This window comes from Drosophila persimilis, unplaced genomic scaffold (genome assembly GCF_003286085.1).
Source record: "Drosophila persimilis strain 14011-0111.01,24,50 unplaced genomic scaffold, DperRS2 tig00000520-arrow-pilon, whole genome shotgun sequence".
Classification (NCBI taxonomy): domain Eukaryota; kingdom Metazoa; phylum Arthropoda; class Insecta; order Diptera; family Drosophilidae; genus Drosophila; species Drosophila persimilis.
Window position 1 is genome coordinate 4,398,594 of NW_020825317.1, and position 109,091 is coordinate 4,507,684.

Genomic DNA, 109,091 nt, shown 5'->3' on the forward strand with positions numbered 1-109,091 from the left:
TTTTTTAGACAAAAAAATATCAAACGTCGTCAAATATATCGCATGCGCTTTCCGAATCGAAAAAACATCCTTCTCGTTCCTCTCGTTAATCTCTCTTTTCATGTGAATATATATAAATGTTTTATAACTTGTAAGGCATTTCGTTTAAGGATCAAAGGACCAAGAAAATCAAAGGACAAACGCTTAGAGAATGGAGGAGGAAATTGAACAAAAATTAAAATTAATAATTACTGATGCGGATGTGTGTGTGTGACTGCTAGCAGTTGATCACTGCTCTCTCCCTCTCCCTATCTCTCTCTTTGCTCTCTTACGCTTGCAATGGAATGTTATCGATTTATCTCGTATCAAAAAAGTTGGGTTATGTACAATTATGCAAGTGATTCTCTCCTCTCTAACTGCTACTCCTACTCTCCTACTCCTCTACTCCTCTCTCGTTCACTCTCCCTAAAACTGATTGTTTAATGATAGGTTTAAAGTGTTAATTAAATTGTTTTCTGTTTTCTGCTTTCTTTGCTTCATGAGGTAGTCAAGCCACAGGCTGGACGCCGCTCCAGGCGGACATACACGATGGGGGATCAGGGTTTTGGGGGGTATTCGAGGCTTAGGGGCATGGGTTATCAGGGGTACTCTGCTGTTTTTATTTCTGGAAGAACTCGGATCGATTAACGGCGGGAAAAAGGCATCATTGGGAATTAGGGCGGGGAAAAGGTGTCAAAGGATTATTGTTTGGGGGATAATTTTAGGGGACAATTTAGGGGTACTTTGAGGGAAATTCAAACAGAGCTTCAAGGACATTCAAAGGGGTAATGTTTCAGTGCGTCCTTGGGGACTGCGGCTTCAGCTTTTCTATCTGTTCTTCTGCTTAGTCGATGAGTAGCATCTAAAAAATATACATCAAGGTACAGGATCCAGCACCTAACACCAATAATCCACATGTGTCCAGGCTGGATCCTCCTCCTCGTCCAGTTCCAGCTCCATTTCCAGCTCCATCTCTACATCCTGCTGCTGCTGCGGACTGCTGCTCGGCCTGTGCGACGACGACGACGACTGCTGCTGCTCCCCCTCCTGGCCACCATCCTGATCGAAGGCCAGTAGCAGGAGATCGCGATCGCGATCGGGATCACGTTCGTGTGCGTTTGCGCTTGCCGGTGCCGATGCCCGCTGGGCCCGCCCTCACGCCAGGCAGCCCCCATTGGTCAGGAAGGCAGCGGCACCGGTATCCAGATCCACATAGTCCGTGCCATCGCCCGCCAGTTGGGACAACAGATCGTTGGAAAAGCAGCTGTTCTTCATCAGCAGCAGCTGTTCGTCATCGTAGCAGGAGGGCGTCATCACCCCAACGCCCACACCCACGCCCACGCCAAGGCCATTGTTCTGGAGGCCGTGATGAAAGTCCACCAGGAGGTTGTTGTTATTGTTGTTGTTATGGTGGTTGTGGCAGATGTGCTGGTTGTTGTGCTGGTGTCCTGCCGCTCCTCCCCCGCCACTGTTTGCATGGACAACACTGGCCATATTGAGGCTATTGATGTCACTGGTGGGCAGGACACTGACGGCATGCTTGATGTCCGGAAAACCGTCGCTCGGCTCGAACAAGAAACGCTCCGCACTGAGGGCCGTGGTGTAGGGACTCTGCGCGTCCACCAGTTCGTTCTTCACGAACTCAATGGCGCTGCTGGTGGGCGTTGAGGCGGCCGAGCCGGTCTGATTGCTGCTGCTGTTGCTGCTCGAGGAGCTGCTGCTGGTTGGTGTGCTGGCAGGCAGGAGTGGCAGTGGCAGTGGCAACGATGCTAGACCCAATGCCAGGCTGAGGCCATCGCAATTGGGGACGTAATCGGATACCTGCTGATTGCTTACAACGAGGCTGCTGCCATTGCTCTGCTGTTGCTGTTCGTTGCTGCTGGCGGGATTCATGGGTTGTTGATGCAGCTGTTGCTGTTGCTGTTGCTGTTGCTGCTGGTTGGGAGAACTGAGGTATCCTGCATGCTCAAACTCCTGGGGACTGGGTGACGGCTTGCAGTAGCCATTGGGGAGCTGCTGCTGCTGCTGCTGTTGCTGCTGTTGCTGGACCTGTGCTGCCGCTGCTGCTGCTGCTGCCATGGCCGTTCTCTTGGAGCCAAACTTAAATGTCGCCATCGATGGTATGCTCATCCTTTGCGAAGACGAGCTGCTGCTCGACACCGAACCAGAGCCAGAGATGGAACCCGAGCCCGAGCTTGAACCAGAGATGGAACCCGTGAGGTTGACCTCCGATGACGACTGGCCCTCGAGCTCCAATTCCGGGAAATACTTCTGTGCAGGCGACTGTAGCAGAGCGGCAGGCAGCTGGCACCCGCCGGTCCTTAGGCAGCCCTGGGACATGGCATTCGCGTGATTCTGGAGCATCTCCAGCAGCTTGCGGCGCTCCGTTTCGAGGCTGCGCACCTGCTGCTTCAGCTCCACGTTCTGGGTGTCCAGCACCTCCGACTCCTTGATGAGGTTCTGCGTGCGCTCGCGCTTCTTCATGCGGCACTTGGTGGCCGCAATCTTGTTGCGCTCCCGGCGCCTCCTCCGCCGATCCTCGTCTTCGGGCGTGAGGCCCTTGGGCGTGGACTTGGTCTCGCTGTCCTCATCCTCGCTGGACTCCTCGCAATCGTCGTCGTTCAGACTGTAGCTGTGGCTGGTGTTGTTGCAGTTGTTCATGCTGCTGCTGTTGTTCATGCTGCTGCTCCTGCGGGAGCACTTCGATTGGGGCTGCTCCGAGCCGCTACTCGAGTCGCAGGTCGAGAGCTTGCGCTTGCTCTGGATGGCCAGCTTCAGGCCGGTTTTGATCAGCTGCGACTTTGTCTGTGAACGAAACAGAGGGAACAACGAGTGCGGGTTAGAGCGGGTCTTTTCAAACGTCCTTCGTCCAACACAAATTGTTGTCTTGTCACCAATCGCCATATCGGTTAGGCGACGCCAAAGAAGGCAAAAGCATTGCTCAAGCAACTCTGACCGACCCCCCTCCCCCCCTGGGGCAGACAGACACACAGATAGGCACGCACATTTGGAGGCCTCACTCTTTGGCATTTCGAGATCTCTCGCAGAGGCACACACTTCTCTGGGGGACTCCCCCACACCTTCACCCACTGCGGCAAAGCCAACCCCGATAGAAGATTCTCCTTCGGCCTAAGAAAGCCAGAGACACATTCCTATGGCAGAGCTAAGGGTGATTTCTATGGGCAAGAGGGAGAAACTTCCCTCTCCTGCCAAGCCACTCTGTGAGAGAGAGAGAAAGATCTATGAATGATCTCTACAGCAAAAGAGAGAGGCGAATGATGCGACTGAGTTATACGAAAAAAAGAGACCCTCTGGATAAGCGTAACTCCTTTTCATTGGTAAGTTCCTCTGTGAGAGAGGTAGAAGGGGCGATCTATGGCTGACCTCTACGGAAATGAGAGCACCCCTCGCTCAAGATAAATGATTCACATGACTCGCAATCATTCGTTTAATCTTATCGGTCTCTAGGTGTCTCCACACACTTCTGGCGATTTCTTGAGTAATCCCAGCCGATCCTTTCGGCTGGTGGGGAGAGATCGACACAGTTTTCTCGAGAGCACTCAGGCCTCAGGCCTCAGGCCTCAGGTAGCGATTCGCCATGTGACGAATCGAATCAACACACACGAGACAGAGATTCGATTCCGTTGACAGCTGTGGTCGCATTCCCCCGTTGCGTCACACATTGTGGCACGATTTCTCGTGGAGGGGCAAGGTCTGGGTCTGTGCCTGTGTCTGTGTCTGGGGTCCGAGCTCTCTGGATCTTGCACTGCGATAATCTTTATTTTTTAGCGGCATTTTCTTTGTTTTGTTTTGTGATTTACACAGACGACCTTTTCTGTTGCGATTTTGGGTTTAGGGTTTGGTTTTCGGTTCTGTTTTCGGGCCTTTTTTGGCATGAATTATAAATATGAATTTAAGTGAAAAAGATAGAAATCTGCGACATGCCCAAGGGCCACGCCCTAGTCTCTGGCCCCGAAAACAAAATCTCTCCCTGGCCTCTCTCCCTCTCTCTCTCTCTCTCTCTCTCTCTCGCTGGAAACAAGTGCAATCGGCAGAGCAGTGGGTGGGCCGCAGCCACAAAACAAAACAAAACAAAAACAAAAACCTCGTCAACAAACTTGCACTCTGGCTTTATGGAGTGGAGGAGATCCATTTATGGCACAGCCCCAGAAGCAGCAGCAGGAACAGATGGTCATCACTCCGCACATTGTCAACGGATCTTGAGCGGGAGGTTCGGGGTTCGTTTTCGTTTTCGGTTCGACATGTGGAATAATTGCTCCGCTGCCGTCGCCGGCATAGCCCCTGGTCGCCCTCCTCCGACTGCCAGATGCCCTCCAATGCAAGCGGAAAACCCCAAATGAAAACCCTTTAGAGTTTCCTTCACCCTCCACCGTTCGCCCTTTTCTGTCAAGCTAGAGGAAGAGTGCAGGTTGTACTGCCAAGATCTGTGTGTTAAGCCACTCTGGGAGAGAGCGAAAGCTCTGGGGCAAAGATGTTGCCCCATGGAGAACCTCCTCAAATGATAGACCAGTGCTCTACGAAGATGCAACATGCGGGACTTAATCAGGGGACTCCAAAGTGGAGTTCTGGCTCCCTCGGACCCCACTCTTTTTGGGACCATCTTCTCAATCTTCAGCTCATTGAAACGTCGACCAGGCGGCACGCAAGTCGGGGGCTCTCCCTCCCCAGGCAGCGGCCCCAATATTTTGCGCATATTTTTTTGTCCGTTTGTTTGTTGTCTGCTCGAGAAATTGTTCAGATGCCACTCGGCGCAGTGCCCGCCCTACTTCTGCCCTTCCCGCGAGTTCGATTTCGATTTCGATTTCGTTTGGCTTCTGTTGCTCGTAATTTTCGGGGGCCGCTTGCGGAGGTACACTGTTCGATGTTCATTTGAATTTTAGGCACGCTGTGGCCGCCTTATTTATTGACCCAGAAATCAGATAAATAAATTGTGTGTTTAAAAAGCGACGAAGTCAAAAAAAGAGCCGCAATCATAATAATAATCGCATGCGCCAGCCGCCAGCCGCCAGAAAACCGAAACTGAATCTGAATCGGAAACTGAATCGATGACCATATGGTCGTCGTGGCCAAGTCTCTTGTTGTGCAACACTGCCCGTTCAGTCGGGCAGGTTGGAGGTGGAGCAGCCACCGCTCTCTCTCGCTTCTTTCTCTGACAGACACTCGACAGTAGACCATCCCAAGACGAGCCTTTCTTTGCCAAGAGTCCACGTTTTTTGGGGCTCTCGTAAATTTGCATTTTGTTTGGTCTGTTTGCACTTTTGCACATCGTCTCTCGTCTCTCGTCTCTCGACCCCAAATTCGTTTCAATATTTGCAGTACTTTTTAATACATTTACTGTGCATTTTTTTCGGCAACATTTGTGCAAATATTTGCACTGCAGAGCCAAAGGAGGGGGCGAGGCGAGGCGGGGCGGGGCGGGGCGGCTCTTCCACAGAAAGTTCTTGACTCGAACGGATGTGCACGGGATATCCTGCATGTGGTACTCAGTGAAAGAGCTGACTGAAACCGCCGAGGGGCGCTGCTGCATGCCGCGTGAAACGTGCCATTAATCAGTCGTTAATTGAATTTCAAACGAATGGTAAACGATTAGGAGTCTAATGAGAAACAAGTTTTCCCCCACCCAGCCCCTCCACAGCCTTAACGAAGAGAATGAGAGGAGTATCTGCACAGAAAAGGGCTCGATAATTTATGGGAAATTTGTTGGAAAACAAATTGTGAAAAGTGCGCCACGATTCGAGCCACTCGTCCGGCAATTAAAACTTGCGCTGCCTATAAATTCGTTTGAAGTAATAATCATAAATCACACACAAAGATACAGATGCACAGTTACAGATACTAATACTGGGGATACACAGACACTCTTCGTCATCTCTCGCTCGCTCCCTCTCTCTCTCTCTCTGTCTGGCGATGCCACCTGCCAATTAGTGAGAGCGGAATGCGGGATGCTGTTGCTGTTGCTGCTGCTGCTGCTGCTGGATGGATGGATGGATGGATGATGCGTCTGACGATCGCATCGATCGTCGCATCTAATTGCAGTCTGGTGCCGCAGCAAGTGTTTTATTCATTTGAATTAATCGTTGACACCCAGCAGCGGCGGCCCCCCTTCTCCCGTTGGTTACGGGCCTCATTAAGGCCAATGTCAGTCGTTAGTGGAGAGTGAGAGATACAGATACCCGTACGAACGAACAAAAAAGATACTGGAGATGCAGCACCGAGATGCAGATACTCCGAATGCCGCCGCAAAAGTGAAATCAATTCTCGGCGCTGCGTTTCGCAATTGACGCCCACACGACGTCGCAACGTGGAGCGTAGAGGCAGGGGCAGGGGCAGGGGCAAATGCTCACGTTAAAGTGCATGTCAGTGGAAGCAGAGGTGGAGGTGGGTGACGCCGGCCAATGGCCACGAGAGTGCGTGGGCTCCGGATTTTGCACGGCGTGCGCGGCGGCAGTCGGCGTGGGCGTGGGCGCGGACGTGGGCGTGGGCGATGCGCCACAACCAGTCATCCATTCTCGTGCGTCTCTCATGAATGAAACGACAAATTGAACCAAATAGAATGAACAGTTTTGTTCTTTTGTCGGAGATAAAGATACAAATTGGGCAGAAGTACTGGGAAGTATTGGGCAGAATATACTGGTAGTCGGTCCCGAATCTGAATGAAATCTAGAATCAGATTGATTTCAATTTGCATCCAAATCCTGCAAAAAGCCTCAGCACGAGAGCCTCAGCAATGTGCAGGAAAATTGGGGAACAATTGAAGCTCTAAGGCCCAACAGAGGGGCGCTGCTGCACGACTGAATATAGGACAAAGAAGAATCAACCTTCACTCAGGCCTTACCTGTTGCATACTGGGCATGGTGGCAGTCCCACCCGCTGGCGAATCAAGCGGCGAGGCCGAGCAACTGGAATGACTGCTGTCCTGCGAATGCAACTGCAATGGAACACACAGAGGGAGAGATACAAAATTGAGTATACGTGGCGTGGAACGTGGAGGGACATTTGGGGCTGGACACTCACCTGTCCATTGGTTGGATGGCCATTGAAGTTCCTGACACTGACGACGGGCGTGGAGGCGGCGGATGAGGCCGAGACTGCCGCAGAGACGGCAGCCGCAGTGGCAAAGCTATAGTTGTCCAAGGGATTGGTCATGGCGATCAGGGAGTTGAGGATCTCGGGGGTTTTGGGGGTGTGGGCGCCCAGATTAAGGCCGCTGCTCTCGATGCTGAGCAGCGAGGCGGCGGGTATGTTTGAGTTGAACATGGTTTCGATTATGGGTTGTTTGGTCAATCGATTATATGTGTGCTATCGTTTGTCCCCTATCGGTTATCGTTGAACGTTGATCGATGGAAGCGAAAACAAAAACTAAACTCAAAAAATTAAACTTAAAAATTGCACAAAAACCGCACAACACACTTTCGATTTATATCTCTTCTTGTTTATCGATATATCTTCGAAGTATATATCGCTAAATATCGTTATATCTAATTATTAATGTGCTCTCTTTTATTTTTTTTTTTTTTTTTGTTTGTTGTATGCTTAAATCACAGTTGAAGGCCTACGCGTTGCATTTGTTGGACTGCTTATTGTTTAAACAATTCTCTCTTTTCGCTTTTGTTTTTGTTGTTGTTGTAGAATATATATATATATATATATATATATATCAGATGTACTATATATATATCGAATATAGTATTTTGGTCCGACACTCGCGGGTGTCCACTGTCTCTACCCCAATCCTCTCTCTTCTCTTCTCTTCTGTTCTGTTCTATTCTGTTCTCTTTTCTGTTTCTCTTCTCTTTGTTGTTTTGTGTTTGTTTTGTTTGTGGGGAAATTATCACACATATATATATTTAATGTTTTGGGGGTTCTTTCACTTGTAGTTAGGACTGTTCCTGGCTCTGTCTCTAGCGGAGATTTGTGGTTCCATCATCATCATCATTGCTGGACTTCTGGTTCCTGCGGTACCATCCGATCTCTGGGGGGGCTCTGCTCTGTCGTGTTGTTGCTCAGAGCGTGGGGCCCGTACGAATGCGTTGAATGTCGAACAGCCGGCGGTTTGACAGCGAATCTGCAAGAAAGAGAGAGCAAAACAGAGAGAGAGAGAGAGAGAGAGTGAGTGAGTGAGTAAAGAGTGAGCAAGGGAGAGAGAGAGTACGTGTACGTGTACGTATAAACAAAAGCAATTAAATTATAAAGTAAACTCAACTAAATTGATTTATGTAAGTCCCAGTACGAGTCCCCGGGTCCGAGAATCACATTTCACATTTCGCGAATCTCGGATCACGGATCTCGTGATTGATCACGCACCCCGAACACTCGCTGCATGCGGCCGCCTCTATTGGGAGACGCCTCAATTAACGTGCCCCGTTAATCGTTTAATTAAGACCAGGCACACTTTTGCCACAAAATGCAGCTCGGGGCTGCATTCCTCCTTGCGGGTTTGGCCACTCCGAGAGGTGAAGGTGAGAGACACAGAGAATAATAGGAATTCCAATTGAAACCGAATCGAATTGAATTGCAATTGAAGGCAATCATCCGTTGAATTCATTTGACTCCGAAGCACCTCTCCAGGCAGGCAGAAACAGCAGCGCCGCTGCAGCTGCGCCTCAACCCCAAAAAGGAAAGAGAGATCTCAGAAATGGGAACTAAGAGAAGAAAAAGAATACATAGATCGTGTCTCGCGTCAGGCATCCATCCATTTGAATGGGCATTTCAAGGAAAGAGGTAACAAATTAGAGCTTCTACTGAATAACACACAGTTTTCGCAATGGAAAACAAAGTTCTGAAACTAATGAAAGATTAGTTCACTCCTAAAGAAGAAAGAACACGCAGCAGTGGCCCTCGGTCGGCGACATTCCTCAGTGATAGATCATCTCATTGAATGGAAGTTTCAAGGAGAGGAGCGACCCTTCACCATGTAGAAGGACAATAGATCGTGTCGTGCAGCAGCACCCCTCGGTCGGTCAAGTTTTTTACCAAAAGGAGGAAGGAAAGGGGCAATGGGAAGGGACCTGCATGGAGGAAAGTAAGAAAGAAAGAGCCTTTTCCTGTTCCGATCGGATTATTGCAATCCCTAGATGGTTTTTCTCGAAAAAGTGAGAGATTTCTAGCTAAAAATTAACCTAAGAATGGGTCAAACTTTCAATAAAGATCGAATATCCATTTATACCGGCCCTCTAGGGTATTCCCCCAGTTCTTATGCATATCAACTCCATTTCCAGTGCGTTGTGGAATTTCGCTTGCGGTTTTTCGCAAATTATGGAACTATGATAATCAGAGAGGAGCAGGCGACTGACGGCCAGCGGTCGATGTCGATGTCGATGTCGATCTGTGGATCTGAGGGGACGACTCTTGTGGTTAAATTTTTTGGGGAGGTGGGGGGTTGGTACTGCCTGCCTGCCTGCCTGCCTGCCGCTCAAAATGCAAATTGAGGCTGTCAAAAAAACTTCAAAAGCGTATGGGGGCCATAATCCAGAACACAAAAATCTCATTTTTGTGTTGCTGTTTGCTGTTTGCTGCCCCCTTGACTCATTTATCATATGGCCAGAATTGTGTGTGTGCGAGAGACATGCTCTATAAGTTTTACCCTCTATCCCCGAGCACCCTACACCTCTCTCTCTCTCTCTCCCTCTCTCTCTATCCTGTGGCAAGCCCCAAAAGTCAGTCAACAGCCAAACAACGAACGAAATAAGCGAACAACAAAAAATAAAGTCAGAATAAAGAATTATGATTTATGACTTTCGCATGTTTCTCTCGTCTCATACCCTGGACAGAGTGCTGCCGAGGGCAGAGGGAGGGCATGATGGTTTCCATTGCCGTTTGGCAACACTCTTCTGCTCCGGGGCGGGGCTAAATCTATATCTAAATATCTGTTTTATCTCCCATAAGTACTGCACTTCTTCTACTGCATTTCTTCTTAGAACCTGTAGCGTGTAGGGTATCAAAACCTTTGTATGCCCAAAAATCAGTTTTTCTTTCTTTTTTGCTTTTGTTTTTGTTTTTGGGGCTTTAAACTTTGTTTTGTGAGAGAGCTTTTAATGCCTTCACTGCAGCCTTTGATGTTTGTGGCTGTTTGCTGCTGTTTCTGCGGCTGTTTCTGCTGCAACGAAAATCACTTTTGACATTCGCCTCACAAAACGTTTCAATTCGGTTTTTCGGTTTTTGGTTTTTTCGATTTTCGATTTTTGGTTTAACTTTTGGCTGTGCCTGTGCCTGTGGCTGTGGCTGTGGCTGAGGCCTGGCTCTGTCTGTCTGTGGCTCATTTTGACCAAATGCGGTGTACGTCAACGTCAGATGTCAGCCTGCAAACAGCAGCATGCGACAGCATGCGTGGCCTCCTCTGCGCCTTTTGAGGTCACGGCTAGGAGAGGGGACGACACCCCCAACCCCCCGCCCCTCCACCCGACTGTATGGATTTAAGATTGCGCATGCGCCACGTTGGCCCAGCAGGACGCCTGCCCCCTATCCCCCCCCCTCCCTCTCCATCTCTCTCTAATTCTCTGGGTGCTCTCGAGTGACATTCCATCCAGCAAATAAAGTCATTTGCGCGACTGCTGCGAGCCGCGATCTGCGGGCTCTGTCGCATGTGAATTGCCCTCAAGTGTGCAAGTTTTTGCCTCCGATTCGATCGAGAGGGAGAGAGGGAGAACAGACGACAGAGGCTTACGAAATGAATGGCTGTACTGAGCGGAGTTCCCCCATGAATATGCAATGGTGTTCGATATAAAGATGTTGTGCACGGAGGGAGCACAGAAAAAACCCATAAATAACAAAGCGAAACGATTTGTTAATCAAGTTATCAATCAAATATCGATAAATGTAATTGAATTTCATTGATTGTTCGCTGAAATGAATCTAAAATCGTATCGACACGTATCGATTTTTCAATCAGAAACCGATTAATGCTATGGAACTCTCTCATTCGTTTCTAATCAATTAGATTCAGATTTTAAGAATCCATCGATACTTATCGATTCATATCGATTTTTGCACTAAAACCAGACAAATTTAGACGTAAAATGTATCGATATCGATCGATAAAAGAAATAGCAGACATAGCAGCAAAAGGAATTGCATTTAGACTGACTCATCGTTCACTCATTCGTATTCATGAATGAGTAGGGAGGGAATGAGCAATGCCCGATTTCGCCTTAACCCAATAACGCGACTGCAACCAATTAACCCCATAAATATGAGAGGCACTCTGTGGTCACGTCTCCAAAAAAAAAAAAAAAAAAAATAGCCCGAAATGTGCGAACGACTAAGCGTAAGAGTAATCGACTAAACGGTGGCGAGTGACTCACGATCGAAGCGAATCGAATCGGTATTCAGTTTCGATAATCTACATATTCTACACATATTTTCCATATTCCCATTGCACAATCGGGCAGCACTACGCTAAACATAATGGCATGAAATTCAAATTCAAATCGGAATCGTTATCGGTATCGGGAGCGGGAGCGTCGTGCGCACATAATCCGCATGGCCTTTGCGGCATGTGCGGCGTCGTGCCATGTGAAAATCGCCGCATAAATACATTAAGTATTTGAGTTATTATATGCAAACGAGCGTCGTCTTCGTCGTCTATATATACATATATACTCGTACATATCGTATTGTAGTATCGTCTTAGCGGTACGTGCCTGAGTCGCACTCCACATTTCACACGAAAACAGCAAGCGAGCGTCTGAATGGAGCGGCAACGGACACGGACACGGACACGGAGACGATCGTCAAAAGGCGTTTTTGGCCAAAAGCGAAACAAAAGCAAATTGCATTTCAAGTGTTTTTCTGTGTGTTCCGCGACAGAGGAAGACGGTGGGGGGAGGGGGAGGAGGAGGAAGAGGGCGTTGGTCTGAGATATTTCCAAAAAGAAAAGCAAATCATCAACGAAGCGAAGAAAGTGGAGGAAGGCAGAGGCATACGAGTATGTGTTTGCAAAGGGTGCAACTAGAATATCTTTAGGGAGTATATTTCGGCACAAGTATCTTCGTCAAATGAGATACATTTGCTAACAACACGATATCGTATCGGTATCGATACGTATGTATCTCTCATATATGTGTACATATATTTGCATGTTAATGTATCTTAATCTCGATTTATCTATATTTATCTATTTATATTGATCTACCTCTGTCTTTTCTGTCTTCATACCTATTTCCATATATTTTGAGTCGAATGTATCTGCATCCCTAGTTATCTATGTGTATCTATCTACCTGTCTATCTATCTATCTTTATGTGGCATCTATTATGCACTTACTTCCATCGTGATATCTGTATTTAAATCTGTATCTTTATCACCATTTGGCAATGTATCTTCATCTTTATCTATGTTTATTTAACATCTTTCTTTATGTGGTACCTATTAAGACCTTTAATTTTCAAGATTTCCATCTATGTATCTGAAGTCGAATGTATCTGTAACCACTCGACTGTATAGATGTATCTCTCTCTTTGCAAACAATTGTCCGTGTCTTTTTTCCTTCAATTTATCCACATAATTTTATAGATACGCAGATACATTTATATATCAGAGGCCTCACCCTGGAAATCGCCATTGGATCTGCAATCCTTTTGGCGGACTCATTCGCATAGAAGTAATTGAGAAAAAGGAAAACTTTTCCCACTTTTAGAGCTCACTTCTCTCTTTATCCCTGTCTCTCTCTCTCTCTCTCTCTTTTTCTTTGCCAAAATGAATTTCCGAACAGAACAGAAAGTAGTTGGTTCTTTGGGCCATTATGGCGCTGCCTCGTATGGTTCTATGTGCCATGTGGGTGTATCTGTATCTATGTATCTACAAGTACGTTTGTGTGTGCGTGTGTATGTGGGGTGTCCATAAAAATAAACTTTCATTGTCCGGAGACAATCGCTGTGTTGTTCTTTCCCCCTCTTTGGGGGTCTTTGATGGGGCACGGGCAGGGGCAGGGGCAGGGGCAGGGACTGAGGCAGCGGCCGCGGCAGGAGGGGTGCCTTAATTAAAAGCATTGGCCGGCCCAAAGCCAAACACACACACACACACACTCACACACAAAAGTGTGGTGTGTATCTCATGGATACGAAAAAGTGCCCGTTCGCGTTCCCTTAATGGGATATACCCATCCCTTGGCGTTCTTCTTCTGTCTTCTTCCATTCAGCTTTCGGTTTTCCAATTAAGTGTCATTGATGCCCTCCACCCGTCCTCCTGCTCCTCCCTCACGTAATCGGAATCTCTTCAGCGAAATTTACACTTTAATTAGACATTTAGATACTGTATCTGTCTATCTGCGTATCTTTGTATCTGTCTTTTGATTAGTTTGCTAATTGCAGGCATGGGATGGGATTGGGGTTGGGGTTGGGGTTGGGCTTCGATAAAAGACACAGAACCCCCGTTAAACATTATGGAACGAAGCGAACGATGGGGGGGCCATAGAACGATAGACGGGGACGGCAACGTGGTTGTGGGACTCCACTATTCCCTAACACAGATCCATTAGATGTACGTATCTGCAACCTACTCCTCCTTCTCCCGCTCCTGCCGCTCTCCCGCTACTGCCGCCCTGCCGCCCTGCCGCTCCTCCCGCTTCGAAGTCGACTCCAAAAATGGGCCGCGTGGCGATTCAATTAATTTATTATTCACTTAAGAGCGCCACGGGGCACGAGAGCCCCTGCCTCCGGAACGGTAATGGGGCACGGACTTTTAGGGGTTGGGGCACGCATAAAAATGTTATAAAAATTGAGATCACATTGCGCGAGCGAAGGACAGAGACGGCCGAGAATTTTCGCACATTTCAATGGAAATGAGGGAAATGCGACGGCGTCCCCGCAGTTTCAGTGCCCAAAAATGTCCTTCCCGGACGTCTAGGGCTGTGCCAGGGTTCGGGGCACACACACACATTAACTCATGGAGAGCGCGTGGCACACAAAGTTTTTACAGTTTATAAACGTTTTCATTTTCATTTGCAACGCACGTTCTGAGCGTTAAATTTGAGAGCCCAAAATGAAAATGGAAATGAATAAATACATAAATGTAGTATATGAAAATTGATTCGAGGGGAGGAAGAGGCATAAAACGGGAGAGCGCTGCCAGATGCAAAGAAGAGCCTTTCGGTTAGGGGAACATTTGGGAATAACGATGAACGAATCATTCTCCGTGCGAAAGCCAAAGCAGAAGCGCAGCTCTACCGACCGAGGGGCGCTGCTGCATGGCACGCCACACGAATAGCACGAGAGAGAAGTGCTTCCTTCTCAGGGACTGTGTAATCCCATATCCCATATCGTGATACAATGTACACAGGGAAGCAATCGCAGACGGTATCTGTATCTATATCTGTATCTTGTGCATCTGCAAGTGCACAAGTCGCATGCGTAGATACAGTATCTGGCAAGTGTATGCCTTGTATCCGATAAGCGCAATCAGACTTCGATTACAGAGATCCAGATATCCAGAGCTTCGCTTCCCCTCTCTGCTCCCCATTGCTGCGTTTTGCTGCGTCTGCGTCTGTGTGCGTCTGTGGCTGTACTTTGCTTCGGGCAAGGACGTTTGCAATCAAAAACTTTCATTAAACTTTTCGTCTTTTTTTTTTATCAGTCTTCGCTTATCAGTCGCGTAGTTCTGCTGTTCCGCTATTTTCTGCTGTTCAGAAAAAGATGTCTTATCGGACGCAACACAGCGGAATCTTATCTACAGGTTGTGCCTGTGGCATGCCTCCTCTCTCTCCCTCTCTCTGTCACTCTCTCAGGGTCTCGGGGTCTCTGGTTCTCTGCTGTTCTTTCTCTTGTTTCGATTTGTCCACGAAATCTAATTAATTTCCACAGCTAATTCATTTTGTGACAACGACAGCGATTTATGCTGGTTAAAGTGGAGAAACCACCTCCCCCCGCCCCACCGTTCCACCTCTTTCTCCTTCTGCCTCCCCGATTGACATTATCAGTAGTGCTGTGTGTTTTTTTTTTGTTTTTTTTTTGGTCTACCAAAATTTATTGTTATTTATGATTCTCCCCCGCCTTTACCTTTGCCTTCTTTTCTGTGTGGAATTTTATCAAAAAAAAAAAAACAAAAAAAAGAAAAATAATAATAAAATAGGCAGAAAAGCTCTTTGCTTTTGGGGCTTTGTCGTCTAAAGCCATTTAGAACACTTTTCGCACCTCCGAAAAAATAAGATACAGATACTTTTCCGTACACATGTATCTGCTAGATGCGGCCATGCGACAGCTGTCAGAAGAGTGGTGGCGGTAGGGAGGCAGGGAAGGGAAAAGGGAAGGGGGGCAGGAAGGCACACATCATCATCAACATTTCGATCATCATCATCTTCTGGGGGTTTTGGATTTTATGAAGGAATTCGCATTAAAAATGTTTATTGTGTTTATTTATTGCGAACGAGAATCGAGAACGGGCCCCAAAATGGAAACACAAACACAAACAGATACAAAGATACACACATACACACACGAGTCGATAGTCGAGATACGTACGACACAAAGTAAATCTAATGGAAATTTCTGTGTTGGCGAGCCGAATCAAAGGCGGAGGCGGAGGCGGTTGAAGGCGGTGGGTTCCATGCACTTGTTTCAACGAATCTGTGGCAGTGTGTGTGTGTGTGTGTGGCTGCAGCGGCAGCTGGTGGCATGGGGCATGGGGCACAGACAACCACCAGCTGGCAGTCCGAGCAGCAGCAGCACCAGCAGCAACAGCGGCAGCACCAGCACCAGCTTCCAAGGAAATGCAACCCACGAGATTTGTACATGATCCAAAGAATCTTGGATCCAGCTTGATTTATCTGCAAGTGCCCACGGATCCGTAGATACACTATCTACAAGGGTCTCGGTCCTCCTCCTCTAGGTCTGGGTTTCAGAACGAAGGATTTCTTTGGGTAAAAGAGGCCGGGGACGGATGTGTAAACGAAGCAAAATCACCAGAAGAAATGCAGGCTTAACGAAGATGAAGCTTGTTCCGGGCAGGTGCCAAAGCGGAAACCGATGAAGACTGCTGCATGACACGTCTGACCGTGGAAATAGCCCTAGAGGAAGTACAGTAAACAGTGGATACAGAACGAAGTCCCTTAAATAAAACCAAAACAAAAAGATGGCCACTCCTCGAAATTAGCAGGAGGTGACCCCAAAAGCGGAATTTCAAAATGTATGTGTTTTCGGGGAGCGGCCCACAAAAAGATAGAGCTGAAAAGAGCCCAAGGAAGGGGCACAAGGGGAATGGTGTACGAGGGGACATCAATTAGCGGAAGACAAATGTGTCCCAAATGCGGGATCCGCTCCAATGCCCAATCTAACGCCACGCCACGCCACGCCACGCCCTTTAGAGCCCTCACTTCTGGGTCTCCTCCTCGTCGTCCCCTTCTTCTCTCATCCCCATGTGCTTCGTGGTGGTGTGTGTGAGATGTCCTTGACACATATCCTGCCAAATGCTCAGCACGCACTCGTATATGAATATCCCTCGCATTCGCATTCACATTCGCATATGCCATTCGCCTTTTGCGTGGCTTCAACGGAGGCGCCCCTAATCCATTTGAACTTTCAACGCTGCCAGCCAACGCTCTGGCCCTGGCTCCGGCTCCGGCTCCGGCTCGGGCTCTTTGGGTCTCTCCTTCAAGGATAATACTCGTAAAAACGAATGCCTTGCGCCCTACTTTATGGGCCAGCAGCAGCAGCGGCAGCGGCAGTCGAAAACTTGGCCAACTGTTTGTGTGGCTTCGGTAATATAATCCTAATGGAATTTACACTGAAAAGAAGGACACATGCGGCCGTGTCCTCTTTTGTTGGGCTTTGACGGGCAGAGGCGGAGGCAGAGGCGGAGGCAGCGGCAGCGGCAGCGGCAGCGGCAGGAAAACAGGAAGAAGAGCGATTCGATGGGGTGTGCCTTTTCGTAGGGGATGGAAGCAAACTTGTCGCGGGTCATGCAGCAGTGCCGCTCGGTCCCAAAAAAAATTGAATACAAATTGCAAGAAAATTTCAAAGTAAATCGAAAATTCAAAATTCGAAGCGGAAAATGGAAAAGAGGAAATTTCAAGTGGAAGACGAGATCGAAAACAGTTTCCAGATTGCAGCCAAATGTTGCTGCTCGCTTGGGGCGCTGATTCTGTAGTTTTGGGGCATTCAGACACAGATACAAACACAAAGATACATCCACAGATACAAAAAGCTTTGGCGCTGGCTGAAGGTCAAGTGCATTAAGGCGAAACGGAAATGGAAATCAAATGAAATGAAAATGCTAAACGGGGGGGGGAAAAAAAACAGAAAAGCAAACAGAATTTCCACACACGATGGAGAGAAAAAAAAGAATTGAGGGAGAGAGAGAGAGGGAGAGAGGGAGAGAGGGAGAGAGGGAGAGAGGGATGCCGTGCGTAAGTGTAGTAAATTTTGATTTTATTTGATTTGATTTTTTAGAAGCAGGAGACAAAGGAGTCGGAAACAAGAGAATAGGAGAGGCAGGAGAGAAGGGAGAGGGGAGAGAGGGTAGAAAGAGGGAATCAGAAAGGCAGGAGAGAGCTGGGGAAAGCGAGGTCATGGCCTAGCAGCGCTATCCTTGGCGGGTCCTTCGTGTGGCTTAATTGTGCGTGTCAGGCGGCCACAAAGCCCCCGCAGCAGAACAGGCCGCAACATTTGGACATGGGCATGGACATGCCAGTCCGATTATGCCCCAGAGAGCAGGGACACGAGGCAGGCGGCAGTCGGCAGGCGGCAGGACGAAGCATAGACGAAAGGCGGAAATGCTGGCGCCGACATTATCATTGGATAGACCCTTGGAGCCCAGCAAAAGTTCCGCACTCAAAGCGCAATTATGATAATTGAGTGAGCAGACGCCACAGAGAGAAGCAGAGAGGGACAGAGAGAAAGAAGTGTGGCAAGAGGCAGTGTGTGTGTGTGTGTGTGTGTGTGTGTGGTAAGTGGCAGACAGGTTAAATTGCGCGTAACTCGACAGTAAATGTGGCAGATTCTTGTCTTTGGCGAAGGCTCCTCTTCCTTGATTGATTTGCAGACACAAGGGACAGGAAAGAAGGGGAAGCAGAGAGGTAGAGTGTGAAAGTAAGCGAAAAGGAGACTGAAGAAACACGACAGCCGTCTGGCGACCAATTGTCTCGAGGCCCTCAAACCCTTGAATGCCCCAAGAAACCCATGACACACAGATGCCGTGTACATACACATGTGTGCCACATACAGAACTCACGAAAATTGCCTCCTGCCTGCCGCACCTTGTGACGCACATTTGCCCCATGCCCCTAGTCCCATGCCCCATGCCCCAGCCGCATGCCACATTTTGCGTTATGAATTGATTGCGTGCTGAAAATTCCATGTCTTTGATTGATTTCGTTTGACTTCCATTTTCGGTGGTGCCACTGGATGGCAGCGTGGGGCATGCGTGCGTGCCTGCGTGCGTGTCGCCTGGCGGCCGGGAGGAGGAAGCTGGAGGATCCCCCCCGCCGCCGCCCACTCTCCGCGGACTGTTTATAGCCACTGCCACACATTTAATGGATTGTTTACATTTCGAACAGCCAAAAATTCAGCAGCAAAACGGCAGGAACGGGAGCAGTAGCCTCTGGTGGCATAAACAAAATCTCTGTGGAACGGGGACTCTTCGGAGCCCGAAGATGCAACATTTCGGACATGAAAATCGAAAGTGATTTGGGTAAAAAAAAAAGCAAAAAGATAGATTATGCAACGTGCAACAAACAGATACATATTCCTACCACAAAATACAAACAAAATTATAGATTTAGCTTTCCCTTCTCTTGTTTGAGTACAAGCTATGTTCCCCTAAGTGAAAGGACACACAATGCCATGAAGAGAGAGAGATCACACATTCACCGGGAGGTGATTCTGTTTACAATAAGAGATCCCATGATCTGGGGTTCTCCTCTCTTGGATACTCTGCACAGAATGTCCCACGATCTACCTACGTGGGACTCGTACCCAGTAATCGCTTGGCAAATAATCGAGAGTGTCTGGCACTCTGTGACTTACCATCAAATGCACAAATGGTCGAGCATCAGATGTCTGAACTTCAGCGCTGAAATGAAAGATGAGAACGGGATGGAAAAGTATTAGCATTGATTAGCATTAGCGAACAATCTTATGAGCAAACAGCAGCAGCCCGAGGCTCAGGCTTCCACTGCAAACGAAACTGAAACTAAAATTGAGGCTAGGACTTGCAGATGAAGCTGAAAACTGAGACCGAGATTGAAGCTGAAATTGAGACTCGACTCGACTCGACTCGACTCGACTCGACAGAGACCGGAGAGCCACTGTGTGCCCCTCATCAATAATTGCAGCTTATGGCCATCTATTATGTGTGTTTACTGTAAAGACGATTGATGATTATTGATTGGGCGAACGACCCCGCACGACACACACCACACACATTCAGTATTCACAGTGAATATTCACGGCAGTGTACTCAGTGCTCGAATGGATGAATCATCCCGAATCCGAAAACCAAGAAAACCGACGCTAAAAACAAAACTCGCGTAGGTAGCCGTCAATTTTTTAGGCAAATAGCAAATAAATTGAAGCCAAAATAAAAACCAGCCAAAAAACCCGAAGACAACCAAAAGACACGAAAGAGAGAAAGAGAATCGACACAGCAGCAGACAGCCCCAGTCGCAGTCGCAGCCACAGTCCCACTAAGCGGACAGCACCAGCGGACATCGGCTGTCCATTAATTTGGCTTAAATCCCAGTGAAAAGAGAAGGCACGGGCAGGGGGACCCGTTGTTTATTTGGCCAGAATTGCGGCTAATTCTGGTGTGTTTACGTTTGTTACAGCGTGCATACCCTGTAATCCATGGGAAGCGAAGCGCCTTCCATACACCTCAAGGAATGCCTGTTCTTCGATTTAAACGTTCATCGATTGTTCATCGTTTATCGATAGTCACTGGAAACATTTGATACATTTTTAGTTGTTTGGTATTTTTTTTAGTATATTTTGGTACTATATTAAAGAATTCTTGGAATATTTTCTGGTATATTTTCGAGTATTTTAGGAAGTTGTTCTCGTATATCTTCATTTATTCTGGTGTATTTTCTAGTAGTTTTTAAAACTTTTTCTGGTATATTTTGTAGTATTTTTCTGGTCTATTTTTCAATATTTCTTAAACTTTTTTCGTATATTTTATAATATTTTTAAAACTTTTTCTCGTATATTTGCCAGTAGTTTCAGATTATTTGTATAGGATTTTTTTAAAACTTGTTCTGGTGTATTTCCTAGTATTTTGTATGATATTTTATTATTTTTATTTTACTATTAACGAATCTAAGCAAGAATGGATATCTTTTAACCTGTACAAATGTATAAATTGCAGTTCATTTGCGCGAATGGGTATTCCATAGAATGGGGCGATAGATCCTTCCACCAGAAAGTGTAGCCCAAATCTTCAGCTTTCTTTGTGAAGTGAAGTCTGTGTTTGCTTTCGGTTTTTTCTTTGGCTTCACGTTTCGCTTCCTCCAAAAAATCCTTCAGCGGAACGGCTACTTCATTTGCATCGATTCTCGTCTTTACACTCGAAAATTGCATCTTCTGTTTGCTCACATAAATTTCATTAATTTCTGTATTGAAACACTTCTGCGGAGATGCCACTCTGAGAGAGAGAGAGAGAGAGAGAGAGAGAGAGAGAGAGAGAGAGAGAGAGAGAGAGAGAGAGAGAGAGAGAGAGAGAGAGAGAGAGAGAGAGAGAGAGAGAGAGAAAGGGGCCTCGCGGGGAGTGGTGGAACGTTCCGTTCCCTGGCAACGCGGCGTTTCGGGTCTTGGCTTTTGTTATTTTGTGCGAATTTTCGCATTCGATTCGCATTGAAATGTGCAAAAAAGCCAATTAGGAGCGCAATTAACAGCAATTTTGTTGTTGAGCTGCTGCTCCGAAAGCGAAGACCCAAAAGCGAAGCCCAAAAGCGGATTGAAATGTTGCCTGATTGAAGCTGAAAGCTTGATTGCACTCTCGAGAGGGCTACTGTTTCAAGAGAATCGCTTGTTGAAGATTGACAGATGGGAAAACATTGACAGTAGCGGATAATCCACTCTGGGAGAGAGAGTTGAAGCTAAATTCCATATAGTACAAATAGAGTTACAAATCGTAGGAAGGTTCTCCCATTATCCCATATCCATATCCATATCCATATCCATTCCCATTCCAATTCCCATTTATTTTTGTGTAATTTTCTGTAATTACAGGGTGCATCGGTGCCTCGTTTTATGGCGCCTTTCCCCCATCCAAAGGTAACATCGGCCGTCAAATAAAAGGCACGACCTTGAGACTGCTTCGACAGCGATCTCTGGGGCGGGGGATCAATCTATCTCTAAAGACGGGGGGCTCCTCTAAAGTGCTGGCCGAATGAGTGCTTAATGTTTCTTAATGTCCATTCGGTGGCAATTAACCAACAAATGAACAAAACGACAGCTGCTACTGCCATCGAATAAAAGCCATAGTAAAAGTGGTTTCAATTTCAGTATTTTTTCGGGATAGATAGAGAGAGAGGGAGAGTCAAAGTGATAGAGGGATAGAGATGGCAGGAGACATTAAAAATTATTTAATTAAGTGAATTTTTAATTTCGCTTTTTCTTGAATGCTGCATGCCTCTCTCTCTCTCTCTGTCTCTCTCTCTCTTTCTCTTTCTGGGGACCGTACTGGAGAGGCTGCCGCTGTCTCTGATGCTGGGTTGATTGTCTAATTTCATTAATCTACGGAAACGAAAGAGGCAACGAGGGGGCCTTGGGGGTGGCACACTTTATTGGCACTGTGCCACAGAGAAAACGCGCGCGCGCTTGACCCACTGTACGTGCGCGTTCTTTTGTCAATTAGAAATTTTCCAATTTCAACCTTTGACTTCTACATACGACTGTATATTCAGAGAGTGTAGAGTAGGCAGAGGAGGCAGAAGGCATGCACCGCTAGGGAGCCCGTACTCGTAAGATCCCATCGAGATCGTTTTATTTAGCCGCAGAGTTTTGTGGCGTTCCCTTCACATAAATCACACTTGAGACAACCGATCGAAATAATCGTTTAATTATAATTAAATCCCCCAAAAGCAAAGTCCAATTGGATGTTGCACCTTCGATGCAGAGTTGGAAAGAGAGGGAAATACAAGGAAAAACTATGTAAGGGCAATAGCAGTATTTCTTTATTTATTTTCTCTTATTTTTCTAGTATCTATAATCGATGATTTTATTTTTATTTAGTATCTCTGGTACTTTTTTGTCTTTGTCTGCCAGTTTATGGTATTTTTCTAAGTTTTTGTGCTTTTCGTTTCTAGTATTTTATGGTATTTTTTCAGAAAAATCACCTCTATATCAGTGCCACTGCATGGCACATGGTTTTTTGTACTTCCGAGACGATAGATACATTTCGACGATGATATTACACCATTTTTACTTCTGGTAATAGATTCCAATATTTTCCCAGATATTTTAGGTTAAAAAAAACTTTTTTTTAAGCCTAGAATGGCCTACATTTGTATGGGATAGACGGTCCTAAATTTATGGATAATATGATTTAGATTGTAGGCCGCTTTGGGTAATAAATGTATATGTCTGGGATGCCAATTTGGGAGGGAAGGATTAGGAGTAGAAGAAGGCGGAAGATCCGCAGAGATACCATATCCAATGAATGTTCGGAGATTGCCCAGATCCCATACGAGTATGCAGATGGTTCTGTGATTTATGAGCCCATAATGATAATTATAATGTAAGCCCATAGATCGAGGGTGTGGCTGAAGCAGAGACCGAGGCTTAGAGGCCTACGAAGTCGACCTTCCATGGGGGTTACAGCGCAACCCATTTGGCCGCAAAGCCGTTTGGCTACCTCGGAGGTGAGGCGCTTTTTCTGTCGTCTTCTAATGCTTCCGGTTCGACTGCTACTCCTCCTCAGACTGCCCTTGAAGGTCCCGCTCCTGCGATAAGATATGGCCATAAAAGAGTGTAAGAGAGAGGGAGTGGCAGCGGACCGCTAGTAGTGGCATCTCTATCTTGCCCGTGTGTGTGTGTGTGTGTGTGTGTGTGTGTGTGTGGTATATTGATTGCCTGTCGGCCCGGAGTCCAATTTGTTGGCAAAGTACGAGGCGGCGACCATTAAAAAGTCATTACAAAAGCAAAAGCCACAAACATCAGCGACGAGTGGAGCTCAGAGGGGTCTAGAGGGGGTTTTCGAGAGGGGCCAAAGGGGAACGACAAGTACATGGCATAATTGCAGGCAGGCAGACAAACGGACAGCCAGATCGGCAATCAAAAGGTTTGGGAGGAAGTGCGCATGCCCAAAAACAAAAAACAAAAAAAAAACAATCCAAAGTTCGACTTCGGAATTGCGTTTTTTTTGTTTTGTTTTTTTTCGTCTTCTACCGTTTTTGGATTTCCTGCTAACAAGCGACATGTCGTCTGGAGCTTTTTCTTGTTGCCACGCCCCGCATTGATCACTCTAAGGGCTCTGGGATGATTGACTCGTTCTATTATTTGCCCATTGATAATGAACGTCAATTATCGTGTGCCCCGATCGCTTGTTTGCTCTCCACCGCTTGGATTCCCAGCCTGGGGAAGGGGGGGCTTTGGCTGTGCGATCTCCTCGAAGCAGACCGCAGACGCAGCAGACGCCCCAGACAGATAGACAACCGCAACAGCGGCACCACCTTAAAACAGCACCTCATGTGGCCCCACGGATGTTGTCCGTGACTCAGTTTTTCGAGTGAGCCATCGATCAATATTTGCCAGCGACCGAGGGCTGATGCATTTTCTCTACCTCTGAGAGTGGTGGGAAAATCGATCCATAAATGGAATTCTATGGAAGTTCAAGAACAAATATGTACTTATGATAACCTAAACCTTAAACCTTAATCTGGTAATTTTAGTATTTCTTTTGGTATTTTTTTCTAGAGCTTTTCTAATTTGAAGGTGTGGTATTATTTCTAGAATTTTCTTTTTAGGAGCCATTCTGACCAGCAAAATCAAAAAATTCTTCTAGTAGTTCCAGGTATTTTCTTGCATTTATCTGGTTTTTTTAAAGTATTTTCTAGTATTTTGTCTAAATATTTCTTAACTTTTAACTGGTTATTTTTTTAGAAGAATATTATGGGCTCTGGTATGGATCGAATGGTCAAAGTATTTTCCAATTCGGATTTTCTACCTTTATAGTTATGAAATTTTCAATTTTGTCGATAAACCCAGCTAAAAGTCATCGAATAATCGCCCAGAGCTGGCATTGTCTTGCAACTATAAATATTCCGAATTTTTCCTCTCGAAGAAAAAAAAACTCAATAAATTTTGGATGCTTCTGCTTTGTTTTCGTGCGTGGCTTTGATCTTTCGACAAAAGAGATTCAATGAAATTTATTTGGCACCTGAACAGAGAGCCAGCGCCAGAGCCCCCTTCCACATGGTACAGGGGACAGCGGGGGGCAGCAGGAGCTGGGGTAGGCCCTGGGAACTAGTAGAGGCTAGTGGCAGTCTAGGTGGCCCTTGCAGATCCATAAAAACCGATGGCAAACTATGTAAATGTCCAACAATAAATTCGACCAACGAAATTCTCAAGGCAAGAGGGAGAGAGAGGATCATCGGCATCATCTTCGTCGTGTCTGGTTCAGTGTGGTGGCACACTTTGAGCATAAATTTCGTGAAATATAGTGAGTAGTGGGTGGTGGGATTGCTCGCTCGATCTCGGTCTGGCCGTTGATTACAGTAATTGATTGATTGATTAACTTGCAGGCGCACAGTGCCAGCGCTAGTGCCAGTGCCAGTGCCAGTGCCTGTCCCTGTGCCTGTAATTGTAATTGAATTGAAAAGTGGCATGTGCCTCTGCCGCTTGTGCCTCGGGCAAATGGATGAATGGATTCATGAATCGAATCGAATCGAATCGAATCGACTGGCAGAGCAGAGCAGAGTAGAGCAAGCAGGGCGTGGCCACTTGACGATCGGTCGTGTCAGAGTCGTTGTCGGCTGTCCGGTTGTCCGGTTGTCGCTTCAATGTCGCCGCTTTTCAGTTGCAAATTAATGTTGACAATGCAACAGAAAACACAAACACGTATGCGAGTATCTGTGTGTACATCCGATCTTGGTGCGACGATCTATCCGTAACAAAATGGAACGAACGCCAGCAACGAGCTGGAAAAGTACACACAATATTCGCCAAAAGCAAAACAACAGGGAAAAGCAAAAACACTATAATAAAACAATCGTAAAAATGTGTGACAAACGAGTGGAAAAAACAAAAAAGATTTGTGGCTGTCACACTGTGGCTGTTGAGGGGAGGTGCAAGGAAGTTATGCCTTTACGCCCTTACGCCCTTACGCCTTCTCCTCCCCCAACACCCCCAACACCAGACAGAAATGTGGAGATATAGATATTACCATGAGATGGGTATTCCTCCTCGATATTTCAATAAAAGAAAGATGTTTCGCTAGAGGTTTCACAAGCAGTAGAAGTAGTGCGCTGGAGACAAGCAGTGAAGGTACAAGCAAGCAGTGCTGAAGGTAGATCAACGGGCAAACTAGGCAGCAGAAGAAAGAAATAGAAGCCGTGCGCGGATCAGAAGCAGTGCAGCAAGCAGTTGGGTAGAGAAATAACAGCTTCAGGGAGGAATTCTTTTGGAATTGTGAGAAGTACGGAAAATGAGATGATCGGTGGGGAAATGGGGCTACATTTATGATGCGTTGAAGCATCGATGAATGCCATGCCTGCCATGCCCTGCTCATGACTATGAGCCGTACAAATATTGTATTTTGATTGCGTGTGCGTACACTTTTGTACGGTGTACGGTGTACGGTGCACGGTGTACGGTATACGGTTGTTGTACATAAATACATACATATTGAAGTTTGTTGTTGTTGGCTTTTGGAGCTCTTGGGGGATCTGCTGTGTGCGTGTGTGTGTGTGTTTTTTTTTCGTAGGTTTTTATGATATTTTAATTTTATTTTTTTTGAATACCAAATGAATTGCTTATTGTTTTAAATGGAGGTTCGGTTTGGATGGAATGATGATGGGTTTGTTTCGATTGCTAATTAGCATAGCAGAAACACAAGTTCGGAACAGCGAGGAAATACTAAGGTAAATAGAGAGATACAGATACAATCATACTTCGTACTGGCCCTCGTACTCGTGCTTGTAGAACTATCTGTATCTGTGGCTGTGGCTATGGCTGTGGCTGTGAAGCAAAGCCAAACAAATAATAATAAATGGAAAAGAAAAGAGTGAATAGTACTAGTACCACCTAAAGAGAAACTAGTTTCCCCACTAATGAATGGAAACATAGAATGACAGAGAGAGGGATAGAGAGGTCTGTGCGTACAAAGATACAGATACATTCGTAGAGTGGAGTGGCGTGGCGTGGAGTGGAGTAGGAAGTGCCAGAGAATATGGCCAAAATGAAATGCCAATGAACCAAAGAGGCCAAATCATTCTTTTTTTTTTTTTTTTTGCTTTTTTATTTGATTTTTCATTTCCCCCTTTGGATTTTTTGTTGTTGCTTTTGCTTTTTGAATAATTTATGAGAATGGCTTTTGCCATACTACTATTCTTTGCGGCAAGAAGCAGTAGAGTAGAGTGGAGTAGAGGAGGAGAATGTGCCATGAAATGCGGCGGCGCCCCAAAATAAGACTTATGGCTGGCCAATGGATGGCCATTTGAAAGTCTCCTCTTTGGAAATGGAAATGGAAATGCAAACTGCTTGAAGCATGCCCCACTGGGGTGTGGAGACTCTTATGGTTATAGATGGGGTCATTCATTCAATCATTCATTCATTTCAGTTGGGACTCTCCAAATCGGTCAGCGTGTCAGCAGCATATTGTGGATTAGATTGTGACTAATAGAAAAGCTTCGACGCCGACTTAGTTTGCGTATTTTTCTTAGTCAAGAAATATCTATAGATACTCCCCCACATCTACAGTGGGACACCCACAGACACAGACACAGAGACAGAGACAGAGACACGACACAGTGAAGCCAGTGCCAGTGGCAGAGGCAGAAGCAGCCGAGAGAGTAACAAAGTGTAACGAAGTTAGAAACAAAAGCTTTTAACGCCCACGCCAAGGCCAAAAGCTAATTTGCATATCTCGACACACACGAAAAAAACAACAACAGCAACAACAAAATGGAGAAAAAATTAAAACGAAAAATAAAAAGCAGAGAAACAACAACGACTCGCAGAGTCTTTCGATTCCTACATTCTACAGACCCGAAAAGTACATAAATACTCGCATACACGGATTCCGTGGAACACCGAAAGTGTTTAAAATATGGCCCGACAGCTGCGACCCCTTGACCTCCCGCTCTTTGATAACTACATGCTCCATGTCATGCAGATGCTAGCAGATTTTATCTGGTGGATAGCTCCCGATTCTTCCCGCTAGATTATTCAGATCCCAGTGGGTCTAAGATCTTTTCGTACATTCGGCAACCCCTGGGGTAGGTCTCCCAAAAGACAGAAGTAGAGAGCCTGACAGTTCTTTGATGTGTTTTTGTTTGATGGAATCGATATCTTTAGATGATGCTTATCTGTTTAGTTGGGAATTTATATCGTTGGATCTCACATATGGTGCGGCGGGTCACCAAGTGAGATTTTCACTTATGGAAATCGACGTATTTACATATATTTAAGGACATTTTGCAGCTCTCCCAGCCCCTGCAACGATCCACGATCCGGTGTACATATGCTGGGGATGTACATATGTATGCTAATGTATCTGCTGGATACACACAGGAAAACAGACAGACAGGCGTCGGGCAGGGCGCTCGCTGCTAAGGGGCCACCAATGTGCGTGTGTAACTAAATACAATGCAAATTTCTTTCGACTAAATTACTAAAAAACACCAACAGCAAAAACACACAAGAACAAACATTGAAATACATTACCACACACACACAAACACACACACCGACACATGGAAATTATATATATTTTACACCCCCATGACGGGGCACGTTGCAGGGGCATAATTAATTAGTGGAACAGAGAGGGCACGGAACTTGGACTACGACTAACCGGTGCCAGTGGCAGTGCCAGTGCTGCCTGCCTGCTGCCTGGGGTTTCGGGGTCTGTTTCGGGGCTTTCGACTTCAGCTTCGACTTCCAGTTGCTTTTTATTTTCAGTTGTTTTTTTTCGGGGTTTTTCGGTGCTAATGAGTACATATTGTGCGAAAAAAGCAGCCAGCGAATAAACAACAGAAAAAGCAAACAGCAAACAAGCAAACACCAAAAGCAGTTGGCAGGGCGGCAGAGAGCAGAATATATGTATGTATGTATTTGTGTATGTGTGTACATATGCACATATGTATGTATGTACAACAGCAAATGAAAGAAGTTTGCAGGCCACAGAAAGAACGTGGAAAGAAAGCGTGATAAGCGAATCCCAATGAGAAGCTCTGATAGCAAGCAGTGCAAGGCATGAAAAAGGGAAGCAGTAGAATCACTCACAGGGAACAAACGCAGTGCATACTTTGGAAGCAGGATAAGCAGTGCAGGGAAGAGAGTATAAACCAGCTCTAAGCAGAGGAAAACTCGGAAGACAGTCCAAGAAAGCAGTGCAGAAAGTAGTGGGATGGGTGCCCGATCAGCGGTAGAAGCAAAAGGAAAGGGAAACACAGGCAGCGAAAGCGGAAGGAAGCAATACCACAAACAAAAACAGAACAGCAGAAGCAGAGCAGAAGCAGAGGCAGAGGCAGAGCAGAGCAGAGGCAGCGCTATTAAAATGGATTCCCGCCGGACTTCCTGACCATATTATATTACCAGCTCCAGTCCCTGTTCCTATCTCTTACCACCTCTCTCTCTCTCTCTCTCTCTCTGTCTGTCTCTTTTTGTCACTCTGACCCACAAAAAACAACAACAGGAACAGTGACCCATAAAAGACAATGTGCAGCAACAGCGACATCGGCAGCGAAAGTGATGACACAAAAAGAGACAGAGCGGAGAGGGGAGGGGCCCGCTTGCCCGAAGCCCAACCTTCGGCTGGGCCAAGCCCACGTCGTCCGTGGCACAGCGCAGTGCATTAATATGATTAGCAGGCGAAAGATATACCTTCAAAGAAGGAGCAGCAGCAGGAGCAGGAGGACGAGGAATAATGCCATTTCCTGGAGCTAAAGCCAACAGCCCACGTGCCCAATGTCGGTGGAAGGTCACTCGCGCTGTGGGATGTCCAGCACGAAGCCAGTGGACCGATCGAGCGAGCCACCATATGGCGGGCAGCCACACAACCACCGAAAAAAAACGAACGCACCAAAAGCTAATACAAAAACGTACCCAACCGACGGCTATAAAAACAACAAAAAGAGTGCAGCCCACGTGCAAAGAGAGAGCGAGACCCAAGAAGGTAAGGTGTGCACACGAATGCACTTGAAACAGGTACCTGTGCCCCTACCTTCTGTGCGGGATATGCCTTGGACAAGGCACAACGCAAGCCGAAGATGCAGAGAGCGGAAGACCCGAAGAGTGGGAGAGTGGGAGAGTGGGAGAGCAGGAGAACCTCTAGGCTTTCGGTCGTGGGCGTGGGCGCGGGCGCAGACGCCGTCGCCGCAAAAGCAAAGCTGAGGAAGTGCAGTCAGCGTCGCAGCTACGCAGCCGCCAACGTAACTGCCGTTAACTTTGGCAATTGTCGCTGTCGCTGTCGATATCGCTGTGCCTCTGCTACTGCACTGCTTGCCTCTGCTGCTTGGCATTGCTGATAAGACAAGCCACAAGGCAGCGGCAGCGGCAGCGGCAGAGTGTGTGGGAGTGAAATGGGATCTGCATGACCCCCATGTTACCCCCCAAAAGGAATTGCAAGTGGGGGAGGCGCTAAGGAAGGGAGGGCCAAGGAGTTATCGTTGATCGCTTAACCGTTTCACCTTCACCTGTTGCACTCCCCCCCCTTCCACATCATCCCCTTGGAGGAAGTTTTCTCAGTCTTACATTTATCTATGGAATCTGCTGTTGGCAATCATTTATCACCCCGCTTCGTTCCGTTCCGACCCGCTCCGCTCCGCACCGCTCCCTCTACCACTTCATTCCGTTCCATTCCACTGTGCTCCGCTCAGTTTCGTACAACAGAATGTTTAAACATTCAATTTCCCTATGCAAATTAGAAACAAAAACAGCATTTATTTTTTTTCGGCTTTGGCGTTGGCTTTGCTTTTTGGTTGGTGGCTCTTTGGACCTTGAACAAGGTGAACCGTTCGTTCGTTAGTTCATTCGTTCGTTGATTGCTCACTTTTCAGTTGCCGGATCGGATCTTTTGTGACGAGTGCGGGTATACCCCGCTTGCAGAGTAATCCGTCACTATTATGGTTCTGGCAAAGCCTACATTTGTTATCGTCGACAACAGAGTACTAAAATCTCTTCTGCTTCGTAATTTAATAATCTCTAGAGTCCATGCAGTTCTCCCGTTAACGTTGCACCTGATCTGAACGTGCAGGGTATTCGCAGCTTCGGAACACTCAACATACAGGCTGCTTTCATTGTCGACACTTTTTTTGTTGTTATTTTAAGTCGCTTGTTGAAGTTCAAAGTTAAGTTTTTGGCGCCTGAGCGCAACGAAACGAGACGAAGACAAAAGACTCACCAAAGACAGCAGCAAAAGAAAAGGCAAAGCAGCCAAGGAAGAGGAAGCAAGCGGAAGGTAGATCCAAAAAGATTAAGACAACAAAAAATTCACACCTCCAAAGTGGTGGAGCAGGGGAGGCCAGAGATTCCATGCAGACAATGCGGCGTATGCTTGATATTCCGCATGAAAAATTATGCATCAATCAATCAATGATTGCCCCCGGAGGTTGCTGATTGCAGGAGAAGAGATGAGAGGAACAACGGAATGGAACAAATCCTTTTCAGCTTAAAAAAATTAACAAATTAATATAAATCTCAACATTTCTCTCCCTGCGATCCCCCTTCTACTGCTCCTCCTCCATCATCGCCTCCTTCGGGGCACGCGACGCTCTCTCTCTCTCTATCCCTCCCTCTGTCTCTGCCAGATGTTGTTGTGGGGGCTCTCATCTGGTTGGCTCCGAAGGGGATTACGTGGGGATTACCTGTTATGTTAAAATCATCTCCAAAGCTCAATTTCAATTTAAATTTGCAGCCCCATCGTTCGCCTCCATCCCCCTTTTAGAATCCATTTAAATTTGTGTGTGTGTGCTGTTGTTGTTGTTCAATTTTTATATTGCGCAATGAATTTTTTTGTGCGAATGCGAATCAGCCTGGATCCCCACAGAAACAGATACAAATGACAGATACACAGCTACAGATACACCGTATAATCGTGTGCGGTGTGTTTTTGTGTGTCTTTTTCCCATGTGCACACAAGGTGACAAATTGCCTTTTGATGCTTGCGGCGACATTGAAGCTGCATCCCAGCCCCACGCAATCCCCGCCCCAAAAAATGTATCTGTATCTCTGAGCAATCATATTTTTCCAGCAAAGCAATTTGTTTTGTCACAAATTTTTCTTTGTTTTACGAATAATTTTGTTGCCCCAAAAATTATCCCAAAAATTATATATATGTACCTATGTACACTTGTACATGTGTGTATGTGTGTATATAAAAAAAAGAAGGAAAAATTAAAAATGTTCCCCAAGCGAGTTTTTCCCAGAGTTTTTTCAAGCTGCACTTAACCTTCAAAGAGGGGAGGCGGATCGGCGGGTGATTCGCTTTAATTGTTACATAATTAAGATGCAAAACTATTATTATATTCGAGTTATTTATAACGTTTCGAGAGCATCCCCTCCGACGATTGTTTTCGGTTTTTTTTGGCAATTTTTGTTTGAACAATTTTGTGTCTGATTTTATGGATCAAAAAGCGTAACACATTCCACAGCAACAAAAGGCACTTCCCTACTGCTGCTGCTGCCCATCGCAGCGGAAAGTCATTAAGCAGTGGAGCGGCAGAGCTGGAGCGATTCGGTTTGGGGTTTGGGGTTTGGGGTTTGGAGATTCGGTTTTCGGGCTTCTAATGAGTTTTGCACAGCCATTTGTCTTGAGTGAAGAGATACATACAGCTGTATCTGTTGGATACATTTGCAGATTATTGTATGGGAAGAGGGGAAGGGTGAAGAGGGTGCTGGGAAGAAGAGAAATGATGCTTAACATCTGAAGATACAAGTATCCATAGGGGAAGATCCGCAGGATGAAGAAAGAGTAAGAAATGGGAATCATTAGAAGAAGATATAAGATATTGTATCTAAAGCCTTTGCTTCTATCTCTAGATACATTCGAAAGGATTCCGAGAATTGTTTTCCATTAAAAAAAAAGGAAGAAGGATGAATCAAATAGAAAATGGGAATCATTAGATGATCTTATATCTTGAAACCGTGTTGCCTTGAGTCCTTGCCTCACAGATACAAAGGATGCATAAGATCTGAAGATACAAATATCTCTGGGAGGTCCGTTCTCTTGCTGTATCTTGTATTTTGGCGATCTGTTTTCTATCACTGTATAAATATTTCATAAGAGCATATTGTATCTTTTATCTCGTAGCCCTGTTTTGTATCTTTGCCTCAATTTGAAGATGTATTTACTAGGGAAACCCCAAGGGAAGAAAGATTCCGAAAGGCCTTGTGAATAACATTGCGAATAGAAAAAGTATCTTTGAATTACTTGTGACAAATCTAACAGATGGAACAGATGGTGCTGTCTGTCTTTCTCTTTCTCCCATTAGATATCTCTCTGTAAGTTCGCTTATTTCATTTGCTTCTCCGTCTGTCTCTTCTTCTACTACTCCTCCTCGACTTTGTTTTTGGGGGGCATCTCCCTTTTTTGGGGGCCCCACAAAACATTTGTTGTCCAAGGGCCACGCCCACAGCTTTACACGATCTCTAGAGCTTCGAATCAAAGGCTGGGGAGGCGAAGCCATGCCACAGAGGCATGTACGGGGGACAACACCGCATTCAAGTCTCAAGTTTTTTGGGTTTTTAATGGGCCCCCACGCTGGTGCCCAACCGCTTCTCCGATTCTCTCCGGCAAACATGTTTCTCTATCTCTCTCTGTTTTTTTTTTTTTTTTTTTGGCATGAGCGTGAGAAGAGCAGGGCTTTGTGATTGTTCGAAGCTTGAAGCTTGAAAGTGGCTTCCAGGAAGCGGGGGAGCGGGGAAGGTGGGGCGGAGGGTATTCCAAGCGCCAGCCACAACATTTTTCAAGTTCAATTTCGTATTTGAATTTGGAATTTCTGTGTGTGTGTCGCTCGTTCTACGTGCAACGAAAGCAAAAGTCGCCCTCTGCTGCGGCAACCCTCTCCTCCCCCTCCCCATGCCCCTCCGCCACAGTTTTCGGGCCATTAAAGCGCAGCAGAGCATGACGCGCCGCCGCCGCCGCCGCCGCCGCCGCCGCCCGTTGCTGCAATTGAAATGACCAAAAAAAAAAGAGGCAAAGAGAGAGAGAGAGAGAGAGCGAAAGAGCTGGCGAAAAACGGAAAGAGAGAGAGAGAGAAAGAGTGCCAGGGGGGTGCCAAAATCAAGGGGGTGGCATGTCAACGGGAACTTAATTTATTGATCAAAAAAACAAAAACAAAACAACAACAAAAGGAAAGAAATAAAATAAGAATAAAAGCCAGGGGCATAAATAAATAAATAAAAAAGACAGCGACAGAGGCAGCGGTTAAGCAGAAGGAAAGAGAGAGCGAGAGAGGGAGAGAGAGATACATAGATAATAAAATAGCGAAAGGCTAATATTTTTGGTTTTTGGGTTTCCTTTTTAGCTTGCCTCCTCATTAAAGTGGTTCTTTTTGGCGAAAAATAAATTAGAATTAGATACGTATACGCATACGCATACGCAGGAAAAAGATACAGATTCAAAGATACAAAAGACAGAGAGCATGACGGAGAGGGAGATACAAAGCCAAGAAATGCGTAGATACAGAGATACGAAAACCAAACCAACGACGACACATTTCCAGTTTCTAGCCCCCCCCCCCCACCCGAAAAAAAGGGGCAGAAGGAGGAATAGAAGGAGGGAGAAGGCAGACTAGGAGCCCACCGCGGGGCAGTAAGGAGGAGGGACCGGGTCTCACATATGGCTGCAATTAAGTAATTTTTTGGAGCAACAAAGCAACACAAAAAAACCAACAACAAAGTAATGACATATAGTATGTATATAAGAGAGACACAACGCCTAGGCGCAACGCCATAGAACCAATACGAAACGTAAGCAGCGACTAGATACGACTGAAGTGATACTCATTAGAAGGTACACGCGGAAACCAGCCTGTATGCTCATTCATTTTGTGATTTTAGATTTGAGATCTTTTTCAAGGTCTGTAGCTCTCATTTTTTCTATCCCTTACAACAGCTACAGTGATGATACACTGCGCGTAATGCGGCAGCCCACCTCGGTCAGTGTTTACTTTCCAAAGTGTAGAATGTTATAATTTTTTATTCAGTTTTTAGTGGGACAAATCGTTAGTATTTGTGGAGTCTAAGACTGTAGACTCTAACGTCTTCGTAGAGTATGCAACATTGGATAAATTGATGTACCTAAATATACATATAGCTCATTGGAATAGCCATTTGTGGTTGATTTGATCTTGGATTTTCGTTTTTCTTCTTCTCCCTTAATCCCAATACGCCCTTCTTTGTGCTAAGGGGTATCTTACGAAACGAAACGAAAATTCGACAATTAAACCGAAAAAAAAAACTAAAACGAAGAAGAGGAAGAGGAAAAGAGGAAAAAGCAGCAGCTGGAAGCAGAGGGCAAAGGAAGAGACGCGAAAACCCGACCCCACATGAAACTTTTTTTTAAATTTTATTTAGTTCGTCTTTTTCTTCTATGAATTATATATAACATTTATGTACATACATACATACATATGTACTTTTTGGTATTACACACATTTTATGTGCTGCTGCTACTGCTTCTTCTTCTTTAGAAGTTACTGTTTTCCGGAAGCTCTTGCCGTTCTGGGAGGACGCTTTAGGATTTCGATACGTGTCCGTTCGCGGATGGAAAAGTTGTACAGAGAATCCCCCCCGGAGGAACACTAACGAACTTCTTATGGATATAGGACTTTGTGGAATAGAATGGAATGGAATGCACACGAAAGGCTTCAAGCACAAGAAACTGTACTTAAAAAGCGATAAGGGGAAATCACAGCGAAATGTATCTGCAATAAAGAACAGTATTCAGCGCTTCGGCATTCGAAAAATACAGAACAGAATCAGAATCAGAATATAGTACAACCAGAAACAGAAACAAACCCGAAAAATAAACCAAAAACAAAACCAACAATATTTAATGTGCTTCAAGGTTAGAAGACGGCGACGACGACGACGACGGAGAAGCGACTGCGACGTCGACGTCGACAGAGCTACAAAAAAAGAGAAAAACAATAACAAAAAACACCAAACGAAATGGGAAAAAAAAGTTGTATAAAAAGCCAAACACCAACAAAAAAAAAAAGAAACAAAACGCACAACAAAATAAAATTCGTGATGAATTTTAAACAATAAAAAAAAACAAACAACAAACAAAATGTTCCACCGCCAGAAAGAGGGAGAGGAAAAGAGATAGCGATAAAGCAGAAGAGGGCGAGTGGAGCAGGGAGGGCAAGGAGAGGTTAAGGCAAAAGGTTATACGCAAAACATTTCGGGGAAAGAAAAAGCCAGGGAAGAGAGAGGGGAAAAAACATAGAGTGAATGGAAATGGGGATACGGGCCAAGGCGGTGGAACGCTGGAAAGGCAACAAAAATATATATTGTGCGTGCGATGTCCATCCGTGTTCCATGGAGGAACGAATCGGAATGAGAATAGGTGTTCTAGGGGCCAAGGCTGTTACTGCGTCCGATTGGAAGCCCCTTGAAATGAATGGAAGGGTGTTTCGGTCAAAAACGGATTGGATTTTGGATTTTCCAGATATAATCAGAGTATTCTTCACAGTGTTCACGCCTCGATGGCATTACAGATACATATATGTATCTATAGTTGGAGAAAATTGAGTATTCTCGTATCAATTACACTGGAAATCCTAGAAATTCTTTCATATTTAAGTAAAATTGAATCCAAGTCGGAATATAAGGTGATTTTGGGTAAAATTACATAAAACATTTCTTCAAGGATTCAAGGACAGCTCTAGAGCAATTCCATTGGATTTTCTAAAGTAGGGTATATTCCCATTCGTGACGATCCGCTGCCAGTGCCTTCTGTGTCTCTTTTCTTTTAAAAAACAAAAAAAAAGAGTATTGTTATTTGTGAAGCGCTTTTTACGGCTACTCGGTATCGCATTTTCGACTGTCTCTCTGTCTGTCTGTCTGTCTGTCTGTCGACGGCAAAGTTGACAAATGGCAAACCGGTTACTGGCTTTGGCTTTTGGCCAGAGCTTCGCTCCGCCTCCGCCTCCGCCGCCGCCGCCGCTGCCGCTCCTAGTATTCCTATTCCAGTGGCCGGACTAAGCCCGGTCCGTCCGCTCCAGCCCGCCCCGCCCTAAAGCGGGTCTCTCGAAACGAAGTAAAAAAAAATATATATGTACGAAAAATACTCTTAAAAATATAAATAAAATACTCGTTAGCAAAAATCAAAATGCATACAAATTTCCAGCGAAAAAAAACAACAACGAACCGCCTCGGAGAAAGCGCGTGGGTGAAATGGAGAATCGACTTCGGAAATGGGAATGGCAGACGGGAATGGGATTGAGGGGGGGAGGAATAGGGTGCCGCATAAATTGGTTAATGAATTTGCCCAAACAAAAAAAATGAATTGGAACGAATTAAGGCTTGATTGCACGATTGGTAAGGGCCGGAGATGCGGGTCGACCCGAGACCCTTTTCGTTGCCTCAAAGAATTTTATAGAACGGCGGTGAGTGTCCAGAAATCGAGTGATTAAAGATTCATCCACCAAAAAATCAACTACTTTCAATCCCTCATTGACTAAAAGACAACAATTACATACATATGCCACGAGGTAGTCCTCTACTCAAACATTTTTGTATAAATAGTTTCTTGAGTTTTCTTTCTTTTGATTCTTTTTCTATTTATCTATGCCATTCTTGTAACATGCGACTTTCCTGTTCCTGTTTGAATCAATCCCATAAGTACTTCCCTAAAGTGTTCCTTCCCTGTTCGTTTCGTTTCGATTCCTTTCCTTCCAGTGAGTGTCCATTTCCTATCGTTCCATTGCATCAATCGTATCGTACTTGTTGATGCAATGCTTAGACTGCACCTCTCTGTGGACCGCCCTGAGAGTATTGGTTAAATCTGTTGAAATATTTACACATTTGCCACATGCTGCCGTTGCACACAGCAACAGAGAAAAAGAGAGATGTGCGATGATGTTTACTTATACGACAGTTTTCATTGCTTTTTGGTTTCAAAAATCATATGTATTTTCTTTCGAAATTTGGTCTTACAAACCGACTGCATAAGCTTTTGACAGTTTTGTGTCGTAGCAAAGGAAGCGTCAGATGACTTTTTGACAGCCACATGAATACAGAATGAATACAGCCTGCAAATGAATGAATGATCGAATGGAAGTGTTCTGTTGAACAAAGATTCGAGACAAAAGCCGTCGATGCGCACTAAAAGTGTACAATAATAATTTGTGTGACTATTTTGTTTGATAGATGGAATCCATACACACATGTCGTTGCTTACCCTTCCTCTCCCTCACGAGTAACTGTAACTACTGCGTAGTCTTGGACCCTTCCTCCCTTGGGAGGGGGACTGCCTGCCTGCCAACAATGGGAATCATTCATTCACTCGCACACCCAAAAAGATTCGTAGATTCGTTCGACGGCGGCACAGAGCCCATACATTGTACATGCCACACACTGTACTGTGCCCCCAACCCCTTTACGTGTGTGTGCCGGAGAAAGAGCGAGAGAGAGAGATAGAGAGAGAGGGGTGTGGCATTTTCCGCAATTCGTGGCATAAATTCTCTTTGCGATAAAATGCGCAACGCGCGGGCCACAACTATTTGGGATAAGTAAGTCCTTTGGCCTCAGACAGCCAGAATGGGGGTTGGGGGTTGGTTTTTCATTGTGGGTTAAGGGTTGGGGGGTGGCAGGCGTAGCTGGGCTAAGGGTTGTGGGGGGCGAGTGGGGGTGTGGGGTGGTGTCCATGTTGTGGAATTGGGGGTGGAACATAAAAATATTTATGAAATGAATGCATTTCCAAGAGTGGAAGTGAAATTATCCATAAATCCAATTGGCAATGGTTCTAGATACTTGGCATTGCCATTTTTATTCGATACGATTCCCCCTTGATGTATTCGTATATCTTTGTATCTGTGTCCATGTGCAGCGAGAGGGGGAACGGCAGACAGAGAAGAGCAGCGTAGAAAGAAGCGTGCGAAAAGAGGCAAAACACCTGTTAACCTTTTTTGGCCTGAAGAAAAGAGCGTGCGCTGCCGATGATGGGGTTTCCTTATGTGTGTGTCTGTATACTGAGCACCTACCAAAGAATGGAAAACTCGGAAGGAATGAATTCCTTGTTGGAGTCGATAAGGTATCAACGAATCAATGATAGATCCGTACGCTTTCTTTCGATGTATGTTCCTTTCTTTGATAACCAATGAATGAATGAGGATCGTAAATCCCCAGTGAATGGTCTCTTCAATGGCAGGAGTGCACTTGTGAATGCTCTTGTGAAAGAGTACTCTTTAGAGAACCTTTGGGCACTGCTCCCGCCCAGTCGTGGAATTATGGGGACTTTCCCCAATTGCCGTCCCCCATCACGAGATGTTCAATGCGACGCTAGCGACTGAATGAATGTGTGAGTGTGGGGGAACCGTATAGCCCCCTCTTGTTTATTCGCGAGCAATTTGCGATAATGTTCTGCGGTGGGGCGGCGGCAAACATGTGAGAAAAGTCACGTAGTTCTCGGAGGACACATAACATACGGAATATACCCATTCATTGCTCACCTGTTCTGCAGGATTCCTTCGATTGTGAGAAGAATGATGGCTGGTGCTGCTGCTACTGCTGCCAACACTGCTTGTTGTTTACTAACACTGTGTATACTCCAGCGTACGCGGGGAAAACACCTGTTTGCGGTCGGTTCTCTTTGGGGCACGCGGCACACTGTTATGGGGTCACTTTTTTTCAATGGGGCTTGGGGACAGATAAGGAGCAGGGGTTTGGTTTTCACTTGTGGCACTGCTACTCTTATGACACTAAAGCGTGACGCTGTTGTAAGGCATTTTGTGGTAGTTATTATTTCTTGTTGTTGTTTTTGTTGTTGTAACACTTTGTGGATTCAACACTTGAACAAAAATAATTGTACGATCGATCATCTGTTGTGTGTATAAATATATATATCTATCTTTTTATAAGGTGTATTCCCGATCTTGATCTTCAGTTTTGGTTGTTTTTTTTTTTTGTTGGGGTTGGGGTTTGGGGGGTAACGCGCGCGGGAGAGGGTTGCCACTGCGTTTTTGGGGGCGGGGGGGGTTGCCACTCTCTCTCTTTTTCAGTTTTGAAATCTGCTTTCGAGCAGCGCTTTTCGGGCGGCAGTTTCAGAGTTGCTTTCCCGACGAAACCAGACGTTGAAATAAAAGTTCGAGCAACGTTCGAATTCGCTTAAAGCCAATAAGTCAGTCGGCGGCAGCGGCGCCAGCTGCGACCGAGACAGTGGCTGCGGCAGCGCTGTTCTAACGCCGCGCGAGCAACGAGAACAACGAAAAACGAACGAACGAACGAACGAAAACGAAACGGCAAAAGGCGCGGCTGAGAATGTCGCTCTCCCGCTCTTCGCTCTCTGCCACGTTCTAAGTCGCAGTCGGAGCCAGCAGCAGGCAGCGGCTATAAAATCTAATAAGAACGTCGTCCGACGCCGTTTGGCTTTCGTGGTGGGTTGTCAGCTGGAGGGGGACGGGGCGGGACGGGGTGGGTCGGCACTGTCGGTCAGTTGGCGGGGCGGGACGACGGGCGCGCTGCTGCTGCGTTCGAGTCTGAAACACGCAAAGCACTGAAAGAGCGTCGGTCGCACCGTCTGGCCGACGCGCCGTCTCGCTATGACGGAACGCTTGGGAACGGGCCCCGGGCAAACACATAAACAAACGAGCCGCAAACATCAAGCAGTGGCGTCTGTCGTGGGGACTTATGAAAGCGAGACCCCGTCGGGCTAAGCCGCTGGGCTTATGAATGGAAGTGGAAATGGAATTGAAACGGCACCCGAAGATATCCGAAAATTTGTACGACGCAAGTACAGTGGAAGCCTCTTCAAAACGAAATTTCTGCGGGGTTCGGCCGGGGCGAGAGGGTAATCTGACAGCCGATCGATTAACCTGGGGGAGGGATCAGACTTCGAAAATAGCACCCGCTCCTATCACTTTTGTTGCGTATTTCGGGGAGACCTTGTGACTTACCTTACCAGCCAGTGCCCACTGTGGTTGCCTCTCTCGCCCAGCGCTCTCTGGCGAAACGCTTTGGCAGTGGAACGACGAACGAACCGCTGCTGCACACGCATTTCAAATGCAGCGACGTCGGCAGCGATGCCGTGACCTTGAAAATGTTTTTTATGCGGTGAGAGAGTGAGCTTAAGCGGTTTGCGCAGCCGGCTGCGGCTGGCTGAGTGGTGCAACAAATGTGTGCCGTGCCACAAATGAGGCGGGGGCCGGAGTCCATGAACATATTATGTCGCTGGGCGGCAGGAAAACTGCAAAAGGCGCCTGATAAGAGCGCGCAGCAACCATTTTGATAACGATGCGTGTTATCAGTGACTGTCGTGGCGGGCAGCAGAGGTAGACGCAGAGGCAGACGCACCGCTCCGCTTCGCACAAAGCTCAACCATGGAGTCTCCCCCGCCGCCCTCCCTCTCCACTATTCCATTCACATTTCACATTCACACTTTACAGGTGAGGGGCGAGCCGAGGCGTGGCGAGGGTGTTCGAAGGAGACCGGCCCGGCAAACAGAGGAGAGCAAAGAAACGCCGGCAACAAGCGCGCGCTAAACAATAACAAATGCCGCACAAGAGAGGGAGAGAGCGCCGCAGAGAGCAAGACGGCGAGAGCGAGTAGTAACTGAAGCTGAAAAAGCTGAATCCGATTCCATTCGTTTCGTTTCGCAAAAGTTTGTTTGTCCCACTCACGCTTCCACGCGACCGACCACCGATTCGTGGTTCGGGTCGCTTCGTCAAGTGAATGGTATAGAAGTGCTATTTTTAGACACTGGCTCGCATCACGCGCTGTCCCTATACGCTGGCGATCACGTCATTCGCCAGCCGATTGGTTGCTCGGCACCAATAGAAGCGACGTCGTAGTCGTCGTCGGCTCTGCGGCTAGCAGCAGGCAGCCAGAAACAACAACAATAAGGAACAGTAGAACGAACCCACGGAGGAGGCAGGCGGGGAGCAGAAAAGTTCTATGTCGCCGTCGGCGTCGCTGTTGGCATCTATCTAATGGCGAATTTATAAAGGAATGAAAAGAGCATTAAGAGTGGCAGGCAGCGGCCAGCGGGCCAGGCATATGGAAATTGTTGCAGCAGCTGCGACGCCCGAAGCGTGCCAAAAAAAATAGCAAAAACAAAAAAGTGCCGCAGAAGAAAGTGCAGCAGTCGGCGGCTGCTGTTCCCCTGTTAAAGAGTCTCCGCCAGCCGTGGGAGAAGCACACCCATATGGTCTCCTCTCCCCTCTCTTTCCATCGGTTTCTCCTTATATTCCACTCCCAAACATTCACACACCCTCGCCCCTCCCCCTCTTCCTGTACTCTGCGGTCAGTAAAATTCATAGCTAAAATTTTTACTGTAATGAAATGCAAAAAAAGTGTTATGTAAAAGCAACAAAAAAAAAAATAGTGAGAGGAGGAGGGTAGGTGTGGTACACCCACCATGTACCCTGCACTACGTAAAGCTCCATTCTGACACACAGCAGAGTAGACTCCAGAGCACTGGTAGTAGAGCTCCGACAGGTGTCCAGAAAACAGTTCAACAGATATACCCAGCCCTAGACAGGGTAGCATTAAGCAATTTCAATAGCAATTGCTGTGCTGCACTCTAATACATATACAAGCACATATGTACATATATCTGCATGTACATACATATGTACACATGTCCATGTAGTATATGCAAATAAAATTTAATCATTGCAAAAACTAACGAAAGCCGTAAAAAAAATCAACTGAACAACAGTTTAAGGGTGTCTGGGTCGCGGGGTCGCCTTATTGATACCCAGCAGCAACAGAAACAGCAACTGCACGACCACCCACCCCAAAGCACACGAGTACAAGGCCGCACTTTCAATACTCTGGAAATTAAAGCAAAATAAAGATATACATATATAGGAAAGAATCGAATTAGGATCCGAAGAGACAGTTCAAAATAAGCTTGGAGTGGGGCAAGAAAAACCGCTCTGTTCTAGCAGGAGGGACATAGGGATTTAATCAAAACTTTAATCGAAAATACAGTATGAACGGGGGGAATAAAAAAAACTAAGAAATATCCATAATATACGGATACACTCCTACGCTTATTGAAAGTGAAGGTGAAGCCATCCCCCACTAAGCACACCCCACTGGGATAGAGCAGAGGCAGAGACAGAGACAGCGACAGAGACAGTGACAGCTACAGCGACAGAGAGGGGATGATGCTCTCTGGGGCTTTTTTGTGGGTCGAACCGCTGCCTTTGATGCCTCCTCCTCAGAAGCAGCGGCTATAATAATTTAATGGCTTTTCTTTGTTACTCACCAACCCCCTAAAACGCCGCGTGCCCCCTCGGGCGCTCTGGCAATGCAAAAACTGCAATGAACAGCGAATGACTTTGTGAGCAATTATTAGCAACAAATTGAAATAGTGTCGCATAAAGCAAAAATAAAACTCAAAATTTGCATATTGATCGATCGGACGATCCATGGGGATTCATTTATATGGTTGGAGGAGGAGCACGGGGGGGCAGGGGATGAGTCGTAATCTAATATATGCACGGATCACCGAGCACCGGGAGCCCAATGCAGCCGGAAATGCTAAACGGATGAGCTAATCGATTGGGTAAGATCAGGGCCAGGAACAGGCATTCGACTCAGTCTCAGTCTCAGCCGCAGTCTCTGTCCAAGTCATCGATCAGCCCTCGCTTTGTTTCTCTTGATTTATATATCATGTAAGTGTCCAATGCCAAGCCCCCTCCTAGACACCAGAACACACACGACGACCACGACTACGACGACGACGAAAATGACAAGTCCCCACTGTGTGTGGAGAGGTAGAGTCTTGGGTGTGGAGCTGCCGAAATATTTGACAGATCACCAGCTATAAGATTGTCCAGCGATCCGATTCGGCAGTGGCAGCGGCAGCGGCAGCCGTCGATTGTCTGTCATTCGTTTACATCTCTGGACACTCATTTGTTTGGTAGCTGTTTACACCCAAAGTGGCGGAGGGGGGGACCGGGTAGAGTGGCGGTGGCTGGGTCTATGTCTGGGCTCTGAGTTCATTCCATTGGATCGTGGCTACTTGGCTACTGGATTTGTCTTTAATGGGTTAGACCTTAGAGAGGCCATACCCTTTCAAAGGGTAGTATAATTCTGAGCAGGAGCTGGCCATTAAGTTCCTTAATCTTCAAGAATTGTAGATTTTAAATTGAGGCCCTCACGTGGCTTAAGCAACACTAAGCCAACCGAGGGGCACTGCTGCACGACGCAGTAGAGGTGCCTATAATCCGCTTAGAGTATTTCTTTCTTTCTCTTTGGTGTCCCTCAACTACATTATTTTTGTCGCTTGTTTGTGGATTTCGATATTCGATTTCGGATCTTGTTTTTCCGCATGCCAGTCCAGTCCCCCGATCTACGACTATCTATCGGAACCGAACCACTGCTCGCCCGTTCGCTTGATAGAAATTGAAAAGCAGTGTTCCGCAGATTAACACGTCCGAAGCGGAGAGGCGGAGAGCTATTGTTGCTCGCGGGTTAAATGACACGGTCGATGGCCAAATGTTTAACCTGTCCCCAAGTTCAAGCCACTAAGCAGCGGGTTATTGATGAGTATTTCGGTGGGTATTTGGATATTGGATAGTGGCAACATGGCAACAACATAACATCTTAATGCCCAACGAGTTTCAATGATGGGGGCATAAATCACTCGATGAGAGGCGATCTCTCAACATGGAATTGAATTCGATTGGTTGTTTGGATAGGTTTACTTTCAAAGAGTTTTCCTACAATATGCCACATTGTTGGGGGGTTCCGTGCATCCACGCTGCATGCCGCATGCCGCACTTCCTTTTTATGGCGCACGCAAGGACCATAAAAAAAACTTGGCCATATTCCGTGCGAGATTCGGTTCAGAGAAAAGCCCCGAATGACGAATCCCACTATTTACAATGTAACACAAGTGCATGAGATAGCGCCATCAAAAAGATATCGTAGATATGCCAGGAATGTATCTGATATAAAATATACATTTACATATATATATCTCTATATTGAGATTATCTTTCACTTCATTCTTGAACAGTCTCTGGCTCTCTTTCTATGATAGTCTTAGCCTTAAGTCCATGTTCCATTCTCATGGGCTTCTAATGCAAAAACGTTTTCGTCGAGGCGCACGCACTCTCTCTGTGAATTCTATGAGTAAGGGGTAGTTAAGGCTCTCTTGAAGGTATGCCCTGTAACCATTTGAAATGCCTTTCTATCGGGATTCCTTTTGGGAAAATGGAGTCATAGAGCCCTCGTGTAGATGACGAATTCAATCGAATGCAATGTACGCAAAAAAGAGTGATAGCTCCAGCGGGTTTCGGATCAAATAGAGTTTGATTCATGGGAATTCGTCTGACTAGGGGCTGACTAATTGCACTGATATCGCCTCTGCATTTCCTCTGAAATCAAAAAAAAAAAAAACACGGAAGCGATGCCCAATAGCCGGGGAGATGCTTGAACAGCTCTCCCACTCCCTAGGTCCCTGGGAGGTAGGCTATTTTTCTCGTGCAATGTGCAAGGGAAACATTATTGTCTGTGGGCAGCAGCAGTGACACGCGAGGAGCTCTCCTCCTCTTCCGGCGCCGTGTAGGGGGTCTTTCCTGGGAAAAGCGGATCAATAACATAGCACCAAAGCACGACACAGCCACGAACCAAGGGCGCTGCTCGCTCCAACAACTTCAACTCGAATTTAAGTGACTGCCAAGAGAAGAGCAGACATCAGAGGAGCAACAGCAGAGCAGAGCTGGGCAGTATAGAGAAGAGGCCACCAGCGACAGTTGGCAACTGGTGACCCATTTTCCGATTTGACAGGACACACACACAGGAGACAGAGAGACGGAGAGACATGGTCAAAGGAGGAGCCACACCCGAGAGGCACACACATACCTTGAAAGCGAAACTCTACTCCCATTTGGGGGATCTGCCATATCCATATCGATTGCTGCCTCCCTCCCCGTTCCTCCCTACCCCCAAAAGCTAGCCAAAAAAAAAATAAAACCAGACCCATGGAACCGGAGTCCTGCACGCAACACGAAAACTTTCTTTCACATTTTTTCGACGCCCGCTTTTACGATACGAAATTACGATTGTATAATAAAGCAGCCCCGCGTGGAGTGCAGGGAGCATAGAGCAGGGTGCAGGGAGCAGGGAGACGACGCCACGCCGATGGAGACATTGCCAGGCGGCAGTGGGCGCCCCCAGGCCAAGAGAGCCGCCATTTTGTGTGCAGACTTGTGGCGCCAGTTTTATGTACTCGACGACTCGACTCCGAGCAACACGCGTTCGCCAGCGGACCAAGGACCAAGGACCAGCCCCACACACACAGAGCAGAGCGACTGGCTGGCAGGAGGAGGACTGCGGATGTGCGACTACGACGACGCCAGCGGTGGACTAGGACATAAACTCATTTATTGTGTGGGGTGGCCCTCTCCCCTCCTGGTTCCGTGTCCGTCCGGTGGTCGCCGCCAGGCGGGCGTGCGCTACGCAATTAATTCAAACACTCGAAGGACGTAGGACACAGGACACCGAGCACAACAGTCAGTCCTCCCCAATCATTTGGTCAAAAGGTGAAAGCCTGAAAGGCTGAAAGCCTGGAGCATACATATTTGCGTTTGTGATTTGAGGCCCTGCCATGTGGTTAATGGCATCAAACAAACGATTGCCATACCAGCCAGCGACCTAGCCCTCTAAGCCCTAGGCCAACATTTTCAATGAAGCTCTGGACTGAATACTGGACTAATGTCCCACGAAGCCCCCGAGCAAGTAAACGTCCTCTTAGCGAGCAAGAGCGACTGGATTTTGGATTTGATTGTAGCATTTCGGTCTTCCTCGTTATGCACAAGTACACACATATACATACGTATATGTACTATATGAATTGTCGGAAGGCCCATCGTTTCACTCGTTTTCCATCGATATCTTTTCAATCAGAGATATATTTGTTACAGAACAGAAACCGAAATACAGAAATGTGTAGATCGTCTTTCTGCAAAGACGCTTTCAACTCTTTTGATATTCGCCGAATAGCAGAGGGGTAGGGCACAACTGGAGCTGCTTTTGAGAGGCAACGCACCGTTACGTGGAGGCCGCTCTCCACACTTGATAAGCTCTGGGACGGGGGTTAGAGGCGACTCAGGGCCCTGGTGATAGCAGCAGTGGAATGTTCTCAATGGAAGCGTGAATCATATCCTCAAGAAACATATGTACTCGTAGTCACTCACGAGTCGTGTGAATGAAATAAAAGATTGCGGATACGGATACGGATACAGACAAGGGCGTACCCAGGATTTCGCGAAGGGGGAGTCGGATTTTTTGTCGATACATGATTTTTACGCGTAAGATTATAATGTTATTAGGAAAATCATATCAAATCAATTAAGCAAAAACCATGTTTTTGCGACTTCCGCCCCCTGGGTACGCCCTTGGATGCAGATACGGTGTTTCTTGTTTCTATTTATTCTTTAATCCTTCAGTGTAATATTCTTCCTTTTTCCTCTTCATTCCTAAATCAATCCTCATTTAGAAATAAGTATAATATTATGTGTTTTTTTTATAAGAAACACAAGTGAGAAGTAGATTCCCAGACAGAGTTAGGAGCCCAAGTGCTACGATTAGTACCCAAGTATTTCCATGGATGACACAAAACAGAAGTTCATTTTCTTTACTTTGGAATGGCATTTCTATCTCTCATTTGGGAACTAACTCAACGATTATATATTAATGCTTTTTGTATAGAAATTTGTATCAGCATTTGCTGTTTGGCTTGTGAGTCAGTCTATCCCAAAAAAGATGTGGTCCTTTGGATCCATGGATGATTTCCATTCGACGATGCTTGCAAAATGATCACCCGAAAAGTAAGGGCATCTGATTTTTCTTTTCGATATGTTTCTCTATTAATCTTCATTCGAAGATGGCTCTTCCATTGGAGAAAGCTGTAAAATGTTTATCAACATTTGTGCAGCTTTTGTGTAGAATCTCAACGAAAAGTGAGGATGTAGGAGATTTCCTTTGGATGATATGTGGGGTGTTCACTGCTCTTAAATCTGTAATTCTATATTCCCGAGTGAATAAAGCTGTTAATGATCTATGGGGCACATGGTTGTAAGGGTATATGCATTGATAGAGGTTGAAATGGCGGGACTCACGGATCATCTGGTCCTGGCATATATAGCTAGCTCAAGGAGCTCATAGAAGACGATGTTCTCCAGGACCGTGGGATCGGTCGATGGTAGATTTAAACCGTACATCACCTCAAGAAGCAAAGGCCGTGGAGGCCATCGTTGGCACTCGCCTTAAATGCGCAGAAATAATACATTCTGCTTGAGATCAGCCGCGTGGAAGGACACCATGTGATGGACGCATAATAGGGACTGCATCATCGACCTGTCGGCCTGCACAGCCGTAAAGCACGGAACTTACTCTGGAGTTGCATAACCACTCATCGATATCATCCTGTACTAATCCCCCACTAACTAATGCCCCCCATGTGCACCAGTTGAGCTACGCCGTAGAAGGACTCGTATAGCTGGGCATTGCAGAAGGCAGTCATGGCACGTACCGCCGGACTATGGCGCTTGTTCATTTCCATGATGGTGGAAATCTGATGAGCAGCAGAACCTCCTTTATTACATGAGGTATCTCCAGATAGTGCTGGTCTATAGTACATGAAATCATTTGGTCAAAATAGCAATCGCTGCGCATTCAAGACGTTAACGATTGGCAATAAATCATAAGCGCCCCCCGATACGGATACGGAAAGGCCATCGATCGTTGGTGTTTCGGATCCCTGTAATTGCTAATTATAAACGGAGAAATAGTGCCAGCCCCTTCTGCGATTGGTCGATTGTTCCCCACTTATCGCTCGCCAATCCGCTGGCAGAATTTTTCCACGATTACTGACCCAAAAAGAGAGAGCGAGAGGAGGGGACCACAATAGAGGGCTCTGTTCGGCCTTGCCGATTAGATATCGAGCAAGAGACATTAAGTCATGCTCTATATGTGGGGACTACAAGTCTACTGGACTAATGGACTACTCGACTGAGCTATCTTTTTGGCTATCTAATGAATGATTTGTGTCTCAGATACTCACGTTTAAGAGTCCTTTTCTTTGATGGACATATAATACACACATGTGTATGTATGTTGTATTATTTACTGCAAAAGATCCTGTTGTTTCGCTTCCTAAAAAAGAAAGAAAAAAAGATTATGGAAATCGGGTGAAGAAACAACCAATAATAATAGTAGCATACATATGCAAATCACATACATACATATACTGTATACTGTAGACTGTAGACGGTAGACTGTATACTGTATATTTATTTTGTGATTTGCGATTAAGTCGTTTTGCTTTTTTCATTAGCACCGCCACAGCGGTCCATCTCCTCCCCCCTGGCGTGGATGGGCCCCCTGCAGTGTTGGCAAGCTGTCAACCAAGCCCCAAAGCCAACTCCATCCCCATACCCCTCAGGTCTGAACGAGAGATGTGCGTGAGCCGAGGGACTCGTGAGCGAGGTCGTGAGCGTAGGAGTACAGATCGAGCGAAAGACTCTTCTCATTTGAGGGATTCTCCTTATTCCTTTTGTGTGTTTCCCTTCCTCACTCTCATTTCGCTGGCAACATTTGTGCGTGCATGCCTGCGCTCGTGCGTGCATGCGTTATGTCGTGACTGGCATTTGTCGCACCTCTGGCAACGCCCTCGGGCCTGGCAGACGTTGGCCAAAAAGCCGCTCCGCTCAGCTCTGCTCAGCAGACACTGGGGCGGTATGCCTGGCAGGCAGCTCTGCTTTTGATTAAGCTCATTTGCATTTGAATGGGACAGTGTTGGACGCTAACGCGGACTCCAACGCGATGGTCTCCCCACAGTCGGGCGATATGCGATGGTTTTATGTTACCCAGTGCCGCCGTGGGCCAGAGGGGAGCAAAGGTGCCACAGAGGTGGTGGCTTTGAATCTCTAATAAACCAAGTTATTTGCGCATGACTCAACAATGGCACGGCGTCGGGCCGGTCGTCAATAATATTCATGATCCGCGCGAGAGTCGGGTTAGTTGGGCAAATATTTATAGAGCCGCTCACCACACCCCACACCCCACACCCCACCCCTGGCGCCCCTTGCAACATCTATTCAATTTGCATTTACAATAGTGTTCCCCCCCCCCACTGGCCAAGGCTCCCTCGATCCAAGCGGTCTACAAGTGCTGGCAAGCCGACTATTTTTAGCACGATTAATAACTCCCGCTCTCCAGCCAATCAGTCTGGCAGCGCTGCCCGCCATAGAAGCCACGAAAGCTATGAGTATTCATTCAGCTGTGGATATGAGTGTCCCTGCTGCTGAGTAATAGTGGGGGAGGAACAAGTGCATCTACTGGGGGTTTCTTTCTTCTTGTTCCGCCAGACTGTCTGCCAAAGAGGACCATCACCTGCATGAGATCACTGAGTAAGACGCTTGGGGTGGACGAGGAGCAATGAAAGACGTAACATCAGCGGCGGTAACATCAGGAAAAGAATGAGTGTTGAAGGCATCCATACACTACTGGCCAACAATAATAAGTATCATACATCGGTATCGTGCTAATTTGTTTTGGAATAGCTCGAACTTTCGTAAACGTATGGATGCCTATTGTTTATATTTGGAAAGGTTTGCCAAATATTTTAATAGAAATTAAAATGGGGTACCATCTTTATAAAATTCTATGCTTAAATTTTTGCTAGATGGGCGTTTTTGGACTGGCCAAAATAATAAGTACACTGGTGTTATTTATAAATTTTAAAGGATTTGATAAGGATTTGGTCAAAGGATTGCTGGTTTTTATTGAGTTCTTTCATATTTAAGTACATGAGAGTTAAAAAAATTCTTTAGATAGGCCGTACTGCTGAAGAAAAGAAGATTTCCATTAATCTTCGAAAAGAATGGAAAAGTCTCCGGGAAATTGCGAAGAGTCTTGGACGCTATTTTTTGTTCAGAATGCTATGAAATCAAAAGTGCTTACATCGTCAGTCTTGCAAAAAAGAATCCGTTCATGTCTTCCAATGCCATACACGCTCGAATTGGCAAAGAAATATCAGCTGTAGCTCTGATGGTTCGTCGGAGACTTCAATTTACAGACTTACCAGGACGTATAGCCTGAAAAGTTCACTTACTCGGAGTAAAAAATTTGAAGATGAGGAAAAACTTTGTCAAAAGTCATTTGGCATGGTCTGGGCCAGATGGGTCTTAAAAAGGGAATAATATATTATTTTGCTACAAAACAAAAATAAATCTCTTTGATAATGACTCCAGAAGATGTATACAACGACCCAAAGGCAAAGAATTCGACTTCCGGTACACAAAGAAAATGGTTAAGAACGGAGACCGATGTATAGGTATCTGAGGCTATTTTTCTTGGCATGGCGTTGAGCCGGTACATCGCATAACTGATAATGTGATCCAATGCGGGTATAAAAACATATTGAGTCATTATACAACCTTAAGCTGAGGAAAACATGCCCTTGAGATGGGTCTTTCTACCGGAAAATTACCCAAAGCACACCTCAAAGGTGGTGAAGGCTTGGTTTACGGGAAAAAATGTAAACGTTATGGCTTGGCTGAGTCAGTCTCCTGACTTAAACCCATTTTAAAACCTTTGGGGTGACTTAAAACGTTGAATTGGTACAAATATGTGCAAAAAATTTGGTATGAGATTCCAGTGGAGACTTTTCGTAAACTTATTGCTAGTATGCCAAAGAATCGCTAAAGTCATCGAAAATAAGGCTATACAGGCTACTAGTGTAAGATTACATTTAATAAAAAAAAGGGGGAAAAATGTTGATACGCTTTGTAGAATAGCTGTAATTATTATTCTGGCCACCCCTTGTCTATGTTTTACAGGTCCAAGTGAGCTTGGGGGGGAGGTTTATCGCTTCCCTAGGCTACCGCCTTAACCTAACCTAAACTTATTAGAAAAGTTGTAAAAGACGTGAAAGAAATCTCATAAGCGTGTACTTATTATTTTGGCCAGTAGTATACATATGTACATACAAACATATGTGCACAAAGAAACACAAATTTTGCGGCGAATGCGACATGTGTATTACATTCTATTTCAGAAGGAATAGAAAGAATAGTGTACACTATACACATTCTTCAAATAAATATCATAGAAATTGAGACACATATGTATGTATGTATGTACCAGAAATCTAATTACAACCGAAAAAAAATTGTGATATTTACATACATATCTGCAGAGTTTATGAAAAGGTTTGCATTAAAACGCGCCGAAGTCTTAGAGTCCCCTCTCTGTCTCGAGGTACAAACAGTTGTAGAAGGAAGAACGAATGGCAACAGAGATGTCGAAGCCAGCCGTAGAACGAACGGCAACAAAACAAAAGCCGAAGCCGAAGCCAGCATAGAAAACTAAAGGCAGCAGAGCAGCCACAACGAAAACCGACAGCAAACGCAGTACAGTACAAATTGTAACGCAATCGAAGAAGCTGCAGCAGAAATAAAAAAAGCAAAAAAAAAAACAACAACAGATACCGAAGCACAGCCGAAGCTAGCATAGAGCAGCGAGCCGAAGCAAACGCAGACGAAGAAGCTGCAGCATGAAAATAAGCAGGAAGAACAACAAAAATGGTCGTCCGTGTGTCGCGCATTCGCATGGTTGATCTCCAATATCCCGCCTCACGGGCCGCCCCTCACTCTGATTTTAGATGTCCATTCATTTCACTGTTGTGTTTTCTCCATTTTCGTTTCCTTCGTTTTTATACAATTTTTCACTTTGCCAAAAAGCAAAACGCAATAATTTCCAATTACTCTGTCTCTGTCTCTGCCGCTCTCTGCTTCTATCTTCATTGTCTGCGGGTGGAGGGTGAGAGGGGGGGCTTTAGCGGGTCGGGCATTGTGGATGAATTAGTCAGGAAATTAATTAATCAAAACTAACGCAAAAAGCAGCAACAACAATTCAAGAACAGCAAAACGTAAAAATAACAACAGCAAACAACAAAAAATACAGAATTTATGTAAAAAAAAATACGTCGCTCTACAATTTGTTGCCTGTCATTTGCTTATTTTGTGTGGCGCTACCCTCCCCCCACCGACCGCTGCTGCCATGCCCTGCTTTTGCTATTGTTTAATTTGTGTCGCTGGCTTTTTTTCCGAACCCTCTGGCAACGCTCCTACATACACACACACACACACACACAAAAACACGCACACACACACATACTAGCATACAGCCGAACAACCTTGAGAGGCGCTTAAAATGATTTGATTATTATATTAATATTGTTTCTATTTCTGTTTTTTGTGCCCCAGTAATGAGCGATGGCGGGGTGGGACGGAGCACAACCAGAAACAGAGAAGGCGGCGCAGACGCAGACAAACAGAAGCGACGCGGCAGAATAAAAGGCGCATATGTACATCTTACATTTTCCGCCCTTCTGTTGCTTACCGAAGTTTTGGTGTACTCTTTCGATCCGTTCTTTGGCTTCTATTCCTCATTCCGGTCTGCTTCTCTGCCTATTCCACACTACATCGCAATCTAGATCGAAACTCAAGTTCTGTGGACACGTACATACATAGATTTTCCTTCGTTTTCACTTTCTATTTTTTGTGGTTTTTCTTTTTGCGTAAAGTCAGGTTTTCTTCTACCACTCTTTCTTATTAATATCTTTATATTAATTATGTATCTTGGATCTTTATAGAAGCTCGTGATTTTTACGCACCTCCCCTCGAAAATTTCAATTTAATTAACTTTAGAACATTTTTTGCTTTCGGTACAGCTTGCGGTTATATTTTTCACTCACACTCGCACACACAATAACCGAAAAGATGGAAGAAAATGTTGTTTGCACATCAGAAACATAACCCAATTTTCGCGGTGGCAGAAGAGCAAGAGCAGTAGCACATTCGAGATAAGTACATTCGAGAAGAATGCGGCATCGATAACATTACCTTTTTTCGATGCTTTTGTGCCACCGATTATTACGCTGCCCAGAGATGGCAAGGCCACACTTTTCATGGTAAATGTCGCTGGAAGGGACGGCCTTTTCACTCTGTCGTCACTAATCGAGTTCATTTAAATGCATTGAATGTGTCCCATTATGCGGTACTGCGGCGCATCTGCAATTCCAATCCATAACCAACCCACATCCCCATCGAATCCTGACTCATCCCGCATTGGCATTGGGGGCATATGGAAAATTCTTTTACAAATCGAAAACATTTCATGCAAAAGGAGAAACATTTCATGGCGAGATCTGTGCACACCTGTTTTTGCAAAAATGCACACAAAAAAGTGGTATGTATGATATCTAATTTAATGGAATATGTGCAAAACCCCTTCTCCCTCAGGGCCGCTGCAACATGCAACGTGCAACGTGAGGGCGAAAGTGAGATACATTGTAGTGCCACCTGCCACCTGCCACCTGCCACCTTTGGAATGGCCAATTCTGATAAGGAGGAACCTTAACGCAGAGCAACCTTGGCATGGATCCTTTCGGCTGGTACAAGTAACACCAAACGAGACATAATTGCCTTAATGAATGGTAAGCGTCTCATAGACCCCCAATTTCAGGGCCACTACAGAGGGATCTCACACATCCATTCGGTATGGTATGGTGTGGCTAATGGTTTTCCTTGCTGTCTTCTAGTGTTGGCCAATTTATTGTTGCATTTGGCGCTCGCTTTGATCTTGACGCGTTTTTGACACTCGTCGAGTTTGCTCTCTCTCTCTCTCTCTCTCTCTCTCTGGCGGGCAGGCAGCAGCAGCAGCGTGGTATTGGCGGGGCAAACAGCCGGCGGCATGTGCCGCACATTTTTCATATTTTTTCATTTCGGTTTTATTTTCCCCACAGAAAATGCCGAGATGCCGCTGCCGAAACGTTCGCTTTTCATTTCACATTTTGGCGCATTACTCAGCCTGCAAGTGGAATTGGCAATCAAATGAGACGACGACTACGACGACTACCACGACTTTTCCGATGTATTTTTAGTGGTCCACGGATCGCGCGATTCTATATGCAAACCATATTCGTAATTCTCATGTAGGCCAAACAGCAGTCGCGTGGGGCTTGCTGAACTGTGAACTGTGACCCCTAGAATCGGTCGGGAAGTGTGCTCCCATGTTCCTGCTTTCGGACCCAATAGGTTGCAGCAGGTCCCACCTAGTGGCTGCGGCGGAATCCCCGCTAAGCTTGTTAGCCTTGCCCTCCGGCCTTGCCGCTGGACAGACACGACTGACACGCCACGCCACGCCACGAAAGCAGGCCAATTAGGCCCCCAGGCGTAGGGAGATGGAGATGGAGATGGTGGGGGGAGGCGGGCATCACTGTCAACTGGCAGCTGGCCAAAGACCCACGCACTTGGGAGGCGCAGAGTGGCGCACGCACAGTGGCTGGCTACGCTTTTCCTCCTATCCCATACCTCTATCTCTGTCTGTCTTATTTTCTGGAGGAAGAGGCAGAGACCAATATACGAGTAGTGCGTCAACAGCGACGATGCCACGGAAGTATTCTCCGCAACCACCTCCCAGATCCCTGGTCACTGGTCCCTGGTCCCTGACAGCCCTCGCCCCCGTTTTGATTTATGCGGCATTTTGCAAAAGTCAACAAATGGAAATGACACGGAAAATAATAATGCCAAGAGAGAGAGAGAGCTTAACCATTTTACCGATTTCTTTCAGCTTTCAAGGCCGCCAAGGCAGAAATAGAGTCCACCCACAGCACACCCGAATGTATGGAAAACTATGGCCCCATTTTTGGAGTCCAGGAAAGCGGAGAAACCAGGAGAAATAGAGTCCCATGAAATTTATGTTGTACTTCAGAAACAGAAACAAACAAGTTTTCGTTTGCTTATATCACAGTCACAAGGAGCTGGAGCCGGAGCTGGAGAATACCAGCAGCCGCCTTAGAAGATCTACAGATCTACTGCCATCACAATGGGAATGACGGGCAGCCGTTCGCTGAGCCTCGATCAGATGGCGGAGCATCAGCGGGAGACCGGACTCTCGTGCGCCCAGTTGGAGCAGCTCTATAGCCGTTTTCAATCATTGGACCGCCAGCGTCGTGGCTATCTGACGCCAACCGATCTGCTGCGCATACCGCAGCTTGTCCAGCATCCACTGCACCGCCAGATCGTGGACAGCTTCTTCCCCCGCCGCTGCGGGACCGCAACTATGTCCTTCCACCAATTTGTGGGGGCTTGCGCCACCGTCCTGGTGCCGCAGTTCATATTCACCGAGACTATGGAGTTGTATGGGCCACCGCCCCATGGACGAGCCGACAAGGTGCGTCTGCTGTGTAAAATGATCGATACAGAGAACCAAGGCTACATATTGACCAAGGACTTTCGTCAATTCTTGGGCACCTTGCTCGAGCAGCACGGCGCCCATCCGGCCGAGATGCCTCTGTTGGAGCTACTGGCATTCGGACTCAACCAATCGACACCCGCCCAGCTCAAATACCATGATTTCGAGTTCCGTCTCAGTGCCGCCGATCTAGAGGGTCGTCTCTCCATCAGCAAGTGGCTCGCTAAGGGCGAGAACGAGGCCCCCAAGGCCAGCAAGGCCAAAACCGGGACTGACTCCGTGGAGCCTGGCGTGCAGGCGAGGCACAACAAATAAATCACCCGCAGAATCGTTCGTTTCCGCCTTATTGGTGTTTTCTGTACAGTTTGTGGCGGATACGTAATATCTATATATATTTTTAGTAGCATTCTTTTAAGGCTTCTTTGTGCACAAAACACTATATGTAGCATGTAGAATGATTAAATCTGTACGTGGGTGCGCCTTTTTATAATTGTTTGGTTTACATTTTTCACCTAAAATATCAGAGAACATTTGGCAAATGCAGTGGCCATCAGACTGCAGACTCAATTGCAAGGGGATTGATCCTGAAGCACCGTCAAGTCGGCCCTGTTGCGCCCCCTTGGGCACGCGAGAGGTCTAGAGAGGCCAGGAAAGCGATCAGGTAGACCTTGCTATCTGAGGAAAACTGCAGAAGACGGAGCAGGTCTGCGCTGCACAGGTTCTGTAGATGTTAGGCGGCTAAGCATCCTTTGGCATAGTTGTCAGGCACTCATTGAATTCGTACTTCTGGATGGCAGAGGACGTATGGAATGCACACTCCAGTAGGGGCTCGTCGGGAGCTCGAAGACCAACAAAGCATTGTGCGCAGCAGCTGGGACTAACGCTGGTCCAGGTACTCTGCCGCCAGTGGCTGTTGCTCCTAAGCCATCTGGGGAAAAGCTCCAGCACCAGCAACAGCACTGGCACGCTGATGGCCCCCGAGCGGCTCCTCCTTGCATTGGCCAGAACCCAGCATCTCGGGGCTAGAAGCAGGAGCAGATCGCAGCAGGCTATGTTGAGTGACAGCCCGTCCGTGCTCTGCTCTTCGCCATTTTGAAGGCCAGGCTGCCATGCCGTGTGGGCATGGTTCAAAGATTCGAGACTTGTGTGCGACCCAGCAGCAAAAACAAGAGATGGGAAAGAGATCGATTGGCCATTGTCGGTTGATGGATATATGCGATGGTTTGCTTTATGATTGTTCCCTGAATGCCCAAGTCATGTTTTTTCCTAGAATAAATGTATTTTCAATTAATATTTATTGTAGGATACAATTTTAAAATGGCGTGGCTATATCTATTAAAAAGATGTGTGGGATTGTGGGCTTCCGTTCACGCTTTTGTGGTTGGCCACGGAGACAGCAGCCTTCATCGGTGGCGAATCGGTGCGAACCAAGGTGCTCGCCTAGTAGTAGCCATCGGGGTATTGGTCCTCCTCGTATTCGTCCCAGGGCCCATCCCCATCGTCGGACGAATCCAGATACTCTATCGCAAAGATCTCCAAAGTGACTTCCAAATTAAGCATGCTGTTGGGGACGTCATGAACATCCTCCTCTTCTGTGAGCTCCGGCGGACTGCCTGGACTCTCGTCCATGAGAGGTGTAGCTGCAGGAGCAGCAGCAACAGCAGCAGCAATATTCTCGTCCTCGTACAGAAAAGCACTTTGATGTGGATTCAGACCCAGGGTATTTGGCGATGCCTGGCCGTCATACTCATACTGAACATCCTCCTCTTCTGTAAGCTCCGGCAGACTGCCTGGACTCTCGTCCATGAGAGGTGTAGCAGCAGGAGCAGCAGCAACAGCAGCAGCAATATTCTCGTCCTCGTACAGAAAAGCAGTTGTATGTGCGGCCGGAGGCCAAGGCGGATTCGGACCCAGGGTATTTGGCGATGCCTGGCCGTCATACTCATACTGAACATCCTCCTCTTCTGTAAGCTCCGGCGGACTGCCTGGACTCTCGTCCATGAGAGGTGTAGCTGCAGGAGCAGCAGCAACAGCAGCAGCAATATTCTCGTCCTCGTACAGAAAAGCAGTTGAAGGTGCGGCCGGAGGCGAAGGCGGATTCGGACCCAGGGTATTTGGCGATGCCTGGCCGTCAAGTGTTTCCTTCAGATGACCTTCCATAACCAAACAAAGTTATGCAAATTATGAAAAAAAATGCAAATTAAAAACGTCCACGTTACGCCTGCGTATGGTGGTTTCTAGAAAAGTCTATCGATAGGTCGATAGTCGAGACGTTCTCCGCAGTGCGCGGTGCGCACATTGTTGCCAGACTTACCAACGCATCACACGCTTTTCTGAGCAATTTCTTGGTATTTTCAATAAGAGTATGTGACCTTATGTTTGCGAAATGCAGCCGACTCGAACGCAGGCGTTAGAAAAAGCAAAGCAGAGCCAAACAAATCGGCTGATGCAGCACGGATGAGAGGGGATGTACGCCGATTCCTGTGTACGTATGTAAGTAGTAAGTGTGCTGTGCGAGCTGAGAAAAATGACGGAATGACGGGCAGCCGTTCGCTGAGCCTCGATCAGATGGCGGAGCATCAGCGGGAGACCGGACTCTCGTGCGCCCAGTTGGAGCAGCTCTATAGCCGTTTTCAATCATTGGACCGCCAGCGTCGTGGCTATCTGACGCCAACCGATCTGCTGCGCATACCGCAGCTTGTCCAGCATCCACTGCACCGCCAGATCGTGGACAGCTTCTTCCCCCGCCGCTGCGGGACCGCAACTATGTCCTTCCACCAATTTGTGGGGGCTTGCGCCACCGTCCTGGTGCCGCAGTTCATATTCACCGAGACTATGGAGTTGTATGGGCCACCGCCCCATGGACGAGCCGACAAGGTGCGTCTGCTGTGTAAAATGATCGATACAGAGAACCAAGGCTACATATTGACCAAGGACTTTCGTCAATTCTTGGGCACCTTGCTCGAGCAGCACGGCGCCCATCCGGCCGAGATGCCTCTGTTGGAGCTACTGGCATTCGGACTCAACCAATCGACACCCGCCCAGCTCAAATACCATGATTTCGAGTTCCGTCTCAGTGCCGCCGATCTAGAGGGTCGTCTCTCCATCAGCAAGTGGCTCGCTAAGGGCGAGAACGAGGCCCCCAAGGCCAGCAAGGCCAAAACCGGGACTGACTCCGTGGAGCCTGGCGTGCAGGCGAGGCACAACAAATAAATCACCCGCAGAATCGTTCGTTTCCGCCTTATTGGTGTTTTCTGTACAGTTTGTGGCGGATACGTAATATCTATATATATTTTTAGTAGCATTCTTTTAAGGCTTCTTTGTGCACAAAACACTATATGTAGCATGTAGAATGATTAAATCTGTACGTGGGTGCGCCTTTTTATAATTGTTTGGTTTACATTTTTCACCTAAAATATCAGAGAACATTTGGCAAATGCAGTGGCCATCAGACTGCAGACTCAATTGCAAGGGGATTGATCCTGAAGCACCGTCAAGTCGGCCCTGTTGCGCCCCCTTGGGCACGCGAGAGGTCTAGAGAGGCCAGGAAAGCGATCAGGTAGACCTTGCTATCTGAGGAAAACTGCAGAAGACGGAGCAGGTCTGCGCTGCACAGGTTCTGTAGATGTTAGGCGGCTAAGCATCCTTTGGCATAGTTGTCAGGCACTCATTGAATTCGTACTTCTGGATGGCAGAGGACGTATGGAATGCACACTCCAGTAGGGGCTCGTCGGGAGCTCGAAGACCAACAAAGCATTGTGCGCAGCAGCTGGGACTAACGCTGGTCCAGGTACTCTGCCGCCAGTGGCTGTTGCTCCTAAGCCATCTGGGGAAAAGCTCCAGCACCAGCAACAGCACTGGCACGCTGATGGCCCCCGAGCGGCTCCTCCTTGCATTGGCCAGAACCCAGCATCTCGGGGCTAGAAGCAGGAGCAGATCGCAGCAGGCTATGTTGAGTGACAGCCCGTCCGTGCTCTGCTCTTCGCCATTTTGAAGGCCAGGCTGCCATGCCGTGTGGGCATGGTTCAAAGATTCGAGACTTGTGTGCGACCCAGCAGCAAAAACAAGAGATGGGAAAGAGATCGATTGGCCATTGTCGGTTGATGGATATATGCGATGGTTTGCTTTATGATTGTTCCCTGAATGCCCAAGTCATGTTTTTTCCTAGAATAAATGTATTTTCAATTAATATTTATTGTAGGATACAATTTTAAAATGGCGTGGCTATATCTATTAAAAAGATGTGTGGGATTGTGGGCTTCCGTTCACGCTTTTGTGGTTGGCCACGGAGACAGCAGCCTTCATCGGTGGCGAATCGGTGCGAACCAAGGTGCTCGCCTAGTAGTAGCCATCGGGGTATTGGTCCTCCTCGTATTCGTCCCAGGGCCCATCCCCATCGTCGGACGAATCCAGATACTCTATCGCAAAGATCTCCAAAGTGACTTCCAAATTAAGCATGCTGTTGGGGACGTCATGAACATCCTCCTCTTCTGTGAGCTCCGGCGGACTGCCTGGACTCTCGTCCATGAGAGGTGTAGCTGCAGGAGCAGCAGCAACAGCAGCAGCAATATTCTCGTCCTCGTACAGAAAAGCACTTTGATGTGGATTCAGACCCAGGGTATTTGGCGATGCCTGGCCGTCATACTCATACTGAACATCCTCCTCTTCTGTAAGCTCCGGCAGACTGCCTGGACTCTCGTCCATGAGAGGTGTAGCAGCAGGAGCAGCAGCAACAGCAGCAGCAACAGCAGCAGCAATATTCTCGTCCTCGTACAGAAAAGCAGTTGTATGTGCGGCCGGAGGCCAAGGCGGATTCGGACCCAGGGTATTTGGCGATGCCTGGCCGTCATACTCATACTGAACATCCTCCTCTTCTGTAAGCTCCGGCGGACTGCCTGGACTCTCGTCCATGAGAGGTGTAGCTGCAGGAGCAGCAGCAACAGCAGCAGCAATATTCTCGTCCTCGTACAGAAAAGCAGTTGAAGGTGCGGCCGGAGGCGAAGGCGGATTCGGACCCAGGGTATTTGGCGATGCCTGGCCGTCAAGTGTTTCCTTCAGATGACCTTCCATAACCAAACAAAGTTATGCAAATTATGAAAAAAAATGCAAATTAAAAACGTCCACGTTACGCCTGCGTATGGTGGTTTCTAGAAAAGTCTATCGATAGGTCGATAGTCGAGACGTTCTCCGCAGTGCGCGGTGCGCACATTGTTGCCAGACTTACCAACGCATCACACGCTTTTCTGAGCAATTTCTTGGTATTTTCAATAAGAGTATGTGACCTTATGTTTGCGAAATGCAGCCGACTCGAACGCAGGCGTTAGAAAAAGCAAAGCAGAGCCAAACAAATCGGCTGATGCAGCACGGATGAGAGGGGATGTACGCCGATTCCTGTGTACGTATGTAAGTAGTAAGTGTGCTGTGCGAGCTGAGAAAAATGACGGAATGACGGGCAGCCGTTCGCTGAGCCTCGATCAGATGGCGGAGCATCAGCGGGAGACCGGACTCTCGTGCGCCCAGTTGGAGCAGCTCTATAGCCGTTTTCAATCATTGGACCGCCAGCGTCGTGGCTATCTGACGCCAACCGATCTGCTGCGCATACCGCAGCTTGTCCAGCATCCACTGCACCGCCAGATCGTGGACAGCTTCTTCCCCCGCCGCTGCGGGACCGCAACTATGTCCTTCCACCAATTTGTGGGGGCTTGCGCCACCGTCCTGGTGCCGCAGTTCATATTCACCGAGACTATGGAGTTGTATGGGCCACCGCCCCATGGACGAGCCGACAAGGTGCGTCTGCTGTGTAAAATGATCGATACAGAGAACCAAGGCTACATATTGACCAAGGACTTTCGTCAATTCTTGGGCACCTTGCTCGAGCAGCACGGCGCCCATCCGGCCGAGATGCCTCTGTTGGAGCTACTGGCATTCGGACTCAACCAATCGACACCCGCCCAGCTCAAATACCATGATTTCGAGTTCCGTCTCAGTGCCGCCGATCTAGAGGGTCGTCTCTCCATCAGCAAGTGGCTCGCTAAGGGCGAGAACGAGGCCCCCAAGGCCAGCAAGGCCAAAACCGGGACTGACTCCGTGGAGCCTGGCGTGCAGGCGAGGCACAACAAATAAATCACCCGCAGAATCGTTCGTTTCCGCCTTATTGGTGTTTTCTGTACAGTTTGTGGCGGATACGTAATATCTATATATATTTTTAGTAGCATTCTTTTAAGGCTTCTTTGTGCACAAAACACTATATGTAGCATGTAGAATGATTAAATCTGTACGTGGGTGCGCCTTTTTATAATTGTTTGGTTTACATTTTTCACCTAAAATATCAGAGAACATTTGGCAAATGCAGTGGCCATCAGACTGCAGACTCAATTGCAAGGGGATTGATCCTGAAGCACCGTCAAGTCGGCCCTGTTGCGCCCCCTTGGGCACGCGAGAGGTCTAGAGAGGCCAGGAAAGCGATCAGGTAGACCTTGCTATCTGAGGAAAACTGCAGAAGACGGAGCAGGTCTGCGCTGCACAGGTTCTGTAGATGTTAGGCGGCTAAGCATCCTTTGGCATAGTTGTCAGGCACTCATTGAATTCGTACTTCTGGATGGCAGAGGACGTATGGAATGCACACTCCAGTAGGGGCTCGTCGGGAGCTCGAAGACCAACAAAGCATTGTGCGCAGCAGCTGGGACTAACGCTGGTCCAGGTACTCTGCCGCCAGTGGCTGTTGCTCCTAAGCCATCTGGGGAAAAGCTCCAGCACCAGCAACAGCACTGGCACGCTGATGGCCCCCGAGCGGCTCCTCCTTGCATTGGCCAGAACCCAGCATCTCGGGGCTAGAAGCAGGAGCAGATCGCAGCAGGCTATGTTGAGTGACAGCCCGTCCGTGCTCTGCTCTTCGCCATTTTGAAGGCCAGGCTGCCATGCCGTGTGGGCATGGTTCAAAGATTCGAGACTTGTGTGCGACCCAGCAGCAAAAACAAGAGATGGGAAAGAGATCGATTGGCCATTGTCGGTTGATGGATATATGCGATGGTTTGCTTTATGATTGTTCCCTGAATGCCCAAGTCATGTTTTTTCCTAGAATAAATGTATTTTCAATTAATATTTATTGTAGGATACAATTTTAAAATGGCGTGGCTATATCTATTAAAAAGATGTGTGGGATTGTGGGCTTCCGTTCACGCTTTTGTGGTTGGCCACGGAGACAGCAGCCTTCATCGGTGGCGAATCGGTGCGAACCAAGGTGCTCGCCTAGTAGTAGCCATCGGGGTATTGGTCCTCCTCGTATTCGTCCCAGGGCCCATCCCCATCGTCGGACGAATCCAGATACTCTATCGCAAAGATCTCCAAAGTGACTTCCAAATTAAGCATGCTGTTGGGGACGTCATGAACATCCTCCTCTTCTGTGAGCTCCGGCGGACTGCCTGGACTCTCGTCCATGAGAGGTGTAGCTGCAGGAGCAGCAGCAACAGCAGCAGCAATATTCTCGTCCTCGTACAGAAAAGCAGTTGAAGGTGCGGCCGGAGGCGAAGGCGGATTCGGACCCAGGGTATTTGGCGATGCCTGGCCGTCAAGTGTTTCCTTCAGATGACCTTCCATAACCAAACAAAGTTATGCAAATTATGAAAAAAAATGCAAATTAAAAACGTCCACGTTACGCCTGCGTATGGTGGTTTCTAGAAAAGTCTATCGATAGGTCGATAGTCGAGACGTTCTCCGCAGTGCGCGGTGCGCACATTGTTGCCAGACTTACCAACGCATCACACGCTTTTCTGAGCAATTTCTTGGTATTTTCAATAAGAGTATGTGACCTTATGTTTGCGAAATGCAGCCGACTCGAACGCAGGCGTTAGAAAAAGCAAAGCAGAGCCAAACAAATCGGCTGATGCAGCACGGATGAGAGGGGATGTACGCCGATTCCTGTGTACGTATGTAAGTAGTAAGTGTGCTGTGCGAGCTGAGAAAAAGCACCGGATAGATGATAATGTATGTCAATTTGACATACAGGTTCCATCCGAGTGCTGCACATTGTTTCGTTTTTTCGGGTCCCAGTAACCTTTTCGCATCGCCCCAGCTGCCTGTCGAAGCCCTGCTACGAATAAGGGCAGTTCGAATCATTCTTATTTCAAACTTTGTGTGTAGCACATCTCCCAGTAAAGTAAATAAAAGTGAGTTGTGAAAAAAAAATTTGAAAAATTTAAAAATAATTTGTGAAAAGTTTTTGGAATATTTTACGGGAAAATTTTAAAAAGTTTGTGTGACTTTTAATAAAAGAAATTTTTTTTTTTTTGTGTTTTTGCAGAGCTTTCTCAAGACAATAACAAAGATTTCTTCGATAATGTATAAGATTAATGTATTTTTGATCTTCTGGTGTAAGTAGCCACTGCCGCGGCTGTTGTCTATAAGTGAAACTAAAATTGTGCGGGTGGTTTCAGGTGCCGTGATGATGCAACCATTGATGGGCCAGGGCTTGCGCGACAAGAGCTCGGATATCAGTGTCCCGTCTGCCGATGCGGAGGTCAGTGCCACAACTGTGGCATCTATTATGGGATCGTTGATGGAAAAGACTCCAGCAGGAAACTACGCAGCTGCCGAAACTACCCCGGCTATGGCTACAGGAAGCCCCCCAGCTGCGGTCAAGTCCACCCCTCGCCCGAAGGCTGCCCAGGAGTACAAAAAGCGCAAAGTGGCTCGCACACACAAGCCCCTATTCGATGAGTCTCGATTTGACTCATCGATGGAGCAGTTCGACTTTCATGACGCCCCAAAGCCTCGTTCGCCTCATCGCCACAAGCGCCAGAAACGCCACCGCCACGCGCCGACTGAGAAACCGTTCCTGGAGCCCTACCCCTTGATGCAGACTGAACCGCCAATGCCTCCTCGATACCCCATGCGTGCATTCTCATCTTCTGATGCGGACACCGCCACATCTTCTCGTGCGTCGCCGTTTTCCTTCTACGAGAAGTTACGTTCGCCGGATTTAAATTTCGAAGTGAAGGTGCTCGAAATGTTGTCCCCCACAATGCTGATCGAGAGCGTTGAGCTGAAACCGTATGAACACTCTCAGCCGACAATGGTGCCCCAGAATATGCCCGGATTTGACTTCTTGAACGCTACCGAGTACGAACGTTATGGCGGCCACTCTATTTACTCGCCCAAGAAAACTCACAAGCGCCACTCTTCTCCGGAAAAGCCGCCACTATTCGACATTTTGCAACCAGTTCTGAAGCCGCTCCTACACTCCCTACGTAAGATGGAGATGCAGACAGCCATGGAAATGCACAACAGTGGCATGGAACAACCATTGTCTCATCGCAGCTTCAAGGACCCAACACTTGAAAGCGCCTACTGAAGAAACTGATCAAGCTCAAGGATCTGCTGAAGGCCCCCGACCCAGCCTTTCTAGCTGTCCTATGAGCATCGTCACAACCGCAAAGGCGTTTTAGGTTTAGATATAGCGGTAGGATATTAGGTTTGCCAGGTAGCTAAGATTTCCATTTGTGCTTGTGGTCAATCTAAATTTGTATTTTTTTTTTATTTAGAAATTAGTTTTTGTTTTGGGTTTAGTTTAGTTTCAGGGAAAGTCAAATTTTTAAAATATTTTTGGGTTTTTGACAACAATTTGAATGCCAACAAATGATTTGAGATACGATTATATTTTGTAAGAATCAGTTTATAGGTAGTTAATAAAAAGAAGCAAATAAAATAAAAATTAATAAGGGGAAGAAAAATTGTACGATTACTGGGAAATAAGAGCTGCTTCATTGATCTTAGTCAATGGGGAGACGTTCACATGAAATCTGATGAGATTTTATTATGGCTAATGGGCAAATGTGCTACAATTGATGCCATTTAGTAATCGCAAATTGTTAATAGTATTTGCTAATGGCAACTTTACATGAAATCCATCTCCTACATATTTTTACATACATCAAGGGGTGGCGCCAATAAAAATATCGCGCACAAAATTGGTGCATATTTTTGTATGCTTCTATGTAAAAATCACGTAGAAACACTTTTTTGTGGCATCTCCGGCCCGCAATTTGCAACAATTGGCACTGGCGCTTCTATGGGTCTTATATGAAAAAAACGGCCAAGCTTTGCAACTAACGTCACATTTCCCCTTCAGGTATCTCTATTGCTAATTACATTTAACATGTAGTAAAAATGTATCAAATGTGTAGGTTACGCGTAGTTAGCATGTAGAAACATTAATTTGTTTGAAATTCAAATGGAAATTTTGCCCTTTTTTTAATATATAAAAAAATGCATGAAATATACCCAAATTAAATATACATTTAAAAATAATCAAATGAGGCCATCTACTGTTCTTCGATTTAATTAAAAATAAGGCTTCTTTTCTCCGGCGCAATACATTTTCAATATTATTTTATACGTTTATATACATTTCGCCACCGCGGAAATTGTAACGCTCTCAATGCACTGCCTGGAAGAACAAAATTAAGATACATATTAAGTATAATGCTTCCTACATTCCTTACTATTGCGCCGTCGTTAAAGTATTATTAGTTATATTTTCGTTTGAGCTGTTCTGGAGTGGAATCTCTTTCTCTGCAGTTCCAGACGAAGCACCAAGGTGTAGTTTTTCCTCCCAGTGGCTTGTAACGAATCCTAAACTATTCCCTTTTAAAAGAAACATCCCTTGTGCATCCGATATGTAAGCGATCAGCTTAAATGGAATCTAATCTCTTTTCCACACCAAAAAGAAATAATCCCAATTAATAAACGATGCCTAAGGGAAGTGCTCTTCATATCATTATGCGGTTTATCGTCGTGGAATTGAACAGTCAAAAAGTAAACATCCCTGTGGGGCTTTTACATTCACAATAGTTGTTTATTATTATAATAATTTGTTAATAGTTAGAGGGGTGTACGTTCTCAATAGAAATAGATGCTGCTGCAGGTGACGGCAGATTTATTTATTTCTTTACTTGTTATGTGTGTACGATGCTGGGATCTCGTGCTAAAAAAAACAATCAAGAAATGAAAACAATAAACAATATGTAAATCCTAGTTATGAACATGACTTTATGGCAGCTCCTCCTTTACTCTGTTGGGGTGCCATCGGGGATGCAACAAACAAAAGCTACTACCACAACAAAGGGTGAGGTGAGTAGTGTAGTGTCTATCATGTAGAATGGGAGCACTGTGAAATCGTTTCGACCGTTCGTTCTTTCGATATATGTATATAGCACTATATATATGGGGGGATACGTATACACGTGTGCATGCAATGCAGAGGATACAGATAAAAATACAAATTCAAAGATGCAATTACAATTTCCAAGGTACGCCACGCCACGACATAACATTTTCTTTAACTTTAGACTTTAAATTACATTTAGGCTTCGATTTTTTCGATTTTTGTGTACAAAAAATTTGGTTTCACGCTTGCATTAGCCGAGATTTAGGTTAAGGTTATGTGCTATATATATAGGTGTATAAGTATATCGTATCGTATATAAATAATTACAAAAAATGTCTTTACGATGCTTAAAAAAAAATACTTGCGCTCAATTTCAGACAAAAAAAAAACTTTACATCGCGGGGGAGTCGATCCTATCTCTACTACTGACGCCTCACAGTGCGCTCCCGTTCGCGTCCGCTCTCCTCGCGCTGAAGGCTGCCATGCCTTGGCGGTGAGGTGTTGCCGGTGGCACCTCCCGCTCCTGATCCACCATTTAGTACACGCGCCTTGCGCGATCGCTTAAACTTGGCCATGTCCTCGCCAAAGACATCGCCCGTGCGCAGGGCCGAGATAAGGTCATCGAACTCGCCCTTGTTGTCGCCGCCACCCTTGCCCGGGGAGTCGCCTCCATTCGTGGGGGATGAGGACTTTAGGCCGAGGTTGCGTGCAACACTGCTCATGAGGCCGGTCTTGTTCTTGCGATCGATGGTCCGCTTCTTGAGCTCGGCCTCCTGCTTGGCCCGCTTCTCCTCCTCCTCCTGCCGTCGGCGGAAGCTTTCGTTGTCGTGACGCGCCTCGGCAAAGGCTCCCAAGAACGAATCAAAGATGCCAAAAAACTCGTCCGGCTGCAACACGGATCCATCTTCACCGAACAGACGGACGGCACGATCGAAGCGCGTCTTCATGTCCTGGAACTTGTCCTCCAGCTCGGCAAAGCGCACCGATGCCTGGGCATGGAACTCCCGCATCACGGGCAGAAAGCGATCACCCTGCTGTGCGGGACCCGAACTCCGATGGAACTCAATCTCACGGGCCACATCCGCCAGCCCGGTGCGCAGCATCTGTATGTCCTTGTCCATCTCGCCCAGCGACACCTTCGAGGCACCGCGCACATGCGGTATATCATCCTCCAGCTTCAGCAGATCCTTGAACTTCTTTTCGATAACCTGCACGAGATAATGGAGCAGCGTTGTGCCCTTGGCGGCACTCGATTTGGTATCGGCCAGACGATTGAGCGACGCCAAACGGAAGCCAGAGGCATTACCGCGTGCCCCCCGATTCATGTAGTTGCCTAAAACGAAGGAGGAATTCGAATATCAGTACGTTGTGGCAATCATAGGAGATCCTACCCAATGCCAGGACTAGCTCCAATAACTTGCGCAGACGCCGAGAGCGTGCCACCTCGCGTGAGGCCTCCATCACGCTCTTGATGCGCGGCGTCAGATCGTTGACGGTCAGCATAAAGCGCTTCTTGTAGTGCAGACTCTTCAGCCGCTGCTCGTAGTGGGGTATCCTGTGGAAGGGAAGGCGTGAATAAATCGATATTGGCTGCATCTTAGAGTCCCAACAACGCACTTGGATATCTCATAGAGAAAACGATCGGCTCGTGCCAGCGATTCAATGTCCTCGCTGTGCTCGTCCAGCAAAGCCCGCTCTTCGGCAGAGGGCGTGAATTTCAACAGCTGCTCGACCATGTCCAATTGCAGCTGCTCATTGCAGTCCATGGAGAGGATGGCCCTATAGGAGTAGAAGATAAGTATAAGAGCAAGGATCTAGCAGCATTTAGGAGGGATTCTTCATACTTGGATATCTCCACATCGCTCATCTTCAGTTTGCTCAACAGAATCGTGCAGTTTTGGGCTCGGCGTCCATCGATCACTGAGAGAACCTTTTGTTTGTTCTTCTGTCCCGTGGGTCGCAGATCCTCGTATGAGCCATCATGTGCCTATCAGGGTTTAGAGCAGTATTAGAGTAGATGCAGCAGAAGTAGTAGAAGAAATAGACTCTTACTGGCACTCCATTCTTCTGGTAGGCCGAAAAGAGCTTGTCAATCGACTCCAGCTCCATGTTGTTGTACAGCTTGCTCTCGTCCAGTTCGCTCCAGACTGTGCCCTGAAGCTTGGCATCCGGCAGCTTGGACCAGTTGAAGCTCTTCAAGGGATTTGTGGGCTGTGGCACATTCTTTTTGGGCAGCTCCACCTTGGGGGCCACAGGAGCTGGAAGAAAAGATATGGTTTAGCCACCTCTGAAGGCTCCAGAGGATCTGTCGAACTCACTCATCGCTGGCGTCATGCTGGGCGGCGGTGGTGGGGCGCCCGGACATGGCGGCGGTGGGGGCGGCAGCATTGCTGGCGCCATTGGCGGTGCCGGCGGCGGTGGAATGGCATTCAGCATCGGCGGTGGCGGTGGTGGCGGCGAAACAGCACCGTTGCAACCTGTCAGGCCAGCCACCTTTTGGTCATCGGGTATGCTGCCTTCGGTCACGAGCCGCTCGAGACGCGCCCGCTCCTGCTGCTCGCTGTGCAGGCGATGTTGCAGATCCTCGGCCTTCATTTCGGCACTCTGGGCCCGCTGCACGGCCTGCGAGTGCTGGGCCGACTCCTTCTCGAGGCGTTCGCGCATGCGTGCCAGGCCCGTCTCCAGGTCCTCCTTCTCCTGCATTCGCAGATCGAGTTCCTGTTCCTTCTTGGCCAGACGCGACTGTACTTCAAAGTTCTCGCGCTCCAATTCATCCGCCCGCTTGCGCGCCTGCGTGAGCTGCTCTTCCTTCACCAGGAGACGCACCAGCTTGCCCACATCGATCTGCAGGGGGGCCACATCCGGGTCATGAACAGGGGACTCGCTGGCCAGCTTCAGCTGCTTGCCAGGATCCTCCAAGGGATCGGGTATAAGGTCGCTGCTGGGTCGCTGCTCCACTTGCAGCACAATCTGCTGGACCACGCGATCAATCAGCAGCCAATGTTCAGTGCAGTGGCCCGTATCTGTGTGGGGATCAATCAAGGATTAGTTGGAGGGATCTGCAGCTGCTTCTGGTTGTGGTTGGAGTCGTGGCACTTACAGGGTAGCAACAGCATATGCTGCAGCAGCGACAGCATGTGGGGATACGCTGGCGAATGGCTGAGCTTGCGGCGCAGCAGCTCAAACATGGACCCAGCGCTCTTCGTGTCCACATGCTCTTCGTTGAAGCGACGGGCAAACTCCTTCTCATCCTCCGCCCTCACCATCTCAAAGAAGTCCTGCAAAAGCGGGGTCAAACGGGTTAGTGAAAACTGCAGCTGGAGTACTGGAGCTCTTCCACAGGGAGGTCTCAGCACTCACCAAATGCCTGTCCAGCGTCTCATTCTCGTGCGTCCGCAGCTTGTCGATCACCGGCTGGATGCCCAGCATCAGAAATTCGTAGCGCAAATGGAGCCTGAACTCGAGATTCTCCTGCCCGGGGCCGTAGTTCAGGACAGCATTCACAAAAGACATCAGAGCGGTCTTCAGATTGACATTGTCCATATACGCATAGGTCGAACGGTCCAGGTCATTGACAATGCTCTGGAAGCGCGTGCGTTCTGTGGCAAACTCCTGGAAGTGCAGCATCGCCTGCAGCACCTTGCGATGTCCTCCCGGCACCAGGCACACGGCTCCCAGGATCTCCAGGGCCGCTATCTTCGTGCGTATGTTGTCCGCCGCCAGGGAGCGGGCAATCGTGTCTATGGCCGTGGGGTGGGCCAGCACATGGGCGCGTCCCATCGAGTTGTTCATCAGCGCCTTGATGCAGCCAATGAGACTCGTGTGCAACGAGCTGTTGGCCACACGTATGTCCAGCTGCAGCAGGAGATTGAGCAGCGCCGGCAGTCCGTCCAGCTCCACGAAGCGGAGCACAAAGCTGTGCGTGGAGGTGCGCAGCGCCGTCTTCAGGGCGTCCACGAGGGCCGCGTGGTTGTCCAGCCGATTGCTGGCCCCCTCATGGCTGGGCGAGTCCTCCGGCGAGAGGGAGACGTGCACCACCAGCTCCTTCAGCCGCTCGATATAGTGCTCGGCCGTCGGGGGCTGATGCCCGGCGAGCGCCGAGGGCCCATCGGGGCCATCTGTCGCGTCCAGCGGCTGCTTGCGGGAGCAGTAGATTTGCCATTTCTTCTGGGCTGGCAGACTGAGCATCGCCTCCTTGTTGGGCGCTGTCAGATCGAGCTCTTCGACCAGTTCCGCGAACTTGGTGTCCAGCTCATCCACCGACGGCATTGGCTGTGTGGGCGTGAGGGTCTGCAGGGTGAAGGCCCCCTCCACCACACAGATTTCGGGGGGTTCATCGTCCTGGAAAGAGCAAAACAGCAACAAAGCACGTATTAGAATTGATTGTATTACAGAGCGGGACAGAGAGAGGCGTTCAAGCGGAGCCCCCAGACAGACAGACAGCCGCGTAATTGGTGCATGTCCAATTAGAAGTCTCCGTTTGTTGCAACAAACAACACAACCTTGCAACCGGACACCGAAGTCGAAGCCATGGGGCAAAGGAAGCGGCGGCTCTGGCCCTGTGCCTCTCGCCCCCCTCTCTGTGACTCATCGGCTGAAGGGGCAGTCCATCTGGTTCTGCTTCTGTTCTCTTCTTCTGGAATGGTATTTCAAAGAACCATACCTCCTGACTCATAATCGGGGCATAATTATTATTGGAATTCGAGAATCAGAACAGAATCAAGGATTGGAACTATCTGCATAAATCTGAGCGATATGTTCAAAGAGTAATGCTGGATGGGATCCCAGCAATAAATTGCTGTGAAGGAGAAAGTCTTGCAGGCAGAGGCCTGTCAACAAAAGAAAGAGCGAATATTGTATTGCCTTAGAGCCTTAGAGGTAGACCAAGAATTCTGCAATGAAACCAACATTTCTTGCTTGTAATTCGGAGGGCGAAAAGCCAGCACAGCAATTCGGATTTTGATGTATGATGCATTCGGCATCCTATTATTAGAATAACTTTGGTCTAGGGTCAAGGGGAGTTCTTTAAAAGATTGCCAAGCAGGGAGTTTCTTCTCTTGAGAGAACTGTTGAAAGAACTATGATTGCACGAAGAACTTGGCCATCGATCGGGCCCAGTCATTGCCCATCAACTCCATATTTTAAAGGGTTTAAAGTTCTGTTTAAAGGCATGCATTTCCATCTTTCCGGGTCGTACGCATTATGCAGCAGCTCTCATCGGTCTATCGCCGGGAACTATTTAGGGTGCTACTCCCGTATGCAGTGAGAGAATCACTGATAGAAGAGAGATAGAATCCCTGACATGGGGTAAGTCATAATGCAGCAGCGCCCCTCGGTCTATTGAAACTGCATGACTGCCCGGAGGGGATGGTTCTTTTGGGTTCTGTTGCGGTAGAGGCTCTGGAGTGTCTCTGTGGGGTCAAGTGTTTCTAAAGTGCTGCTCGAAATACTCGCTCGAAATACCCATTCCCATGTGAAGTATTCCCGACTCTGGGGCTCTCCAATCGAGTCGAGGGGATGGGGGCATCAAGGCATATCTCGTACTCGAATTCGTTCTTACATTATCGCTTTCGCTTTGACTGTGGCTCTGTTTCTGCTTCTGTGGTTCTCTCTTATGCAACCTGCAATTTGCTGACTCGTGAGTTTCCCAGAGCGAGAGCGGGAGCGAGAGAGACCACAAGAGGGGAGACCCGCGTTGGACTCCGATTTCAATTGGCAAATTGATTCGTGTAGCATTTCGCACGTGACTTTTTGCGGAGTTTAGCAACAAATTCGATTCGATTGCACACGCCCTATCTAGGGGGCCTGTGGCACTCGCTGCACACTCACCTTGAAGCACCCGCACCAGGGTCTCCTGCCCCTGAAGACGGGCATCTTTCGCTTCTGCTGTTGTCTGTAGTGTTTCTGGAGTGGCGTTTCGTTGCCGTTGGCGCTGCCGTAAAAGGAAGACGACTTTTTGTATCCTAGAGTGCTGCTGCTGCCGCTCTGGCTGTCGAGGTCCTGCTGCTGCTGCTGATGCTGCGAGTGCTGCGAGTGCTGCTGCTTGAAGCCGAAGGGTAGGGATCCAAAGGTGTATCCTAGTATATTATTCGTGTAGAATGAACCACTGCCCAGACCGCTGCCCAATCCTGCTTCGTTGTTGTTCCCTTCGTGCGCATGATCGTTGCGTGACTGAGCATCCAGTGGGTGGCACGATTGCCTTTTAGTGGCACTGCCACTGCCAGTGCCACTGCTGCTGTGGCTGCTGCTGCACTGATTCCAATACCGATAGAGACTGTGGAAACAGTTGTAGTCGCTGAGTAATCCCTTCCAGTGCTCGAAGTCGAAGCGTTCTTGGAAATTTCCCGATGAGGTGTCGCTGCTGCCGTGCGGGCTGCTGTGGCTGCTGTGGCTGCTGTTGCTGCCGCCTCCTCCCAGGGGCAGTGTGGCTGTGCTACCCCCCTCTGGACTGACGCCCTGCCGACTGTAGCTGAGGTCGCCGCAGCTGTTTAAGCTCGTGATGGACACCAAACTGCTGTTGTGGTTCGTCTTCAGAATGGTGGGAGGCTGACTCTCGTATGAGCTGTTGTTGCTGCTGCTGTTGTTGCCGGTGTCGCCTGTTATCGTTATCTTTGTCACGCCCGCAGAGGTGCCTCCAGCTGCTGTTGCCGCATTAATTGTAATACAGTTGCCACTTAGACTAGCTGCTGCTCCTCCCTGCACCTGCTTCTTCTCTAGAGTACTCTCTGGCGTTGGCTGCTGCAGTATCTCCGTGCTGTTGGCACTGTGCGTGTCCGGCTCATTTATGCACACAACCGAAGGACACGACTGTAGCGTCTGCAAGGAAGAGAGAGAGAGAACAAAAAGGGTATTAGTATTCGATTCGATAGCCACAGAAGTCTTCCACCGTCTCTGCGGGGGTGGACAGCCGCAGAAACAAAACAAAAATCCATTCATCCGACTGTTGCAACTGTCATAACTGTCCCCCCCCCGCCCGCTTCGGCTGAGAGATCTATGTATGTTGCAACTGCCACAGAAATATTCACGTGGGAGAGGAGCCAGCTGCAGCTCTCTTTCTGTCTTTCTGTCTCTCTGTGTGTTATGCAAATGGTGCATTACAATTGGATTGCCATGCCACATACTCCACAAATACATGTGTACATACGTGTGTGCAACACCCTGCCTCATAAGCCCCATAATCCGCATACTCTTCTATTGGAAACACTTAAAACGTAATCAAAGCAGCCCCACTTTAATGATGGCTTATTAATTTACTTTCATTGCCTGCCTGCCTGCCTGCCTGCCTACCTGCCTGCCGCATGTTGCCACATGCCTTTAGAGAATGGCTCCACTCTTGGGGCTCGTGGAAATTGCTTTGTCTATCAATGGATTCAATGGTTGATTGAGTAATCTGTATTTCTATTTTTCTTTTAGCAGCTCGCTCTCCTGGCGTTTTTCTTGTGCTCTTCTGATGGTCTTTCAAAGAACCTTGTGCTTTGGTCGGATATGAACATAGAATCAATATCTTTTGGAGACTTGATTGTGTTGCATCAAGAAACCATCGCTGTATCCTTTCGCTTATGGGAAAATGCGATAAATTCGATGAAAGTGGACCAGTGGTAGCCCTGGCGGAATCAGTGGAGCGTTGGTTCATTCCCCACTGAAGTGTTTTGCTGCCTCCAGTGGCTGCCACACACTCCCCACAGCGCCGGCGCGGCGTCTCGGCAGCTGTCGTCGTTGCTGTCGTCACAAATCAGGTCAATGCTTCAGCTACAGCTTCATGTCACAGCAGACAGCCCCATGTCTGAGTCTGACTCTGAGTCTGAGTGTCTGTACAGCTGTCTCTCTGGCTGTACCCCGATCGCCGGCCAATATTCAAGTCCGGGCTGTGTCTCTTCGTCACCATCTCCATCTGCCTCTGAGTCCGAGTCTGATCTGCCTCTGAATCCGGCTCTGATATGTTGCCCCACGCTCTCTGCGGCTTCAAGCCACGCGTGGGTCCAAATTAGATGCGATTTGAATCGATTTGCTGTTGAAATATGTCCCATGAATGAGCCCAAAGCCCAGAATAGAGACCCAAATAAAGAGTGCACAGATCTTTGCGGTTAACAATAAGTGGAATTAATTTTAAGAATATGTAAATGTGAACATAAACGCAACGTATCCATTCGGCTCCGATGTTTGTGCTGAAGATCTCGTACTTCGTCCAGGTGTTAATGCGTCCATCAGCGTCTATCAGCGTCCATCAGCGTCCACCAGAAGAACACGAACATATTAAACTTGAATCTGCACCAGTTGGCGCAGCTGTGCCACATTCCCACGAGGAAGCGCAGCATGGGAAGCCGTTCGAATGAGTGGCAGAAGGCAAAGGGAGGCTGCAAGGCGTTCTGGCAGTCACCCAGGCGGCGCACACTCACACGATAGCAACCAATGCGGGTGCCGTCCAGCTCGAGGGCGGCCGCGAATCCCATTCGATCGGTGTAGTGCAGGAGCACGCCCATGTTGGTGTGGCGCACGCTCAGTATGGTCCCAGCGTCAGTGAAGCAGCGCAGTACCTCGGCGAGGGCCTGGCGGGGAAAGCCGAGCACCGCCACCCAATTGACGCCCGTCGTGACGGGGCCAACCCAAGCGGCAGACCTCTCCCGTTGCTTCGGTTTCTTCTTGGCCTGCGACTTGGGTGGAGGGAGCTTTCTCTTCCATGCTGTCACAGGAGCAGCCCTGCTGTCGCCAAGCTGCTGCGGCTTCTCTTCTTTGACCTTCCGCGAAGCCTTCGAAGCTCTGCGATTCGTCGATCTGCTGCTGTCGATCCGTCGATTGCTGGACATCCTTGAAACTGATTTGGTTTCTTTCCTCACAAAATTGTTCTACTCTGAACGAAACTGAACGAAATGGGCAAGGGATTAATGGTGTGGGGCAGTGCTGCAGTTTAGCAATTTAGTTGCTAGATCTGGCAACTTTTCCTCAAAATTAGCAACTTTTTTTTCTTAAATGCTATTAGCCACAAATCTAGGTATTTTCAGTTTTTATTTAGCAATTCCAGAAACTTTATTATAAAACTGGCAATTTTTATATAGTTTTCTTCAGGGTTTTTGCATTTTGTCAACAACTGCACAAATTACGATTAATAGTGGTTCACAAAGATATCGGAACTTGTATCTAACTCAGTGCTTCGATTATATGAACAACTTGATAGTGTTTGTTAACTCTTTTAATTTTAGTGTTTTATTATTATTATTGTTATTAGCCTACATTATTAAAAATGTACTCGCAATTCCCACGAAATGGACAACTTTCAAACCGACATCGGAAACTCAGCTTTTAGTCTTCTGTTGGACGAGTCTACTATATTTTATAAATTTAAAATTTTAGTGGTTTGGTTTTTTGGGTTTTTTATTGTTGCAATTTTCACAAAATTTGTATCAATTTTGAGCAGTTTTTCTTGCCAAATCTAGCAATTTTTGCTTAGAAGATTCTGGCAGCACTGGTGTGGTGTATGATTCGACTCGATTATGCTCTCGCTGTGCCCGGGACGCGTCCCACCTTCGTTCTGATAGAAAACACAAGAGAGACAGCAGCAAAAGAACAGCTCTATTGTCTTGCTTGAGCGACAAGGGAGAGCCAGCGCCGCTCGCGGGCTGTGCATGCGCTTACTGATAAGAATTTTACATACATACATATGTACATACATCCTCAGCGTTCATCAAAGCAAAGCCCAAACAACACCAATTCCATTTCAGCCTTCGTTCTGCGAACGGGCGCGCGCGCTTCTGTTACGCCTATTCTCTTTTGGGCTATCCTTCGTCTCTGCCAGCCGCCCGCGGCCCGCTGCTCTGCCGTTCGGCTGCTCGGCTGCTCGGCTCGTCGGAGTCCAGCAACAAATACAACGTAGATCGGGACTCGAGACTCGAGAGAACTACAGTCGAACTGCTCTATGACGAACTTTTATGCAACGAAGTATAATATTTAATGAATTTATTTCCAGAACCCTGCAATTCTATATTCTGCAAAAATTAATTCGATGCTACGGATTTACCGTCTAACGAATACCCCTTGAAATTCGCTATATGGAAGTTCGACTGTACAAAGCTTGGTCATGTCTCAGCCCATTTCTGCTCGACGCGATGGTGTTGCTATCCGTGTGATATCTCAGGAGAGAGGCGTCCAGCAAGACGGACTAGACTATCGATGCTGACTAAGAATATAAATACATACATACATACATACGTCGGAGATGTAGCATTAGGATATAATAAAAATGAAGAAAGAACAAAAACTTCGTAGCAGAGTGCTCTGTTGTGCCTTCAGTTCGCATTTTGTTGAGAGCGAGAGAGAGTCGTGTCAGCCGAGTGTAGCGCGGTGCTTTGGTATTCGAGAGAGCGAGATAGAAAAGGCATTGCGGAAGGAGAGCATTTGAATGGGGCAATGCTGTGTCGGGTAATGCTCGACCTGAGAGAAGAATTGAAGAGAGAGAGAGAGAGAGACTGCAAAGCGACTCACTTCGCTCGAGGCTTAAAAAAAAAAAATCCAGGCAGAAGAGCCCCCTGTCTCTCTGCCTCTGACATATGCTTTATGGGGTCGAAAACGCTTCCTTGTGGGTGTTACATCTGCATCCACTTTTACCACAAATCTAAAATCACCCACCCACACACTCCTTGATAACGGGGTAGAGCTGGACAGAGCTGGAGTGGCCCAACACACGGGTAACTTCCTGATCAGTGCTTCCCTTCCCCTGCGTTGCAAAGTCCTGCTCAATGATGACTCCCATAAGGACATGCGCCATTCAAGTCCGGAGATGTGCATCTTAGGGCGATGACAGGTGCCCCTTGGTTTGCTCGAAAGAGATCTCCACATCCCCAAAATTGGGCATCAAATTAACCATCATGAGAACCATCACGATGTAACGATAGGTTGTCTAATCGTCCAAACGAAGCAGCTAGAGGGTTAGAGCCCCCTCAAATCTCACGTGGACACAAACGAATACATCCGTCCAGTACTCAGAGTAGAAATAATGACTAGTAAACTCTTAGATATGTACTTATTTTTATGCAGTAAGCCGATGTAAATATCAAAAATATTAGATCACAGTTTAATTAAAAGTGATTTATAATATTTGAATTTGTATATTTTCGGGCTTAGCTTTGCTTGAGATTTTCACAGATTTTCGCATTTCCAAAATCTTGGAATCTCTCACACCTGTCTTTCTGGGTCTCGTGTATCCATGTATCCGTATCCGTATCGGTATCCGTGACTGTGACTGTGACACGCCCACCACTCCACAGCCAGACAGCCACTGCAGCACTTCCGGGGGTGCCACCCACCCATCCGCCCATCCATCCATTTATTCATCTATTCCAGCCATCCATCGCGTAATAACTTTATAGGAAAACGAATTGGTAGCCGGAAAGTGGAAAAGTGTGCTCTGGAAATGTGAGGAAGGGAGATTGGTGTGTGCACTGCGGAGTGTGTACACTTTGGAATACCCTTATGGATATCTTTTGCGCAGCATTCCTTAGATATCCATCTTCATAGCAATCCATTTATATACCTTTTTCCTCAAAGATACTTTTACTCTCGAGAAGAAGCTCCGAATAAGGAAAACAAATACCTTCCCCAACAAGTGCTTCTACTGTGGAAAGGATTCTTATCAATACCACTTCCACGGTGTATGGAAGGTGTTCTTCCATTTCAAGGAACTGTCTGAACCGTCGAAGAATCCCTTAGCCAAAGATACGTATCCCAGCTAGAGGACAACTCTTCCTCTAGGGTACTCTTACTTTTAAAGAAAGACTTTCGAATAACATTCCCATTCCCCTGGGCATGCCATGCCCCTGCTCGAAGATGCTTCTACTGAGATTAAAAGTCTTCCTCAAAGATACATGTTCTTGCTCTAAGAAGAAGCCTTTCCATAGATTTGATTTGATTTGAAGGAGTGTTTGAACTGCAGAATCCTTCGTCCAATGTAGATAGACTTTCCTCTGATCTAAGAAGACCCGTTTTGTACACCATTCAGGAGGCCATGAGCCGGAAACCCTTTCTCAAGGGTGATTTACTTCCAGAAGAAACCTTCTCTTCTCTAAGGCCATGAACTCTAGGGCATAGGGTATCCAGCGGTGGGTCCCATGGAATAGCGGCTGCCCTTTAGTCAGCGAGGGAGTCAGAGAGGGCGAGCGGAAAATCAAATGGCGCAATGTCTGCTGCATCCAAAATGAAAAGCGAAAATGTACAAAAACTAGTTTTTCCGCATGCCTAGGAAAATAAAGAAAACATGTCGAAAGGCAGCGGCAGCCACATGCCACAAGAGCCACCGCACAGCTGTGTGGCAGTATCCAGCAGCCAGCAGCCAGAAAGAAGAAACTTTTCCTTTTAATTTTTTTTATTTATTTTTTTTTTTGGGTCTAAGCGCATCTTTACCTAGTTTTTCAGAGGCTGCTGGTTAATTATCGGTGCACACACACGCGCACACAGGGGACAGGTGGTGGCAGGTGGCATGTGGCAAGCATCAGGCATCAATCATACGCAACGTTGCACCAGCGCTTTCCTCGTCAGGCAGCCAAAATGCATTTTCCAAGAGCCATCCCAATCACATCACAATCTCACACGGCCCAAAAATAGTCATTACGGGCCCCAACCAAAAGAAAACTAATGGCCACAAAGCGGGGGGCAAGAAGAGGGGCAAGGCAAGGCATTTGTGGCATTTGCACGATAATTGTCAAGCATTTTTTTCCTTCTTTTCTTTTTAGCGTATTTTGTCTTTTGCTGGGCGGCTCTTTTCAGTTCAGTTTGAGGCAGTTTCCTCATATATGTATCTGATAGATGCGAGTAGGAGATGACAGCATACCAAAGATAACCGACAGATACTCCCACATCTGCGAGTGTCATTTATGGGGAGAAGGATCATTTATGACAGAAGATCCCATGGATCTCTCGCGATCTGTTTGTATTTGCCACATCTGGTAGATACGCCGAACAGCGGTAGACTCCACAGATACTCCCACAACTGCGAGCTACATGAAAGGATCGATTTCTATTCCACAGGTACAACGACCCCAACCACTGAAGATTCGGAAACGGGAAGCGGGAATTCTATATATGTATTTCGAACAATAAGATACATTTCCAAAAGGAAATTTGTGAGAAATGACACGATATAGATTCACATATCGGGAAGATTAAAATTTTAGAATACGAGGGACAATTAAATGGGGCAATTAAAAGGAAAATTATCAAAATTAGAATCTGGACATCTGATGGATGTAAAGGCAACAATCGGTGCAAGTCCGTTCTATCGCCGCATTCACTGGCTCTCTGTATCTGTACGATATAAAGATATACATATTTCGGATTTTGGCTACTATGGATGCGTTTGGGTTCGCTTTCCTCCTCCTCGCACCCCTGCCACTCAAAGAGAGTGAGAGAGAGGGGGGGTGAGAGAAGCGTAAAATGCGGAACTAACGCCAGATGGGGCTTGGGGGCTAACAAAGTATATCTAATTGCAGTGCAATCCCCAATCGCCTGCCCCCACTCGAGAGACAATAAAAATACAAAATGGATCCATGGATATATATGCACTTTCAGCGACAGTTAGCCGCAGATACACAGATACAGATACAGATACAATTTACGGAGAGCAGAGCAGTCGAGACAATAAATATGTTTTTGTTCATATTTCAGTTATTTTTTTGTGGTTTTCCATACTCTTTGCCAGAGAGTCCCTTCGCATCGTAGCATATATCTGCCTCTGCATCACTGGAAGGAAAGGGTATCAGATTCTACGGTGTCCCCCCGTTTCAACCAATAAAAACGAACGACGTGGCAGTGGCGGGGCCTCCACAATTGCCGCTGGACCGTGGTGAAGGTGTTGTAAGGTGTTGGTTACATGCAACAACCACATTAGCACCACCATCGAGCACCGCCACAACGAGAGCCCCACAGCCACAAGGCAAAAAGCACAGACATTGGGGGGACTGAGTCGAACAACAACAAAACACCACAACAAACACAGCAACAAAGCTACAGAAACAGCAACAAAGCAACAAGTAAATGTGTAATCGAGTAATCAGGCGGGCATGCGGGTGCTGAAATGATTGTATTGTCCGAGAATGTTGCAAAAAAAACGTACAAAAACAATACAAGCTTTCTTTTACCTGCCACGCTCCACCCTCCTGCAGCCCACGCCACATGCCGCAAGCCCCCTGGATCTGTATTCCTACGCTCCTACGCGAAGAAGGGCACTCTCCTTCAGCGCCTCATGCAACCAGTGCTTGTACGGATCACCATCACTTAAGCTGGACCTGTACCTGACGCTGTTCTTCTACGGGGAGAAGCCCACTCTTCTCCAGGTAGATCAAGGCCTTTTACGAGATGCTGCATGCCCTTCACGCATCCAAATCGAAAGAGTCCCTTAGATTGCAAGCACCTGATTCCATGGGACCTTCGATGGGTGGTCTCATTCCTGTACTCTTCTTACTCTCCTTCATGGATTCCATTCCATATTACTTTTACGGATACGTTTACAATTGGTGGCCAGAGATTCCCCTTGGATATTTATTTTGGTTCGGGGGCTTTATAGAGATTATATTCCTCTTGCCTCCTCCTCAGCAGCTGGAGACCCACCTTTTCCCGCAGAGAGGCAGCTTCCCGTTCTGCCGTTTCAAGTGGATCTCCAGGAGCACGGAGCTTCAAGGATCGCCCCGATCCCGATGAATATTCTTTTTTTGTTTCTTTAAGATCCTTCTTGGGACGGCTTATCCTGTTCTTGTGTTGGCTTTTTGTTTATGCGGATTTTCCCTCAAGGAGGGTTTCCATGAGTTTTCCATGGGTTGCACTATTCCACATCGCAAAAACAGTGAAATCCTATCCAAAGAGTCTATGTCTATCCGAACATTCTGTATCGCATTGCATTTTGTGTGCAGTTTTTGGGGTTTTTGGGGCACGAGATGTCGTGTCGGATTGTTGTCTTGTGGTGTTTGGATTTTTGTGGTCTCTGGGGACTTTCCTTCAGCCGTTCTAACATTTCAGATCTTAACTAATTTGGCCCCAACACTGCACTGCACTGCACTGCACTGCACTGCACTGCACCCTCCACAGAATCCACAATCTTTTTGGAGCGGCGGCGACTCTGTGCTCCGTCCTCCCTGCTCCCTGCTCTGTGGCTGCTGCAATCTGAGACTCATTTACATTTTTCGGCCAGATTTTTGTTTCTGTTTCTGTTTTCCGCTTGGTCTTTGGTCTGTTTCTAGTTTGATATTTTTAGTTTATCTAACTTTTGATATTTTCAGCCAGCAAATAGGCGTCAACTCCTGCCACACAGCCGCACAGCCCCACACAGCCACACAGCCATTTGGATCTCTCTGAGAATTTATGGGCAAAAGTGCAACCAAAGTGGGTGCAGCCGTGTGGCAGCCACCATTTTAAATGAGTGCTCGAAAGGAAAATCCCAACTAAATGTCAGTTTCCCGCATTGGGACGGGAGGGGGGGACATATGCAAAAGTGCAAGTGTTTTCATCTCCTGCTGTGGGCATCAAAACTTTCACTCAATAAAGTTGTTTCGCGGCTGTGTTGTTGTCTTTTGGAGGCATGCCTCTGGATCCGCTAATGCTGCTGGCCCATTGTCTGGCCAAAGCACTGGCCCGGCCCTGCCCTGCCCTGCCATGCCCTTTCCTCATGTCTCATGTCATCTTGTGGTCATCTTTCATCCGTTCATCCGCTTATCCGTTCATTGTCCATGGTTTTTGCTCTTTTGTTGTTGCTGCTGGATAATCATCTGCCACCATCCCATCCAGTCGTCTTGTCGAACCGAAACGAACAAGTTGTTTTTGGCGAATTGGCAAAGTGCTTTTTAATTGTGATTACAACAATCGCCGCAACAACAAATGATGAGGGTCTGTTGTCTCTCAACGCCCGCCCAAAAAAACATGGAAAGTCCCAGTGTGGATTACAGATAATGCAGATACGACGTACATATGTATATGATTCCCCGACTTATGATCGATCAGGAAGTGTGTGCAAGAGTCCGTCAGATTGATTGACAATCTAATAATATGTATATGTAATACGTATCTGATGGATCTTCAGTTTTGCACATGACTATGTGATTCATACCAGAAAAATACGCAAAACATTTAATTTGAAGCATTTAATTCGCTTAAGGGTAAGAGATGCGCAGTAGCGGCCGAGGGGAGCTGCTGTACGACGTTCGAAACGTGCCACCGATCCTGCCCTTCCAGAACCATTTGAATTTTCTCTCAAAATTCATTTTCGAGTGGTATTTTTTTTCTTGGGTTGGAAACTGGAGACTGGGGGATCGGCAGCAATATTCGACGACTGACATTTAAAGTTTAGGAGGCCACCAAAATGTATGCTCGAGGGACGGGCACCGCGATGAGGCGAGGCGCCAGGCACCAGGCACCAGGCACCAGGCACCAGGCACACCAGCAGACAGCAGAACCGACACAAATAGTCATGGAGGTATTCGAATAATTATAGATCTAATAATGGGCCTAATTGGCCAACTGTTTTGACTCAAACAATTAGCAGATGGATGATCGACTGAACGACTCAGCTTCAGCCTTCAGCCAAAACGGAAGAACTTTGAAATGAAAAGGCTTCGAGACAAGATACTTTTACCCTCCAATGAGATAGCTGTGGCAATAGCTGTGGGCTGAGGTTTCGAGTACAGCAATTAATTATGCCATTTTCTAGCACATATTTGCCATGTGCGTGGAATCGTATGTTTGTTTCCCCCCTTCTCTGACTGCATAATGAACGACCCACGACGACAACCAGCAGCAGACGCAGACGAAGCAGCAGCGACTGGCAGTCGAAGTAGAAGTTCTGTAAACCCCCCCGTACTTTGGTATAGATCTATAGCATAACTTTATTTATGGGCAAGTTCGGTCGTGAAGCACAGATACTACACCCCCGAGTGATCCACATCGGGTACCCGGTGGCGGGGAGGAAACCAGTTTAGTCGATTAAGATCGCGATTCCCAACTAAATCGAAATGGGAGTCTCTGGTGTGGTCGGGAGTATCTCCAAGATACAGCACCCAGAGCTAAATCTTTTTCGATTCCCTCGTAGAGGAGGGTATTACGACTAAGGTCAGGTGATTGTGACTAGGAAGGAATAGGGAAGTTATACTAGAAAAAAACACAGAAAATACTAGAAAACTACAATCAATAGCTAAAAACCTGTAATTAATTCTAGAAAAATACCGGAAAATACTAGATAAAATCATTCCAGAAAATACAGAAAAATTAATAATGGAACAAATAAAACACTTGAAAAAATACCATAAAATACTTCTAAAAAATTATAGATTATATCAAAAATGTCTCGAATACCAGAAAGTGCCAAGTAAAGAAAGTCTATAAATAATGCAATTAAAATATAAATATTAGAAGAAAAATCAATAAATAATAGTGAAAAACTACTAAAAATACAAAGAAAAAAAATGTATACTTCAAATCACCCGGTCCGTAGTCATTCCATGAGAGATTTATTAACTTAAGTTATCTGATTTCTATGAAAATATATATGTGCATATATGTATAGTATCTGTATCTTATCCGTTGTTCGATTGTACCGTAGTCGTGGGAGTATTGAAGGGTATAGAAAACTTCGGTAAGTTCACCTTTTGTGAATTGTTTTTCTTCTTTTTCTCGCTCTTTGTTTCACATTTTCATCATGACATTTATTCCGCATTCTTGTAACTTGATTTAGGCTTGGTGTTGCACAGCTACTAAACATTGTTGCTGTGCCTGTGGCTGTTGATGTTGCTGTTGTTGTTGCTGTTTGCTGCTGTTGCTGGTGTCGCTGGGGGTTCAGGTCCAGGCAGGCCCCCGGACTGTGACACCGGGACAAGTGCGGAATCGTGCAGAGTTCTCTCACCTCTCCACTCCACTCTGCTCCACTCTTTTCTCCTCAGAGGAGAGGCTGGCGCAAGCGAGAGAGCCGCCTGCCGTAGTTGGCTATGGAATGGAATGCCGCGGGGGAACTCGCACTTAATCCACAGCAGAGCGCGACAAAGGGGAGGAGAGCGAGGACTTCGGGGGAGGAGATTGAGAGATTACAATTTCAAATTGAGCCCGAGATCGCGAGATATTTTTGAATGGAGATATTAACTCGGAAGGCTACTTGATTGTTGGGAGAGATGCATTCTCATCTTTGTATCTTCTCCCTTTTTCAGTACAAATAGCCTGCAGAAAAAGGAAGAGTTTGGGGAGGAAAGTTAGGGTTTCTGTGAGTTCGAAGCATTTGATACCCTTTTAGACTCCCTTTCTCAAGCCTTGAATAAACTCGCTCGAAAAGACGGCAGAAAACCTTTTGAGATTTATCCACCTTGAAAGAAATTGAATATTATACGATAGCACACCTCACCTTTGTCCTACAGAATAAAGGGTATTCGTATAGCCTAAAGACAGAGAGTCCCGTTGCATTATTCTCTGTGCTTCACACAGTGGGTGTCCCTGCATTTCTTGAGGCGAGAGATTCTTCAGCCTTCCATTGCGAAAGTAATAAGCAAGGCTCTTTTTTTTTGCAAAAGGAACAACCAAACTTTGGATAAATAACATTATTAACAGCAATAAAAAATATTATCTAAACAAAAGCGCCGTGTCTTTATCTCTAGAGCGAGGAAAGTTACAGATTTTGCAAACGAACACGCATAAAAATACCCATCGTGTGTCGTCTCAGCCGAATTTGAGGCTCATTAATGCTGTTGAGCGAGAGAGAACGAAAGAGCTGATAGAACAACAGAGGAGTGTGTGCATTGCGTGTGCGAGAGAGCAAAGCTCCTAAACGAAGTGAAGAGATCAAGAGATAAGGCAATTGCGACTTTTCGGCGCACTGGTGTTTTTGTTGCCTGAGAGAGCGACGTAAAGAAGGATGGAAGACAGCGCTGAGAGAGGAATGGAAGAATGAAGCAATTGCTAGAGCGAGGGCGAGGGCGAGGGCGAGCATGCATTGCGTGTGAGTGAGATGAAGAGATCAAGAGATAAGACAATTACGACTTAGCGTCGGGCGCAGGCCAGGCAAAAAGCAAAAACAAAATGCAAGAACACGAAAAATACGTGTACCGTTTGATCTTTATGCATTGAAAAATAATGGTACCCTGTCTGCCGGTGGAAGGGTATACCCGCGCAACAACAATCCCAACATGCGACGGCGACGGCGACGGCGACAACAATTGTTGTGCAATTTATCTTTATTTAATTGAACTTTTACTTTCATCGGTTATTGCTTTTTTTTTTGCTTTTGTTTTTGTTTCTCTGCTTTGCTGCTCGGCGAACGAGCGCGTTTCATATTCATTGCAAATAATTTTTCAGAGTCAAAAATCAGCAACAAAAATAAAGGAGTAATAAAACTGGAGAGTGTGTGTGTGTGTGTGGGAGATACGAGTGTATCTGCATCTGCACCGATATATCTGTATGCTAATCCGGCAAATCAATTGATGTGCGCCGCGAGCACTTTACACAAAAAAAATGCGATATAAATTATTAATTCGAAAACAATGTACGGCCGAAAAATCAAGCAAAAAGCAAACCGAAAAGCAACAAGCTAACTGGCAAAACGATACAGAAAACGACAGAAAACGACAGACAAAAGCCGGCAGCCGAAAAAGAAAAGTTCAAGAAAATCGAATCCCCCAAATCCACCGACAGATAAAGATACAAACAAGAAACCAGAAACCAGTTTCTTTTATTCATTTTTTTTTGCCACAAAGAGCTTTTTCTTTGGCAATTTAATTTGCCTAAATGATGCGGGGGGATATCTATGACAGGGAGGGGGACAGAGAGAGAGAGAGAGAGAGAGAGGCAAAGGTAATTGATGCCTGCATTTCGCAGATACTTTTGGAAACCACCTCATAATGGGAGCCGCAGATCAGATCCGCCAGATGAGATCATTGCCAGCAGCAGTCGGAACTGCGGAACTGCGGAATTGGACGGCAGAATGTCCAAGGAATGGTGCATGGAATATGGTTGGGTTTTCTATTAGAGCTTGTATTACCAGAGATACTAGACAAGAACAGAAGAAATGTTTATACAAAATAAAAATAAAAATACTAGGAAATACTAGACAAAAATAACAGACAATATACTATAGTAGAAAGACCATAAATACAAAAAACCCTCTTATGAAAATAGCGGTAAAATATATGTATGTAAATAAAAAAGAAAAAAAAAGAATAATCCATAAAATCAATCCATCTGTTTTCCATTCCCGAAAGATTTACCAGATAAATGTTCTTTGGTGGAATATCCATGGAGCATGGACATGGAATATGGCATTATTTTTTGGAGCTATTGCCAGAAATTGGTCGTCTATCAACCCCTTTGCCGTGCTAAGCCCCAACTTGTTATGGCTAAGCCACAGTGGGAGAGATAGAGAGAGTCGGAAAGGCGGGAAACCTATTTCCCGCTCGTTGCGCTCAGAAATCCCCCTCAAATATGGGTCACTGGGGATCACTGGACTCATCAACGAGTGCGCTCTCTGTGGAGGTCAGGGAAGAGCATTGCAGTGCATTACGGATGACTGATGACCTCCACGAATGGCAGCCGAATGGAAGTCCAAAGATGAATGCGTTTCATTAGGCTTCACTTGTCTGTGGATCGATCGAAACACGTGCCGTGCCGTGCCGTGCCGTGCCGTGCCGTCCACAGGTCCGGGCTCCCAACCATCCAATCATTCGGTGATCTTTCATTTCTCTCTCTGTCTGTCTGTTTGCATCGATCGCTCCATCGCGGCTTCAAGGGGTCGATGCCGTAGAAAGCAAAAGTTAAAGCCCGAAAGCCCGAAAGTAAGGCCCAAGTATCTTGACCCTCATTAATTCATTCAAGTAAGCCGCAGCCGCAGCAGCCGCCGCAACGTTCGCGAAAAAAAAGGAAAAACTTGAAATTTACAAATTTCGGTCTCGGTTTCAGTTTCGATTTCAGTTTTTGGTGTTTCAGATTGGAAGATGGGAAGACGTGGAAGCTGGAGAGAAGATTATCGGATGTTTAATGTTTTTTTACGGGCCACCTGCAATTAACATATGAAATTTATTTAAATTCAATTTTTATTTAACATTTCTCTGGGATCTGGCTTGGACTTCTTGGCGAATGTGTTTTCACTTTCGTTTGGGGCATCCGAAAATCAAAAACAAAAAATTCCACCAGGCAGTGTGGAGCATCCGGCCACCTTTTGCGGCCAGAGCAGAGCCAACCTGTTTGGGCCATCGGCTCCCTGACTGACTGCCCGCTTACCCGTGATTATTGTGATTATTGGTGGTCTCCGAGAGACCACGAGAGATGGGGAGAGAGAGAGAGGGAGAGACGAGACCCAGTCGAGACACCAACAGAGAAGAGACACAAATTGAAAACCGAAAAAACCGAAAGTGAAAATATGTTTATCGGCTGTGGCTGTGGCTGTGGCTGCGGCTGCGGCTGTGGCAGTGTCTGTGGCGGCGGAAAAAAGAAAAAAGAAGGAAAACAAAGCAGAAGATCGCATAGATCGTGAGGAGTCCCCCCAGCCCCTGTCCCCTCCGCACCGCTCCATCGACGATCGCTCAATGCCGTAAATTAAGTTGGCAATTTCTCGTTTCTGTTTGTCGGTGAAATCTGTGGCTCGGACAAAAGAAAACTCCTGCCGGTGGAAAGCGGTTTCCCTGCGGAATGAATGAATGGGGCATGGGGTCAGTGGTTGAGTGGCAAGAGTGAGTGCTGCCATCGAAAGGGGGTTGCTGATTGACCTCGACCCTCCCGCAGAAGGACAACTGGGGAGGGGCCTGCCCGGGGAATCGGAGTTCCAATCTCTAACTATTTCTATTCCTAGTTTACCTTTCGTCTGCGCGGTTGAAGTGGCTTTTGTTGCTCCATGCTGGATCCACACGCACAATCCACGGTCAGATCCCCTGGAGAACTGTAACCACAACTGGGACGACAGCACGTCTGTGTCCCCACGAAATTTGGGCCGAATCTTATCTCCAAGGCAGTGCCAAAAAATACGATCCCCATTTATTTGCTTTCCTCTGACACTGACAATGATATGGCGATCGTGAGAGATATAAAGATACATTCTAAAGATACTGAAAGATAAAGAGGGAGAGAAAAGAACCCGGCAGCACCAGCAGATACGAAAATGTATCTTCTGGATGTGGCCTAGCACTTTCACTGCCACAAACTACACATATGTATCTTACATCTCCATTTGGTTAGGTCTAGAGATGGGAGATGTATCTGTTGGAAATGTATCTATAAGGAAATGATTCCATAGAAATGTATTTATTTTGTATCCAATAGATATAGGATATATCTCTTGGTAATATGTATAAAGTAACTATTCAAATTATTTATTTAACATTTCTCTATTGAAAATGTATCTTTTAATAATTTGTTGATTGGATGGAAATATATCTATTAGAAATGTATCTATTGAAAATATATCTATAAGAAATGTAGTTCATTATTAGAAATCTATCTATTGGAAATGTATTTAATGGAAACGTATCTATTTCTATGGAAGTTTATCTATTGGAAATCTATCTAAATCTTTCTGTCGAAATGTCTGCAGATGTAGCTTTGCAGATCTCTCGAGGGTCAACATCTGGTGGGTGGCCCATCTGGTCCATGTCCGGCATAAATTTCAATCTCTATCTCTTGCACGCTTTTCGCTCTTTTCGGCGTAGGTGGCCGCAAATGTATCGCATTACATGCACAAGATACTTTTGTATCTTTTTGGCTGTAGTTTTTTCGCGGATTAAGTAAGGCTCCAGTCAGAGCCGGAGTCTCTCTCCAGCGTCGTCGCGGAGCTGGGATTGGGATTGGAATTGGAATTGGAGGAGACTTCACATGCAAATCAAAAATACAGGAAATTATTACAACTTTTTACAAGCACCTCTCCCCCCACTCACGCCGTACACCGGCTCCCCTTCGGTTCGAGTCATTTTTTTGGTCATGTGCCTGGGTTTCGCTTTGCTTTTTTCGATTCATTAGCATTACATGGCTTCCGTATTTGGTTATGGCCTGACTCCCCGATGGAGCGCGGGCTCCAAAAACCATACCACAGATACATAGATAGATTATTTATGTATGTTTTGCATAGGGTTCGAACCGTTCGTCGAAAAGTGGAAAATGGGTCAGAGATTCCGCATAAAAGGAATGCTCGCCCCACCATCGTTTACAGCTATTTCAGCGTTTCAGGTTCAAAGTCTGCTTTGGGGATCGCAGATACATATACTCTAGCAGGGAAGTGCCTGCTGCTCTCTTTGATGTGGTTTTCGGGGCTGCCTTGGCGGTTATCCGATCTCCAGTTACATTTAACGTGTGGATTACGATCGAAATGGCGCATCACAGAGTCGCCGTAGCCCCGGTTTGGCGTCTGTTAGGTGCGAAATTCTTGTGCAAATGCGATAATTTGTCCATCAATCAGTTGCTTGGTGGCACACATTCCAGATGCCGGTCGCTGTTGAAAAGCTGAAAAGCTGAAAAGCCATCCAAAATGCTCTTGAGAATCAAGTCTGTGTGTCTGCCAATGTCAGGCCTAGAATCCGCCAACGGCTTACGTCATAAATAAAGTGGAGCCAATCGCCGGAGGAGCATAAAAACCAGACACCAGACCCCTCCACAGACCCACAGACGGAGGCCACCAGCGATCGGCGGATGGCGGATGGCGAGCGGCGGACGGCGAGCGGCGAACCAGTTCCACATTAAAAAAAAACTGCACTTTGAGATCAAGTTTGCAGCAGGAGAGGCTGCAACTGCAACTGCCACTGCAACTGTGTGGCTGCTGCGGCAGATGCCTTATGCAACCTGTGGCACATATGCAAAGTGCTGCCGCCCGGAGAGAGTCGGCTTAGCCCCCAAATTCTAGTACAGATTGCGGTAGTTGACGTCACAGCGGGGCGGCTCGCTTGGAGGCCAACGGCAGTTGCCGTTAGGTGCCATTGAGGAGCAGTCCGCTCCTGGTGCTCCACTCGCTCTGTGCTGGGTTGTCGTTTGAAGGTTGCTTTGGCTTTGCCCAGAGTGCAATTCCATGTTGGAGCCGCCCCTTGAGGGACGCGGCAGGCCCGCAGAATGTCAGCAAAGCCAGGAAGTGATTGCTGGACAAAGCGAAGCTGGAGCAGGTGGAGCAGGTGGAGCGTGGGCCTCGAGAAGGGGGGCCCACAAGTACACACATATGTAGACAGACAAACAGAGGGACAAGTTATAGGAAAAGGTGATCTAGCATATTATGACATTTCGCCTCCGTCGAGAAAAAGCGAGCAGCAAAAGGTGTGTTGTTTCAGTGTTTCAGGTTTGCAATCACAAGTGATTTATTCGATAAGTACTCATCCGATCTTTCTTTGCGGCAATTACACGATGTAATGGGATTACATCAATGCAATGATTATAAATGTGTGACATTTAATCGAATTATGTCGATAATAATTCATCAAATGAATGGAATCAGTGGAAACGTTTAGGTCGATGGCTTCGGTGGTTAGCAGTATCAAGAGTTATCGCAAAGAATCGATAACATTCGAAAAATGTTTGCATTTGATCGATACAGTTATGGATGGCAGGTTGTTCCCAAAGATTCTTATTCCCAAAATGTATCGATAACAATCGATGAATGTGAAATAGATGCATAATCATTTAATGCTGATTGTTGTTTGGCCGATACGCAGATTCGATCGGTTGATCGATACAAGTTTATCAAAACAATCGATAATTATTAAATCGAAAACCAACATTTAATCGAATTATTGATATTTGGTTTGCCAAAAATGATTATCGATCTGTCGATAGTAGTTGGTGGTCAGTCGAGAAATGGCCAATCGATAAATCATTTCATTAGAAAGCGTATTGCATCAAAAGTTGCAAATTGCAATCCCCTTGCCTCACACAGAAAGGGGCAATCACGACTCGTTAACGGAACGCACAGACACACGAGTGGAAAGGGGAGTGGGGCAAGGAGGTGCAGGGTGGTGCAGGGTGGTGCAGGGTGGCGGGTGGCAGCAATTACTCAACTATCTATTGGCGATGCACTAGCCAAACCCAAGCACCTCCTCACACCACAGCCCCACTTTTACCGCCTCATCAGCATTTCTACAATCGAAAGAAAAAAACCAAAAATCAAAAAAAATTATTACTAATTAATTATTGTTGCACAAATGCTCGACGCTTTGCTGCACTCCAAGCCGCTCCCCGCCACTGTCCGCTCTACTCCTCTGCCTCTGCAGCAAATGTGCTGCATGGAGAGCGGGCGGGCGGGCGGACGGATGGGCTCTGAGCAGGCACTTGTTTGTTATGCGGTGCGCGGCATTTCGTCAGCCCCGTCGTTCAATTGGGGGGCCACTCATAGGGGCACACACTCAATCAAGGGAGGGAGAGCAGGCGAGAGGATGGAGGATGGAGAGCATTGGGCACTTAATTTCGTTTGAGCCGCATTTCACTTTCCATTTCTCCACAATCAAAATGCGTCGAGTACTTGCCGCCTGAAAGACTGGGGATACCGCGACGCGGTGATTGGAAGGCGCAAAAATTTCAATTTCATTTTATTTATGAGCAGGCAGGCGACACTTTTGAATGCAAATGACGGCTAAATTGTGCTGGCCAAGCCAGAGACCGCTCTCTTTCTCGCTTTCATGTACACACCATTGTGGACCCTGTCCAACTGTTTTTCGTTGGCGAAATGCAGCCTTAAATATGACAGAAGCCAAGGGATAGCCACCCATCATTGAGTGAAAGAATACCTTCCTCGCAAGCCTCTTCCAACCTCAGGGAAAACCCCTCACAAATAGAGTTTTCCTGATTTTAAGTCGCTAAAAATTCGAATTTAGTTTTAATGGAGTTTTAGCCCCGATTCTAATGGGAGCAAAAAGGTGTTAACCTTAACTCAAAACAGCGGTGGGCACGCACTTGCACCCAACTGAATTTTTGTTGAGCGAAGAGTTCCAAAGAAAAGCCCGAAAGTGCAAAGACAAAATACACTCGAGTTTCGCCGATATTGCTCCCAATTTGGATCATGATAATAGTTGTGGTGTATCTAAAGGTACTCCTGCTTTCAATTTCCTATGTATGTATATAAAAATCTATAAAAAGTTAAAGAACGTTTAGAATCTAGAGAAGAATCTTCCGTGCCGAACAGCATAGATAATGAAAACTGGAGATACAATTCTTCTGAATCCTGAATCTAAGGATCTAATTCTGAGGATATTTCGGTATAAATTAAAAACTATTTTATTATTATTATATTATATTCTAATCTAAGAATATTAAGAGAACATAATTTCCATTCAATTGATAACACAAGAAGAAGAACTTTAGAAGATACATAGATACTATTGCCATCTGCCATCTGCCATATATTCTATCAAAAATAAATTAGAATTTCAAAAAGAGATAAATTGAAGTCAGGCGATAAGATCTGAAGATCTTATGGTTCCCATGGCGGAAAACCCTATTCCATTTTGGAAATTGGAAACTCCATTCCGAGGCCGCGCCGTGTATAATCCCATGAAGTAGATCGCGAGACCCAGAGACCGAGATCTCTTTTTTGCGGCCACCACTCACCGTGTTGATCTTCTCCATGAAGACGCTCATTTGGTTTTTGGCAGACATTCTGCTTAAGAATTCTTCCGGTCTCCCCTTCGAAGAAGTGTCAGACTCAGGCACTGCCTGTCGGCAAAGGCACACACATCACGCACAACACAACACAACACAACACTAATCGCGGGATTCTTTCAACGAGAAACAAATAAAAAAAAACAATGCATTAATGTGGAGAATGTGGCTCGGCGCTACTTTTCACAGTTCTCTATGGAAAATCACGCGCGCGATTTCGCTTGGGTTTTTGTGAGTATTTTCGATTTCGGTGTTTGGTTTTTGAATCTATATTTTTTCACCACGAAAGCACCGTATTCGCATGCGTTCTTATCGACGGCTGGCAACGCATTGAACGCTCAAGACGTGTCCAAGGCAGCGGCAAGCTCCAGACCAGAGCTTGGGCCAACAAGCCAGAGACAACCGACGACAACCGACAAGCAACGCCGACGTCGTCGTGAGCCGAAGAAGTTGGCCAAGACAATGTTGCAGCGACAGGTGCCCGCTGCACAGAGAGAGCGAGAAACCGGCTCGGAGGTGTGCCTAATACTTGAGACGCCACTGTGCCGAGTGCCCCAGTCCCCACACGCTCCACTGTGCGCCTCTCGCCTTGGGGCTCTGGCAGATTGGGGCCGTTTAGTGGGTGGTTTGTGCTTGTCGGGTGGAAATGCGCGCATTCCATGTGGACTTATGGCGAAAAACAAGGGCAGGCCCAGGCCCCGGCCCAGGCCCACTGCTCTGACACTCGCTCACTCGATGCTAAACGAAAAGCTGATTGCCATGACAGTTCAGAGTTGAGGGGAAGTTTCCCAAAGTACCGCTATCCTCCTTCTTTACTTCCCGCATCCATGAACTCTTTTTGGGCAATTTTCAAGGAATTTTGAGTAGAAAACTAACACGGGAATAATCGAGGGTGATGGTATCGAAACAAATTTCAAAGATGTGTCGATAACATATCGATATTTTGGAGATCACTTATCGATCAACTTGTCAATAAATAGAGACATACTGGGGGATCGAAGACATGTGTATTTTCACGCCACGCGTCACGAATTTATCGATAAACGGTCTAATCGATAACGTATCGATGATTAAAAAGTGCCAAGCTCGCAAAACGACTCTAACAATCGATTGAACGATTCAATCGGGCCAATAAACAAATCAGCAATAACGCACACAAGAAATAATCGATCGGCTTAATTAGCTCTGGCAATTCCACAACAAACAAGTGCCATGCCGCCCCACAGTGAACATTGCAATATTTATATACAATAGATAAATAGTACATGTATCTGCGATATACGTACAAACACATACATACATATGTGTGCGATATTTGTAGCTTTGGCAACGAAGTCAAAGTCAAAATCCATTTAAGGTCGTCACAAATAAAGTTTTTCGTTTGCTTTTCGTTCTTTTTTGTGCCGTTTTTTCGCTGGTGTCATGCAGAAAAGCGAAATATCATGGCTAAAAACCCTCCGGCCATCCTCCCCCCCTTTGGGGTTTCTTTTTATGTAACGGTCCTTGTTAAGAGTCAATGCTGTCGGCCGCTTCTCCTCCTCGTCATTGGCCAAAAAATACTGTCCGTCATTCAATTAGGCGCTCGATGACAGATTCGTTCGTTGTTGCTGCTTTGTTCTCCAGCGGTTCTTCATTAGAGCTGCGAAGATCGCCGACACCCTGTTTACTCGGAGAAGCTGGACATGCCGAGCTGAGGCAGTAGAAGGGGAAGTCGCTTGGGTACTTGTTGAACGCTATGCCATGCATATCCCATCCATCTAAGACTGAGTCAGAAGAGTAGCGGACTGAAAAGGCAGCAAAAGGATCCCAGAATTTCCCTTTATTTGCAACATATCCTAAAATGGGGAAGAGTGGTGTTCCCCTAGTCGGAATACTTCTTGTTAGTTCGTGCACCATTTGGTGGCACATGGTGGCCCGTTACACTGGCCAGTCGGTACTCGGCAATCGTTGATTTAGGGCCTATGCTTGATCCGCCAAATGTCGCTTGGCCAACGAACTCCGTCTCCCTCTCCACAGGCCCACGCAGGGTTTTACTCCGTTTTACTCCGTTTTACTCCCTTGTTTCACTCACCTTTGGGCTGGGATATTCGTTGTCTCCGGCTCAGGGCTTGGTCTTTGGCTGCAAGAGGGAAGGAGAGACGATACAGATTTAGTTTAGAGGTGCATTCCCCCTCACTCGGGGGCACTGATTAATGCAATCTTCTCGTTAATTTCCCATTTTCCAATTACAAAATTTCCATTTCCAAAGGAAAGGGTGATTTTTGTTGTTGTTGTTGTTTGTTTGTGCCAACTCATCAGCCGCGAGCGAAAGCCAAACGCCAGACAAGACATAATTTCCCATTAGCAGGTTTTTAATGGATGAATTATGGATTATGGCGGATGGCGGATGGCGATGGGAAAACGTGTGGCGGCGTGGAAGAGGAGTGGCAGAGGAGTAGCCTCGCTCTCGGAGAACACCCCATTTAATTTCCCTGGAAACTCCGCGCCTAATCAGATTTCTATGCTGTCTGCCACTTGCCACTAGCCACTAGCCACTCCCTTTCCATCTATCCATCTTTCCATCCGCTAATCAGACGATGCACTCAGCCCATCCTCCTCTTGAATCTTAGATCTTTTGAAATTTGATTTATGCCTCCCTCTGGGCCGGCACTTCACTTGGGATTCCACACGAAAAACCAACTAAAAATTGCTCCATAAAAGCAGCTGAAAGTGAAACTTTTTGTCCACTGATTTCTGTTTCTTGTTTCTGTTTTCTTTTGCATTTCAATTTTTGTTGTCTCTTGTTTTCAATTTCACTAGAAAGCACAAACACTCCTCCCCCCTCCCTCCCTACCTCCCTCCCTCACGAAATTCTCAAAGGGAAGAAATCGGTAGCGGCGGCACCTGATCCGCATGAGAAACAGAATGCGTGGAGGCCTGTTCCTGCCAGAAGAGAGAGGCACGCCCCATCGCCTGACGAGTGGTCACGAGGGAGGGAGAAAGGAACAGTGCCAGAGAAGACAGAAAGATGCATATGAACTTCTGGTCTCAAGCTTCGCCAATCCCAGAGATATCTCCCGAAACTATGCCTCAGACACAAACAAATAACTCGAGCAACAAACTTTTTGCCCGCAAAAAAAGGTATCGATTTCTATCGTTATCGATAACATTTGACAGCAGTAAAAACAAAAATGGAATGCTTGGAAAATTAAGCCAAAAACCGATGGCACAATTTACCGATAACTAATTCGCTAAGATATCGATAGCTAAATATCTCTCTCGACTATTTTTGTAACTAATTTGAATGGCAATCGATATCGATAGTATCCTATCGATAATTTTACTTTTTTTACTTGCTTTATCGATTAACCATTTTTGTGTAGCTTTTAGATCTTCCAACAGTTGGCCTTTTGGACCTTTTCCGGCCTATGAGTAGCGGCCTTTTTTCGCCAAAAGCGGATGAATAGAAACAGAAAGAGAGAGAGAGAGAGAGAGAGAGAGGGAAAGAAGTCTGACACATTGATATGCGGACATTCGTACATTCGGGCACTCCGGGGCGGGCATTAACATACGATGCGATGTGTCTTATGTGCCGTGTGCTTGCCTCAATTAGCGATTCCGCTCAGCTAATATCGGTTTCACCCACCAAAATAAGGGGCGGGTGTACTGAGAGACCGTCGAGGAAGGGGGAGTGGGGGGCGTGGACGGGCTGGTGGACGGTATTTCAAATTGTTCGAAGAAAGTCTGCCACCGCCCGCCCGCTTCCCCGCTTCTCCGTTTCCCCCCGTTTGAAAGTTGAATCCAAGTCTGAGTCCACGGGTCCCCGAGCCACCGAACCACCGAACCACCGAGCCACCGGACCATCGCGTCCCCGAGTTGAATGACTCAGAAGCCAAAATCAAAATAAGAAATAAAAACTAAATTTGTTTTCGGTTTCAGTTTTTTTTTTTTTATTTTTATTTTAATTTTGTGTTTTGACGTTTATTTTTCGCTGTTTTCATCGTCTGCCCATAAACTTTTTAGGGGGCGGCAGCAATCAAGGCCTCTTCGGAGCCCGGCTCGCGGCGGCCGTCTCCATGTTTCGGGGAGTAAAAGTTTTCTAGTTTTCTCTGACATCACCGGCACCGACATCGGATTGTGCACCGATAACTGCTGAAATTTACACCTCACTTTTGGTCTTTAATTTGCAATCAAAAGTGCCATCAAATTCTGCCTCTTCGGAGGGCATTCAGGAAGGGCGCAGGCATTTAAGGGGCATTAGGGCCCATCGTAAAGGCGGGTCGTAAGTCCCAAAGGGCCCACGAGTGCAGTGGAAGCAGCAGGACATTAGCCCTGCCCCTGCCCCTGCAGGAGCAGAGGGGGACGGAAGGCAGATGCCGATCGGCTATCCGCCAAGCTATACAACGGTTCCAGTTCCAGTTCCAGTTTCTATTTCTATTCCTAATTTATTCCCTCGAGCAAAAATGCCGTCGAACTTACAGCCCCAGATACAGCCTATAAGTAGGATGGGTTCCAGTTCCAATGTGAAATTAGTCGTAAGATCTGCCTACGTTTACAGCAGAAGAGCAGAGGGTCTGGCAGCTCCAGTCGAAATAAAAAGGCGGGCAATTGTGGGCACTCGTACGATCTTTGATGGCAGGGGGTGTGGTATTATTATTGCTCGTTGTTTTTGGAAGTGTTTTTCGGAGATTGCATTAAAAAACGTGAGTGCGTGAAATGCTCACGGCAAAGTCAACAACAAAGCATTATTGCTACCTGCCTCACCGCCAGCCCTGCCTCCCAGCCCTTTCCTGCCCCTCAGAAAGCGGTTTTCTCAGTGCTTGTTTCTGTTGATATTTTTTTTGGGTAATCATTACAATTGTTGTTGCTATTGTTGTGGTTATTATTACGAGTGTATTATTGCTGGGGCCTTTTTTCGGGGTCAACCCAAAAAAATAGTATGTCAATGCGGGATGAGCGGCGGATCCAGAGATCCCAGAGATGGGAAACGGGAATCATTGGCACATCATAATCTTCCATTTTTGGAGTGCTTTTCGTCGAAACTTGTAATCGATAAACGTTCGATATGCGATAATATAATCGCCATGTTCGATCTTTACGATCCCACGATGTAAAACATTCTAAAAATCGATTTTTCGGTAACCCAGCGATAATGCTAGGGTTATCGATTGAAGGGTCGATAGAAATCGATAAAAACTTCTTCAATTGATAGATTTGTGAATCTTTGAATCGATAGCAAAGCCGTTTAATACATCGATTCCCATTGAATGCTCTCAATGAGTAGCGAAGAAAACTCCCAACAGTTAAGGCATTATCCAGCACGCTGCATCTGTGTACATTCCTCCTCCTTTCGCCTGGCTCTCTTCATGCCACTCTTCTCCTTCATGCCACATGCCACACACACTCGTCTCCCCACATCCCCCCATCCCCCCATTCCATCCAATCGCACTCAAAAAAATCATATAAATCACCCATCCGCACCGTTAGACACGACTCTCTGGGAATGGGGGAATGGGGGTATGGGGGAATGCCGATGACCGAAACAAAAAATCTATTACTTAATTTCGCTAAAAAGAAAACCGTTTAGATTTCGAGTTCCGAACCGAAGACCTGCCTCTGGCTGTGGCTCCACCTCTTGCCCCTCGAGGCTCCCATTTCTTTTTGATCTTCGATTTCGAGGCATTTCTTTATGTAATCGCAAGCGTAGAAATAAGACAAAAGCCAAGACACGAGACGCCGCCGCACTCCTCCTCTTTCAGTGTTTCCTCTTCTGGGCCACAAATTAGAAGCAAAATCGAAAGACAAGCCGAAGAGAGGAGAGAAAAGAAAAGGGGATAAGGAGAAGGAGAAGCTGAAAACAAAATCAAAAATCAAACGCTTTCGATTTCTATTTGAATATGTAAAAACCAAACCAAACGAAAGACCGGCAGCAGGCGGAGGCCCTCGGCCCCTCTGCCCCTCGGACCCCATGCCCCACCAACCAATCGACTAAAAAGAAATTCCCATCAATTAATTTTCGCCCCTGCCCCCCCCACCCTTCTCTTCCTGCTCTTCGGTGGGGGCATACAAATTTCTATCTAACAATTTTTTGCAAACTAAAAATCCCAACAGCAAAAATAAAGGGAGAAATAAAATTTGAATTATAATAAAAACTAAAATGATCGTAAATTACGTTCAAAGGCGTCCGAAATCGCATCTTAAGTCCCCCAAGAAATATCTGCAGAGTATCTTTTATCTTTCAGATGCACATATTCGGAGTGGAGCGTATCTGTGTGCGTGTCGAGTGCGTGTGTGTGTGTCTGTGTGTGTGGGTTGATGATGGTTAATAATTTGTTATGGCTGCTTGTGTTTTCTGTGTTTTGATTAACATTTAAAAAGCGTATCAATTAATTTGCCAAAACGAAAAACAAACAGACGAACGGACGGACAGATGGAAGCTCTCTGGGGCAAGTTGGAGTTGGAGCAGTTGGAGATTTTTGGTTAAGTGAAATACGAGAATGTGTCACAGTCACAATCCAAAGAACAAAATCGTATTTCAATCGAATCTGATGCCTCGCTTTCCCACACATTTTCCCAGACAATCTATCCTCCATTCACCCTGCTCCCTGCTCCCCACTCCCCACTCCCCTGCTCTCCCTCTGCTTTGCTCTCTTTTTTCTACTTTCTAAGCAGAAGATCTACTCATGCAGCGGACGTGCATCGCAGACACTCAGACACAAATCAAATTGTTTTTGAGAGATCTTTAACTTCAAGTCTAGGTCTCGGCCCATGCCCATGGCCATGCCCATGCCCCTCTTTCCCTGACATTCCATTTGTCAGCCGATTTTTAATGTGTGTCTTCTGTCTGCACTCTCCTTCCGCGCTCTTCTGTCTTCTCTTCTGCCTGCTGCAAAGTGCCTCTGTTCGGAGGGTGGGGGGCTTTCTCCACCAGCAGCAGCAAATGCATGTTACAGCCCGAGTGTCAACAGACATCACGTATCCGACGGAACGCCCGCCGCGCCCAGCCTTGACCTACAGCACTGCTTTGGCTATGGGTTTGGACATGGCTTTGGGTTGGGTCTCTGGGTCTCTCGCTGTCCCTCGCTGTCTCTGCCTCGAAAGGGAAGAAGCAGGGACGTGGGGCAGGCACTTGACTGCTCGAATCGCTGACGCAGACCCCAAAAGCTTTCTAAAACGAAACAAAACAAATGTGCTGCCCGGGTCTAGGGCTTTCCATCTCTTGGAAACTCTTTGTTGGTCTTTAAGTGCAAATCCGTCTCCCAACTAGAACTTAGAATGAGTTTCGCTCTTTTCCAGTGTTGCTTAGCCTTGAGGCAAAGGTACCCCAAAAGAGGTTGCAGATCTTCCAGTGTCTCTTGGAATTTCTTCGCCGTCTTTCATGCAAATTAAAAGCATATCCACCGACGATCTCTATCTCCATCTCCATCTCCATCTAAATCCCAATCAATGATCGCCGAATGATCATTTAATGAACACCAAATGTGGAAGTCAGAAGCCCAAAGAAGAAAGAAAAAAACCTGCTAATTAGCGAAGAGTCTTCTGTGGAGGAAGGGTCCCTCTCACAGTCGAGGCCCTCTCCCTCTCTCTCTCGTCCGTTGATTGCAGTTAAGCTGTCGGCTGTTGGCCAAACAACACCCACGGATGGTCCCTCCGCTGGCCACCTTGGATGCTACGCATATCTATGTATCTGTGGATGGTTTGCCCCCACATCTAATGCTCTTCTGGCACATAATTAAAATCAATAAGACCCCGCGAGTGAAGAAAAAACAGTCGAATGCAAAGCCAAAAGGCAGACAAAAAGAAATATTTGCTTTAAATATTTGGACGCGCATTTGCGTTGGTGGCTTGTGGCTCTTCCGGAGGAGACGGAGACGCTGATGGGGGCAGAAAACAATAGAGTGGATCGCTGGCGAATCTTCAGGGGAACTCCAGGAGATTTATAGTCTATAGGATCTGTAGTAGAATCTCCAACGAATCTCCATACATTTGGCAGATCTGAAGGTGAACTTCATTTAATCTCTCCATCGGGGATCGCCATTGAAGCTACTTCCATAATTCTGACGAGGCAAAAGCAAATCCCCAATGGGCTCATACGAATATCATCCATTGATAGATCTTCTGTCCAAGCGAACGAGAGAGAGAGAGAGAGAGAGAGAGGGCAACACTTTTTGCGGCAGAGACAGAGGCTTCTGGTGGGATTTCTAGAGGATTTCTAGCCTCCAACTGCTGACACATTTACCAACGACCTGACGACCTGGCCACAACCATTAAACGGCGAATGCCTCCCACCGCTCCCCCGCTCCCCCGCTCCCCCCGCCTTGTACTGCAAATTTGTGTGTGCAACAATTGTGGCAGCGGTTCGTTCGGGGCTGCATCTCCTCCGCTGTGCCAGAGACCAGAGCTCCAGCAGCAGCTCCAGACGGGAGCCAGAACTTGTTTCATTTTTGGAGTCTCGGGAAACGGGTTACGCAAAAACGCAGCAACAACAAAACGAGGCAGCAAATAAAAGGCAAACAAATGTGTGGCAACCATCGCTTGAACTTTGCGGTACGGTACTCCTCGCTCGATCCATACCATGCCGCGCGATGCGTTGCAGCGGCGGCAGCGGCAGCAGCAGCAGGCAGCCACCGACTACTGCGACAGGAGATTGCACCACAGAGATTGCGGCATCCCGGGCAGCAAGATCCAGAGACCAGAGACCTCCTCCTCTCCCCCAGGCTGCTGCTGCTCCACTGGACACATACTTTGTTGCAGACAGCAGTGGAGGGCGACTCAAATCGGTTCTCGATTCAAGAATGCCACATCAAATATTCCCAAAGGATTTACTACTTTTGGAAGAAGATTTTGTTGGTTTAATTGCCTCACATGATTACTCGATTTAGATCCTAAAGCCAAGTCGAATGGATCGGAATCGGATCCGGAATGAAGCTTCCGATTGGCATTTCTACATGATATTTACATGAATTCTACATTGCACTATAAATTGGAAGTACGCCAGCTGGTGGTAGACTATAAGACTACACTCTGCAGATTTCATGGCATACTTTTGGGCGACATTTTGCACAGCTTGCGCTGTTAACTAACAGTGGCGGCGGTTAAAAGTTATTACGCCTGCGGATCAGCAATGGGTATTTGTGATTAGATTCTTGGCCTCAAAACAAAACCAAAATAAATGCTTAAAATCGTGTAAAATTATTGAAAACTATATTTAAAAGATTTAAGTTGTTGAATAAATAAATAATTAAAACTACAGAAAATCAAAACGGAAAATACGTGTGTTCTTAAGGGTTCAGATGTAAATTACTTATAAATTTCAGTTGCTGAGAATTTGAAAGAGTATTCTTTCTCTTCCAAGAGAATCCATCGGATATTGGATCCCACGGGATAACATGGAATGCCGGTAATGACAGAACACAGAAAACTACAGGAAAACAGAAGGAAAATCGTGTGCTTTCTGTGGGGGAGAGTGGGAGGGGGAGAAAACAAACACCCAAGGACAACGACACCGACACTTCATCAGCTTCACTTGAGCTCTCCCTCCCACTGTCAGCCCCCTGTCCCATCACACATTCTGCTGCATTCTGATTTGTATCTTCTGCACTGCTTGTCAAGCAGTAATAATGGAAGGAGAGATAATGAGAAGAAGAAAGGGTAGCCCAGACAGGCGTCTAAGCGTAGTGTGTGTGTGTGTGTGTGTGTGTCAGTGGAAGAGGTACACAGATTGAGTGCGTCTGAAGGGGATCCTCCACGGGAAGACAACCGCAAGAGCCACAATCATCCCTCTTGAATCGTGTTGGGGGAAACCCTTAAGGCGTACCCCTTTCTAAAACAGAAACCAAAGGGTGCCAAGGACAATGCCATTGTCACACCTCCACACTCGCCCTCTCCTCTGGCCCTTTTCTTCTCCATAAGTAGCTCTTGCTCTTCTCCTTTCCATCCCTTTCTTTACCCTTTGTCTGCCTCTCCCACACATCCGTTCGTCGCTCTTCAATTGCCAGTTCCGCATTTTTTCCCCTCATTCGGTGGTGACTTACCTCCGTTACCGTTACCGCTTCTTTTCTCTCTCCTCTCCTTCGCCGGCCTTGTTTACCGCTTACTTTGGCATGCTCCTCCTCCAACCAGAGAGAGGAATGGGCCTGCAAGAAAGAGAGAGGAAAAGTAAAGTGCGGAATGCAGCCGAAACTTCCCAGAGAAAAAGCCCAAAACTCATGAAAGATGGTAGTTTAAGGGGAAAATCATAGAAGGGTACTTTTTGCTTTCCTTTGGAAAAGGTATTTTCTGTAGGAGAAGGAAATTTTGTAAAACAGGAATAGAATAAGCTGCCTATTCCATTGAGAATCTTCTCCATTCCCCGCTCAAGCAACAACCCATTGAGTGGAAACTCAAGCAGCCCCCCTTTCCCCACCACCTCAAGAGCCCAAGAGCCCCTCCTCTATATCGATCGATGCCCCACTTGAGCCGTCTCTCGTCTCTCGATCGGTTATGCCATTGATTCCGAACAACGATCTACCGATGGACGATCTTTAAGAGTCAGGCCAAGTGCCCCAAGAAGTGGGTATTGTCTCCGGAGGGAAAGTGCCACCGACGCGACGCTCGCATGAATGAATGAAGCAGAAATCAAAGCAAAGCAAAGCAAAGCGCAAACAAACAGTAAAACACTTTCAATCAAGAAACAACTGCAATAACTACGAGAATTGTTTAGAGAGCAGCAACAATGAAAAATGAAAATAGCCAATTGAAATGTAGGGGAGTGGCAGCACACGAGCCGCGACACTTTGATACTTTGAGATTAATACATACACTCAAAGAAATAAATGATAATATTGTAAATTAAATATTATATATTCAGTATAGAAAAGAAATATTAAAATATGTCTTCTAAATATACAATAAAATATTTAAATATTTCTCCACTCTTGGAGCATATCTATTGCTATACATCATTCAATTCTATGGAGTCTATGATTATACGATTATATTCCGTAAATATTCCTCTGCTCTGACAATCCTCTCTCTAACAAATGATCAATATTCTAGCCACCACACATACACATGTATGTATTTCCATACGGCACCTTTCGGTGAAATCTCCATCTCCCTGTCTGTTTTATTACAGGCATCCAAATCGCCAAAATTCCATTGGGTTCTATTCAAAGATCGGGTCCATGTGTGTTCTCCCTCTGTTGTTTCAGCCCCTTGTGTTTTGTTGTCAAAACATTGACATTCCGCCCGCCTCGAGGCAGACATTGACCCGAGACCACGCGACCCGCATCTGGCCAGACCATGCCCTGTTTCTCCCCCTTCCACTGCTGCAACGTTCGGTTGCAACATTACAAGGGTGGCTGGAGGTCATTGCTTGCTCAGACAAGAGCGAGGCAGAGTGCGTCCTTTGGATTCCGTGTTGCAGTGTTGCAGTCAACAGAACAGACCACTCCTGTGACCACTTCTGTTCCTCGTGCGCTCTGGCACTCCTGCCACAGCTCCTGGCTGCTGCTCCCATTCCAGCTCCTCCTGTGCGTCCGTTCCCGTTCCCCTTCCATTTTTTTTGCTTCTTAGTGTCAATGACAGTTTGTCAACAGTCCCTGGTACCCAGGAATCGTCCCACCAGCATACAGTCGTTCTCTCATTAGCGCAGCTTTATCGCCAGCTAAAGCCAAAGGCAAACAGTGGTCCAAACCGTCGCCAGGCATCACGGGAGACGAAAGGCACGCAAAAAGCAAAAAAGCAAACGGCAAAAAGAGGCCAAAAGCAAAAACACGGCCTGGGAGCTGAATGCCTGGGACCGAATGCCAGAGAGCCAGAGAGCCAGCCGCCAGCAAATGAGAAATGTTGTCAACATCTCCTCTGGAAGCTCAAACATTTACCCATGCGATAAGATTGCGCATGGCATCGCACCGCCGCCCTGCCTCCTCCCTTCCACCTAACAACACCCCCCCCTCTCTCTCTCTCTCTCTTGCGTAAATATTTAGAGATCCGATAAAGCTAGAACCCCACCCCAGTCCCCCAGACTCCAGGCGTCGAAAGTTGGATAACATTCGAATGCGAAAATTCGAAATGCGGGAAAGGCCTGTCGCCAAAAAGAGAACCAGAGTTTAATAAATCGATATTTATCGATTGATCTGTTAAGAGATCAAAGCTGGAGATCATAGATCAAAACAGAGACAAAGGGGACTGGAAATGCAGATATCTAACCATGGAAAATCGATCAAAGATGGCACAAAACAGAAGCGAAGACCTTACAAAAATGCAATAAATCGTGTTTATCGATCAAGGATATTGCCACAAAAATTAAAGAAATTCCCAAATGGACAAATAGGACACCCTGTTACGAAAGTTGAATAATCCAGCAACTCAGCAATCAATATATTGATATTATAAACGCTCTCTGCTGTCCTTCTGTTCTGCATTTCTGCCCAAGGCCTGAGATTTCGGGTGCTCCAAAGGGAGGCTTTGCTTTGGGAGGATACCATTTGATACCCTGGAATATCGGTAGGAGATCTTTGCCAGATACTCATCCACTCAAGAGGAGCTATCGCTGCACATCCATTGGGAATCGGCCATGGGTATCGACGAATCTCCTCTCTTGCCGGATATATTTGAATTTTTTGAGCGATTGACGCTTACGCTTTCAACGCCAGACACAGATCGCGGGATTCCAGCAGCAGAAGCAGCTGGAACTGGGGAGGGAGGAAAGAGCAGGGGATCGGCAGCAATCGGATGTCTATTTTAAGATCCCTGCCGCACTTGGATGCATCCATCCCATCCCAGTGGATCCTCCCTCGTCCTCGCCTGCTAATAGATCGTAGCAATAATTTAATGGACATCTTGTCCCGCTCTCCGCTCCCTTCGATCTCTCTCCCTCCCTCTGATTCCACGGATCGACAGGGACCGGGACAGATGCCGGTCTCTGGATCGGCGTCGGCCTCTCCAAGAGCATGTCCATATATGTATGTAGAGCGTGCCCCAGCCCCAGCCCAGCCCCTGCCCCTGCCTCTGTCCCTGTCTCTGCCTTAATGCCTCAACCCACATATGGCATGGCCCTGGACTTGGATTTATATTTAGTTTGCTTCCTGCTTTTGCCACTTGAGATGGGAAAAATGTGGAAAAGAAAGGAAGGGAGGAGTACCAGGGAGGAGGCAGGGCAGGGCATGTCTGTCGATCGTTTCGTTGAAAATTGTATCGATTGCACTTTAATTCTACTCTTCACTTGGCTCTGCACTCCTCTCTCTTTCGACTCTCTTTCTCTGGGTGATTTATGGTGAACATTTCCATCCCACACTCTTTCGTTTCTCCCCTTCGTGCGAGAAATCATAATTTCGTGCGCCATATATCATACAGTAGTGTGTGTGTGTTTTGGGTCTCCAAAATTAGTCAACGGAATCATCTTCATCTTTCTTTTTGTTCTTTTTTCTTAATAGATGCCCCAAAGCGGAGTCTGAGCAACATGCCCCTGGGGCACGTGAGGCCTTAATTAAGAAAGAACATCAAATATAATTCCTTGCTCAAAATGTACAAAAATAAACCCAAAAAATAGAGCTTCCCCCTGCAGATGGTTCCATCGGATGACAGATAATGCTTCTTTCCAGAGCATCGATCGATACTCCGCGATAACTGTAATCGATCGATATTCCGCGATAACCCACTTATGGCAGGTTCCATGCCCTGGACTTGGATTTATCTCTGTTTTCGAAAACCTGTAAAGCATTTGAAAAACAGTGGAGCAAATATTGCGAATATGTGGAAAGTGAAAAGCGATGTTTTTCTTTCTTTGGGAGAGACACAAACCGCAGGAACCGCGAAACATGAGAACCCCGACAGGGGGATGGAGTGGGGTCTGAGGCTGCGTAATTAATCAAATCTGTTTCACACACAATTCCAATTCCAATTGCCATTCCAATTGAAGGCCCCCATCCGTTTGAATGCTAAATTAATAGAGACAACAGCTCCACACAAAACTATCCATCTCTCTCTCTCTTGTTGTGAGTGTGTCGTCTCCCCAAGGGCCGCCACGAAGTATCTTTGTATCTGTGTATCTGTGTGTGTTTGCAGTCTGGGTGTCTTGGTGTCAGTCGGTCGTAGGGCTTCTTTTCCTTCTTTCCTTCTTTTACAATGTATCTTTAGGTGGGGTGGAAAACCTCTTAACCCCAAAGATGCGATGATCTCAAACATATTTTGTCATATGCTAATTTCAATTAAGATCTATGTATCTTCCACCATAAAAAAGTACTGCATTCCGTTGTTGTCTGATCCCCAATTGTATTTTGCACTTTGAAGGCAATCGATATGATGGATGTGCCGCAGCAGGGGTTGCCGCTCTAGTTTCAGGTTCCTCCACTCCACTCCACAGCACTGGCAGGCCTTCCTCTTGCTTCCCTTCCCCATTTGGAGGGAGGCCTCTGCCAATCAATTGTTACCCCCTTTTACGAGCGAGAGTTATTTTATCGCAGATTTCGCAGATTTGGAGCAATAAACTTTTACGAATAAATAACGTAGGGTGCGGGAAGTGAACAGAGGGAGAGACGGAGAGACAGGAACAGAGAGAACAAGCGATGACAATAACCGTTTGGTCACTTGGTCACTTTAACAGTTAGAGAGGGAGAGAGAGCAGAGGAGTAGAAGAGCAGAAGAGCAGGCAGAGCTAACAGTTTGATAGAGCAGAGGCAGAGGAGAAGCAGAAATGAGCAGAGCAGAGCCATGGACAGAGACAGAGACAGAGGCAACGGCAGAGGTAGAGGTAGAACGAAGTTTAATTGACGTTTGAAAATGCTAATTAGGTTCGATGGCTGCTTGAAGAGAGCGCGAGAGACAGGGACGGAGACAGAGCCAAACCGTAACAAAAGAAGAACCCAAAAAAGTAGAGCCAAACGGTTCTTTGCATATTTCGAGAACTTAATCACACATAGTAAATACATACGTATGTATGTACATATGTGTGCATGTGTGTAAATCTTCATCTGAGATTTTTCGAGTTCCTGGACAGCAAATTTGGCAGTGCAAGCGCCCGCGCGTGCTTCACCGGGCAGGAGGGAAGGAGATTCAATTTCTGATGACTCTTGTTTATGTTTTAGCTTCGGTTTCACTAGGCAACCCGTCATTACAGCTGTGGGAAGGTCTGTACATGTGTAGGCACAGATAATACGATGGATGTATCAGATAACGGCATTAAGTTTGATGTGCCCCAAAAGTGCTCTTTAGCTTTAGCCAAGTGCCTTCATACCGCATCAAGCAGAAAAACTATTGCATTACCATTGAAAAAAGAGTGCAAACATACGGCCTGTAAGGGATATCCGCACTCTGATGCGTTACATATGTATGTATATTTTGCCTTCGGTCTCCTTCCAGCCTTCGCCTCCACCTCTGCCTCTGTCTCTGATGCTGCTTTGCTGCTTTTCTCTCTCGTCTCCTCTTTGGCAGCAGAGCGTAACGCGACGCACGCGCCGCTTTCGGGCAGCAGCGACGGCAGGCGACGCAAAGGAATTTTATGCGCAGGCGCAGCCCCAAAAAGGCCAGCGACTTTTGTCTTCTGCTGCTTCCTCCGCATGCTGCGCGGCTGTTGTTGCCTTGGTATTCGTTTTTGTTTTCAAGTAGGAGGACAATCCGCCTCGGATCCCGTTCCCACACTCTCAGCAGGAACCAGGCAAAGAGCAGGATGGAGACGGAAGGGAAGGGAAGGGAAGATCGACTGCAGATGGTCTCGGGTAGATGATAATTTGTATACCCTATACACCTACTCGCAGCATCCGAGAGAGCGGCTCCCACAGTAGTTTAACCACTCTCTGGCACACAGATCAAGAGAGCAAGGTATTTTTATG

General features: G+C 46.8%; 8 protein-coding genes across 8 annotated transcripts; 4 read left to right on the forward strand and 4 right to left on the reverse strand.

The window, feature by feature from the left end:
* Nucleotides 1-1,173: 1,173 nt before the first annotated feature.
* Nucleotides 1,174-7,420, reverse strand: LOC6596703 (activating transcription factor 3). The gene is made up of 3 exons (XM_026990188.1): nt 7,054-7,420; nt 6,875-6,967; nt 1,174-2,823 (listed from the first exon to the last, which is right to left on the reverse strand). Exons 1-3 carry the CDS (start codon nt 7,294-7,296, stop codon nt 1,174-1,176), a joined length of 1,986 nt encoding a protein of 661 aa, XP_026845989.1. The 5' UTR covers nt 7,297-7,420.
* Nucleotides 7,421-54,376: 46,956 nt separating this feature from the next.
* LOC6596701 (calcineurin B homologous protein 1) lies at nt 54,377-56,021 on the forward strand. The gene has a single exon (XM_002021934.2). The coding sequence runs from the start codon at nt 55,206-55,208 to the stop codon at nt 55,887-55,889; it is 684 nt and encodes a 227-aa protein (XP_002021970.1). The 5' UTR covers nt 54,377-55,205; the 3' UTR covers nt 55,890-56,021.
* An 861-nt stretch (nt 56,022-56,882) lies between these two features.
* Nucleotides 56,883-57,763, reverse strand: LOC6596700. Its single transcript, XM_026990091.1, has 2 exons — nt 57,485-57,763; nt 56,883-57,289 (listed from the first exon to the last, which is right to left on the reverse strand). Exons 1-2 carry the CDS (start codon nt 57,732-57,734, stop codon nt 57,015-57,017), a joined length of 525 nt encoding a protein of 174 aa, XP_026845892.1. The 5' UTR covers nt 57,735-57,763; the 3' UTR covers nt 56,883-57,014.
* A 178-nt stretch (nt 57,764-57,941) lies between these two features.
* LOC6596699 (calcineurin B homologous protein 1) lies at nt 57,942-58,920 on the forward strand. The gene has a single exon (XM_002021932.2). The coding sequence runs from the start codon at nt 58,032-58,034 to the stop codon at nt 58,785-58,787; it is 756 nt and encodes a 251-aa protein (XP_002021968.2). The 5' UTR covers nt 57,942-58,031; the 3' UTR covers nt 58,788-58,920.
* An 828-nt stretch (nt 58,921-59,748) lies between these two features.
* Nucleotides 59,749-60,673, reverse strand: LOC6596698. Its single transcript, XM_026990117.1, has 2 exons — nt 60,395-60,673; nt 59,749-60,187 (listed from the first exon to the last, which is right to left on the reverse strand). Exons 1-2 carry the CDS (start codon nt 60,642-60,644, stop codon nt 59,913-59,915), a joined length of 525 nt encoding a protein of 174 aa, XP_026845918.1. The 5' UTR covers nt 60,645-60,673; the 3' UTR covers nt 59,749-59,912.
* Nucleotides 60,674-60,851: 178 nt separating this feature from the next.
* Nucleotides 60,852-61,830, forward strand: LOC113566092 (calcineurin B homologous protein 1-like). The gene has a single exon (XM_026990118.1). The coding sequence runs from the start codon at nt 60,942-60,944 to the stop codon at nt 61,695-61,697; it is 756 nt and encodes a 251-aa protein (XP_026845919.1). The 5' UTR covers nt 60,852-60,941; the 3' UTR covers nt 61,698-61,830.
* Nucleotides 61,831-63,452: 1,622 nt separating this feature from the next.
* Nucleotides 63,453-65,270, forward strand: LOC6596697. The gene is made up of 3 exons (XM_026990099.1): nt 63,453-63,503; nt 63,874-63,943; nt 64,007-65,270. Exons 1-3 carry the CDS (start codon nt 63,468-63,470, stop codon nt 64,921-64,923), a joined length of 1,023 nt encoding a protein of 340 aa, XP_026845900.1. The 5' UTR covers nt 63,453-63,467; the 3' UTR covers nt 64,924-65,270.
* A 1,135-nt stretch (nt 65,271-66,405) lies between these two features.
* Nucleotides 66,406-93,312, reverse strand: LOC6596696 (disheveled-associated activator of morphogenesis 1). The gene is made up of 10 exons (XM_026990012.1): nt 93,250-93,312; nt 72,568-73,554; nt 70,099-71,079; nt 69,839-70,016; nt 69,057-69,761; nt 68,791-68,996; nt 68,583-68,725; nt 68,356-68,517; nt 68,130-68,293; nt 66,406-68,071 (listed from the first exon to the last, which is right to left on the reverse strand). The coding sequence occupies exons 1-10, from the start codon at nt 93,295-93,297 to the stop codon at nt 67,161-67,163; spliced, it is 4,485 nt and encodes a 1,494-aa protein (XP_026845813.1). The 5' UTR covers nt 93,298-93,312; the 3' UTR covers nt 66,406-67,160.
* Between the last annotated feature and the right edge of the window lie 15,779 nt (nt 93,313-109,091).

Coding starts and splice junctions, on each gene's coding strand:
- LOC6596703 (XM_026990188.1), bottom strand. CDS start 7,296: ATGTTCAACTCAAACATACCCGCCGCCTCGCTGCTCAGCATCGAGAGC. Junction 6,968..7,053: donor GCCATCCAACCAATGGACAG/GTGAGTGTCCAG, acceptor GTTCCATTGCAG/TTGCATTCGCAGGACAGCAG. Junction 2,824..6,874: donor CCATGCCCAGTATGCAACAG/GTAAGGCCTGAG, acceptor TTTCGTTCACAG/ACAAAGTCGCAGCTGATCAA.
- LOC6596701 (XM_002021934.2), top strand. CDS start 55,206: ATGGGAATGACGGGCAGCCGTTCGCTGAGCCTCGATCAGATGGCGGAG.
- LOC6596700 (XM_026990091.1), bottom strand. CDS start 57,734: ATGGAAGGTCATCTGAAGGAAACACTTGACGGCCAGGCATCGCCAAAT. Junction 57,290..57,484: donor GGCATCGCCAAATACCCTGG/GTCCGAATCCGC, acceptor CAAATACCCTGG/GTCTGAATCCACATCAAAGT.
- LOC6596699 (XM_002021932.2), top strand. CDS start 58,032: ATGAGAGGGGATGTACGCCGATTCCTGTGTACGTATGTAAGTAGTAAG.
- LOC6596698 (XM_026990117.1), bottom strand. CDS start 60,644: ATGGAAGGTCATCTGAAGGAAACACTTGACGGCCAGGCATCGCCAAAT. Junction 60,188..60,394: donor GGCATCGCCAAATACCCTGG/GTCCGAATCCGC, acceptor CAAATACCCTGG/GTCTGAATCCACATCAAAGT.
- LOC113566092 (XM_026990118.1), top strand. CDS start 60,942: ATGAGAGGGGATGTACGCCGATTCCTGTGTACGTATGTAAGTAGTAAG.
- LOC6596697 (XM_026990099.1), top strand. CDS start 63,468: ATGAGAGGGGATGTACGCCGATTCCTGTGTACGTAT. Junction 63,504..63,873: donor GCCGATTCCTGTGTACGTAT/GTAAGTAGTAAG, acceptor GTGTTTTTGCAG/AGCTTTCTCAAGACAATAAC. Junction 63,944..64,006: donor TGTATTTTTGATCTTCTGGT/GTAAGTAGCCAC, acceptor GGGTGGTTTCAG/GTGCCGTGATGATGCAACCA.
- LOC6596696 (XM_026990012.1), bottom strand. CDS start 93,297: ATGTCTGCCAAAAACCAAATGAGCGTCTTCATGGAGAAGATCAACACG. Junction 68,726..68,790: donor ACCAGAAGAATGGAGTGCCA/GTAAGAGTCTAT, acceptor AAACCCTGATAG/GCACATGATGGCTCATACGA. Junction 68,518..68,582: donor AGCGATGTGGAGATATCCAA/GTATGAAGAATC, acceptor CTACTCCTATAG/GGCCATCCTCTCCATGGACT.